Source organism: Anser anser (genome assembly GCF_964211835.1).
Source record: "Anser anser genome assembly, chromosome: 21".
NCBI lineage: Eukaryota > Metazoa > Chordata > Aves > Anseriformes > Anatidae > Anser > Anser anser.
Window position 1 is genome coordinate 3,565,661 of NC_139742.1, and position 120,470 is coordinate 3,686,130.

The following is a 120,470-nucleotide window of genomic DNA, read 5'->3' on the forward strand; positions in this document are numbered from 1 at the left end:
AAAACACGCTGGGGACCGGGGGGGGGGGGCACATTTCTCACCGCCCCACCAACCCCAGGGTGTGGGTAGAGGCGAGACTGGGGGGGGGGGGGCAGGACAAAAATACCGCGAAATATGGCAAAATATGGCAAAAAGAGTCCAAAACATGGCAAAATATGGCAAAAATAGTCCAAAACATGGCAAAATATGGCAAAAATAGTCCAAAACATGGCCAAATACGGCCAAATACGGCAAAATACGGGAAAATATTGCGAAATGGGGTGCGGGGCTGGGGGCGCAGCGATGGAAGGGGGGGGGATGCTGGGGGGGGCGGTCGCTGCGGGGGGGGGCGGGGAGGGGGGGCGGGGCTAAGTGACGTGTGTGCCCCCCCCCCTTGTCCCCCCCCCCGTCCCGCCCCCTGCGCGCAGTCAGCTGAGCCCCGCCGCGGCCACCACCGGAGCCCGGTGTGCCCCCCCCCCCCCTCCGCGGCCCCGGTGTCGCCCCCCCCATCCCTTGCCCCCCCCCCCCCCGCATCCTCTGTCCCCGCATCCTCGCTGCCACCGCCACCCGCAGCGGCTGTCCGGCCGTTTGTCCGGCCCCCCCAACCCCCCCCCCTACTCCTCGTTTCCTTGCCCCCCCCCCCCCCCCGGCACGACCCCCCCCCAGGCACCATGGCCCCCATCGGACTCAAGGCTGTGGTCGGAGAAAGTAAGAGCCCGGCCGCGCCTCGCTGGGGGGGGGGGCTGAAAATTGAGCCGGGGGGGGGGGGGCAGAATAAAAAGGGGGGGGGGGGGAGATGAAAAAGGCCGGGCTCCGGGCTGGGGGGGGGCATCCCGCGGGGAGATGCCCCCGGGGGGGTGGGGGGGGGATGCTGCGGATGCGCCAAACGGAGCCGGGGGGGGGCGGGGGGGGGGGCAGCGGCGCCGGGGGGGGGCTCGAGGGACAACGGGCAGGACGCGGGGACAGCGGGGGGGGGCGGGGGGTTGTCCCCCTCCGTTTTTTATTTATTTTTTTTTTTTTGGGGGGGGGGTGTTTTGAAGCTGTCGGGGTTTGTCTGCAGTGCTGAAGGGCGGCGCGGGGGGGGGGGGGGGGAGCGGCGGTAAAAAAAAAAAAATAATAATAAATAAATGGCGGGGGGGGGGAAGGAGGAAGCGGGAGGCGCCGGAGCCTTTTTCCCCGGATCTGAACGGGCGAGAGGCGAGCGGGGCGCAAGCAGCAAAACCCGAACGGCCCCCAAATGGGACCGGGGGGGGGGCACCGAGGGGGGGGGGCATAAAAAGGGGGGGGGGGGGGCACGGGGGTGTCCGTGCCCAGCGCCGCGCCAGGCCGTGCGCCCGCCGCTTTGTCTGCGCCAAAGCCCTCCCCGGGGGGGTCCTTAATGCAAATATAAATAATTTTTTCCCCTCGTCCCCGGGGAGGGGGTGACCCCCCCCCACCGATCAGCCCCCCCCCGGGGCCGAGGGGATCTCGGTGCCTTTCGGGGTCGCTGTTTTTGGCCGGGGCTGCGGGGCGGAGCGGAGGAGCCGCGGCTCCGCTTCCTCCTTCCCCTCCTGCCGCAAGCCCAAGCTGCTCCCCAACGGCCTGCAGCGGGGGGGGGGGCTCCGAAAAGCCCCCCCAGGCTGGACGTGGTGGTGGTGGTGGGGGGAAATGTCTGTGCCTCCCTTCCCCCGTGCGAAAATCTGCGCGGAGAAAATGAGGAAACCGGAGCGAAAAGGGCAGGAACCGGGGGAAACTTCCCCCGGGGCTCCCCGCAGCCTTTCTGCCCCCCCCCGCGCCCATCTTGCGGGACTGATTTCCGTAGCAGGGGCTGGGTTTTATTTTATATATATTTTTTTTTTTTTGGGGGGGGGGGGGGAGCAATGGCGAAAGCCTCCCGCAGCGGTGCGGGTGGTGCGGCCGGGGCTGGTGGCGTGATCGGGTGGGTGGGGATGGAGGGGGGGGGGAATCCCCCCCCCCAACCCCCGGATTGATGCCCCCCCCCCCCGGATTGATGCCCCCCCCCCCCGGATTGATGGCCCCGCTTTGTTCCCAGCCGGCACCTGCCCGGGGAGGGGGCTGCGCAAGTCGTCGTCCCCCCCCCAAGCCACCCTGGGGTGCTGCATTAAGGGGGGGTGCTGGGGGAGGTGGGGGGGGGTCGGAGCCGAGCAGGTTGGGAAACGAAATGGAAAATGCAGGAAAATGCCCCCCCCCCCCCCACCCCCCCGCTTCTCTGCTGCAGGATGGGCTCTGGGAGGGGGGGGCTTTGCTGGGTGTCAGCCTGGGGGGCTGGACCCCCCCCTGCCCGAGCAGGGGGCTGGGGAGAGAAAGGGGCAGCCCCCAGCCCCCAGCTGGGGGGGGGGGGGAACGGATCCTGCACCCCCCCCAAACAGGGCCCTGGGACCTTGCCCTCGGTGACGAGGGGACAGAGACCGGCACCGCTGCGTGTCCCCTGTCCCTTATTTTCATTCATTGTCACAGGCTGGGGGCGATCACGGCTGTGCACACACACACACACGCACACACACGCGTGTGCACGCACACGGGCTCAAGCCAGCATCGTGGAAATCTGGCCGGATCCGTCCCTTCGGGGTTTGGTTCCCCAAAAATAGGGGTCCGGGCTGGGGAACGTAAGGGGCAGCAGGGCGCCAGCCCCCCGGCCGGGCTGCCTGCGGAGCGTGGGTGGCTGGAAGGAGAGGGCAGGGCTCCGCGTGCGGGCAAAATGCTGCATAGGATGGAGGGATGGGGCCCCCGCGTGAGCTCTGGGGGGGGTCCAGCTCACCCCCACCCTGGGGCTGGGGGCTCGTCAGGCTGCCGTGGGATGCTCCGGGTCTCACTGGGGCCGTTCCTGCTTTGTGGTGCTGTTCTCAGCCGGGGCTGCTCCCCGGTGCCAGGAGCCGCAGGGTACCCGGAGCTCCCCCTCCCCGCTGCGGCTCTCCCCCACTGCGCCAGGGCAGCGATTCCCCGAGGGGCACCCACCGGGGGGGGGGGGGGAACGCTCACCCAGAGGAGCAGGAGGGCTGAGCCCGTGCCCTGGGGCTGACCCGAGGGCAGGATCCCTCTGCGGGCATCCTCGGAGGAGGGAAGGAAGGAGGGAGGAGGGATGGATGGAGGGATGCTGCGCGCTGCCACGGCCCCACCTCCAGAGCTGCATTCCGCCCTGGCTTCCCTCCAGGCCAGGATTATTCCTCTGACCAGCTGGTGCTGGAGCGAGATGCGCTCCGGGGGCCCCCAGAGAGCTGGGAGCGTGTGGGCAGGGTGTCGCAGGTGCCACGGGCACCCGTTGTCACCCCCCAGCTGGGCTGTCCCTGCACCTCCCCGCATCCAGCAGCGATGGCCGCATCCATACCAGGACCTGCTCTCCTCTGGGGCCGGTCCTTCAGGTGTCTTCGGGTGCCAGCTGGAAAAATTTTGCCCGATCGTGGCAGCTGGGCCCACCTCCGAGGTCCCCATCCCCAAACCTTCACCTAACCCCCACCAGGTGGACGTTCCTCCTGTCCTCACCTGTCCCTGGGCTACACGCTGCCCCCAGGCAGCCTCAGGGCCTCTTTGGGTCCCCGAGCCTTCCCGCAGCACCCTGCGGTGAGGAGGAGGAGGAGGAGGAGGAGGAAGGTGGGTTTACTTCACCGAGCCATCACCAGCGAGGCAAGCTGCCACCACGGTGCTGGGTCTGAAAGCCCCCGGAGACCTTCACCTGCAAGAGGGGAGCGACGTCCCCGGGGGGGCCCTTTTGTCACCAAGGGTGGCTGAAGCAGAGCAGCCCCAGGAGAGCTCCAACCTCAGTGGTTCTGGGACTCTGGCAGCTGCCCAGCGCCCTGCTGCCCCCCGGGGCCACCCTGCCCCAGGGCAGAGCATCCTCACGGCAGCTCCCTCCAGCCCACGCTAAAATCCCCCCTGGACCCCCAGCTCCGAGGCCGTGCCACGTCACCCGGTGTCCCCATCTGTCTCTCCGGGGAGGTGACAGCCCAGGGAGCGGGTGCACGCCGAGCTGGGTGGCACCGGCAGGGCAGGGCAGGGCCGCGGGCTCGCTGCCAGCCTCAGGGCACGGCCGGGGCCCCCGGGGACCTGCGGAGCTGGTGCGTGACTCACCCGGGTGGCTGGGGGCACCTCGTGCTGCCAACACCTTTCTGAGGGCACGGGAGGATTTTGGGGCCAAATACGGGATTCTCCGAGTCCATCTTGGGGTATGGGGCTTGTGTACTGCCCCAGAGCCAGCTCCGGGCAGGCCCCTGCCACGCACAAGAGGAGGAAGAGGAGGTGATGAAGGGCACGGGACCAGGCCAGCGTGGTGGGGACATGGCGTGGGTGCACGTCGCATCCTCCTCATCCTCCTCCCTGCACGGGGCAGAGCCTCCAGCCCTGCCATCAGCTCGGCACGCCCCGTCCTCACAGCCAGGAGCAGACCCTACAACTCTGATGGGAGCGGGTGCTTGGCAAAGCCCCTGCTGGGGCTTTTGTGTTTGTCCTCGGGGATCGTTTTGCCTTGCCTCCAGCATCGGCTCCAAGTTGGGTCACGGCTTGAAAATTTAGCACTTTTAGCCTCCAGTCCATGGTCTACACCTGGGCCTGAAAGAATTCTTTTCCATACGTCGCTGTGAGCGCTACAGATCACTTCGGCAGGTGTGCGTCCACCCACTGATGTCTGCATGTGCAGGAAAGCAGAAAAAGCCACCAGACCTAGAAATTTCCTCTCTTAATAAATAAATAAATAAGGTCTGGGCCCAATTCCCTGGCGCCTCTGAGGAAAAATGGCCTGGGAGAAATCCCCCCAAAACCCAGGCGTTTAAGAAGAGACTCAGCACCACGCGGCCGTCAGCAGATGCTGCGCCCACCAGCTCGCCGTGCAGGAGGGAGCTCACGGCTGCTGTGTTCTGGAGGGAGAAAATAAATCGGGCTGAAGGCGCAGTGACGTGGGGGCTTCCGCATCAACCATGTAGAAACACACACGGGTACACACAGGTCAGCACACGTATGGCACGGAGGGTCCTTCGTGGAGCCCATGGGATGCGGAGATGTGCCACTAGGGGACCGCTTGGAGTTGGACCCGTGCAACCCCAGGTTGTTGGCGTTTTGCTCCCTCTCGGTCAACGCGGAGGAGAACCAGGGCAGAAAGCCATGGCTGTGCGCAGAGGAGAGCATCGCCTACCCCTGGGGGTCACCTACCCCGGGACGCGGTGGCCCTGCATGTCTCATCCTGCCACAGGAAAGCTCCTGGCTCCCGCAGCTGCTGGCAGCCGGGTACGGCATCTCCTCAGCATCTCCACCAAGGATGGGAACGCCTCGGGGAAGAGAACAAGCACAGGGAAGGGCCGTGCCTTCAGAAGGGACCCGCTGTGGTCTGTGCCCCGTTGAGCACCCAGCAGGAGAAGCTCTGCTCGACTCCCAGGTCCTCGTGCAGACCTGAAGAACCCGTGTCAGGAGCGGTCCCGCAGTGAAAATCCTTATGAATTTTACCATTTTTTGATTTTTTGATCATGCCTTTCATCTTCCTCACGTCCTTCTGGCCATGCTCCCAATGTCCTGAGCCATTCTTCAGGTCTCTGCCCTGCCCCTGTCGAGGTTGTGAAGTCGTTTTGGCTCCCATAAATGCAGTTCTTCTCTGTGCCCCAATGGGTTCGTGGCCTCCTTGCCACCCTCTGGTCCTATTTGACCAGGGACTGCCTGCGGACGGGATGCTGGCGCCTGTAGGTCCCCAGCTGAGGGCGGTTTGGAGGTGGATACGTGGTCTGCTACATCCGAGTGTGGTTCTGTCTAGGTAACGTTCGCACTGCCTTCACCAATTAGTTAACGAACCAGCAAAAAGCAGTTGCCAAGCCAACCCGAAGACAAACACGCTTGTCTCAAGGATGCGTCGTGACAGCTCCGTGAGGGAGGTGGGTCTGGAGCAAACCTCACCGTTGGTCCTGGGGTCCGGCTCCCCGGGTGGCTCCAGGACTCTGGATCCCAAATGGAGGACACAGGAGGAGGGTGAAGGGACTGAGCCCTGCCTGTGGCAAGGAGAAGCCCGTGGTTAGGGTCACCCAGCCCTGTAGGACCACGGGTAGTTCTGGTCTCCTGCCATCCCTCACGGCACTCCATCCCGCACCACACCAGGACAAGGTGTGCCGCACACGAGGGCCGGGGACGTGGTGGCAGAGGAGCATTTCCGAGCAGCAGGAGTTTGGTTTCATGATTTCTGCATTAGGGAAGGGCTTGGCCATCGCTGCCAAACACCCCCGGGAGCAGCACCCCCGTCCTGGTGCTCCAGCACCCGGTGCTGGCCGGGACCCGGCTCTGCTGCTTCCACTGTCGGTGGGCTTTGGGGCTGCTCACCGGGCTCCGGGCTCTTGCTGAAGCATGACAGCTGGCTTGGGGCACCCCAAATGAGTCTGTCCCCGCCCAGCCTGAGTTGGTCACAGCTTTTTCGGTGCCTGTCCCCCCAGGAGCAGAGGTGTGGGGTCGGACCCGGAGGCAGGCAGGGCAGCCCCGGGTCAGTAACACTGCTAAGCCTCTTGCAGCGACGGACGGGCTCGAGTCCTACTAGGCCACCGTGTCACCAGCCTCTGGCCCTGGCTGAAGACGATGCGGTGGGACATCTTCCTGCCACCCGTCACCCCAGGAGGAGCCCTGCCGAGGGAGGTAGCAGCTCGTGGGTGCGTCGCTCAAGGTGTCCCAGGGTGGCACAAAAGTGCCACCGTGTTAGGACCATCTTAGTGGAGGTCCTCCGTTTGAGGTGAGACGGGCTTCCTTGTCCAAAGGTGTTGGTGTCTTCTCTCCATCGGAGGATAAGCCCCGAGCCGTCTGCGTTGTCCGTTCTCAGCAGAAATTGTGATTAAAATCCTTCCAGCCTGAAGGGAGCAGAAGCAACGCGTTGAAGGCGTCCGAGAGGTGGAGGCACTGGGTGGGCTGGATACACACACGTATTCCCCCCTGAAACCTGGGCTATCTCCAGGATGAAAAGCTCGGCTGCGGGCGTCACCAGCTGACGTTAGAGCCCAAAAGCTCTGGCTGAGACCATTTGAGGGCACGGGCTGCAGCATCTGACCTGCTATCGTGTGTACGTGAGAGCATCTCTTCCCAGGAGCGACCAGGCTTGACTCGAGGCCGCAGGGAACAGGGGAGCTGCTGTTTCCCCTCTTGCCGAGTGCCGAATTGGCTCAGGGATGCCTTTGCATTGCTCATCCTCGACGGCTCGTCTTCGCTGGCATCCCCTCTCCCTTGCCATCCTCACCAGTTTTGGTCCACGGACAAACAGCTGCAGGGCCAGCAGCAACTGAGGCACCCGAGGCACCTTCCCCGCAGCCCCTGGCTGCAGGACGCTCATTCCCAGCCTCCTTCCTTCTTGTTCCCAGCCTCCTGCCTTCCTTCCTCTCCCTGTCCCGGAGCAAAACGCTGCTGCAGGGGCAGGATTTCTGCCCGGCCGCCCGGCTCCAGGAGCCCAGCCCTGTCCCCACCGGGATCGCCTCGGTGCTCTGTTTGCGTGGGGTGTGGGACGGTGCCTGGCAAACGGCGCTGTTATCCCCGGGTCCTCGCTCGGGGGAAGGAGCCAAAGATGAGGAATGAAAAGAGGGAAGGAGCCTCTGGCAGGAGCCGGCAATGTTTGTCACCGGGCGCTGGCTGCTCAAAGCTGAGCGAACGCAGCCCCGGTGGGGACCGCGGCTGTCGGCGCAGTGCGGGGGCAAAGGGGGGTCCCCAGCACCAGCAGGGAACCAGGGGACAGCGTGGGCAGCCCTCTCTGCTGCATCCTGCCCACGGCAAAGGAAGATTCCCCGTTAAGGCATTGCATTTTTGCTGCTTGGGTGACCTGGGTCTGGGTGCACCACGGGGCTTGGGGGCGCACAGGGCGGCCCCACCGCGGTACCAACGCCGCCTGTTCCCAGTTACACCCCCATGGCCTGCAGGTGCCCCGCACCCAAGGGAGAGGCTACGGGATGTGAGCAAGGCCGGGCAGCACCCCAAGGTCACAGCCAGCATCTTTTGGGTTCCCCCAGGGGGACCTAGCAGGGAAGGAGCCACGTGTGCACTGACAGCAGCGGGAACCTCCGAGTTCTGCAGCGGGTTTTACGCTGCTGCCAGCCCCGTGCCCCTGCAGCACCTGGTAGGGCAGGAAAACGGGGCTGTGCACCCAAACTGAGCATCACCCAAACACAGACATTTATAGGGCCGGGAGCTCCCCAGGCAGTCCCCTCGGTGTGCCTCCCTCAAGCCCTGTCCTGGAACGAGGCAAATTCAGGCCCCCAGCTGCCCCATATAAACCTGCGTCGAGCTCTGCCCGTGGGACCAGCACCCGTGGGGTTGCTCCCGTGGGGGAAGCTCCCCAGGATGAGGGTGGCACCTGCACCAACTGCCCCCACAACCCTCCACATTATGTAATTTAGAAACATTTCCTGATGGGGTTTTAATTGGGGTTTTAATTAGGTACCCCCATCCCTGTCCTGGGGACCAGGGGGTCGGAGCAAAGCCCCCCAGGAGGGCAGCACCGGGACGTGGCACGGCACCACACGGACGCAGACCCTTCCCCAAGCCCAGCCAGGCAGTCCACCAGCTCTGCAGGGGGTGGCCCTTCATTTGCCAGGGACAAAGGGGACCTTTGGGGCTTGCCCCCCCACCCCAGCGCTGACACCGGGGTGCCTGCTCCCAGGGGACGGGCAGGGGTGGCCCGGCCGCGAGGGGACAGCGCGGGGACGATGGCCCGGGCTGGTTGTGTAAGCGCGGCAGGGACGGGTGCGAAATGAGCTTGCGGGGGATTACAAGGAGCAGGCCGAGGCCGCCTGGGTCTTGTTGCTAAAAGGAGCCCTTAAGCCGCTGTTGTTTTCCCGGCCCTTCGGATTAGGGCTGAGGCGCGTGGGGTGGCCCCTGGGGACCCCCACGTCCCTCTGCCATCCGGGGCGTGCTTTTGGGTCCTGCTCCCTGCTGCGTGGGCTCAGCTCCTGTGCTCAGCCATGTGTGGGTGCCGGGGGCCCCCCCTCTTGCCAGGTCCCCAAAACACCCCTGCCACCCCAAAAAGAAACCCTACTGAGCGAGTGGCTGCCCTCAACCATCCCAGGATGGCAATTTTAGGACCCCCAGGAGGGGTGCGGTGGGGCTGGCACGGCCCCATAAGCAATGGGGGGGTTGCAGCGCCCCCAGTACAACCCCCCAGCTGCAGGTGGGCACCCCGGGGTGCTGCGGGGAGGCTCGGGGTGCTCACACCACCCCCTGCTCCCTGTCTCTTGCAGAGATTATGCACGATGTGATCCGGAAGGTGAAGAAGAAGGGAGAATGGAAGGTGAGCAGCGGGGCTGGAGGAGGAGGAGGAGGAGGATGAAGCTGGGAAGGGGTCGGAGCGGGCTGGGAGCCCCAGGGCACCGGTGGGGTGCAGGGCAGGGCTTTTCCCTGCTTCCCCGTCCCCAGCTGGTGTCCGCTCTCCCCAGGTGCTGGTGGTGGACCAGCTCAGCATGCGCATGCTGTCCTCCTGCTGCAAAATGACCGACATCATGACGGAGGGCATCACGAGTGAGTACAGTGCCGCGCACACCTCCCGCAGAGCTTGTTGCAGGAAGGGCAGGCGCACCCCTGGCGCTCAGCCCCCCGTCTCCATCCCGTGCCGGGTGCCTGTGGGCCCCCTCCCAGCCCACGGGGGCTGAGGGAGCCCGAGCACCTCGCCTCCTGGCAGTGCTTGGGTCCAAGGAGGATGGCGAGGAGGAGGCCGGGTGTTATTTTATCTCAGCCCTATAAATAGCTGCCTGCGGCACTCGGAGAGGAGACGGAAATACTGGCGGTGCCTCAGGAGGTGCTGGGGGCTCGTCCCAGGGGGTACCACCACGTCCCAAGCCACAGCATCACCCCCAAGTGTTCCCCTGCAGCACAGGGACATGGGGACGGACCAAAGCAGCCGCGGCACAGCAACACACAGACAAATCCACCGCCCCCACCCGGGACCTTTCCAAGCACCCAAGTGCCTCCCGTAGGGTGACAGAGGGCTGGGACGGGCTGGGGACAGCCCCAGCTGCCACGTGGGCAGGGATGAGCAGCCGGGGACATTTTGGCCACCGAGGGGCTGGCAGCTGGTGCCACCACCCTGGCACAGCCCCTGTGTTTCCCCCCCCCAGTCGTGGAAGACATCAACAAGCGCCGGGAGCCGCTGCCCAGCCTGGAGGCCGTCTATCTCATCACGCCCTCCGAGAAGGTGAGCAGGGGCTGGGGGCAGGAGGAGGAGGAGGATCTGCGCCCATGGGAGCCACCCGGGCTCTGGCACAGGTCGTGGTGCCGAGGGGGCTGTGCCAAGCCCGCGGGGTGCAGGGCTAGGGGTGCAGGGTGCTGCTCCCCGCGCTCGGGGGTGCCGCGACGCGGGGCCACCCTGCCCAGCCCAGCCGCTCGCATCTCTCTTGCAGTCCATCCACTCCCTCATCAACGACTTCAAGGACCCCCCCACCTCCAAGTACAGAGCTGCCCACGTCTTCTTCACTGACTGTGAGTACTGCGGGGCCGGGGCAAGGAGCAGAGAGCGGGGGGTGCCTGCGGGGAGCTGCGGGACGGGGCTGGGCCGTGGCCACGGGCGGGTTTGTGCGCACCAAAAGTGGGATCTGGGCTCCTCACCCCCAGGCGTTGCAGGCAGCATCCCCCCCATCACAAAACACATCATGCAACCAAGAGAAGGGAACGATTCCACTAAAACATGCACAGAAAAGCGGGTGGGAGGAATGCCTGGGCAGGGCAGGACCACGGGAGCACGGCCACCATGCCCTGAGCGCTGCTTCCTGCTCTCCGTCCCCTCCAGCCTGCCCCGACGCCCTCTTCAACGAGCTGGTGAAATCCCGAGCTGCCAAGGTCATCAAGACCCTGACCGAGATCAACATCGCCTTCCTGCCCTCCGAGTCCCAGGTGGGTCCGGGTTGGGGACGGCCCAGGCGACGGGGCAGAGGGGGGTGCTCCGGGTCCCTCCCCAGCCCAGCAGGATTTGCGTAAGAGCCACAACCCCCCACGAGCCCTCTCCCCACACTGCTCCCACCGCCCTGTCTCCTTCGATTACGTCTCGGGGCTGATCGGCTGCGGGGGATTTAGCGCCTTGGCCCCGTGCCCGTGCTGTCAGGCTCTGCCCCCCCGGCACGGCACCAGCCGGGGGCACCGGGCAGCCAGCCCCCTGCCAAGGGGGACAGGGAGGAACGGGTGGCACCAGATTTTGGGGGAGACCATGGTGAGGGCAGGTGGAAGATGAGCTCCTAGTGGCCCCATGCATGCCAAAACTGGCTTTGGTTTTACCATCCCTGCTCCTCCTCGCCTCCCTGGTTCCCTGCCTGGGCGCAGGCGATGCTGCGTGCAGGGGCTGGGCGAGCTCCTGGGGGCTCCGCACGTGCCCGGGGGCTGCACCAAGGAGCAGGGGATGGGGAGGGGGTCGGGGCACGGAGGTGGCAGCCGAAAGCCCAAGGGACACCCCGAACATCGCTGAACCTGCAGCGAGGACCCGGCATCTCCCTGGGTTTGGGTTGGGTTTCCCTACCCGCCAGGGCTGCTCGAATCCCCCCGCAGCCCGGCCCCGCTAAGCGCCCTCCCACCACACCCCCCAGGTCTACTCCCTGGATTCGGCCGACTCCTTCCAGAGCTTTTACAGCCCCCACAAGGCCCAGATGAAGAACCCGATCCTGGAGCGGCTGGCGGAGCAGATCGCCACGCTGTGCGCCACGCTGAAGGAGTACCCGGCCGTGCGGTACCGCGGGTGAGGACGGGAGGGAGGTGGCACAAAGGGGCACGCCGAGGCACCCAGGAGCCGGGGACTGGGAGCCTGGCATCCAGGTGACGCCTCGTGTAGGACGGAGCAGGGCAAAGCAGAGCACCAGATTCCCCAGGGGAGAGGGGAAAAGGCAAATTCCCTCCTCCCCCTTCCCCAGGGACTACAAAGACAACGCCATGCTGGCGCAGCTCATCCAGGACAAGCTGGATGCCTACAAGGCTGACGACCCCACCATGGGCGAGGTGAGCAGGGGGAGGCACAAGGGGGGGCATTTTGCTCGGCGGGCGCTCCCTGACCGGGGGTGGCACCGGGGACCGCTGCTGACGGCCGCGGTGGCTCGGCAGGGCCCGGACAAGGCTCGCTCCCAGCTCCTCATCCTGGACCGCGGCTTCGACCCTGCTTCCCCGGTGCTGCACGAGCTGACCTTCCAGGCCATGAGCTACGACCTGCTGCCCATCGAGAACGACGTCTACAAGTGAGTGCCGCCCCCGTGGTGACCTGCCCCCGCGGAGAGCCCGTCCCCAGCCGCAGCCTGGCGGGCGCGATGTTGGCCCAGCACAGGGCTGATGCAAAAGCCTTTTCTAAACCCCTTCCCAACCTATAAATGGGTAGAAGGTGGTGGGAAGTAAAATCAAATTGTGAAATAACCTCGCCCCGTCGCTGGCAGAGCCGAGAACAGCCCCCACCTGCCCCCCTGTCTCCCCCGAGCCACGTGTGACCGTGCGCCCCGTCCCCTCCACCCCGCTCCTGCCCTCTTCCCAGGTACGAGACGAGCGGCATCGGGGAAGCCCGGGTTAAGGAGGTTCTCCTGGACGAGGACGACGACCTCTGGGTCTCCCTTCGCCACAAGCACATCGCGGAGGTGTCCCAGTGAGTGTCCCCGCGGTGCCTCGCTGCTGCCCCTGCCCCACGTGGGTGCGTTTGGGCACCCCACCGGCCCCTCGGGTCGGGCCCTCCCCGCTGACGGCTGCGCCCTCCTCCTGTCCCCAGGGAGGTGACCCGGTCCCTGAAGGAGTTTTCATCGAGCAAGAGGATGAACACAGGCGATAAGGTGACACCTCCCGGCGAGCACAGGCACCCAAGGGCCAGGATACAGCAAAGCCTCTCGGGGACACCTGCAAAGGGTCCCTGATGGGCAGGGGGGCAGCCGTGGGGCACTGGCCCCGCACCTGGGGCTGAGGGAATGGGGAAAGTGCCCTTGGAGGGGCACCAGGGTCCCCCCAGCACGGGGTGCACGTGTGTCCCACCAAACCCCGACAGAGGGGGATGTTTGGGCAGGGTCATCTCCTTCCCGCTCAGGGTCCTGGCCCCAGGTCCCCCAGGGTGACCTCGTCCCCTTCCCTCACAGACCACCATGAGAGACCTGTCCCAGATGCTGAAGAAGATGCCGCAGTACCAGAAGGAGCTCAGCAAGGTAAAGCAGGCAGGGGAAAGGTTCGAACAAGGCCACTGGTGCTGAGCCTCACGGGCAGCACCCAAAGGTGGCTTTCCCGGCGGGTCCCTGGCCATGGGAGGTGGCTCCGGGCTGGGGCTGGCAGCACTGGGGTGGTGGCACGGGGACCTTGGGCTGCTCCAGCCCTGCAAGGGTGTCCGCCCCGCGCGTGTCTCCCCAGTACTCCACTCACCTGCACCTGGCCGAGGACTGCATGAAGCACTACCAGGGCACGGTGGACAAGCTCTGCAGAGTCGAACAGGTACCAGCACCCCCTCACACCCCCCGGCATCCCCAAGGGACAGCGGCTCCTGCCCGGCAGCCCAGAGCCACCACTGAGCAGTGACGAGCGCGCCCATGCTCTGCAGGACCTGGCCATGGGCACCGATGCCGAAGGCGAGAAGATCAAGGACCCCATGAGGGCCATCGTCCCCATCCTGCTGGACGGGAACGTCAGCACCTATGACAAGATCCGCATCATCTTGCTGTACATCTTCCTGAAGAACGGTGAGGAGGAGAGCGGGGCGGGGGGAGAAGGGGCACAGGCAGCTCTGGGAGCAGGGTGCAGGATTGGGCCAGCAAAAGCTGGGTGGAAAAGCTCAGCCCTGTGTGACCGCCACCCAGCCAGGTGTCCCGAGGTGACCACGGAGGGGCCGTGCCCCCGCTCGCAGGCATTCCTCAGGAGGACCCATTTTCCAAAATTTCCCCATTTCTCTCCAGGCATCACCGAGGAGAACCTGAACAAGCTGATCCAGCACGCCCAGATCCCGGCAGAGGACAGCGAGATCATCACCAACATGGCCCACCTCGGGGTGCCCATCATCACAGACGTGAGTGTCCGCCTCCTGCCCCCCCCTCAGCCCCTGGGAAGGCCCCCACCCTGCTCGTGTCCCCCGGGACGTCCCCGGTGGGGTGGCCCTCCCGTGGCTCAGGGTGTCCCCATCCTCGTGCCCAGTCCACCCTGCGCCGCCGGAGCAAGCCGGAGCGGAAGGAGCGGATCAGCGAGCAGACCTACCAGCTCTCCCGATGGACCCCCGTCATTAAGGACATCATGGAGGTGAGACAGCGACGGCAGGGATGGGGGGCACAGCAGGGACCTCAGCACCACCGGGCAGGGACCTGTGGGGAGCAGGGGGCTCCCAGCCCAACGCCCCCAGCACATCTCCCCACCACGTGCCCTCTGCGCCGCTCGCAGCCCTGCGGTGCCATGCAGGCAGTGGCTGCGGGGGGTTTCTTTGAGATAGCACCAACGTAGGGGGGATTTTGGAAGCTTTCCTGGCTCCCATATGCACGCTGGGCTGTGGGGGGGTTGCACAGCCCCCAGAGCACGGCGTCCCGAGTGTCCCCGCAGTACAAAGCCCAGCCCTGCGCTCGGGCAGAGCCAAGAAATGATTTTCTCCAGGCATCGCCTTCCTCCTCGCTGCTTCCCCTTGAGCACCCCTTGAATCAGGGTAACTTCGTGGGGCTCACCCACAGCATCCCAGGCACCGAGGCTGCACCCCAGCACGGGCATTTCCCACCTGCTCCCACAGACAGACAGACAGACAGACAGACTGGCCAGCCAGCCCCGGGGCCATATTTTGATGGGGGGACACGGCGGCAGCCCAGGCTCTGCCCAAAGGCACCCTTCCTTTCCAAAAGCACACAGCCTCGCTCTTGCCTTCCTCCACCCAACTCCGTGCAAACTTTCTCACCCCGTTTTGCACCCGGGGCACCCTAAAGCTGATCCCCCAGATCTGTGGGGACTGCACAGCGCAGCCAGGTCCCAGCAAACAGCTCGTTAATCCCCCACCTGCGATCACCGAGACCGAAGCAGCAGCTTCCTTACCTTACCCCAGGGCTGGGTCCCCCAGCTGGGATGCTTGGAGATCAGCTCCAGCCCTTGAGGCTCTCAGAAAGCCAAGCAGAGGAAGGCCCCGTCCTCCTTTCCCCACCTCGGCAGGCACCTCGAGGTCGGGGTGAGCCTCGACCCGCGCCGCGCTGCAGCCCCTGTGCTGCCCCTGCCCCGCAGCAAAGGCACCACCTTCCCTCTCCCAGCTGCGCTGAATTTCAGGAGCTCAACCAAATCCTCCCCCAAAGCCAGCCCATGCAAATGTATGCAGATATATGCAAATGAACGACACCTAATTGAATTGACGGGGCTTTGCCTGCCCAACGTCTGTGCCGTGAGGCTGTACCCTGGTGGGGTTTGGGGACAGGGAAAGGGAGGAGTGGGGACGTGGGCATCGGGCAGCGCCCGGCTGCTCGCTGAGCGCCCGCGTGGGGCTCTCCCCTGCAGGATGCCATCGATGACAAGCTGGACACCAAGCACTACCCGTACATCTCCACCCGCTCCTCTGCCTCCTTCAGCACCACCGCCGTCAGGTGGGTCCCGCCGGGGCGGGCACCGGCACCCAGCCCCTGCCCTACCCCTCGCGGCCATCCTGTGCCTCAGTTTCCCCACCCCTAACAGAAAAAGAGCCACCCTTGTGGCTGAAAAGCCACCCAGGACGTCACCTGCTTTTGCAGCAATTTGGGAACTAATTAATTTGGGATTTTTTTAGTGAGATAATTCAATGCGGGGTGCGCTGCAGAGCCGGCCCTAACCCCTCTCCTCCCTCTCTAGTGCCCGCTACGGCCACTGGCACAAGAACAAGGCCCCCGGCGAGTACCGCAGCGGCCCCCGCCTCATCATCTTCATCCTGGGGGGGGTGAGCATGAACGAGATGCGCTGCGCCTACGAGGTGACGCAAGCCAGCGGCAAGTGGGAAGTGCTAATAGGTGAGTGGGGGCCCGGCCCCGCGCCCCCCGCCCGCTGTTCATCCCACGCTCGCCCCGCGCCGCCGCCGCTGCCAAATCCGGCCTCCGGGGGACTGCAGGGCCTCTGCGCGAAGGTGTCCTGCTGGTGTCACCCCCCCTGGGGGCACAGCGTGACCCCCCCAGCCGCCCCCCTCTCTGCCCCCCTCTTCGTCGCCTGGGTGAGTTTTGCTCCGCGACGTGCAGGAGCTGGGGAAGGGGGTGCAGCTGGCGCTGGCCCCGTCGCACCCAGCGCTGCGTGCTCGTCTGGGGGCGTGTCGCAGGGAGGAAGGAAGCGGCGTGCAACCCGGCACGCTGACCACAGCATGCACTGGGTGTGCAACGCACCGGGAGTGCAACAGGGCGTGTGCAACCCGGCACGGCTTGCAGGATGCGTGCCGTGCGTGCATCCTGCCCTGCGCAGCGCGCCCGCGTTCGGCACCCGCCGTGCTGTTGGAGGGGCTGCAGGTCAGACGTGATGTGCACGGTGGCAGCGCTGCCTGCTGCCAGCGGGGGCTCCGAGACCCCCCCCCAGACCCCCGGGGGAACGCAGCCAGACCCAGGACAGGCTCGGGCAGCCGGTCGCCGTCCCCCACCTGCCCCCCGACCCGTCGCCATCCCGCGTCTCGCCCATCTCATGCCGCGCACCTCTCCGCGCCCACCGTCCTCGCATGCTCGGGGCGGGCGGTGCATCCTTCGTTGTACCCCCCCTCCCCAAAATGCGCCCGAGCCACCGCGGGCTCCCCAGCCGGCGCCGGTGCATGCTGTGTGCCCCCCGGGGCTGCGGCCGGGACGTCAGCCCCGCTCTGTTCTCCCGCAGGTTCTACTCACATTCTCACTCCCACCAAATTTCTCATGGACCTGAGGCACCCCGACTTCAGGGACTCCACTAGGGTATCATTTGAGGATCAGGCTCCAGCAATGGAGTGAGCCAAAGAAACCAAGTAAAGGCAGCCTACTAACGAAAAAAGAAACTCTTCCTCCCCGAAGGGCTTTCTTTGATTCTACCGTCCTTCCGTTAATTATGATTTCGGTTTGCTTTTCCTTTCGGGTTCTTTTGACGAGAAAATGCTTGCAGTTCCTCCTGCCTCCTGGGCTGGAACGCCTCCAGCGTCGCCTCCATCATCCCGCCGCCATGGCTCCGGCCCCGCCGGCCCCCTCATGCCATCCGCTCCCCATCGCGCGCTCCGGAGGGGCCGGGACGGCGGGGCAGGGTCCCACGCGCTCAGGGACACGTGGAGCGGTGTCCCTGGGGGGGCCGCGTGTGCGTGTGGGGCAGCCCCCGCCGCCTGCCCCGGCTCCTCTCGCCGTTGCGGTGCGTCGGGGGAGAAATTGGGCTGAAATCCTTGGTTCTGTAGGACATCTTGGTTTTGCTCGGCTCTTCGTGGTGGCGGCGTGGTGGCCCCCCCGGGATGGGGCAGGGCCACGTGCTGTCCCCCCCCCCCCGGGGCACACGGGGACAGAGGTCCCTCCTCCTGCCGCAGCAGCGGTCGGGCACAGGGCGCCCAGCATCGCGCTGGCCGCATCCTGCTCCGGGCACAAGCAGCCCCCTGCAGCCCCCCGCGGGGACATGGGGACCAAGCAAGGCACAGCCCGGGGGGGGCAGCCAGGCAGGAGCAGGGCTGCAGAACTCAGGCCCCCCCCCCCTTCTCCTCCTCCTCTCCGACCCCTTTTTTCCCCCCTGTCACCCCTTCTGCCCAGGGATGCTCGGTGCCGTGTCCCGCCGACCCCCCCCTTGCGATGCGTCCCCCCCACCCCAATGCCCCCCCGCCGGCTTTCCAGCAGGTGCCCGCTGCATCCCGCGGTGGGGACAGGAGGGTCCCCATCGTCCCCGTCCCCGCTGCGCCTCCGGCACCTCCCGGCCCCCCCGGCCTCATCCCGCCGCCCTCCAGCTCCATCCATCTCCTTCATCTCTCCTGTTCCTTTTCCTTTCCCCGTTTTTCCTCCCATGGGCGTTCATTTCTGTGCAAGCATTTCCAGTAGCGTGCGCACCCTCCCGCCAGGTAAGGCCTCGCCGGGGGGGGCCGGGGACCCTTTGGGGGGTGGGGGGAGCGGGGCCATCGGCCGGGGCGTGGGGGGACGCACGAAGCCGGCGCTGACGCCCTCGCCCTCTCTGCCCCCCGCAGGGTCCACGCACATCCTCACCCCACAGAAACTGCTGGACACGCTGAAGAAGCTCAATAAAACAGAGGAGGAAAGCAGCAGTTAAAAGGAAACGCCGCCAGCGACCCGACGCCGACTGCACCCCCCCGCCGGGCACCCGGCCCGGGGCGCGCTCCCGTGCCGAACCGCGTCCCCGTCCCTGTCCCCAAACCCAACCCGACCCCGGCCCGGCCGAGCTTTCTCTCTTGTTCTTGTGTTGAGCCCCCCCCCGGCTCCTTCCCCGTCTCATTCTGACCGCAGGGAGGGGACACCAGATGCAAGCGCGTTCAGAGAAGCGCTGCGTCGTGGCTAAAGAGGAAAAGGAACAATAACAACATCCGCATCCCGAGCTGCCGCTGTCTGAGGAGCTCACTTCCCAGTAACCCGCCAACGGCGGCGACAAAAAACAACAGGAAAAAACACCAAAAAAAAAAAAAAAAAAAAAAAACCCTCCCTGAAATTTTCACTCCTCCTTGGGTTCCTGCAGGGACGGACGGACGGACGGACAGCCGGCCGCCCCTCCTGCCCCGCATCGCGCCCGTGCTGCTGCTGGCGGTGTTTCCCCCCCCCCGGCTCTTTTTGGGGTAGAAGCCTCCCCCCGGTGCCCTTTCCCTTGTTTTTGGGGGCGGCTGCCCCCCCAGATGCGCGTGCCAACATCTGGCAGGGGACGGGGGGGGGCTCTGCCCCACGCTGCCCCAAATCCCCACGCAAAAAGGGACCAGAACGGTCAAACCCCACAGACGGGACCCGTTTGCTTGCACGGCCCCTCCCTCCCCATCAGGCTGCGTACTCCTTCAGACGACAGATATATATATATATTTTTAACAGGCAGCACACGTACACACACATATATATATATATCCCTGCAGACAAGGAAGCTATGAGGCCCCCGCCCCGCTCGTGTCCCCCCCGTGGTGAAGCGTTCCCGAGCGTGCCGTCGCCCCGAGGCCCCGCAGCCCCCCGGGCCCCCCAGCGGATCCTGTGTATATGAATTATGTGTCTCGTGCAGTTCTTACAGCTTGGTGTATAGTGATTTAACCAAAACTCCTCTTATTTTGTTTTTTACATCCCAGGATTGCCCCCCCCCCGCCCCGCCACTAGATGCACTGCAATATTTTGGGGTCCTTCGTTTTGTTCTCTTCTGTTCCCTCCCTCTGAAGGCTGTGACCCCTTTTCCTTCCCCAAAATCTCTTTCTTGCCTCGTTGGTGGTTCTCCCCCTCTCTCCTTTCCCTGTCTGCTCCTTGCCCATAAAGTTAAATATATATTTTTAGGGCAAAGGCTGTATCATTGCACTGATATTTGTTGGTTCCCCCTTGGTCCTCCTGCCCCGTTTGAGTTCCTTCTCAGTTTAGCAATGCGAACGCTTCAGGATCCTGTATGTTGGACATTATTAATTTTTTTTCTGTTACAGTTATTTATATAAAAAATAATTTATCAAAAAGAAAAACTAAAAAAAAAAAAAAATCTAGTCTGTCTTGGAACTTGTTTACCTTGAAGTTACTGGAATCTAAATGTTTGACGGTGTTGAAGCACAACCATGTATCATCTCTGTATAGCTGTTCTGTACCAAGCACTCGAGTGGCTCAATAAACGCGATCTCCATACCCAGTGCAAGGAGGCTGCGCCTGCCGCTTGCTTGGGGGCTGCGGGGAGGAGGGAGGCAGGATTTGGGGAGCACCCCCCCCCCCAAAACGCCCTCCGGGGCGAGGCGAAGCGGTGACCCCGAGGGCAGCGTCCCGAAGAGAGAGCTTAAAAACGAGAGGGAAAACCAGAAGCAAAACAACCGCGTTTATTTCGTTAAAAAATAGGCAATTATCTTATTACAAAATACCATCTGGATGGCTCTGTTGGGTATCACAAAATAGGAAACGTGGGGAAAAAAAACGACATCTTTGCTCCTCGCCGCTGCATTTCAGGCTCTTTGAAGCCAGGCTGGGGGCATCCCCCCGACCCGGAGGCTCTCCTTGGGCACCGTGGCGATGCCCGCAGCGCCCGACCCCGGCCCCATGGGGTGGCCCCAGGAACGGGACAGGGGTTTGGTGGCTTTGCAAGCCCTCGGGGAGGCTCCCGACCTGAGTAAAGTCGCCTTGGGCGCGAGCGATCCCCCCCCGAAACGGGTCTTTGTATGAGAAAGTTCAACAATAAATAAGCTTGAGGCGGGCACTTCAGGTAGGTCCTACACAAACGTAGGTGGGAGGCTCTGAGCAGGGAGGGGGGGGGCTGGAGGGGATTTTGGCTGTCCCCAACCTGGGGACAGGACCTCGTTGGGGAGCTCGTGCTGCTGCACAAGGCGTCTGATCCCAACCATTTTGCTAAAAATCAGATGTTATCTTATTATAAAACCACCTGGGACCGCCTCGGGGCCGCATCCTGCCCACGTCTGGGTCTCACCGGACTCATTTCCCTCTACCAGCCCACTTTCCCTGGAAATCCCAAGGAAAACACGAAATCCCTTCTTTTTCTGCCTGGACACGGGCACAGGCAGCCACGTGCAGGGCCGGACCCCAGAGACCCCCCGGCACCCCCATCCCCACCGCCAGACACCCGCTCAGGGGCCGCTTCAGAGCGGCAGCAATAAATTACAGGAAAAGCCCTCGAATGCCCTCGGGATCCTGCTGGAAATTAAAAAGGAACCGCATATACGTACCTATAAATAGATACCTACACACACAGCCCTATTGTACAGCCAACAGCCCCACCGGAGCCTGGGGAAAGCCACATGAAGCGGGGCCGCGGCGCTTTGCCGGGCAGGACTGGAGGCAGAGCAGAAAGCACAGGGCAGGAGAGCTGAGCTGCGGGGGCTGAGCCCCAGCAGGGTGCCCAAAGGGGCTGGAATGCAGGGACAGTACCTAAAAAACCCAGGTTTGGACCCAAAAGAGAGGCTCGCGACGCAGCAGGGTGGGGGTTAAGTGCGGGCGCTGCCGGGGCGAGGTCTGGGGGCAGCCGGTGAGCTGCAACGTACCAAAAAAAAACCCCCTAAAAACAGCTGGAATGGTCAAAGCAGCGAGACGTGGCTGCAAAAAAAAAATGGCTAATTCTGCACGGGCATGGCACCGGGGTAAACGCAGCCGCAAATGGGGCCCGGCCCCGTGTTATGGTAGGGCCTACACAAAGTCCGAGCCTCGCCTCGGGGTGCCCAGCTCGGGGCAGCCCCACGGACACGTCCCCCTGGGGGGGCTGTGCCCTCGGCGCGGTGTGTGCGTGGCCTCACCCCTTCCTGCAGCACGGACAGACGGACGGACGGACGGACGGACAGACGGACAGAGGGCCCAGCGGTGCAGGAGGGGAGGAATAAAGCGAGCAGGACGGGGCCGGGGCAGCTCCAGAGCCCCACGGAGACGCCTCCGGCTCCAGATCTCGTGGCGAGCATCCACTGCGGGGATGCTGACGGGAGGACAGCCTTCCTCCTCCTCCTCCTCCTCCTCGTCCTCCTGCCCCAGAGACGGGCCGGGGGGGCCCTCAGAAGAGGCAGGACCCCCGCAGGCCCCGCGCCCTGCTCAGCTCGGAGGCCAGCGAGCGGCCCATCCTCTTGGTGGTGAGCCTGGCGCGCTGCGCGGCCTCCACGGCGCGGCCCAGCGACCGCTGCAGCTCCTCCAGGTCGGCCAGGGGCAGGCCGAGGGGGGGGCGCTGCGGGGGGGCCGGGGCTGAGGTAGGTACGGCCGGGGAGCAGTAGCTGGGGGGAGGAAGAAGAAGAAGAAGGGGTCATCACATTGCTTTGCACCCCCGCAGTCTGCTCCCCTCAATTTTTTTTAAATCCCCCCAAATCTCACCCATCTCCCCCCCCCCCAACACCTCAGCCCCCCCAGAAGTTGCTGGGACCCCTCTCCCACAGCCCAGCCCCGGTGCCCGGGGTCCGTGGCCACGCCAGGGGATGTGGGGCAGCCCTGGGGTGCTTGTGGCCCCCCCGGACAAGTTGGTGTCCCCCCCCCCGGTGCAAAGCATCCTTACAGCAGGGGGGGCGCGTAAGGCACGAGGGGGACGGGGGCGAGGTAGCCGACGGGGGGGCCGCTCGCCAGGTACCACAGTCCCGGCTGCTCCGGCGGCTCGGCTCGGGGACGGGGACGGGAGCCCGGCGAGGACGCGGCGTCGGTGCCAAGCTCTGCTGTGGGGAGAAAGGTGCTGGGGTTAATGCAGGGGGTGTCCCCTGTCCCTGTCCCCCCCCCCCAGAGCTGGGCCAGCCCCTGCCACGCACCGTGCGCGGCTCCGTCCCTGCTGCCCGACGTGGGGACGGCTCGGGGTGCCCGGCACGTGGGGCAGCGCCGTGTCCTGGGGGTGCTCTGCCGGGGCTGCCGCACGGCGTCGCCCGCCGGGGAACCGGCTGCAGGGAGAGGGAGGAAACAGGTCCAGAAAATAGCACACGGAGAAGGCACGAGGCGTTTTGGGAAGAGCGCAGCAGGGAGCGTGGTGGGCACCAAAGCCATCTCCCCGCAGGAACCCACGGCTCTGCCATCGGGTCCAGCCAAGGGACAGCGTGCAGAGCCCCAGCTCCCTGTGCATGAAGTAATTAATGCCTGAAGTCATTAATTAACAGGCTTGGGAAGCAGCCAGAATGGGCCAGGGATGCTCACCCGATGCCGTCCTGCTCCCATGGCACTGGGGGCACCCCGGGGTGCTGGGCTCTCCTCGGGGTGCCGGGGTGGCGGGCGGTGGCACCTGGTACCGCGTCCCTGCGAATCCCGGTGTCAGCACGGCCAGGGTACGGCAGCACCCCGTCACCCGCCGTGTGGGGTCAGCCTGCCCGGCACCCACCTGTGTACTGCCCCCGCACCGTCCCCATGCCCGGGGGGCTCCGAGAGCGCTTCTGTGTGGCCGGGGTGCCCTGGTGCCGCCCGTCCCCGTGCCCAGCCAGCGAGCGGCCCGACTCGGAGCCTGCAGGGGAGGAAGTGGGGCTGGTCACAGGATCTGGCCGTGGGCCGTGCTGGGTCCCATGGGGTCAGCGGGACGTGCCCGGTCCCCTTGGTCCCCCTGGCCCAGCCAGCAGCCCCTCTCCACCGCCCCCTCCGCCCCAGCACGGTCCCCACTCACTGAGGTCCAGCTCGGTCCTGTCCCGCGGCAGCGATGCCGACCTGCCCCTTGTCACAGCGGCGGGGGCCACCCTGCCCCGTGCCGGGGGGCTCGGCTCCCTGCGGAGGGCACGGAGCTGTCAGCACCCAGCCGGGTCCGCAACAGGGCCCAGACTTCGGCAGCAGAGTCACGGGGAGAAAACTGGGGTGTTTGTGACCCCCGGCGTGGTGCTGCTGGGAGGGGGGCACCTCAAGGGACCTGACCCCACTCTCACGGCATCCCTGGGGACCCCTGTGTGTCCCCTCCCCACCCCACCCACGGCCAGGCTGCTGTCCCCCTCCCGAGGTCCCACAGCACTGTCGGGACGGGCTTGGGTCCCGCTGTCATGTGGGGAAAAGCCGGGCCCTGCCGTGCCACCTACCCCGCGGGCGCTGCGTCCCGGGGGGACGAGGGTCCTCTCGCCGCCGGCTGCCTCCTGGCCTGGGCGCTCCGCGGGGCGGCCTTGCCCTCGGGGTAGCTGCGGGACCGGCGCAGGCTCTCCTCCAGCCTCCGCTGCAGCCGCCACACCTCGTCCCGCAGCGCCCGGATGGCCCGGCTGCGGGGGACAGGCACGGTGAGGGGGGGCTGCCGGCCCCAGCCCCAGCCCCACAACCCGTCCCCATAACCACCACGGGACGCGGCTGATGCCCACCCTCAAAATGAGACCGGGGCTGGCATGCCCGCAGAGCTGGGCCAGCCCACAAGAGTCACGAGTTTGCCGGTCTCAGCCCTACCCAGGAGCTGCTCTCCCAAGCCCAGCTCCCCCCCCCCCCCAAAAAAAACCCACCAACCCAAGGAATAAACTCAGGGACCCGCTTCCCGTTCGCACCCCGCACCCCGTCCCAACTCACTCGCGCTCCACGCGGGAGCCCAGCAGGTCGCAGGGAGCCGGGGCAGGGGACGGCGAGGCGGTGCCCCCCCCGGGCAGGGGGCCGCAGGCGCTGGCGCAGCTCCTGCCCCCCCCCTCCGAGTCGCTGCGAGCTGGGGAGCAGGGAGGGGGCGGTGAAGGCGGCGGCGGGGGGCGCAGGGCAGCGCCGGGTGCCGGCTGCTCGCCGCCGTCACCGTCGGGTCCCAGCTCGCTGCCCAGGCTCTCGGCCCAGCGCGGGGGGGAGCTGCTGTGCGAGGCGGTGCTGGGGGGCAGGCTGGGCCCCCCAACGCCGCCCCGGGGGGGAAGGTGCCTGGGGGACGGGTAGGTGCCCATCAGCGCCTTCTCGGGGGGCAGCGGCTGTGCATCCTTCTTCTGCGGAGGACGGAGGGGTGCAGGGATCGGGGCGGGTGGTCCCAGCGAGCCTGGCGTCCTGGGGAGGGACAGGGCATGCAGACAGCCCCCCACATCCCACCCACACCCCAAACACCCCCAGCACCCCTTTTCCCTGCTCCCCTCCGCCTCTCTCCCCGCACCCCGCTGCCCTCCCGTGCCCCAAACCCCATCGGATGCAGCAAGCAGCCGGTGCCAGGGCCGTACCCGGTGCCCAGGGGACGATGCTCGGGGGTGCGCACCAGCGGGGACACGCGGCTGGCCTCCGAGCCCACGAAGCCGCTGTCCGTCTCCGGCGACACCATGCGCTGCTCCTGCAATGGGAGCAGGATTGGTGCTGTGCACCCCTGGGAGACCCCGGCAGGGTGACGGCCAGCGGGGACCCACCGCCCCCAGCGCTCACCTGGCGGCAGGGCTTGAGGGGACGGCGCTGGGTGGCAGCGGTGCCCGCCCCGCTGCTGTGCCGGGACAAGGGCAGCTGTGCTGGCAGAGGCTCGGGGAGCGCCGGTGGTGGCGGCCGGGGGGCAGCTGGGGGCTCCTGGTGGTGGCCACGCGTCCCCTCCGGCCGCAGGGGGTCCCCGTGGGGCAGCGGCGCTGCTCTCCTCTGCGGGGGGGGCCTGTGGGGAGAGGGCAGAGGATGAGGAGCGGGGCCAAGCAGCCAGCTGCCCCACGGAGGCTGTTAACCCTGAAGCCTATCGATGCCGGTGAGGACCACGTGAGCCAGCTGGTCTCCAAAGGGATTCAATCCCCGTGCGCCCACACCCAGCACACCAAACAAACGATGTCCAACGGCTCCTAAACGCACCCAACCTATAAAGCCACGTGGGGAGCATGGGCAGCCAGCTTGCTTCGAGACACAACCCCTCCCCGGGCCCTCACGCTCACCCTGCCGGGGCATCCGTGCGCCCGCAGCACTTACGAGGGGGAGGTCTCGAGGTCGGTCCCCTCCTCCAGTGACCGTGCCCTGCAGGGGACCTGCCCGGGGTCGCCGTCCCCTGCCACAGGGCCATCCGCCTCCTCCAGGGAGCCGCTGCCCGCCAGGCTCAGGTGCTCCAGGCTCAGCGATGCCGGCAAGGACTTGAAGTGCTGGTACCTGCGAGAGGCGCAGGCGGGAGCGGGCGGGTTTGGGGTGCCGGGAGCTGCCCCCCCACACCCCCATGAGGGGCACTTACTGCTCCAGCAGGTCCCCAAAGTCATCCTCCGCTCGTAGCTGCTTGTGCCAGAGGGGCCGGGGCAGCCCCCCTGCTACCATCTCGCCATCCCCCGATGTCCCCTGGGTGCCGGGGGGAGCCTCGGTCACCGCTGGGCTCAGCTGGGGGCGCGGGGAGCCCGGGGGGCGTGCTGCCCACTCCAGCCGCTCCTTCAGCTCCTCCAGGCGCATCCCCAGGCAGAATATTTCTCCTTCCACCGCGCTGAAAGACAGAACCCATCAGGACACCGAGCCTGGGGGGGCTGCTCCTGCAAAGGGCTTGGAGCAGTGGGGTTGGGGTGCTACTGGCTGAGGTGCTGCTGGCAGGTCACCGGCACCCCCAGGAAACGCACACAGCCAGAACCAACGAGCAGGAGCCCAGCAGAGCGCTCCCACCCCACAGCCGGGGGCCAATTAAGCAGCACAACCCCAGGAACCACCCCGTGTGCCCCCCCGTGTGCCCCATGCCGAACCGCTCACCGCTCCGGGTCGAAGTCCCCCGAGGCTGCGGGGCGCTGCCGCCCGTGCTCCTCCCGCGCCCGCAGGTACGCCCGCTCCAGCGCGTCCTGCGCCTCCTTCAGCCGCCTGAACCGCTGCAGCGAAAAGGCAGCCTGAGAGCTCGGCCCCACGCAGCCCCAAAACCCCCCTCAGCGCTGGGGCTGCACCCTGCCTCTCCCGGCATGGGGATGGAGCCCCTGGGGACAGCAGGGGGGTAAAAGCGAGGGGCTCAGCCAGCCCGGGCACCCGCGCGGCCCTAGGAAGGACGCACCTGGAGCTGCTCCTGCGGCACCGCGCTCCCTGCCCGGACCCAGCCCTCGAAGGACTCCACCTGGTTGGGAGAGCAGGGGCTGAGCCGGGGTACGAGCCCGCTCCGTGCTCCTGCTGGAGGGTCCAGGTCTGACCCCCCCCACCCCACCCCACGGCCACGCGGGACTTGCCTGTGCCTGAAGCTTGCGGGTCTGCCCCGCCAGCGTCCGCGTGAGCTGGGGCCCCGGGCACCGGCACTGCCCCGCGCACGTGGGGCAGCCCCCCGAGGAGGAGAGGGGCGAGCGGGGCCTCTGCGACGCCCCCCATTCGGCCGGTCCCAGATCTGCAAACAGCACAAGGTGATGCTGCTGGGGTGACCCCCCCGGCACTGCTTCCCCCTCTCTGGGGCAAGCCGTGGGCCCCGATGCGTTGGGTCATGGCCGACCCCCCCAGCGCTCAACCCACCTCCATCCACCGAGAGCGGCGGGGTCGGGGCCAGATTCGGGTTCGGGGCCGGATTCGGGTTCGGGGCCGTGCTGACGGTGGCCGTGCTGGCCCGCGGGATGCTGAAGGCCATCACCCTGCAGCCGCTGCCCAGGGTGCCGGCGTGGGCGCTGCGGCTGGCGCGCGGCGGGTCGGCGTACAGGCTCACCTGCACCGGGACAGACGGCTCGGGCACCCCGGGGAGAGCACCCCAAACCCCAAACCCCGACACGAAGGTGCCACGGGGACGGCACCCGGTCTTTGAGGCACGGAGCCCCTCTGAGTGAGAGCCTGGGAGCGCAGTGTCGCACCCATGGGTGCCCCCCGGACCCCCGTGGCACCCTGGGCACCGCCGGGTGCCCTGCCTCAGCGCGGGAGGACACGGGGACACCCCCGGCCCCGCCGGCGCTTCCTGCCATTTTGGTGCCCTGCGGCGGCCTCCCCGGCCATCTTGGGGAGGTTTCGGCACCGCCCCGGCGCAGGGAGGAAGGGTGACTCGCTGCGGTGACAGCGCTGTCACCGTCCCCACCGCCACCCTTCCTCAACCGCAGCTCCGTCGGGAGGAAGAGCGCGGCTGGGGGAGGAAGGCGCGGGGGCCGCAGGGGAGGCGCTGCGCAGCTGCACCGCTGCCACTGCTGCGTGTCCCCTCGGGCAGTGCCACCCCCACGTGTCCCCCCGGGTCCCACCCAGCACCCACCTTGGCGCCCAGCCGCAGCTGGTCGATGGTGTTCTCGGCCTCGGCGTACTTGGTCAGCAGCTTGTGGTAGTCGTCCTGCGGAGCCGGGGCGGGGGGGACACGTCCCCGTGTCATGGGGACGGCCACCGGGGTGGGGTGGCAGGAGGCATCCCAGTGCAGGGGGGGGGAAAGGGGCCCTGAATGTGGCCTCACTTCCCTGCGTGGGGGGGACGGGAGCCTCCCTCTCCTCCCAGGGGACAGGAGGGCACCGGGGGGTACACGAGCAGCCCGGGGGGGAACACAAGCAAATGGGGGGGACACGAGCAGCCCAGGGGGGACACGAGCAGCCCTGGCTCCAGTCCTGGAGGTGCTGGGTCCTCGCAGGACAGGGAAGAGGAGACCAGACCCAACACCCCCACGCCGCAGCTCCCCAGAGGGGTCACGCCATTCCACTCGCGGACCGAGGTCCCCCCGCAGCCCCTCCCAGTACAGCCCCAAACTGGGAGAACTGGGCCTTACCTGCAGCTGCTGCACCAGCGCCGTGGCCTGCCGGGGGGACCTGAGCTCCTGCGGCACGCCGGGGGGCGCGGGGGGCTGCGGCGGGGCCCCCTCCCCGCTGCTCAGCAGCACCTCCCGGACGATTTCGGCCGGGGACTTGGGGATGAGGGGGCCGCCGGGGGTCCTGGCGCGGGCGGGCAGGGCTCTGCTGGGCGGCGGGCGGTAGCTCTGGTCGAACTTCACCCGCGCCTCCACCTTGGAGAGGTCGGGCAGGGGGTGGTTGAGCTGCCCCCGGCCGTACCGGCACCCGTCGGTGGCCTCCTTCGGCTTTTTGGTGCCGGCGTGCCGCCGGGGGCTCAGGGACCGCGACAGCCGGCCGGGCTCGGGCACCCGGGGCCTCTGGTGCAGGGTTTGGGGGCTCCCCAAAGGGCCGGGCTTGGGGCCGGGCTCAGCCCTGCTGCCAGCGGTGTTTTGGGGCGCTGAGCGGCTCTGGCTGGGGCCCCAGCCCTGCCTGCGGCTCCCCTGGGTGTCCCCGGCCCTGCCCCAGCCCCGGCGCCGTCTTGAGGGAGTGGCGGGGCCGGGGCTGGTGTCCGAAGGCCCCGAGGTGTCACCGCCATCCGTGGTGACACCCGGGGCTTTCTGGAGGGGCCCTGCCTCGGGGTGCAGCTCCCCATCGCTCTCTGCCCCCCAGGGCCCCTCCAGCCGCTCATCCTCCATGGAGCTGCCCCGCTCCTCCTCCTCCTCCTCCCCTTCCTCCTCCTCCTCCTCGGTCAGGTCCTGCCGTGGGTGCCAGCGAGCCGGCTCCACTGGGGACCCCTCGTCCAGGTCCTCGCCGTCACCTGCAAAGCGCCACTGCCACCAGCCAGCCCGCACCGTCCCCACGCCCCCCTGGCTGCCCAGGGCAAGCTCCTGGTGTCCCGGGACGCCCGGGTCCCCCCCACGAGGGCTTTGGGGCAGCGGGAGAGGACTCACCCGATGGGGGGCTCCCGGCATCCTCCCGGCCCCACTCCTCCGAGCCCGAGTCCTGCAGGTCGCTGAGGTCCATGCTGCCGGCGGGTGCCTCCCCGAAACGGGAGCTCCCCGGCCGGCTGGTGACAGCCACCAGCCCATCCTCCTCCAGGCCGATGACACCGTTCTCGCCCATGTGTCTCTCAAAGTCTTCCTCCTCCTCCTCCTCCTCCTCTTCCTCCCAGCGCTTCAGCTCCTCGCAGCTGCTGCCCAGGTCCGTCTGCGTCCAGCGCAGCCACGGCGCTGAGCTGGCCATGGCCGGCAGGGCAGGGCAGGGCAGGGCACGGCGTGCCACGCTGTCCCTTGTCACTTGTGCCGCTTCATGGCAGGGTGGCAGCGAGGGGCGGGTGCCCGCCGGGGCTGGGGACCTCCTTGCGGCGAATGTAGGTCACATCGCGGCGCTCAGCGCTGCAGCATCCTGGAGGGAGAGAGGGAAGGATGCTCAGCAGGACACAGCGGGCTCTGTTCGAGGTCCCCCCTCCTCCCCGCACGGAGATGTCACCCGCTGCCGGGGCTTTTCCCTGTCCCCGGGGACAGGAATCGCCCCCATGGTGGGGACCGTGGCACCCTGGGGTGTGCACACCACATCCCAGGGGAAGGAACGCGCCGGGGGGGTTTCCAGTGCTCCCCCCATCCCATCACCTCCTTCCCGCGCTGCCACCCCCACGTTCATCCCCGTCCCCCCCAGGACACCAGCCCCGGCCCCATTTCTCCTGGCCTGGGGACCCCCAAACCCCCCACAAGCCCCCGGTGGGCTCCGATCCACCCCAAACAGCCATGAGCCCGCGGCAGCGAGGTCCAGGCTGGGGCTGGGGGCGAGGAGCAGCGAGCGTGGGGGGAGCGGGGTTGGAGGGGGGGACCCAAATCCTGCCTCGCCGAGGCCCCGCGCGCTTGCTCCGCCGGGGCCCTAAAAGCAGGATGTGTCCCGGCGTTCCCATAGCAGCAGCGGGACAAAACCTGGCCGCGGCGGGGGGGGGGGAACGAGGCTCTCCGGGGTTTTTCTAGCAGCTGGAACGGAGCCCCCAGCCCTGGGAGCAGCCCAGGTCCTAAGGGGAGGTGGGACCCGAGCCCCCCCCGGCTGCGGGGCTGGGGGTGCACGCGGGGCTGGGGACGGGCGCGAAGCGGGAAGGCAGGAACCCCAAACGGGGATGGGGGCTCGCAGCCCACCCCCCCCACACCCACCTCAGCGCGTCCCCGTCACCGTGAGGTCCCCACGGCGGCCCCCGGAGCCCTGCCGCGTCCCCCCCGGGGCCGGGAGCTCTGCACCCAAGTCGGAAACGTGCTCGGAGCTTCCTGCGGGCCGCCACAGCCGCCCTCAGCCCAGCAGGCTCCGCGCGGCGCGGCCCAGCCCCGCACCGCCTCCGCCGGCACAGCCAGGGGAATAAAAATCTCTTCTTGCGTCTAATCCAGCCGGGAGCGAGGCGCCGAAGCGAAGCGGGGATGCCCGGCACCGTCGGCAGCTGCCACGGGGCCGAAGGTCTTCGAGGACCTCCCCGATGTCACCGGTGGGGACAAGCGGCCCCAAAATTCAGCCAGGCTGACCCCCCCATGGAAAGCAGGATAGGGCCGACGCAGCGCAGGCGGTGTCACAGCCCTGTCCCCTGTCACCCCACCGGTCCCACCCTCCGGGCCTGGGGGTCCCAGCCCCACACCTCCACCCCATGGGGTCTGGGGGACTGGGACGGGAACAAGGGCAGGGCCGGCAGAAGCCCCACAGCGCTCGTCCCCGCATCCCCCAAGCACCGTTCGGGACGGCCCCAGGGGGGATGCAGAGGGGCAGAGAGGGTTCAGGGTCTCCGAGCTGAGGCCTCCACGCTTCTCTTTGGCTCCTTGTCCAAAATGCAAGCTTTCAAGTGGGATTAAAACCCTACACACATACACACTTGGGATCGTTTTCGTTTGCTTTGTGGTTTGCTGAGTCCAGGGCCACATCATTTTTGGCCAGGCTTTTCTCTGCTAGCGACTCGTTTAAAGGGAAGTTTAAGAAAGAAAAAAAAAAAAAAAAAAGGGTTTTCTCTCTTCCCATCATGCCGTCTGGTGGTGGGCTTTCTGGAAAGGTGATAAACGCGGCTGAACTCGGAAACAAACCCCAAACCTGCAGCTGTGGGCAGCGCGGGGGGGGGATGCTGCCTGGGAAGGGGGGGAGGCGACGAACACGGGTACCACCGAGGAGCTGCAGCTCTCCCAGCCCAGCAGAGCCCAGAAACCAGCAGCACCTGGGGGTCCGCAGCCCAGGGGGCTCCCCAAAAGGTGGAGGGGGCCGATTTAACCCCCTGCGCCCCAACACGGCGGCACCCCCCCCCCCCCCAGGGCACCTCGCGGCGCAGGACTCTGGGGCTCCCCTTCCCCGCTGGGGCTCGAGGCCACTTTTCTTTTGCCGTGCCAGGAAGCGGGCCAGGATCTGCGTTTGGAAACGTCCCAGCTGAGAGAGGGGCCGGAGCCAAAATTGCTCTTTAGTCGCATTGAGAAGATGCAGAGCCCGCAGCATCCCCGTCCTCCCCGGGCAGCGGGAACGGGGAAGAGCCTCAGGGCGAGGAGAGCGGGGCTGCCTGGCCAGTGTATAGCAAAAAGCCTCGTGCGGCCTTCCCGGGAAGGTTGCAGGACCCTAAGGGAGGATTTGGGGTTTGCTCGGTGCCCGGACAGCTCGGAGGGGGCAGGCAGGGCTGGCAGAGCTCTGCCTGGCTTTGGGATGACCGGGTCGGTGCTGGGCAACAGAGGTTGCATAGAAACAGCATCCAGGCACCTCCAGCAGGATTTATGCTGGGGGATTTGCAGAGCTGGGGCTGGGATTAGAGGCTTTCCCCCAGCAGATGCACCGCAGCGGGGTCGGTGCCGCAGGTCTGCCCGTCACCGACGAGCAGCCGCCCCCAGGGCACCCGCAGCACCCCAAAACCATCTCCATCCTAAATGTCCCCTCCCCGGGGCCATGCTGCGGCTTCAATAGCAGGCAGGAGCTTGCGCAAGGTCTCGTCTGCGTGCCACTAATTACACAGTAACGGGCTGGATTAATTACCCCCCTGCGAGCGCGCCAGGACGCGCCGCGGCTCCTGCTTGGTTACGGCCACGGTGCCAGCCGGGGGGGGCAACACTGCCGTCCTTGGGGGCTGTGGGGACAGGGGGGGGCACGGAGACCCCATCCCCATCCCTGCAGAGAGGAGGTGACGTCCCTCGAGCGAGGAGGGACAGCTGTCCTTGCGCCCCAAGGGACGGGTTTCTCCGTGGGGACATGCCGAGGGGCACGGCAGGAGGGTGAGAGGCTCGGGGGGGCTTTAACCCCAAGGCAGGCAGGGCTGTGGGGGCAGCTCCGGGTTCACAGGGACCCCGCAGCGGTCCCTGAGGGGACAGGCGCCCGAATCGCCCCCATCCCCACCCCAGCAGACCAAGGGGTGGGGACGTTGGGCCTGGAGGGGACTCAGGGACAGCAGGCAGCACGGGGGGGGGTTTAGAGGAGACCCCGGTGAGCCCTCACGTGCCCGCGCCCCATTCGCAAGGGCTGCGGGCGAGCAGCTCGGCTGAGCTCCAGGCCCACGGCAGCGGGGACATTCGCAAAGCAGCAGCTCCAAAAACTAACCCCAGCGATCCCCCAGTGGTGCCGGACCGGCACGTCGGCGCATCCCAGACAGAAAGCTGGTCACGTCGGCAGCCCGCCTGCAGCCGAGGACCTCCAAAATCACGGGGACCTCCAAAAGCACGGGGACCTCCAAAAGCACGGGGACCTCCAAAATCACGGGGACCTCCAAAAGCACGGGGACCTCCAAAAGCACGGCTCTTGGACCGACAAGCACCGATCTCGCCTCCCCGCACAGCCCGGGGGCACTGCACGGCGGGCACGCACGGCAGGAAAATAAAACCTCTTTGTGGCCGGGAGCAACACACATCGGCACGGGTCAAAGCGGGGGCGATGCCCCCCCGGCCCCGTCCCAGCCACCTGCAGGAGGAGCTGGGTTTTCGGGGTCCCTGCTCTCACCCCACTGGCACTTCCACCCAAAGCCTCTTTTGGGGTTTAGGCAGGTTCAAAGCCGTCCTCCTGGCCGAAACTCGGCACCGGGCCGCCTGTTTTCAGCAGGGGATAATTCCTGGGTTATGATGCTTTTTTTTTTTAAAGCCCCCAGAGTTTTTTGTGAGTGTGAAGGAGGGGAGAGGACGGGACCCGCTGCTGCCGTAGCACCCCTTCCCATGGGGACAAGGAGCTGAAATCACGGGGCCGTGTCACCGCCTGACCGCTGGTGGGTGCCCCGGTGGCCCCAAACCCTACAGGTGGCCGAAGCCCAGCTCTGTAGGGCCGGGCGAGCAGCTCCATCCCCACGTCCCACCCTACAAAGCCGCGGGCTCTCACCCACGGCCGAGCCATGGGGTGGCCGTGCAGGGCTGCCACCGGCACCACGCAGCCGGCGGCACCGGGACCCCCGGCCACGTCGGGCAGGGGGACGCGGGCGGCGCCCGGCCCCCGCAGCGCGGGTCCCGTGGGTGACACCGGTGACGGGTTTGGGGTGGGGGCGATGGCGGGGCCGGGTCCCAAGGGTGGCACAGCGTGGGATGGCGGGTGGCAGCGGTGGCAGCGGTGGCAGCGCGGCGCGGCGGGGTGGCGGCGCTCAGCACGCCCCAGCCCGGGAGCCCCAAGGAGGAACCGAGCTGGGGGCGGCCCCGCGACGTCCCTCGGGGAGGGGGGGGGGGGAGCCCGGACCCCAAACCCCCGGGGGGGCTTCGCACCGCTCCCGGTAGCGATTTTGAGCACCCCCCGCGGCCGGAGCCGGACCAAGGACCCCGTGAACGCCCCCCCCGGGACCCCCAAGCCGCATCCCTCCAGCCCCAGCCCCGCCCGGCCCCCCCGAGCCGCTCACGGGGACCCCCCCGGCGCCCCCCGCCCCGTGCCCCCGATTCCTCCCAGCCCCCGGTACCCCCAGCGGGGAGCAGCCGGGGGGGGGCACCCGGACCCCGCCCCCCGGTACCTGCCCCCCCCCCGCCCCCCCTCACCTGCAGGGCGGGGCCCGGCGCCCCCCGGCCCCCCCCCGGCCGCCTCCGGCCCGGCCCGGCCCGGACAAAGCGCGGCGCTGGGCGGCGGGGGCGGGGCTCCGCGCTCCTCACGGGCACGCCCCCTTCGGCCCTTTCCGCCAATCGCAGCGCGCCGCCAGGGGGCGATTAGCATAAAGCCGCGCCCTTTGTAGATTAGCATATCCTGCCGGAGCTGGCCAATCAGAGGCGGAAGAGCGGCTCATTGGCATAATTTATGCAGCGCCTGCAGCGCCCTGGGGGCGCCAACGGGGGCGCAGCGGGGACCGAGCCGAGCCGAGCCGAGCCGAGCCGAGCCGAGCCGAGCCGAGCCCAGCCAAACCCAACCCAACCCAACCCAACCCAGCCCAGCCAGGCCGAGCCGAACCGGGCTGAGCCGAGCACATCCGAGCCGAGCCCAGCCAGGCCAAGCCGAACTGAGCCCATCCCAGCCAGGCCGAGCCAAGCCGGGTCAGGCAGAGCCAAGCCAAGTCCATTCACGCCCAACCAAGCCCAACCGAGCCCAGCCAAGCCCAGCCAAGCCAAGCTGGGCCAAGCCCTGCCAAGCTGAACCAAACCGAACCGAGCCGAGCCAGGCTGAGCCGAGCCCAGCCAGGCCAGGCCAAACCAGCCTCCTCTTAACCCGACAGCTTTATTGCAAAACGACAAGCACAAGCTCTGTCCGTATGAACACAACGACAGCGCCAGCAATTTACATGGTGTCCGGCTCCTTTCGGCCTCCTCTGTCCTTCTTCCCACCCCGGCCTCGCCGCCCTCCGCGCCTGGCCCTGTGGGAATGCAGCCTCTGCCCTGGCGGAGGCCATGCGCTGAGCTGTGCCCATCCTCAGCCTGCCCCACGGCCGGATGGCCCCGTGAGGACAGCGGGTCCCAGCTGGGTGCGTGGCGGCAGGGCAGGGGAGGGCATGGGGGTGTCCCCGTGTCTCTTCTGGTGCCCGTCCGGAGGCTCTCGCCGGGCTCCTACAGGGCGACGTTGAACTCTGTGACGAGGAAGTCGATGTAGTCCTTCTCCTTCAGCTTGAAGGCCTCGGCGATGATGCGGGCGGCCTCGCGGTGCTCCTTGCCCCGCAGCCCGGTGCCGTTCACCTCCAGGATGACGTGGCCCACCTTCAGCTTCCCGCAGTTGTGCGCCGAGCCCCCGCGCTGCGGCAGGGATGGGGGGTTAGTGGGGGAACACAGGACGGATCCGCATCCCCCCGCTCGGCCCAGGGCTGAGCCGCAGCCGGCTCTGGGCACAGGGAGGGGAGACAAGGCAGGGTCTGCTCCTTGCCGGGTCAGCGTTAACATCGTGCAAGTGAGATGTTTTGGTTTTGGGGAAGAGGAATTTGGCTTCGTCCCTACACCGCTGGCTTTCAGCTGACAGGGCAGCGCCAGCTGGGATGGCCAAGAACAACCAAGGCTCAGCTCTGCCTTGCTGGTGCTGTAATGTGAATTTTGCCCCAAGTAAACAGCAGGGGGAACAGTGCAAGGAGACAGCTCATGAGGACGGGGCTGTGGGCTCAGTTCCTCAGCTCTCATCCACCATTCCCCCTCCCCAATCCTGATCTGAGCAGAAAAAGAGGGTTCCCAGACATCTGGCAGGCCAGCCGAGCTCTGGGGGCTGCCCAGACCCCCCAAACACATCTGCAGCAAGTCCTGAGTTCCCAGGACATGCATTATGGTATGGTATCACCCATGGCACATGAACACTTCTGCTCAGCAAATCCCCCCCTGCAAAATGATGCTCTGGCACTGGGGACATTTGGGGCTATCGAGGGGCAGATCCATCCCCAAAAATCACCCTGGGGCAGGGCTGCAGCTGCCCTGGCTGATGGCAGGCGGCTGCAGGGCACTCCTGAGCCTGCCCATGGCCAGCGGGGAGCAGAGGGGTGGGATGTGCACCAAGCTTTACCCACCCTCAGCCTGCCCTACCTGGATGGTGACGATGCGGGGCAGCGGCTGCCGCGTGTTCGCTCCACCCTCGATGGCGATTCCCAGGGTCGGCGCGCTCTTGGACACCCGGATCAGGCACGAGGTGGGTTCCAGGAGCCCCGGCTGCGGGCAGACGGCAGGGCTGCCGAGGGAGGCCAGGCACCATCTGCCCGCCGCGCTCCCTCGGTCGGCAGGGGGACAGATGCCGACCCCTGGCAGCCACCCCAACCCGCAGCAGGTCAGGAAGGGCCTGGGGAGGAGCACAGCAGCCCTCTGATCCCCAGTGTCACAGCCAATTTGCTCTGTGTCAGGCTGCCAGGTGACTTCAGTCGTGGGACACTGCCCTGGAGATGTCCCCTCAGTGCCAGGAACGCTGCCGTGTCCCAGGCGGCTGCTTGCTGGAGCTGGCAGGGATCGGACTTACCCAGATGGGGTAAATCAGCCCTGCGGTGCCCCTCTCAGCTGCTCCTGGCTGCCCTCCCAGCAGCGAGCTGCCTCAGCTCATTAAAAAACAAAATCACCCATCGAAACCCCCAGGCGCGCTGCGGCCTGCAGGCAGAAGGAGCACAACCACGTGCACCACGGTGGGACGAGGCGGTGGGGACCAGCTCTGCCCTACAGCAGCCCCAGGAGCCCTCATCCCACAGGGCCCCGGCCCGCGAGCACCCCGGACCCATCCTCACCGGCTTGGAGGCCCCCTCTGCCGCCGCCTCGCTCCTGGCGGCCTCCTTGAGGCTTCGGCTTTTCCCGGGGACCGGCTGCCGGCTCTTGTCCTTGCCGCCCATCTCGACCTCGCCGATGTCCACCCCGCTGTCCTCGCTGAGGGTCTGCCCGCTGTCCGACAGCTGGGACAGCGTGGAGGCTGGGGGAGAGGGGGGCTGTCAGGGGGGAGGCCGGCGGCGAGGCTCTGCCTCCGTGGGCCGAGGAGAGGGCTGAGGAGAGGGCATGGCACCCGCTGCCAGGGCCGGGCGGCTCCCCGGCACTCGGACGTGGCTTTAGAGCGGGGTTCCCAAGTGAACCCCTCCCGAAGAGCAGAGCTGTGTGCGGAACTGATGGCCCCGAGGCTGGATCTGGGATCCAGCCGGGATCCCGAACTGGGATGTGGGAGAGCACGGCGAGCTCCGTCACCCTGCTGGGGCCAGCCCAGGGCCTTCATTCTGCCTCCAGCCCCCGGGAGCACGAGGTGCCGGGAGGGAGCTGCCCCCCTTCGATCCCCGAAGGATCGGGGCGCAGGTCCCCCTGCCTCTGGGGATGGGTGGCAGCAGCACGGGGACCGGGGGAAACCCCCTGGGGTCCCCCCGCCGACACCCCTCAAGCAGGGCCCTGCCCAGGGGCACTCAAGCCCCTCGCTCCCTCATTACGCTGAGGTTAATGAACTAATTGCAGTGGGAGGACGGTGCCACCGGAGGGCGACAGTGCTCCTCGCACCGGGGTCCCAGGGAGCCTGGAGGCACACAGGGCATTTGGGGGGGCTCAGGGATGCTGGGGTACCCCGGGGTGCTGGGGCACCAGCACCAGGTCTGGGCTGAAAGCAGGGCCCAGCGTCCTGGGCACCCTCAGCACCCCAGGGCACCCTCACTTCCACTTTTCTTCCCAGGATATGCTCAGGATCAACCTGAGCCCCATGCTCAGTGTTGGCACGAGGTTTTCTTTTCAAAAAGCTGGAGAAAATGGGAAAATCCTAGTTTTTTTTTTTTTTCTTTGAAAACTCCACTGGAAGCAGGTTATATTAACACAGCAAAGCCCACGCACGAACGATGCTGCAATCAGCTGCCTACGGGAGCCTGGTCTTTACGTAAAGGTCAGCCAGAATTGCTTCAGGGACCCAGGGAGGCTTTAAGGAGCATCCCAAAGGCTGGTGGGGAGCTGGCATGGCCGTGGGCTTCGCAGGTTTTCCAGCTCTGCCAGAAGCCAGAGCTGAGGGCTTTGTCTCAGGGCTTAGCACTACTGCTGCGACACTGGCTGTGACACTGCCAAGGGCTTATGTGTTGCCTTTTTCTTTTTTTCTTTTTCTTTTTTTTTTTTCTTTTTTTTTTTGCCATGATGCTGTCAAGCTGTTTTCTGAAACTGAAAATTTTTCTCCAAAAAAAAGCAAACCAACCCACAAGTACCGAACAGCAGCATGCTGCCACACCAACCCAGCCTCCGCAGCCTTCACCCAGCTTTGCTACCCCAGTTTGAACAGGAATCACCAAATTCACCTCTGCGGCCCCCCGCTGGCGCTCACTGCCAGCCACGTCCCCGCTGAGAACAGGGAAACCCGCAGCAACGCCTCATGCTCGGGTGGAGACCTGAGGCCTGGCGCAGGGCTCGCTCTCCCAACACCCTCCCTTGGGACCTCGCCTTCTGTCTTCTCTTCTCCCGTTCCTCTCTCCTGAGCAACACCAACATTTCTTTCTTTTTACCCCACAGCCAGTAACAGGCACTGAGCGTCCCAAGGCCAGGGAATGGCTGCGTGCACCCACGGTCCCACACCTGCCCAGATGGTCAGAGGCCATGGGTCGGGCCAGAGGACGCCATGGGTTGGGCTGGTAGAGGCTGCAGGTTGGGCCAGTGGAGGCCACAGGTCGGGCAAGTGGAGGCCACAGGTTGGGCCGGTAGAGGCTGCAGGATGGGCCAGCAGAGTCCACAGGTTGAGCCAGAGGAGGCTGCAGGTTGGGCCGGTGGAGGCCACAAACTGGGCCAGCGGAGGCTCCAGGTTGGACTGGTGGAGGCCACCTCCTGCAGCACTAGCAGGACACACGTCCACCCCTCAGCCCAGCTTGGCACCAGGCCTACACAACCAGCCGGAGCACGTCCACAAGCTAAAGCCAAACGGGCCTGACAGCCAGCACCCCCATAAATAAAGCAACAGCAGTGAGGACGCCCCCACCCCGCTCATCCCTGCAGGACACCCACCTCTGGCCTGGGGCAAGGGCCTGACTTCGTTGACGTCGGGCTCGCTGTTGGGCTGGTGCACCTCCACCATGATGAAGTGCTGGTTGGCCACGGCCCGCGGGCTGCCCCTGTCGGGGGGCGGGGGCGCGGGGTGCGCCGGGGGGGGCGGAGGGGACGGGGAAGCGGGGCTGTGGTGCCCAGCGGCTGCCGGGCCCTCCGCGGTGGGGCTCTTCAGCCTCGTTGGGGACTGGACCCTGGGGAAGGGCCCGATGGGGTGCTGGCTGACCAGGGAGAGCTGGGCATCCATTTGGCGCCGGGAGCTGTGCAGGGATGGGGAAATGGTAGCATAGATGGGGCTCGGGGCGGACTCCTCGGTGGATGTCGTAGCGGTGGAGGTCATGCTGGCTGTGTCCTGCTCGGAGTGGTTAAGAGGGGGCGTGGGGTTTCGGGGGGCCATGAAGAAGAGGCCGGACTGGGAGGACTCGGAGGACGGGCGCTTGGGCTTGTCCTTCCCCGGGTTCCGGTGCTGGGCAGCAGAGGGGTCCAGCATCTGGGGGGCTGAAGGAGGAGGGGGAGGCTTGAAGTTGGGCGGCTCCTCTGGGAAGGACGAGAGGTCATCCTGCCGAACCAAGAACGGAACTGGTCACCTACCTCTGTCTCCAGTGACTGTGGCAAAGTAACCCATTTTCACAGAAACACCCATTAATGGCGATAAGAAACTGACTCACAAAGGAGGACATAGCACGCAACTTCTGCCCTGGTTCCTACAACCACGGACGTTACTCTTATTCAAACATCCCAAACCTTTCTTCTCAAGCAATCCAATTAATTTCCTTCGGTGATACCCATCGGTCGGTGATATAGCAAAGAGAAACTGAGGCAGAACCCAGTACCATCGGGCTCGCCTCCAGCCACCCAGGCATGGCGCGGTGTCTTACCAGGGAGATGTCCGGCAGGGTGTTGATGCTGCTCTGGTGGCCGTCTCCACCTCCCTCCAACTCTGACGTGTTCTGACAAGGCAAAGGAAGAGACAACCCGGTCACAGCACCAACGAGCAACCACCAAAGGGCCAGCACGATAGGGAACATGCAGAGTGATGCAGGGCATCGCCCTACCCCCTGTAAGGGGCCTTCAGCCAGAGGGTTTTATTTTCTGGGTGGTTCCCCTGAAGACTCACACACCACACAAGCAAAGCAAAACAGTTGGGAACTGCCTCTCCCAGGGTAAGGAAGGTGCTCAGCGCATGCTGTGAACCTGCCCGGTGGGGCAATGTCCTCTGCCCTCTTGAGCCAGAGCTCTGCTCCTTGTGCTCAGCTTGGAGGAGGGGAGGAATGAGCTCTGAGGCTCAATACCTGGATCTTTCCAGGGAGAAGGGCAATGGAAAAGATAAATCCTCCCTCCCCTGCAAACCAGGCGGTCACAGATGCAAATGGACGGGAGCTGCTGCCACTGCCTCCCTGTTACGAGTCTAAATGTCATTAGGAAATACTAGAACACAGCTCGGAACGCATCACGGCTCCAGGAATCAGGAAGGGCCATGAGAATCGGACAGCCTGACCCTGCAGGGCCAGCACAGGTCCCGCAACAGAGGGCATGGATGCAGCTGGAAGTGCAAAACATCCCCCTGGCGGAACCAGGGGCTGGCTGTGGAGCTCTGTCCTGGCGAGCCACGCTTGGCCTGGCCCCAAAAGGGACCGAACTGGTCCTGAGTTGAGCCCAGAGCCGTGGCTGTGCTGCTGGCTGTGTCCCCCTGTCCCTCAGGCTCCAGGTACCCAGCCCACCTCGTTCTCATCACGCTCCCGGGGCTGTTTGCTCATCTGGGGTGGAACGGGCAGGGTGCAGCTTGTGTTTAAGTGTGGGTAATTTATCGCAGGATAAACAACTGATTAGTTGAAAAGCTGGTGTCTCTGCATTTTCCCCATCTGCTGGAGGCTGCTGCTGTGCCTGTAAGACGTTAGCATCCCAAAATAGACATGGGAGACAATTAAAAGCATTAGAGAAGCAGCAAAAACATTGATGGAAATTGCTTTTATCTCCGTGTCTTCCGAAGGAGCCCTGGAGAATGAGAGCTAAAAGAAACAGCTTGTTCGGGGAGCGGCGGGGAACGCATCAGCCTGCGAGACTGCGCCTTCCCCTGACGAGGGTGATTTCACCCCCGATTCGACCCAATGGAGACTCTGGGAGAGACAAATCCACAAATCCCCTGCCCGCTGGGTCTCCGACCCAACTGCGGCAAGCCCGGGCTGAGGACAGATGTGGCTGACACACGGCGGCAGCAGGACGATCAGGCTTTGGCCAGGTCTGACGCACCGCAGGACTGTGAACATCCAAGTGCTGGCATGAAGGATGGGAGATACCACACCTCTGGGGCTGGGGAAGAGATGGATGGGACTATCCTGAAAGGAACCTGCCTTTAAACTGATTAAAACGATCGTGAACTGCACCTGCAAAGCCAGGACCGTGCTGGTTTGAGCGCCCAGCAGAGCTGACCAGGACTGGGGGAACTCGCTCGGGGCTGTGCAACGGGACATCAGATTGGACAGAAGTGTCAGCGAGTGCAAAAAGCTGCAGCGCCATCACCTCCCTGCGTGACACCATGGAGCAGAGAGACTTGGCTGGCCAGGGCCACGCACAGAGCTGGCAAACGGCACCAAAATGCAGAAAAGTGCCCTAACGGGCAAGGTGCCCTGCACGAAGCTGCCCACGCAGCACCCCCCTGCGCCAGCCACCTCCCGCTGCTGCCCACAGCCTTTAGTCCAGGCACAGGGCTGTGTGCACGGAGGGGAGCCCAGGCACAGACGGTGCCACTTCTGCACCAACTTGGCCCTGTTTGAGATCTACATCCCTAACTCTTCCCCTTCCTGCCCTGCCTCTGCCAGCCTCAGAGAGTTGCCAGAGGAGCGAGGATCAGAGCCTCCTGACACAGGCAGGAGCAGCCTGCCTCCAAACCTGCATCGTTACTAAAAGAAAAGCCGCCCTACGATCTGCCCCACTGAACCCTGCGGCCCTCACCACGGCATTGAGCCCATCCTGGAGCACGTCACCAGCTACGTCCCAGCCCAGGCCTCCTGGCACACGGTGGCTGTGTGGACGCAGCCAGAGCCCCCCGCCAGCCCCGATCCTGCTGCCCAGCTCGGTGCCCCCTGACACCAGCGCTGCTCATCCTGCCCGGGCTCTTCTTTCTGCCGAGGTGTGCCAGCAGGAGATTTGCCTTTCCACTGCTTGAGTGCTTTGGGGGCAAAAGTGATTACACAGAAATTGCTCCGGGCTGTAAAATGTAATGGCTTTTAAGCTGAGCACACTGCTTTCAGGAATTGGCTATTTTCAGACCGTGATTTCCTGGATCTCCCTTAAAAGACCCATCGAAGCCATGTGCCGCTGCTCTGAAAAATGGGCAGTGGAATTTACTGAGGCTGCTGCTGCTTCTCACCGCCTCTCCTTTGCCCCATCTATTTCCTAGTTATCTACAGAAAGCGGGAGCCAGGCGGGGCCCTTCCAGCCCCTCTGCAGGGTGCAGCTGGGGGACTTTTGTCCTTCCCATCTCGAGCACAGCCCCCGGGTGGAGTGACAGAGCTGGAGAGCATCTTTCAGACAGGGAGCCCATTTCCATTCACGGATTAGCTGGTGGAGAAAACCACCAGCTCCCCGGGGGATACAGATCAACCTTTAATTAACCTCACAGTTCCAAATGAGTCCCTTATTTTCCTGTAACTGCTAACAAGAGCTTTACAGAGCCACGCAGCCCAGCTCCCGCAGGGTTTTTAGCTCTTGAGTAACTGCGCCAGCCTGAGCGGCAGCCCAGCCTTCCCCCTCTCCTCCCTTCCGTCTCCCTCTCCCGTGCATTTGCACGACTTGAGGACAAAGATGAGGGCGCCCAGAAGCCCAGGTCCCCAGGAGCCCCTGAGCACAGGCATCTCAGACTTCGTGATGTGGAGGGCTCTTTTGGTATGGGGAGCAGTGATATCCTCCCACGGGGGCTGCTGGACCTGGAAGAGGTCTCCTGTTCCTCTGCTCTTGTTCTGTGGACTCTTGTGCTTGAGGTTCTCTTTCCAGCAGAGGAACAGCTCAGGACTTCACACCATCATCCTCTCCTTATGCTTATGGTGACATAGAGACCGGCGGCAGGCAGAGGCCAGTGAACGAGCTGAGTTACTGCACTGGGAGCAGCCCTGCAGCTTCAGGGAGCTGGGAGCAGCTTCTGGAGAGTCAGACCCTGGGAGGAGAAGGCACTTTCGATGGCAGTCTGTTTGCTAGGAGGCAGTGGAGAAGAAAAATGAAATCAACGGGGATCTCAAATCCTTAATCCTAATAATGAGTGCTGGGGCAGGAGGCGGGGACAGAGGCAATGCTAAATCCCTTAAGGACTGCCTTGGTTGTAAGCAAATTAGAAACTCACACTGCTCTGATCAGACAAGCCACATCTGATTATTGCAGTCTACAATTAACCTCTGCTTTGCAGGTCTCATCTTGAGATCAAAATCTTCCAAATCTTCCATTTAGAAGAGGTGGCAATGACGATCAGGCAGACACACAGCCAGTGGGTGGCACAACTGAACAGGACTTTGTCTCATCGCCGAGTATCCTTCAGACATTCCGTAATAAAATCACTTTTCGTCACAGTCCTCATCAGCCCCATACAAGCTATTTTTGGCATGTTTGCCCACCAAATCACTGACTTTGTTCATGAAATCAAAGAAACCTGTCCCAAGGCTCAGGATGTCTCTGATAAACCTCACAGCTTTCTTCTTCTAGGCAACTGTTATTCCCAGAGGGATGAGGCATTTGGGTCAGGTTCTCAGCTAACAGAGGTCCTGCGTCGCAAAACACTACTGGTGAGTGGTGGAGCTGAGAGCTGCTGTGTGTGCTCACCCTCCTGACCGCCACCATTCAGTGCCAAACAGCCACGGGAGAGGGCAACGCACCCTGCACAGCGGAGTCACACTGCAGGGCACGAGCATGCAGCCCTTGGCCTCCTCCCAACCCTGAGCTCTGTGATTACACGGAGATATTCGAGACTCTGAAATGTGTGCAAGGGTTTCTCCAAGGCTGAACACGCACAATGTGAGTACACCAGCCCCTCCTGCACAGACCTTTGCACACCTGAGGTCTGTAGGGAAAGCTCTCCAGTCCCCGGGGATGCGTGATGTGATGTGACAGCCCAGCGGTGCTTCACCAGGGTGCCTACACAGGGAGACAGGGCAACAGCAGGGAGAGCTGGCACAATAGGGCCACGAGGCAGGGGGCACAGCCGGGGGTCCCTTGGCTATCAGTGCTGCCGGTCCTTCTAAAAGCCCAGGCCTGAGATGGGATTTTCATGCAGACAGGACATTGGTACCAGTCAGGGTTGGTTCACAGCTGAGCCTGGCCTGCACTGCGGTGCTGAGACCCGCAGCCTTGCTGCTGAGCTAGGCAAAGGGACTTAGGAACAGCTCTGTAGAGCCACGGGGAGAAGAAGCAGAGCTGGGAGACACGAGGTGGCTGCTCGCGTGGCTGAGACACATGCTGGCACCGGGAAAGGCCTGTCCCCTGCCTCCCGCCCAGCGCACATCCGCATGCACTCGCAGCTCGCCTCCTATGGCAACTGCGGTACTCGAGCTCCCCGACTCGCTGCTGGTCCCTACCTCCATCAGGTCTATTAGCCACAAGAGCCGCTCCTGGGGATGTGCGAGGGGAAAGCAGATTAAAACAAGCATAAAAGCGAAAACATAACGTCAGGGAGGATGCAGAACAAACAAGCGAGAGAAGCAAATCCCAGCACAATGCATCCCTCCTCCCCCAAGCCCACCCTGCAGAATCCACATCCCTGTGCTGAGCATGAAGGTTGCAATCAGCCCCTCCTGCGAGAGCAAACAGTCCACGAGCTCTGTGCCTCCTCTCTCCCCTGCTAGCTGCTCAGAACCCGCCACCCAGAGCCCCTGCTCCTTGCTTGGCAGCAGCTTACCACCTCTGCTTGCTACCACACCTCAAGCACTGCTGTTCCCAGCACCCGGAGCAGAGCAGCGGGCATGTGTCTGTTCTCACATCCACGCTCAAAGGGCATGGGAAGAGGAGCCATGCTGCCAGGGAGTAACAGGGTGTGGTGTAACAGGGACATGTGGCCTTGCAGGAAGATTTTACATACGGGGCGGCAGTGTCCACTCTCTGCTCTGTGCCACAAGGGCATCATGGAGCTGGAGTGTGAGCGCGGCACACCCGAAGCACAGGGTACAGCCTGGGCACGGGGCTGGTAGGACCAGGGTGTCACGCTCAGTGCATGAGCCCTGGCAGGCCTCTGGGTCAGCCCTCTGATGCTTTGGAAAGATTTCTCCCTTCGCAGAGCAGCGTGAAACTCGCCCCGCTTATCCTGATCCAGGAAGGCCCTCGCTGCAATCCATCCTGAACACCGCAATCCATCCTTTGGGTATTTCTGAAGTCAGCAAGACAAAAACACGGCTCTGATGCTCTGAACCTCTCCGAGGCCTCTTGGAAGGCTGGACCAAACTGTGGGAAAGATACAGCCCCAGGAAAGCCCCCCACCTTGCTGCCCCTCTGCAGCACAATCCCACCTGCCCTGCACGTGGGCCGGTTTGCTTGCTGTCGAACAAGCAGAAAGCCCATCATCATCTGTTCTTTTCAAGAACGTTTTAATTTCCAAGGTTGCTAATGCATTTGTGATGAAAGGCATTTTATGGCCAGGAAATTAATTTGGGGGCTGTGTGCCTGCACATTCTGAGGTGATTACGATAACTTAATTAGACGGTGCGTGCAACGAAGGCCTGGCAGCGAGACGTGGGAGCGCTGCTGCTTAATGCTGGAGTGGGCGGAGGCTGGGACAGGATGCAGCTGGCCTGGCTGCTGGGGACCTGCTGGGACGGGGAGCAGGCAGCCAGCATCTCTGAGGAGGTGATTCAGGAGTGGCAGCAAGAGCTGGTGAATGGCGGCAGGGATGGCGTGGCAGCGGCAAGTCGCTGAGATTTCTGCGTGGCTGCAGCCCGCACCGCGCGCTGGAGGTCCCGGGTGGGAAGCAGACTTGCTCCCTCCCTGGGGACAAAGGGATGCTCAGCCCCCACGCAGAGGACAGGGCATCTATCTCATGTCAGGGGCACTGAGAGATACCAAGCATGTGTCGCAATGTCACCTTATTGTCCCTACAAATCACACACTTGTGACCAGCCTGCGGGGACTTCAGAGCATCTCAGAGTTTGAGTACCTGCAGTGCCTATACGGGACACCAAACGTGTGCAGGATCCCTCAGAAGGCAGGCAACGCTGGGGCATGGCCGTGCCTGCCCCTGCACTCCTGCTCCCTGCCTCCTTCCAGCTCACCCAGCTGCTCTAGACCCTTGTCTCTCTGCTGCGAAGCAAATGGATGGCAAAGTATTCTCACAGCGAGGCTGTGCTTTCCAAGTCAGCAACAAATCATCGTTTTCCTGCCCCTCCGGGATACTCTAGGACCCCTGCCTCTAAAACCATGAGTGCTGTGACAGCCTGCAGCCAGAATTGATGAGCCCCTGGCAGCTTGTAAGGGGATAAAAAAGCTTTGGAGGAACCCAGCGGGGAAGCAGACTTCGTGCTGGGGGAAATGCCTTTGGAGCACTTGGGGGAACTGAGTTTGCTGCAGGGCTGCCAGGAGCTGGGCTTGAAAGGAAAAGGAAGAGCTGGAAGAGACTTACCCGGGCCGAGCTGACGGTTGTGGAGGTGAAGTGGCTGCTGGAGGAAGAGACGGTGTCACTGTAGGACATCATGGAGTAGGAGTCGGTGCCGATGCTGGGCCCCGAGGGCTGCCGGGCCTTCATGGACTCGATCTCTCTCTTCAGCACCAGATTGTCGAAACGGTCAAGGTCTTGCGGGGAGATCACGCCCCGCACCTCTGAAAGCAGTGAGAACTGGGCCAGGCAGACAGACAACCAAAGAGAGGTTGGAGCATGACCACACTCCTGGGCACGTGAAGCCCCATCCTCCCCCTGTTCAGTGGTGGCAACGAGATGCACGGGCAGGTAACGAAGGAAAACGTTTGGTCCTGAGCTTTACCAGAAGCTCCTCTGCCACCGAACGCCAGCTTGTGCCTCCCATAACGTCCTGCCCCTGGATTTCACTCTCACACCCTCACCCTCGACCCTGTGCAAATACCTGGAGGTGCTGAGCCACGCCGTGACGATGGCTCTGCTCAGGCCGCTGGGAGAAACTGTCCCTGTCCCCAGTGCAGAGCTCACCTTAGCGTGCGTGTTGAGCAGCTCGAAGAGCGCCGTGACCAGAGCATCCACGGAGATGTTGCCTTCCTTGTACTCATCCAGGTAGTACCCCATGGTCGCTCGCTCCTGCTCGTTCAGCAGGTGCCGCGCTTGTTCCTCCAGCATGACTCGGGTCTGGTTCACCATGCTGCTCAGCGTTACCTGCGAGCCCGCCAGGCCCCGGTAAAACACAGGCTGCGGAAGAAAACTGGGGATTGGATTTGGCCTGAGAAGTGAGCTGGTGAAAGCAGCAAAGTCAGGGCCCAGAATTGCCCCCATGCCTGAGCTGTGTGCCTGTCAGACTGCTGCTCCCACATCACCTGTGGCATGGCTGGCAAGCAGGATGGGCAGGGGGATGCCAAGGACCAGGGGCAGCTACCCCTGGGGGCCACCAGCACAGCCACTCAGTGTCACTGCTTCTCTGAGTAAGGAAGCCACGAGGTTAGGCAGCTCCAGCTGAATAAACAAACCAGCTTCCCAGCTCTGTTCGGCAAGCACAGGCACTACCCCTCGGCCAGCCATTGATTTAACAGCAGGCTGCATTCCTTCCTGGCACAGCTGGGGGAATGGGTGCCATGAGAGCAGGCAAGCTTTCCATCTTGTGCAAAATGCATCTTGTACAAAATGCACAACTCTCACTGCAAGCTCAAAGCAGACTTTGGTGAAGAAAGAGCTAACGGACCCAGAGGAGTCCCAGGGACAGGGATGTCTGACTGCAGAGGCAGTCCGACAAAAGGCTTTTTTCTTTGGGGAGGATTTCTAACGGAGGAGGTCCTTGCTGCTCCCCTCCCCGGCAGCGTTAGCAGTCAGCGTACAGATATGGAGCCAGACAACATCTCGACTATCCTGGGGACACTGAAAAGAGTTGAGGCTGGGGAGCATGTTTTGCCAAGCAAACAGCATAAAGGCATTATCAGTGCAAGCCACCTGTGAAACCTCCTGGCTTCATTTCCATTTAAAGGGAGAGCTCTTTGCAAAGGGCTGGCTGGAGAAGACAGGCTGATGTGGTGCTGCAGGCACAGCCCCGGGCAGGGCCCTGCTACCCTCGTGCTGCGGGGTGGGAGAGATCCTGGGATGGGATGGGATCCCCACGCCCTTGCCCCCGTGTGTCATTGCCCGTTGCCCCTGCCCATGATCATCCCCAGGCTGGAAGGCTCCACACAACTGGCCCAGCAGTGGTACAGGAGAGGGGGTTCTCGTTACGCCACGCTTTGTAGAAATAAAACTAGCAAAGCGAGATAGGCAGGAGAAAGGCTAGCGCCAGCTAAAAGGCAGCGGTCCTCATAAACTAACATCCCTTTTACCGCCAGGAGCACACAGCCCTCCCTCCCACAGAGAGATGGCTCTCTTTTTCACAAGGCACCGGGGGGGCTGGCATCTCTTACCCTGGCTGCCGCCTCCGCAGCGTGATCGCCCGCTGCCCTGCGAGGAGGGAGAAGTTGAGTTAGCACTGAGTGCCATGTGTCCATCAGTCTTCTCCTGGAGCAGTCATCACCTGAGGAGATCTCTTATCTACTCTTCTCCCTGTACCCATAAGCTAATGGGGGAAAGCTCCCAGCCTGAGAGACCAGGGAAGGAGCTCTGAACGGCGCAGCAGCATACTGCCCAGACGTGACCCACCTTACAGGGTGCTGTCTTCTGAGCAGCAGACATGAGGGCCACCCAGCTAAGCACCAGGGGTGCTCCCACAGACAGCTGGCAGACACATCGGGCTGCCAGCATTTCACCGGCAAAGGACACGCTGCTGCTCTACCCCACCCTGTGTGGCTGCACGTACCCTTTGGGATCCCTGGCAGCCCTATTTATTGCGTGGGGTGTAGCAGGCACCTACCCTGCTGAGTTGACCAGGGTCTCTCCGATCTGGGAGCTTGCTATCCACCTGGTCTCGTCCACGGTGGTGCGGGCATGGGGCAGCCTCCCGATGTCCTTCACAGTCATGATGAGGTGGCGGGAGGACTTGAGCAGCTTCACCGCCTCGTCGTGGGGGATGCTGAGGAAGCTCCGGCCGTTCACCTCCAGGATCTGGTCTCCTACCTGCAGAGTAAGGGCAGGGTGAGCCCGGCAGGCCCTGTGGGCATTGCTGATAGGAACGTGCCTTCCTCTTCCAATGAAGAGGAGCTATTCACTTCACACCAATGCCAAACCAGGGCTACAGCAATTGGAGAGATGAACAGAGATGAGGGAGAGGGTCCAAGTGCTGGTGGCTGGAGAACAAGCCCTTAAGCCAACAGCCAGTAACGGGCCAGGCTGTGAAGCCTGAAGGAGCCTATTTAGGATCCCGAGTCAGACCAATCTGCCCAGTCCCCTCCATTAACTAGGTCTGCAGATCAGGCTGGAAACAGTCCCCAGAGAATACAAAGAAGTCCAACCCACTCCTTCCTTCTGAGCCGGGAGGCCAGGAGCCATCTGCAGAGGCTCCAAACCCCAGATCTCTGCGTGCAGCCCCAGGGGCTCGTTCTGAGTGTCTCACCACAGCCCCAGCTCAGTCACTGGGGGAGCTGGGACAGCCGGGATTTCATCTCTCCTCTCCCCCCGTTTCCTCCCCAGCTGCTCCTGAGAGCTTTCATCTTGTGGCCACAGCCTTTGTTGTACTCAGGGGCTTCCTGAGAGCCTGGCCATGTTCAAGGCACAGCATTCATCTGGAAGATTCTCCTTCATCCCAAGTCCCCTTTTTCTTTGCTTCTAGGGCATGCAGTGCACTTCTCACTCCCATATCAAAATCCACCCTGTTCCTGATAAGCCGCCTCTTTGAAACTGCTCCTTCATATCTTTGCTTAACCATAGGCTTCTGCTCAGCTTTTGTGAAAACACAATCTGGTTTTCTTTATGCTGCGATACCAGCAGAACAAGATAGTTCTTTAAATAACTCACCCCCATCTTGGAGGAGAAAAGGGAGAGAGCAAAGTGTTTCTGAGGCTAAAGTAACAGCACAAAGAGTCAATAGGAACTTTTCAGCTCCGTCCATCTCACTCTGCTGCTGCTGGGTCAAGGAAGCCTCAGAGACCTGGGTTTAATTCCCCAGACTCTTAAATTTACTCCGGCCAGAAGCCACGACTCACTGCTGCCAAGCTTACTGCTGGCGGGCTGCGGCTCTGCTGCCACCAAGCTTCCCACAGCGCTACCCAAACTTCGTAGGGTTGAAATAAAGGACACCAGGACTACCACCAGCAAAGCTCCACTCGACACGGAGTACACGAGAGACCCGGTGACTGTTCCAGCAGAGAGGAAGCCTCTCCAGGCCCTAGCACCCAGCAGCAGGGCCAGGACGTGCAGCACGCCCCCTGCCCTCCATTGTGCTGCACCTCACGGGGTTATAGGGCCGCGCCGGCTGCTCTCCAGGCCCAGCGCTGTCGGCTGAGGGGCAGGGGGCTGCAGCAGCAGGACTGGCACACGTACAGGCCCCCTGCACACACACACTCCTGCCCATGCTGCTAGGCCTGTGGCAGCCAGTACAGCCAACAAGAACTGGCAGCTTCAAGGCTAGAAGGACCCAGAAAGGCACTTCCCAGGGACCTTTCCCTTCCGCCAGCAATCACAAGCCTGGCGCAGAGCGTGACAGCAGCATTGTCCCTGGGTGAGAGGGGCCCTGAGAGTACCAAGGCCTGTGGTGTGACTGGCACCCCGCAGCCCCCCAAGGGGCGATTTTATGAGAAATCAAGTGGAGAGAAGGGGAAGAGCAGCTGGTGGGGAGTCCCAGGGTGGCCGAAGGACCACGGCTCCGTGCTCATCTCATGAGCCACCTGAAACCACTGCAAATCGCATGCCCGGAGCCCTACTGTGGTGAGTATTTCACAAGCAGAATCTGGCCCTGTCAGCAGCCACGTTCAGGGACCGATACCCAGCACCGAGAGGCTGTCCCAGCTGCCGTGTAACCAGCCAGGGGCACAGGGCACAACCGTGAGCGCTACCCAGGGCCTTAAGGGGAACACAATCACCTCAGCCCGTGGGGATTCTGACCCCAGGGCTCACACCAAAGCAGTGGCCACAGCCCGGCTCCACGTGCCCTTCCCATACTCCACAGTGCCGTGGTCTCAGCCTCCCGTTTCTGCCAGTTTTACGTATTTTTGTGGCACCAGGAGACCTCCCCCACAGGCTGCTGTAGAGCAAAGTTGGCTTAATAGCAAAGAAAACCACAATTACCTTAAATTATGCTCCTCCCAGCAGTGCTCGAGGGGAAATTGCAGCAGCCTAATTGTTATTACATTTTGCTTTGTTTTCTTTTGAAATGCGTCTTGAAGAAAATTCCAGATGCCTGTTACAGAGGCCCCGGGCCTGTTCTCCCTAGTGGCACCCCAAACCCACTGTATGGCACTTGTGCAAGCATTGCTAGGGCTATTTTAGGGACCACAGAGGCAGTTTCCAAGTGCCGAGGATGCAGGGCAGCTTCCCTCCTTGCTGCCTGCACCGATATCGGCCATCAGACCTCCACAGTGGCAAGCTCCCCAAACAGTGCTGGCACGAGGTGGGCATAAGACCAGTTATTGTTGGGTCAAAGCAAGTGGCCAGGAAGGGGAATTTGACTCGCATGGCCAGGATGTAGAGATTAGAGCCCTAGGTCTCGGGTCAAACGTGAGAAAAGCACTTGGGCTGCCACCTCTGCAGCTGGCCCAGAGTCCAAGCCAGGGCCTGGTAACTCATCCCCAGACAGATCTCTGGGGACAAGGGCAAAACCTCTCCTCTTCTCCTCTGCCCTCTCCACAGTTTGAACTGGGATGGCAGAGCTTTTCAGGAAGAAATAGTGGGAGGAGGAGGAACATGCAGGGCAAATTCCACAGAACTTGCTCCTTCATCTTTTAAAGGTCGTGGCTGGGTGTGAGCAAGCCTCAGTGGGGACCTGCGTTCGTCCCCGTGTCCACAACTGAGCCTCAGCAGGCAGGTCGAGGTGCTGCACAGCTCAGGAAAGCCTCCTGACTCGTGGTCACCATAAGGAGAGCTGTTCCCGAGCACCGTTTGGCCTGCCAGGACACCTGTGCTGACCATGTCGACTCCTCCAGTCTCAAGCTCCCCTGCTCTGCTCGTAGCCAAAGCAATGCTTGGCCTTGGAGGGTCATTCATGAAGCTCATTTTGCTCCTCTGGCCTTGCAAAAATAGATGCAGAGCTAGCGATGGCGCAGGGTCTCCCTGAGAAGCCACAAAAAGACAAAAGGAATTGGAGAAGCTGAGGATTACTGAACATCTGGGAGGGGGGAAAGAGAAGGGAAGAAGATCCTAAGATGCCTGTAGCAGCAATGTGAGACCAGTCAGGATCTACCAGCACCACTCAGCTATCTGGGTTAGTTCAGACTAGAGGTGCCAGAAGGGGCTGGTAAAGGTGGTCTGAAAGGACCAGGAAGGTGTTTGCAGCTGGCCAAGACATGAGTGATGCCTCTTGAACAATAAGAGCAGACACAGGTGAGGGACTATGACCAACAGCTGAAGGAACACTGCTGCTCAGCGTGCAGCTGTGATCTGAGAAGGATCAAATAAGCATGCAAAAGAAAATCTGCGATAGGAAAGAGTGGTAAGAAACAACTCAAGAACAGTTCTAAAACCACTGTACTGGAGATATCCACGTGAATGTGTGACCTTGCTGTGAGTGCATTCCCTGGTACGTCCCTGCCTGCCCAGCAAGGAGACACAGAAAGGAAAGCTCCAGAGAAGGGAAGTGATGACTGGTGGCGATGAAGGTGCCTGTGAAAGGACAGATTGTAAAGATTAGGCCTGTTAAATTTAGAGAAGAGGCGATGTGTGGGGACTTGATGGAGCTATATAAAATAATCCTGGCAATAATGAGAAGTCAAGGGCTCTTGTCTGCCTTTCCATCTGATGAAAGGACACGGGATGCTGAGTGAGGCTGGAAAAAAACTGAGTGGAGAAAATAGGAAAGGAGCTAGAGCAAAGGCACCAAGCGCACCCCAGATGCACCAGAGCTCAGTTCTGTGTTCAGCCCTAACCAGCCACCTCAGGCTGAGCTGCCTCATTCTTCTGGGGACATCTCCTTCCTCTGTGACGTGCAGAGGGGCTGGTGAATAGAAAGGGCTGTGGCAGCCCAGGACAGCCCAGTCTCCACCACCACCACCGTCAGGGCCTCTGCATTTTGGCCTCAGCATGGTTCAGCCAATGCCCTCTGCTTACTGTCTTTGTAACCATGATTAATGGGTCAGCTGCACAGCTAATAATGCAAAAGAGATGTTGGAGATGAGAGAGAGACCCAAAGTCAAGCCTGGGCTGATGAAGGGCTGATGAAGGCCCTGAGCAGAGGGAGCATGAGGCAGAGGCACTGCACCAGCTGCTGCAAGGCGCTGCGGGAGGCATGCTCCAGGTCCTGCTGCACCTTCTTTCTCCTTTCCTTCTTTCTCCTCTGGCTCCAGAAAGGTTCTCAAAGCAGCAGCCCCTGCAATCAGAGCCATCTGCTCTTGGCTTGCCTTTCCCTCCTTTGACTTTCCCTGTGGAAGGACAAGACGCAGCACGGGGGATGCGCTGGATTTGGCAAGGTCATGATCAGAGGATGGCCCCTTGCAGTGGCTGGCAGGGAGAGCACAGAGCAGAGCTGTGTCAAGGTGCGATGCTCACACCTACTCCAGCAGGCTGCGGAGCAGAGACCGACTGCCAAAATCACGTGCCGGGGATGTGAAGCTTCCCTGGTCTGAAAGAAAAGCAGCCTTGCTTCTATGAACCAGCTGCAGGAAGAGCCAGAGGCACCAGCTCCACCTGAGCTGATTCGGAGAGACCCAGAAACAGGGAGGGAGGGAGCCGAAGAGAAGGCAAACCCCACAGACAACCACATTCCCAACCACCAGACAGCAGAAATATCTTAGGTTCCTTTCAAGATCTTTTCCAGATCTGTCAGCTTGAATCCAGCAGTCAGAAAATTGCTGACCACCAGCATAACAAGGAGGGTGGATTATGGACGTGACTAAACTGCCAAGAGAAACGCACCCAGGTGTAATGGCCATCATCTCCCAGGCCGCTTTAATTTACTGGGCCGTCCACTGGAAGGGATTTATTTTGCTGCTAGCACAGAAGGAGCACTGGGCTCACTGCAGCATCAAAAGAATGAAGACCCAAATTCGATTAGATACGTTTATTGTAATCATGAATCTTTAATAGTTTCCCATATCGGGGATTAAACTTTCATGATTTTTTTGTTCAAGACAGTTACACAGATTTAATGAACCATTCTTTAGATTTTTCTCCTCAAGAGCCGGCCAAAAGGAAGCTGGCAGGGAGACCAGAAGGGGCCCTGGATGAGCCACGACGTCTGTCTGTGTCTTCATTGCTTTTTTATCATTTATTCTCCCTGGTTCTCTGTGGCTGTCTGTTCTCGTGTCCTGTTAGTGCGGTGCCCAGCACCAGACCACCTCTGTCTGGTGCTGCCTGAATATTAACAAGGGGTGAGAAGAACCTGCCACGAAATCCTTGGATAAGCGAGCACCTCGTGCAGGGGAAAAAGACCTTGCAAAAATAATTGCCGCTGAAGGGCAGATAAGGAATCACTGGACAGCCTAAACGACTGCAAATCAGCCTATCTAATGACACACTCCTATTAGGGCAGAAAAGGATTTTTGCTAATTAACATCGATATCTTTTTTTTTTTTCCTCCAAAAGTCAAGGACAACTGGGAAGGGAATAAAAGAGTGCAGAAATGCAAACAAACCATCTGTTAAAATAAAGGTTGACTCTAGCAAATTATTTGCTGTACGCGCAGGTCCTGACCAGCACAGAATAAAAGAAAAAATAGTAAGACACAAAAAAAAAGTTGTAAAAGAACATGCAGAAAAGCTATTGCCCTGAACGTTTCAGGGACAAGTTTTCAGTGGTGCTCAGCAAATTGTGGGGGGACACTGAGGATCCAGTGTCTGATCACTTCTGGAAATGGGATTATTTTCACTTTCTAGAGAAATATCTATCCTGAAATGCAGGGGCCGAACATAGCGTGCAAAAGGTGACCACAGAGAAGAACCGAACAGAGTTGAGAAAAACCGTACCTCAAGGATGGGCCTGGCCCCTTCTCTTTCTGGAGACAGACAGAATAATACGGTAAAGGGAGGTGCAGTCAAGAAAAGTTAATGGAGTTAAGACTAGGGCTCTGATCTCCTCAAGCCCCTTAAAAATGATAAAAATTGGCTCTGGGAGAAATTCAGTCACACAGATAGAAAACTAGGTGAGAGATTTTAAATATGAGTTAATGTTAAATGACACCAAATTGAGCTGGGAATAACAGGGCTAGCAGGATGCCAGGCGGTTTGGCACCAGCACCAGTCTTATTTAATGCCACTAATGGGCCAGAAGAGAGGTTAAATTACCCTCACAGACACCACTGAAGTAGAAGGAATCTCTCTCTAGCACAAATAATTAACGAAAGCAGACCTTAAGAAATTAAAAATACGGGCAGGAAAATGTATGAATCAATTTACCAACAGCTGAATAGAGACTCGCAGAAAAATAAGGAGGTGCTCAACTGCCCCAGGAGGGAAGTGGTCAGGGCAGATGATCCGCGTCGAATGAGGCCACCGCAGGCTGTTGGAAGGATCAGACAGATCCGGGAGCAAGGCAAGAGAGCAGCATGTGCCAAGTGCTGTCGGAAAACATGTTGCTTCCCCCAAACACCTTGCAGTACAAATACAGGGAGCAAGGCAAACACAGACTAGAAACAAAAGCACACAAGATGTCTCGTGGGGTTCCAGCACTGCTGCGGGGAGGTTTCTGGTGGCCTCCCAGCAGAGGAGCAGTATAAGCAGCGACGTGTCCCCACAGAGGGGACATCGTCAGAGAGGCTACACCTTGCACACCACAGGCACGCGCCTCCATAGTCCATCTCTCGCCTTACAGCTTATTGCCCATGAGGCTCTTTTTTATGTTCTCTTTGTCAGTATCTTTATCTCTGTGCGGACCTCAAAATGTGAGCCACTGTTCAAGGGACAGCTTCATGAATGTCACTGCTGATGCAAAATCACTCACGTCTTCTTATTTATAGTCCCTCTCTCTACTTCTCTTGTATGAGAATATATAGGGATTGTGGCAGCCTCCTTCTACCCCAGCCTTTGTGCTGCAAACTCAATATCGAGCTGTTTGCTCAATGAAAGCTACCTGAAATCTGCTATTTCTGATGTAAAGGTCAAGGAGAGAACAAAAAAAAAACAGCCTAAAAAAACATCCTGATAAAATACAACACTAGGAAAAAATGAATGCGGAAGAAATCAGGATGAGCAGAGCCCCAAGTGCCAACAGAACAAGCTCACCTCCCGGAGGCATCGCTGTGTACGTCACGAGGGAAGGGCAGAGCTGAAAGCAAACAAGGCTGGCTCACGCTCCAACTCTGCAGCCCTCTGCCACCCTGCACTTCTTCAGCCCGGGAAATTGCACTGAAGCAGCAAATTTTCAAGCCCGCCTGAAGAACGCACTGTCCGAAGTCTCAAGAATGAATAAACATACAGGCCGAGGCCAAGAGGGCGAACATTTAATTACTGACTGCAGTGATGCAGCCTGCTTGCTGCTGGCACCGGCACAGTGCTCGGATGGTGGCCGCGGTGCCCAGACAGCGTCACCTCGGCCTGACGGTGGCAGCGGGGCTCGTCTGTCCCCCTGTTTCTGCAGGGGGGACGGGCAGGTTATAGCTTCAGGTCTGAGAGCAGCTGCCTTGGTTTCAACTGGTTTGACGTTGTTTTATTCGCCCTTTAATCAACATTTAAGGGAAATTAAAAAAAAATCCCAATACAACATTCTAAAATTCTGATTTGGTGCCATGGACACAAGAAGGCTTCCTGTTTTCTTTTTTTTTTCCCCTAAAATTAAAGATCTGGCAGAATCAACTCAAAAAAAAAATCTGGTAACAAATTCAGTATTGCCAAATCTTTGCTTTCCTTTTTTTTTTGAGCAAATATTGTTTTATGCAAAACAATGTCTTGGTTTCTTAGTCTCATCTTGCTTGCCCCCTTGCCCCAGAGCATCTCTTCTCCCCACATGCTACTTAAAGGACACTGGTGTCCAAAGGCCTCTGCCAGGACAATACGAGGACTGGCCCCACCCAGAGCAGCCTTAGCTACGGCTACGCAAAACAGGGCAGAGAAGTACCTGAAAGGAGAAGATAAACGCATGGATTTATGTCAGAGATTCCCCTAAAATCCCTGTCCCCCACTTAGGCACCATTTCAAGAGGCTGGAGTTCAACGGTACCACCAAGGCATCCGTTGCTGAGCTCCAGGGCTGACAGCAAGTTTCCCAAGGTCACTGTGAATCTGTGACAGCAAGGAACAAACACCAGGGCTCAGAGACCAGGCACCAGATTCGGCAGCACATTCCATGGGGTTTTATTCTCTGCCCCGTTCCATGGGGTTTTATTCTCTGCCCCTAAGCACTGAAAAGGGCTGTGGTTAATTACCCACTGACAAAACACTTCTAATGGATGTGGTGAGCAAGAGACATATCCCGACATTGGAGGAAGGAGCAAAACCCTCAGATGGATCCTCTGCCTGTGAAATCAGCAGGAACCTTTCCACCAACTCCAGCCAGGCCAGGCTGAGCTCGCCCTGAACAGAACCACAGATTTTCTGTTTCAGAGAGCAACGCGTTACCTGGCGATCGCATTAAGCCATCAGTTCCCTCCTCGTGGTACCACATGCCTTCCACCACCACCTGCAGTAGCACAGGGAGCTTGTGGACGCAGTCTACACCCAACTGTGTCTAACAGCAGAAATTAAAAGGCCTTTCTTTATCTCCAAACCTCCAAGCGGTCCTCAATCTATAGCTTGCAGCATATACAACTCAGGGGGGAAATGTGCATGCGTATTTGAAATCACACAAAGCCTGACGTTCAGAAAAGCATCAGCCTGCTGGCGTGCACAGATCAGCATCTAGAAACCAGAACAGCAAGGATAGAGGGATAAAGACCAAACAAGCAGAGGCTCCAGCGTGCAGCCAGCGCTGCGGCACGGCCCCTCACACCGACCGCACGGCGCGCAGCGTGCCGCCCGCCTGGACTACGTGTGCATGTGATTTTCGTCTTGCCTTCGTGGCAGGCACAACAGGAGAGGCGGAGGGCTGGCCGTGTGGTGCTGCTGTGACTTGTCTGCCTGCATCTCGCGGTGCTGGCTGTCTGAGCCCACCGGCTGGCAGACTGAGAGCAGGAAGGCAGCGACGCGCCCCATGCGGCGGGGAGCAGGGTTTGGGGCAATACAGAAGCACTGCACGTGAAACAAAAGGAAACAACCTCAGGAAAACTGTGACTTTTCCCTTTTCCTGCCTTTAATCCTTCTGGCTTTTGGTGTTTGTGAGGTGAAGTCTGACCCTGGGGCACAGGGACAGGGGACAAGCAGGTTTGCTTCCAGACGGCTGCTCCCCTGGCTCTGCAAAGCGACCTAAGTGACACACTGGCTCATGCCAATCCCTCTCCTCTGCTCTTTAGGAGGAAAAATTATCCCATGCTTCTCATCGTCTGTCCTGAAATCCTCGTGCCCCAAGCACTGTCCCTGCAGCCCCTTGCCACCACCTCGTGTTCCACCAACACCCCTGGGGGACGGCTGCATGCTGCGGCAGGGTGCAGGCGAGGTGCCAGCCCAGGGCAGTAGCACAGATGCAGGACAGGAGGGGGGTCTGCAGGGAGCCTGCAGCAGCAGCTTTCACTCCTCGCTGCCCTGCAAGGGGCACGACCCTTCACAAGCGAGCTTCCACCTTCCACGAGCCCTCACACACAGCTGCCGTCAGCACCCACTCCTCCCGGGCCGTGTCTGCCGCACGGCCTCGGAGCAGTGCTTTAAAGGACGGGTGAGCAGAGAGAAACACCAAGGTGTCTCCTTGGGATGCTCCCCCAGTGACCCTCTCACACGGCAGGGCCCAAATCCCCGTTTCCCTGCTGAGGACCTGAGCCATTAAGGCTCTGACCCAGACCTCCAAGTTCAGCATTTTCATTGCGTCAAAGAGCTGGCAGAGAGAAGCGGGAGCCTGGAGCAGACAATTAAGTTCAGAAGTGGTTGGATCACCCCAGCAAAGGTCTCCCTCCTTCTCCCGTGTCTATAAAGGGGACCCAAGTGACCGCAGTGCTGACAGATGCAACCAGTTTGTACAAAGCTGTCTGAGAGACGGGATCCTGTCTGTCCCAGCCCTCTCCACCACTGCCCACCCTCCTCACCCCAGCAGCCCTGGGGGATGTAAGTGACTTTGTGAGGCCGCTGGGACAAAGCTGAAGGCTTAGCCCTAAACTGGCCAGGGTTGATCAAGGGAGAAACGTACCGCTTCGTGATGCAGAGAGGGGATCAGAGGGGATTACCCCTCGATATTCAGCAGTCCAGCACCATTGCAGTGGACTGAGGGGACACCAGGGAGTTTAATATCCATCCAGTCTTGACTGACACAAGTAGCAGGGAAAGAGCTGGCTGTAAGAGCCCATGGGACTGCACTGGAGACAGCAAGAAGTGCAGTGAGATTGCAAGGAGCAGGGTCTCTTAGGAGAAAAATGACAGAAAAGAACCTCTGAGTGGTGAAGTAAAATGCTACAGCCTGGAGGGTTTGAGTCTCGAACACACCCCGCCGATCAGCAGCATGGAGATGCACCTGACATCTAACAGCTCCCTTTTCAACTTATTTTACTGGTCAGTGCTATAGAACAAATAAAAGTTTACCCCCAAGCACCCTGACCACACACAAATGAGGTCCCACTATGTCCCATCGTATTCTGAGACCCGGTACAGCAGGAAGGATGGGGGAGCTCTGAGGTGATGCGTGCATTGTAAGTGGTGGGATTAAAAAAATGTATAATAAAAAAGAGATGTAGCGTCTTGCTTTGCAAGAGGTCCATGACAAAACTGTATCAAACTCTGGCCTAGAGCAGTCCAGCCTCAGAAGGGCCCAGACAACCCCTCAGGAACCTGTTTGAGCATGGAGGGTGCGTGCCATAACCCCAAGTCACACCAGCTCTTAGGCTGCTGATTGATCGGCTCTGCTCCAGCCCCGAGGGTGAACCTGCTGCTCCTGCTTGTTAAGACACGATCCTTGCAAATGACAACGCTGCGGGAGGAAAGTGGCACACACCTGTTCCCACTGCAGCAATCCTGCCCTCCTCGCATGGCGGCAGCTAACCGCAGCCCTGCAGGCAGGCTCGGAGCTCCTTGTGCGGAAAACGAGCTCCAAACTTAATGGGTTTGGATGCGAGACGCAAGGAGAAGGCACAGGACCAGGAGCTTTAATGGAAAACTCGTCCCTGCCAGCTCAGGGAGGTGAGAGTGACTTTCTTCACCTGCTAGGTCTGTGCTGCAGCCTCAGGTACCTGTACCGAGAACAACCCCAGGCTGTCTCAAGGCGGAGAAATCAGGCAGGGGGTGAGCTAAGGCAGAAGGTGGGTACAACCTACTCCACAGGCCGTAAGGCTGCACTTCTTTCTGCATGACAGCCTGACTCCCGCAAGCCTTAGTACCCAAAACGTGACACCAGCCTGCCCTGAAACACCACCTCCAGAAACACACCACTTACCTCTCCACTGACAGCCCTGCAGAGCAGGAGCAGAGGCAGCTGTGTGCCAGAGCCCCGTGCCTGCAGCCCCGGCCGTGTGAAGCTCTCCTTCCCCCCCCAGCCTGCTCTGGGGTCGCTCTTACCTTTAAGCCCGTGCTCTCTGCTTCGGAGCCTTTGTCCACGCCGGTGATGTAGATGCCCAAGGAATATTCTGCCCCTCCTCGGATCATAAGCCCCAGGGACTTCCCTTCGTTCAGGACCAGATTGACCTGCAGAGGAGGAGGAGCAGACGCTGAGTGGTGTCCGGGAGCTGCACCTCAGCTCCACGCTTCTGACAGACTTGTCCATCGCCCCATCTAGAGGAATTGTCGGGGTGGCTGTGGCTCAAAATATGCTTTGGAGGCAAACGGACCTGCAGGGAGGGCAATGCCCTGTGCGCCACCAGGGGACAGCACGACCAACCCCAGGGCAACAGACGGGGTGATACTTGCAGGGGACATTTTCCAGCGGGTCATGGAGAACTTGCAGCACCCATGATTTGGGTTTGTTTTGTCTTTTCCTGTCTTTCAGCGACTCAGGGACTCAAATGGGGCGGATGGGCTGATCGTGCTGGGAAGGCGTGGAGGACAGCAGCTCTCCGAAAACTTGGAAGAGAAAGAAGGTGGAAAGGCCCAGGTGACAAATCCAGCAGGAGAGCACTGCAATGGCAGGAGGTTAACGTGAAGGAGGCATGAGACAGCCGATGTGGAGGAGCAACGTTATTCATGGAGGGGTCTGGGACTCAGGGAAGGAGACGCAGCTCAGCCACGGACCAAGGCCGCTCTGCGGGCTGGAGCCCAGCAAGGGGATCAGCCAGACAGGGCACTGCCAGCACCGCTGGATGCCAGTGCTCCTTTCTCCTCCCTATATTCGACAGAAAACCAGCCCTTAGTGTTAAGGACTAAAAACATCAACCGAAAAAACAGGCTCTTGGTTTTACTTATGGCAAACACCTTTCACATCCAGGAGCGGCTCTCTTAGCTGAGACAAACCCCCAAAGCACCGCTGACACTGATGGAGCAGTGCTGGTCTGCGCTGGCTGCGAATTCCCCCTTGCCCTGCCTGTGCCCTGTGCAAACATGATCACACAGTAATTACCCACAGCCATCCCGGCTGGGAAACGGCCCAGCTCGACTTTTCTGCCCTTCTCTCACACAGCACGACTGCAAGGGGCTGCCCCAGAAGCTCTCTCCCTGGAGGGAGGGCAGAGAACAAGCAACAGAAAAACTGCTCCAGCGAGGACTTCGTTGCAACTGCTTCACCAAGGAATACCATGGAGGAAGGGACGAGATGTCCTAGCCCCAGCCTGTCCTGCTGCCCATCCCTGTAAAGGACCTCGGGGCTTGCAGAAGACCCAGTGGCACTCCTGCAGCTCATGCCTGCAGCAGGGGCAGCGCCTGACTCTCCCCATCAGGGAGCAACCAGCGCTGCAAAGTTAGTTTCCCTTCCAAATCTGGCCCTGCCTGTACGCTGTGGTGTTTCGCTCCCAACCTCCAGCTCAGGCTCAGGACCTGAGCAGAAATGTGATGTGCAGGTACTGACTGGGGACACCCAAACAGCCGGGCGTGATCCGGTCACTGCTGGAGCAAGCAGCACACCCTCGTGTACCTGAAGCCTCGCTCCTACAGGTACCCGTGGTCCCCTCCATCTCGCTGCTAAACCCACCAGGACGCCTCGCCCGTCCTCAGAGCATCCTGCACAGAAGGCATTCAGGAACCCTCCGCACAGCCACGTGCCTGATTATCTCTCATTAATAACGCTTGGGCAGATGTTCCACCTGTGCTGCTCAGGACACCAGCACATACCACAACAGATGCTCAGCGCTTTCCGCAGCGCTCCGACAGCAGCAGCACCGTGCAGCACCCGAGCTGCCGTCGCTGATGCTGCAGGGGTCCCAAAGCCACCAGCACCGCCAGCTGCCCGCCTCCCACCTCCCCTGCCCGCAGGGCCCGGTGGTGGATGAAGGTTCGGGTGAGAATTTAGAGGGGATGAGCAAGCCTGTGTTTAGCTCCCGTGGGGGCTCTCAATTTAAAACGGCCTTTGTGCAGTCACCGCATGACATTTTCTAAATTAATAACTCCAGGTTGGTGGTGGGTTTTTTTTATTTCTCTTTTGTCCCAAGTTTCAAGCCAATTCTGGAGAAAAGCAGACAGCAGGAATAAAAACAAATGGGAAAAGCCAAGACGCATTTCATTCTGGCAGAAACAACCAGAACCAGGCCTGCTTGTGAACGGGTTTTTATATTTAAACTCTTCAGCCCAGTCAAATCAAAAGCTTTCACGTTTACCTGGATGGGAAAGTCATTTCCAGCTTCAGTTCATTAATTAACCTGCCTTTCTGGAGGACACCGCATTATGCAGAGAATTCAGCCCAGCTTTAGGGAGACTGGCAATGAAAATCCTTTTTATCTGGGTGGTAAAGCAGCCGCAGGACAGAAGTCTGCCTAGGGACTGGCAGGGAGTAGGAGCTGCAAAATTGTGTACTTTACGACGTGGATGCCAAAACAGTTCCTGCTTTTCCATGCTGGGATCACAGCCGGCTGGAAACTCCACTAATGCCTCATCAGCTTGTGCTTCGTGGGGCTGTGGGCCAAAGCTGGGGTGATCCCACAAACACGCCACCGCCGCTCTCAGCACAGCACCCGCTGCTCGCACTCGGTGAATGGCTGTGCCTCGGAAAGCCAGGCACGGGAGCTGTGAGAAGTTATCCACCTGCATCACCGCCCTCATCTGGGGCTGCACAGAACTGAAATCCCCTGGGTTAATCCCTCACCTGTTTTGCAGCGCACAAATTGCTGGAAACAATTTTAGGATTGAAGCATTATAAAGGAACCATAAAGACACCTTCATGCTCCAGGCTGGAGAGGAAAGCTGGCAGACTACCCACCCAGCAGAGCATTTGCCTGCCAAAATCAAGGGCAGTTTAACTTTTTTTTTTTTACGTGAAAATGTTGCTCTGACTGAACCATTACATTACAGAAGTTTCACTGTGCTTTTTTAAACCAGAAGAACATTAAACTTGTCCAAAATCTTTCTCTTTTCTCTCCGTTTGTCCTAACAACATTCAGGGTTTTCCCCCCTACTAGAATTTCTTCACCACACCATTGCCATACATTTAAAAAATTCCCCAACTTTGATAAAAATACACATAGCAGCAAAGCCCACAAAACCACAGATCAGGGTAAAAATAGCCTGGTTCTGGCCACACTCCCCCTCCGTGCATCCCTGAACAACAAATAAATTCACCAGCACTGCGCTAAGGCTAGCAACGCAAGCAGTAGCTCCGTATCAAGACATTTACATTTCCTTTTAACACCGCCCGAGGGATTTGGAAGCTCATCTCCCCACCCCAGTATCATCGGATTGAATAAGAGATACTCCTTCAAAGCTGCGGTGGTGCTGAGAGAGCTAGTTTATGTTCACACACGTATCAGGAGAATCTAGTCCTCAAGAAGCAGCAAGTGGAAACCAATGAATACAGCCCCGAGCAATAAAGGTCTGAAAGACCTTCCTCCCTGCAAGCTTCAGCTGTGTGGTTAAAAAAAAAAAAAAAAAAAAAGCATCACTTAAAAATGTTACTGCTGGCAATCCCTGCAAGTTGGGTTGTTGAAGGCTTAATTGCGTTTCTTAATCAACAACTACCTACGCCTCTCCAAATAAACGCTGCAGAAATTGCAAGAGAACCTCGGGCTGCTGGGAAAGCATCACAACAGCAGGGGCTGGAGGAAAAAACAACTCTGAAAGCGTTCGGCTTATTGACAAACGGCAGATTTAGGGAATAGCCGAGAAATGAAGCGAGCGCACACAGGCGGGAGGATCGGTTTGATCAGGCGGAGGACGGGCGAGGGAGGCAGGAAGGAGGCGCAGGGAGATGGCGCTCCAGGAGCCAAACCCAGCGATAAGCCGATTGCCAGGATGAAGCCCCTATCCCTGCTCAGGGGCTTAGGGATAATGGGGGAGGCAGTTTGCGGAGTTTCTCAAGGGCCTGCTGCCTCCAGGAGGCTGTCTGCAGGGACGGGGCCTGCCACAGACACGCTGTGAGGCTGCCGCTGGGGTTGGCATCGTCACACCGGCTCCCCCAGGCACGGGATGGTCCCCAGCCATTGCGATGCCCTCCGAGGGCACCTCTCCTGCTCCTCAAGCCCATGCTGCAAGCATGGCCACGGGGTGGGACGGGGGCTGTGGCACAGCTGCAGAGCACGGTCCAAGCCGTGCTGTCCCTGGGGCTACACAGCGCTCACCTCCTCCCCTGTGCCTCACCAGGGCCGAGGCCAGCCCTAGGCTACCCCTGCACGTACAATGCGGCATTTGGAAGGTCAGGGACACAATTTTAATCTCAATTTCAGCACTGAAACATCTTCCTCCTGCTGCTGCAGGAAATGAAGAAAAAAAACCCACATAATCGATAAGGCGTTTGCTCTGAGTTGATTCTTGCATGGGATTTCTTTTCTCCGGGTTTATGAAATTACCTGTTGACAGATTCAATTTTACCATTAGAAAAAGCTCTTTCAGACAAGAATTGCTCTGCATCGGTACAATTCAGCGCACAGCTGCGTGACAGACGGAGGAGGTTTCACCCGTGCCGACAGCTATTTCCATGCCATTACTGCTAACACACGACAAAAACAACACTTAAGGGGGCTCGCGGGGCTCATCTCCCCTCCTGCTTACGGAGGGAACCCCACCGGCTCATGTCTGGACATCGTGCCGAGGTGCGAGCCCACCTCCCACGGCTGAGCGGTGACACCTGGCGCAGGGGGACGGGCAGGCCAAAACAGTGGCACCACACGACGGTCTCCAGGCTGGGCCATCCACCCGGCTGCTGTTGAACCCCACTGGGGCTTGTAGTCCTTTGGGAAACAAACATCACTTTTGGGTGTTGTTTCTGCTTAAAGTGCCTGTAGCGAAGGACAGCACCCCGGCATGGGTTGACCTGAGGGCCGTGCTGAGGTGAGGCCTGCCAGGGCAGTGCGGCCCAAGGCAGAGGGATAATTTTTACCTCAGGGACCGAGGGACCAGCCACCCATGGCACATGCTCAATCTCCACAGAAAACCTGCAGGCAGGTGGGGAGGTGACCACGAGTCGGCAAGTAGCCTGGGCAGGCCTCTAGCCACAAACCCAGCAAGGTCAGAGCAGGCAAACAGCAGGAGAAGCAGGGAGCTGTGCTGCTCCACGCTGAAAACGTCATCACAACCCAAGAGAAAGAAATCTGTCCTTATCTCTCCTGCATCTCTTATCCTTCATGCTCAAGTAGTCACCATTAGCCTCCCGAAAGCATTCAAGCCACACAATGTTATCACAGATGTATTTTTTCTTTTTGTTTTTTGCTTTCTTTTTTTTTTTGGTAACAAACATAGCTACTTTTGAATACAAAATTGCCTGGAGGCAAAGAGAGGTTCTCATTCTCTTCTCTGAATATATTTTTCTTTCTTTTGCTGCACCAAAAGCATAAAGGAGTAAGCAGCTCCCTTGGCAATCAGCACATTAGAGCAACAATTCAGCTGATGAAATGGCATTTCTCGGGGAATTAGCAGTGCAACACTTGCAGAGCATTTCGTCTTCCTCCCAGCTGAGCAGCACCTATGAGTTTTTGCTGGCTGATGGTTTCCAAAGTGCTTTTAATGAAATAAGCTGTTGATCCCAGAAGTGCATCAATGACAATTCACAGCATAAGTGGTTTTTGCTGTTGTCAAAATCCCAACGGTTTGAGCCTGAACAGATCATAAACATTAACCTGCTCTGAAACATGGGGTGACCACTGCAAGCAGGTCCCACCTCCCCAGCAAGGAGTTTGCTTCCTCCATTGGGATGCTGCCGAGGGACTGTGTCCTGCCGCTGTGTCTGTCCTGGAGACGGACAGCTCCAGGAACGTCCCCTGAGCTCTGCAGCACCGCTAGCTCTTCATTTCAAACTAGCTACTGCCCGCCATCCCTGGCTACTTCACCTATGGGGAAGATGTGCACAGAGTGCACAACAAGCCCACTCATTCTGGCTGCAGGGAAGGCTGCCTGTTTGTGACCACAGGAAACTAGTAATAGGGAAAACTTGGAAATACAGCCATCTCTTCAACCTGGCACAGACAACGTGAACATGGACAGCATCAAGATTTGCAACAACTTGCACAACCACAGGTGCATATGTGCCAGCACCTCCCTCATCCCTCCGTTCCCATTAACTCTTGCACCCCTTGTGCCTTCTCCTGACATATTATTCATACTAGGTCAGGACTACACTGAGTGACTGACCCAGGTCTTAGCATCCACCTCCTGCTTGTCCATTCAGAAGAGCTCCTGACCCAAGCTGCGTTTTGGCCCAGAACCCCTGCCTGGAAAGGAGGGTGAAAGCAAAGTCAGTGGACAGCCCACTGGTAGCTTCCCAAATCCCCAAAACAGTTCCTTTCATAGCCAAAAGCAACGGAATCCCAGCGTCCATGCAAAGATCCGAAGCCAAGGGTGAGCAAAGCACCAGCAGTGCTGGCTGCCTTCTGGGCTGAACCTGTGCTACAGCCAAGCTCCCCGAGGAGGTGAGCCTGCCGGTGAGCTGAAAGCCCCCCCAGCCTGGCCACACACCGCTGCAGCCCATCTGCTCCGTGCCTTCATCCACCGCCGGGTGCCCGCCGCGGGATGGCAGGCAGCCACGTGCCCGTCCCTCCGCCGCCAGACAGATCACTTACGCTGTCACACGCACGCCAACAGCAGCGGTTTCCATTTCAAGCCTTTTGATAATGAATGCTCCTGCCTGCAGATAAGCAAACTTGTTAAACTACGCTACAAAATCCATCCTTTCAGCAGGAACAGCAGCACTGGGGAGAAAGGTAGCCAGACAGGGATATCTCTATTGCCTGATGAATGCAGGACACCTCCAACCTCGAATTTAACCTTGCAAAAGCTGGAAACATCTCCTTAACCACTGCAGCACTGCAGGTTTACTGAACTGTAGCAAAGCATTAACAAAGTTCCTGGTTTACATCCTCCTGCTGTAGGGCTGAAGCCTGATCTCTGCCCATTTTCCCAAACAGTGCCTGCTAGAACGCTTTTGCGTATGTGTTCCAGGACATTCAGATCGATTAGCAATGGGGGGTGGGGGGTGGAAAAACCCCACTAATCCCCAACCTTTGCCTTAGGATGTAAAGCCATCCAGAAATCAAACAGCCCTCAGGGATACCTGTCAATTCCAGCTGACTGGGCTGAATTAACCAGGGATACGTTGCATTTATTTGCATGGTATTTGTGAACAGAACAACCCCATTTCTAACAGCAATATATAAACAAACACAAGTGGAAAAGAAAAAAGCTAGAGGCAGACCGCTCCCCTGTTCTGGGGCGTATTTTCATCTCTCAGTGGTGCACAGAAATGGCAGGACAAAACAACTCTGTAAATTCATGCCCTGAAGCACATATTCAGACCAATAACATGCAGTCACACCAAACAACCCCTCTCAAAGCCACCGGCCAGGTCAGGCTCTCCTTGCTGCCAGCCAGCCTTTGATCACGGTGGGGCTTGCTTTCACTGCCCCACATCACGTCTGGAGGAGCCGAGGAGCCAAGGGCCAGGCGCAAGCTGCGTCGGGCTCCCAGGACTGGAACACCACCCAGCCCACAGCTGCTGGGAAAAGGAGGGTAACGTGGCCAGTGGGGCCTGGGGGGGTCAGATGGGAACAGCAGTGGCAGCTGTGATGTGCCCCAGAGGAGTGATGCCAGGAGAAGGTGGAGTAGTGCCTGCTCTCATGGTCCAGCACTGCCCTCTGCATCAGCTCTTTACAAACCCATTTCTGTGAGCTTCAAACATTTTCTGCAATTGCAATTGACTCTTCCTGGTTAATAGAGGGGTGCCCATGCCCTGCCCTGGGATCAGTGCGTGATCCTCCATTAGAAGGACTCAAAGGGCTGTCTGCTTGCCCAGACTGCAAGAAGGCAGTGCCAGGGAATGGAAGAACAAGCACAGATTTGGGAAAAGCCAGCAACAGCACCAGAGCACAGCTCAGAGCGAGGACAGCCTCTCCTGCACACCAAGGTCCTGCAGCCAGGCTGAGGCCAGGATGGTGCCACACTTGGAGCTGGGGGCCCTCGCACTTTGGGAGTGAGTTTGGGCAACAGCATCCAAGCCATGGATGCTCTTAGAAATTTAATGTGGCCTTCATTCAACTTGGCTTGAATTCCCTTCCGAAGCAAATGAAGCTACGGTAATTAAGGCTGGTTTAACTTGCAAAGTTCATTCATTTTCCTGTGCACGCCCAGGATACAGCTTTGGCGAGCCTGGGACCAGAGCAGCAAAGAGGAGGGTGCTTTGGTCCAACGGCAGCCCATGCAGCACCAACCCTGCCAGAGAGCCCCGCAGCACATCTCCCTGGAGATCAGACGCTTGGGAAGGGACTTGCACAGCAGCAGGCTTCTGAGCATCTCATGTTGTTCCACAGCAAGCTGTAAAGGAACGACATGCAGAAACACCTCCTATCTGCAGCTTCAAAGAGCCTCTGCGTGCTCTGCAGGGGCTGTATCAAGGTGACACGGAGTGGTAGGGGGTGGGGGACACCAGCAAGCCGGCAGCAGTTTCTCTTCTTAAAGTAAAAATAATGTGCCCTTCTCCCTCGTGGCCCACATGAATATTTCATCAGCAAACTGCCTCATCCTGAATTAGATTTTTCCCTCTCTGGCTGAGTTGGGAGGCCCCAGCTTACAGCTTTCCAGGCTGAGCTGAGGACATTTGGGGCAAACAATCAAAGCGCTGGGGGCAGCCAGAGTGATCTCAGGATAAGCAGAAGGAAATATGTCGAGGCTTCAGATAACTCCATGCCTTTGGGCAGCAAGTGCCCCCACTCACTCATATGACAGTACCTGGATGTCCCACGAACACCACAGAGGCGATACCATCTGCTGGCACGGGACAAACAGGTTCCCTATCCATCACTGCTGAGAGCAGCATCTGCCCCTCTAGCCCATACCCCAACACGAGGGCATCGAAGCGCTGTTCCTCTGCATCTGCAATGAGTCTCAAGGTCTCTCTGTGCACAAGAAGCACAAAGGAGAAGAAAACTAAATCCCTGAGATGAGATATTGCACAGTGAACACACAGTCAGGTGGCTTTGCTTATTATATGGCCTATCTCAAGGGATGATGGGCTCACAGTCAGAGAAGAGGACTGGGAATGAGACGTGCTGATATGCTTTCTGTTCTGCCACAGGCCCCGCTGCAGTGGTCCACCCACCACTGGCCAGATCCCGCCAGCTCCCCTGGGCACCAGTATGAAAACTGTTCCCTTCCTGCTCTGTTTTCACTTGCCAGGGCTTTGCACGGGCACTGTCCAGGCCCCTCCTGGCTCTGCTCGCCTCTCCCCAAGCAGAAAAGTATCTGTTTTATTTTATAGCAATTTTGGAAGCAGTTTATTTATTTATTTATTTTTACTTAGGCAAACCTGCCAAGACACCCAAGAAAGCCTGATGGAAACATCTGAGGAAAGATCTGAAAGGCCAGCAGAAGGACAGTAATGCACGCTGGGATCCAGCCCTCCGCACCCACAGGCCCTCCCGACCAGAACAGAGGGTCAGTCTCCCACTGACCATAATAGCAAAGGGCCTCGAGCCAAAACAACAACCTGCTTGGGAAAAGCCTTACAAGCAATTTCTCATTTAACCGTCCTGACAGCACTCTCACTGCCAGACAAGTCTGCGTCTGGACGGCGCCTCGTCTCCAGCTCAGGAAGGATTATGGGCTCAAGTTGTACTTGCATCAGACGGGACCAAAACCAATCCGTCTTGCCTCACACAGCTCCCCAGTGGAAACTGAAGGAAAGCTACAGACCCGGGGGGGAGAATGGGACACGGCATATTCTGCTATAAAGGCTGCCCCAAGGGAAGCCAGAATATGGCACTCGCACGGGAACAGGTAACTGCGGACGGGCCTGCAGGGCCGTGGCTGCCCCCCCCGCTCACCTTTTTCTCATCGCCCTCCTGCAGGAGCTGGAGGTGGCTCCTCTTCTCGCTGTCCTTGCGCAGCGAGCTGTTCTGGTGGTGCGGCAGGCCCAGCGGCGGGGACACGCTGCGGCCCTGCGGGTCCACCCAGGTGTAGATGTGGTTGGTGACATAGCCCCCGGGGATGCGGCCCACCGAGTGTACGGACAGGTTCAGCTTCTTGCAGCCTTTCAGGACCTGGAAGACAAGCCAAAGACAAGAGGGGGTTAATGCCCGCGGAGGCAAAGGACGACCTGGCTCCGGGCTATGGAGTGACACGGCTTTGTCTTTCCTTGAGGGTGAAAGATCTCTGTTGGTGTTTGCAGCATGGCTTGAATGACTGAGCTACATGAAAAGCTAGTGAAAGATCTGGGATTTTTATATTCTCTTGAACTACAGCAGGACCCAGGCCATGTTGCTGCCAACAGAGGAAATGCTCTCTCCACCAGCCAGGGAGAGAGCAGCTGAAGCTGAGGCTAGGAGGCAGGCTGGGCCGTGACATGCCTAGGGGAAACCGCGGTGTGGACCCAATCCCACACTGAGCCTTTTCAGCAGCCTCAGAACGCGGTCAAAGCAGGACAAGGATCGTTGCCTGGGGAGAACAGCACTGTTGGTCCCCCCCAGCCTGGTCCCAAACCCCATCCTGCCGTCAGGAGTAGGCGCTGCTTGACAGCGCACCCAGAAATTTCGCCTCTCTTGCCATTTCATTACCAGCTGCCCTCCCAGCACAAGCAGCCAATTAACGAGTACACTCATTAACAAACATATATAAATATGTATAAGACAGCACGCACCAAGATGGCCTTGAGATCCAGATAAGGCCATTTGCAATTGCTCCTGTGACTCCCCAGCTTCCACTGCGAGGAGCTGACAAAGCTTTTATCAAAACACCATTAACATTACAGGAGTCCTCCCTGGGGACGGCTGTAAGTGCTGATCCCTTCTGAGGCCTCGGCAACATCAGCACTCAGGACCTGCTCTCATAAAGGAGCTGCTTTGTTTTCTTCCATACGTGCATCCTTTCACTGAGGTGCCCCCGCAAGGTCTCCTCTCCCCACCGAGCAGAAGCTGCCAAGCAAAGATCGTGATGGGGAAGAACAAACGCCGGCAGCTCTTGGGGAAGGAGTAATATCGTCAGTAACGCCGGGCTGGCCGGGTCCCAGCTCTGACCTGGCACCGCTCCTGGTCCTCCCTGCCAGAGCGAGGATCCAGCTCGCCAATTCCCCGTTCAGCATCTCCGTCCTGCACCGCGGTTTGGCTGCCGGTCGGTCACACGCTCCCAAGGTCACCGCGTGCCTGGAGAGCTGAAGCAAGCACCACGAAACCAGCAGCCCCAGCAGGACAAGCGCAGAGAGCTACAACAGCCCGGGCTGCTTGCTGAGCCAGCCCCCATCCCTTTAGCTCCCCCAGACCCTGTAGCACAGCCAGGGGTGCTGCATCGTCCCACGGCAAACTCATCGTGCACCTCCCAGGCTACCCGGACCACCAAGCTCTGCCACAGGTAGGTCAGCCTTTCTGAAGCAGACAGCGAGCTTTAGCTAACTGGTACGCACAACCAATGAATCGGTCTTTCCAAAATAAGCAAACCAGGAGACAAATCCCTCCTTGTGGCTTCACTGGGCTCCATCCTGCCAGGGGTACCACAGCTGCGTCCCTGCACTTTTACACCTCGCTTCTCACCCTGCCAGCGGCAAGCACCGGGTTCCCCTGCCCCACCTCCGCGATGGGGACTCGTCCCAGCCCTGCCACCAGCTGTCACCCTGTCCCAGCAAGCTCGCAGAGGCCAGGCTGGCTGGCTGAGAGCAGAGCAGCACGCCCCAGTGCTTCAGGGCACAGCTCGGCTTCCCAGCCCAAAGCCTCGCACACAGCCCTAGGACACCGCGCCCATGAGCTGCAGGTGGCAGAGTGGTTCTCACCTGCCCTACAGCCACCAGTGCAGCGTGATCCCTGCTTTCTGTGGGGAGCTGCGCCCCATCTCCTGTCTCGTTCATTCATTCAGACTGGAGCCATTTCTATGAAATCCTCTTTTAAGTCTGAGTAATGCTGTTTATGTAACTAGGTACCGAGACGGCAAAACAGCACTGAGAGTCCCACGAGGAAAACCTCGTCTCTAAATGAGGCTGCAGCTCCTCATCAGGCACCAGCAAACAACGAGGACAACGCGATCGCACCAAACACACGGGGTGACCAAGCCACGTCCCGAGGGACACAGGGTCCGGTCCCCGCTCCACCCAGGAACACCGGGTGACCCTATCCACTGACGCCCATGCTCCCACCCTTCTGCCCCTCTAAATGAAAGAGGGGGCTCTGCATGCTCTGACTGGGGGCACTCCTCGCCTGGGTGTTCATGCAGCGCCCCAAAGCCAGCAGCTGAACGTCGGTGCAATTTAAATAAGGAGCAAATGGAAATACCTCAAGAGCTGCGGCCAGGCCAGGCACACAAGCAGGGACCCCATTTCTTCCCTTCCTCAGAGCACCCATCCTGGCAGTGACACGGGAACCGAAAATAACCCCGCGGTTTGCACCACACAGCACAGGCACCAGGCATGGGAGAAGGCAGCAGGCGCAGGCAGGGCTCAGCACCAGGACGTGTCCCTAGCCCCAGGAGCTCCCTCCCTGCCTGGGCTAATGTCATCCACCAAAAGCACAGGACAGCAGGGCTGTTCTCTGCAGACACAGCAAACTTTCCCATGATGAGAGGCCAGAAATTTACGAGGGACTTGTTATGTTTCTCTGCAGTTCCCTTGACAAGGCCACCAGGAGACGGGATCGCCGCCAGCGGGGAGATGTTTTATGCATAGGGGTGACCGCAGAGCGCCGCGGGGAGCGGAGCAGCTGCTGGGAGGCAGCAGCACAGGTACAGGAGGAGCTGGCAGGAGAGGAGGGAGCCAGCAGAAGCTGGTGGTGCCATGGGGATGCTGCTGCTGCCAGACCCCAAGGAAGGCACGATGGTGGCTGGGGCTGTCATGTCATCCTCAGCAGGTTTCCAGGCATGAAGCAGCGAGGCTCACGCTTCCTCTCCCCAATGCTCGAACACTGCCTGGCTGTCGCAGAGGACCGCAGCTGCCCCACTCAGCACCCAGACACCCCCACCCAGGGCTCTATAATATAACAATTTGGTCCTACAAGCCCAGTGTGGTTTCTGCCCAAACACTGATGGAATTGCTCCATTTGTTCCTAACTTCACAGGCAAGGGGCTCCTAAGTTTTTGCCCTCTGCTAACAAAACCCTCCTCCCTCAGCTTTTACAGGCAACTCGCCGCTCGCTTCCTTCAAGCTGCAGCATTACAGAGGGAAGTTAATTGCCAGAGTCAGCAAATTAATCAGCCTCTTAGCACCAACAAATGCATCCTGTTACCTAGACTGGATCTTTAGTGCAACACAAACAACACTTCGCTGCCAACAGCACCAACCCTCCTCCCTCCCTTGCCTAGAGGATGCTCAAGCACAGCTCTGAGACGCAGCCGGTGAAGCACAGTTGTAGCTGATTTACAAGAATAGATCTGATTCATGGTCGTGCATCAGCTTGAAAAGACTTTATTTTTAATATAAGCCTGGGTTTGTACCAGCTCAGGGGGTAAATCCTTTGGCTGCAAGTACAAACAGCTAAAGGAATCTGCTTTTCCCCTCCTGCACAGCCCCTGTTTGAGGGGGGGGAGAGCAGGAGGTTGAGGAGCACAAGGTCTGCTCAGCACCACCTGCATCCTCCCTCGGGCCACCCGAGCCTTGTCAAACATCGCAGGGAGGTCAGCGCAAACGGCTTCTCCAACGCAGTGACCGTTAAAGTCCATTTTGCTCACACACTTGGGCCTCCAGGAAACTTTCTGTCCATGAGGCAGCCACTAGAGATTTAAACACAAGCTGGCGGGCTGTGAGCAGAGATGGGAAGCAGTGTTTTCCCCTCGGATGGCAGCACCACAGGTGTTCCATAAAGCACAGCAGGCAAAGGAACAAGATCTGGCATGAGCCTATAAAACCTTGGCAGGCAGAGCTGCAAGATGAGGAAGCATCAGGTGAGCCAAGTGGGAGAAGCTTCCATAGCACATCCAGAGACAGAAATCCCCACCAGCTGCTTTGTTGAGCTCCAAGGGAACGGAGCAGCTATCCATTTTCCTGCACAGGGAAAGTTTCTCCTCTTCACTCTCTTTATTTTTTTCTGGCTTTACCGAGGCTGGTTTCATCCTCTGGTTCGCACCAGTTCCCCTCCTGGTACCTGGGGAGATGAAACCCAATACCCTTGGGAGAAACAGAGGAACAGTGATGCTCCCAGAGGCACCGGAGAGACCCCTGGAGCAGAACCTGCTGGGGGGCCAATCCCTGGAGGCACAGGACCACATTAGATCAGGGCCCCAGATGGAAAGGGACTGTCTTGACACTGCACAGCCTGTGACTCACCTGGAGGTGAAGGGCTGAGGCCAGTTCCCATCCTACGTGCAAAGCCAACCCCACGCTGACACCAGGCTGTATCACAGCAGGGCTGTATGACTGCAGGGCTGCCAGGCAGCAGAGCTGAGCATTGCCACTGCCTTTTGCTATTTTCCATCCTGGTGCCTTGACTGGGAGCAGCCTTTATTCTCTCCGTAAGGAGGCTGACACGTCTTCCCGTTTTGGAAAGAAAGCTGAGGCAGCCCCAGCAGCGAGTCCCCTCCAAGCTGCATAATCTGGATTTTCCATCCAGGCACCCAGGCAGGCTCTCACCATGCCTGGTGCATGTGAGAGATGGGTGCCCTCCCCTGCTCCTCCCCATTTAGTCCCTTCAGCCCTGCAAACATACACGGCCAGCAGGCTCTCAGCAGCTTTCAGAGTCCAGAAGAAACCAGGGTGATTTGACATCCCAAAGAAGTTGGCAGGTAATTTTCTCATCCACTGAGCATGATTACCAAGCACCTTTGGAAAGTTAGCAGCACGAGATAATTACTTTCCAGCTGTTCTTCAAACCGTTACAGCATGCTTTGGGAGAAGGCACCCACTAAAGGGGGCTCTAACCCCAGTGCCGGATCTGAAGAGGAACCCAAGTGACCACCCTAGCAGAGCATTTGCAGTGAGTTTCTTACAACACCACCTTGGTCCTGTCAATTTTTATTGCTTCAGCACTGAGATATGAGGTGGATTTAACGGGGCTGTTTATGCCAGCTGCTGCACCGCCACAGGCATTAGGGCCAAAGCAATGCGAAGTGCAGCCGGGACCCCCGCGGGCTGGCCGGGGGCTGCAGGGAGCTCCCACAGCACTGCTGCTCCCCAGCTCGGGACACGGTGAGGTGCTGGAGCATCCCAGGGAGATGACTGCAGAATGAGAGCAAAATCTTGCTTCTAATAAAGGAAAGTAGAAATAGCTGGCATGGAAAGAAAAGTCATTTCAGGGGAGGCAAGCAGCTCAGCCTGGTGGCACAGGGGGCTCTGGGCTGAGCCAGGAGAGGAACCGAAGCTCCAGCATGGAGAAGCCAAGCCTGGGCATCCTTCTGCTGGAGCTTCAGCAGCCCCACCTGGAATCACGCTTTGCAGCCTTTGTTTTCCATCCACATTTCTTGCTGTAGCTGACATCAGGGACCTCTAAAGTCTCCTCACCTCCACCCTGCTGTCCCAGGATTGTTCTGTTTCATTTTAATTTCTTGGGGCTGGTGAGAAAAAGCCAGCTGATGATCTGGGATCAAAGGTGCTATTTACTCACAGACCGTGCAGGCAGCTTCCTCAGCACATCTTTCCCCGCCATCACACAGGGATTTCAGCCGGCAGGGACAGTATCTATGGCAAAGGACAGGGTCCATTTTCCAGCTGGTCTTCCTGGATGTCCATCAATCAACAGGAATCATTTCTCAGCCTTACCACATTGACTTCTCCCACCTTGTACCTCCTGCAATGTTACGTAGGGTCCCAAAACCCCCCTCTGAGCAGGGTTTTTTTTGGCAGGCAAAGCTGCACCAGCCCCTCGGTGAAGGGGGCTTTCTGACAGGTTTCCGTCATTGTACCTCCCCCACTTCAGCCTTCAGGCTGCTTGCCCCGTGCCTAGCAGCTGTTCCAACACCAAGTGCTTTGCCTTTCCCTGCTCCCAAGGTGCCACAGTGCTACCAAACTGGCACAAGTCCCCTGACGTCAATTTTGCCGTCAGCCCTGCTCATAAGGCACAGCGAGGTCCTGGACCCTCCTCATCATCAGGAGAGGAGCCACCAACAGCACGTAAGAGGGCCAGCGCCTGCCCGTATGAACGAAGCTCTAGCCCTAAACAGGTCACCCCAGCCCCCTGGGGCAGAGGGAAGAGCTCACCAGACCTGAGCTTGCACGTACCAGAGAAAGCGTGCGGCCCATGGACAGGCTCTGGATGAACTTCTCCACCAAGTTTGTGCCCAGCGACTGCAGAGTTAACATCACAAAAATGAACAGCACAACTCAGCCTGCAGGCTCTCGGGAAAGCATGCTATTCGATGGGCATACTAAACCTAACCCATTTACACTGGACCATTAAATAAAATAATTCCACCTCCTTAATCCCCTCTGCAGCATCAGGCAGCGCAGACTTTCCTTTCTCGAGCCGTTTCAGGGACCTGCACCACGCTGTTCGTGCTGCTGCGTTCTGCTCCAGGCTCAGATATTTGGCTCTGTCCCACCTATAATGCATTGGAAGAGCACGGTGTGAAAGCTTTAACACTGGCACCACAATGCACGAGCACACCTGCTAGAAGAGCTTAAGGAAATAATTCAACCGAATGTGGAGATCAGCGCCAAAACATTTAGCAGGGAAACAGTCACCAATTGCCTGGAAATATTATTAGAAAAAGCAAGTGCCAGAGAGAAGGGCAGACTGATTCCATACAGCCACTGATCCTCTGACAACACATTATTTAATTACCTATCAAAGCCTTTGGGAGTGAGGTAGACTGCTTAAAATAAAAAAAAAAAAAAAGGAAACCCATCTCATGTACTCACTGCTATTACCTTCGGAAAAAACACACAACACAGCGTGTTCTTTGCTGAGACCTACTGACAGCTGCCACCCTCCCCGAAACCCATCCGTGCCCAGCAAGTCTCACACTACTGAAGACTTTCCCCTTCCACCTTGAGAGTTTTCCCCCCGTTCTTTCCACTTGAAGGGAGCTGAAAGGCTTTGTAAAAGCATCTTCCAGACCTCCAACCCCCCCCAGTAGGAACACAGATGTCAGAAATGAATGGCAATTAATCACCAGCACTCTTCTGGCAGCCTGAATAAAATACGCGTCTCGTACAGATACAGCCCACTCACTTACCTCCGTCGCTAATGAAATGAGCAATCTATTCCAATTCACTCTCTTAGTGGGTAGATCAGTCTGAAACAAGCAGCATTAACCGGGAGCCATCCTCCCCCTTGCCGCAGCCACTTTCTTTTTGATAATAGACTCACAGGGGCTGCTCGGCTTCTCGGGCTGCTCAGATAATGGGCATCCACGCACTCCCTCCATTTGCGAGCTGGAAAGGTCAGCGGGGAGGTTATCGATCACCGAAGTACCATACAATTTTGTACTAAGTCCAAAAAAAGTGAGGCAACAGGCTTGAGAGGAAAAAAAACTGAAGGGGAGAGAAATGCAGAAGTACCACAGGATGGAGGCAGAGGGAGCTTTTACAGCATGTAACAGCACCGTGGTGGGAGCAATTTGCAGAAGTTCATCTAAATGCTGTTTCCTGTGCTCCCCTGGGATGTGCCGTGGCATTTGGGTGGACCCAGGTAAGTTTTAAGCTCAGGGAGCCAGCAAGGCCGAGCAAAGCCACCTCGGTGCCAGTGGGAACGAAGAAGTTCCTGTGGCTGCAGGGCAGGACCGTGAGACCTTTTGCAGGGGACTGCTGGAGGTGTATTGGCAAAACGGTTCCTCTGCAGGCAGAAAGGACAGGGCAGGAGATGGCCCCAGCACCTTGCTCCAAGACTCGTCCTGCCTGCAGATGGTGAAGAGGCTGTTACAGCTGCAACTGCACGCCTTGGTTAACGCCAAGTTCACCAGGTGCCGTACAAATGCATAGGGAAGGACTGTCCCCCGCTGCAGACCGCAGCCTGGAGCTGTAAATAAGAGGCTTTGGTCCAAGCGCACGCCCTCACCTTGCCTGACAGAGCCCGGGGAACGGCTTCAGCACTGAGGGGCCGGGAGGGCCTGCACCAACCTACCTGAAGGCGCAGGAAGGGCACGGGGCTGCAGCCAGCAGGGACGAAGGAAACTCGTGCAAGGGAGAGGTGACACAGGCAGGAGGAGAGCAAATGAGGGATGGAGGGGAAGAGGAGGCACCCCAGATGGAGTACAGGAGGAGATGAACAAGAGAGGAAGGCAGGGGGTGACAGGCACAGGGACAGAGGTGCGAGGTGGACGCCTTGGCAAGGCCAACAACTGCAGGAGGCCCGGTCCAGCCTCTCCCCCTCTGCCAAGGCAAAGGTGACAGCAGTTTGGTTTTCAAGCAGCAGTACTTATGCAAACGTATGCAAATGGATGCATAACTATGGTGACTGCACACATTTAGCCCCAGGGTGGCAGGAAGCCCATGTCCCTTTCACCTGGGAAGGTCAAATGAAATCTTAGCCCTGGGGACTTCTCAGTGACATCCCCTCCCTGCTTCAGGACGACAGCTCTGTCACCTCCTGCCCCCTCAAAGCCGGTCACTGCCCAGCTCATCCCTCACACGAGTCCAGACAGCTTTAAAAACAGCAAAAACTTCAGAGCTTTATTTCAATGTAAGCCTGGAAACCTGTCCTGTGCTTTCTGAAAAAAAAAAAAAAGGATCAAAGCAACCCCTCCCTTCTGTTTTTCCCCTCTTCCCCCTCCACACCAAACGGCATCGAAGAAGTATTAAATATCACAAGAGCCATCAGCAGACCCATATTGCCTAGCTATGGTTCGTTACCTGGTGAGAAGCTAACTTTGGAAGAATCTAGGTGAAGAAATGAGCCAGACACTTGACCGAGCTCCAGAGGAAACGCGGGCAGTGCCTGCAGGAGGCAGGAGCCCTGCCCGCACGTCCCACCCCAGGGGCTCAGATGCGGTTTCTGGGTCCAGCAGCAAGAAGCCGGCAGGAGCTACAGGCTGCCCACTCCCTGCTTCTGCACCTGCGACGGGAGAACTCACGGGGCACCCAGTCAGATGAAACCGAGCCAAATCATTCCAGCAGATACGCTGTCAGTTTAGGAGAGGGGATTTAGAGCCCAATAACTCTCCGGGGAGACATGGCATTGAGGAAGGTGTCAAGAAAATCCATCATCTTCCCCGAGGCCAGAGGAAGTGAGTAAGAGAGATTTTAACTCCCCGGCTATGCTGCACACTAATGCTTTCATTTTCCTCTAACGGAGGCTGGAAGGAAAGGCAGGCTTTTATCCTTTGGGTTATCGTATCAATCTCTCCAGTGAGACAAAACTATTTATTTACAGCAAGCGCACTGAACACCATTTATACTCCAAGAACTCAAGGATGTCCTAGCAACGCTAACCCCGACGAAGACGCCGATGCCAAAACCAAGTACTATCACCCTTGTGTTACGAAAGGAGCTATCAAGGACTTCATTCTAATCTTTTTCATCAGTACAATGCCATCTGATTTCATTAGGGCTGATTGTGATTCGCTGGTGGAACGGAGGGAAAGAGATGGCTAAGTTGCCACTGGGGGAACGCAGCGGCAGAGCAGCGAACACAGCCCACCTCCAGCACCAGAGCCAAACCCCACCTCTGCAGGGCCAGAGGATGCTCTCCAAACACACACCCCAGTGCTACCCACCACGTTAATTGGACCAGCTCAATTAGTGCACAGTGACAGGCATCAATCCCCAGCCGGACCCTGGGTCCCAGGTGAGGCTGGGCACTCGAGCCTGCCCCACGGTGTCACCGGCTCTGCCCATGCAGCGCTGGCTGCTCTGCGCTGTCACTGCCACCAGCACCTCCCTTTAAGGAGCAGGAGAACTCATTTAAAAGGCAGATGCCTCCGAGTCCAGGAGCGACCTCTTTCCCGTCCCCTTTTTCCTGGGGAGGGATCCTGGTGACATTACACCTCCCACCCCCCTCCTCCGAGCTCTGTGAGTTAAAATGGAAACCGCCTGCAGGACAGAGCAGCAGCGCAAACGCTTGCAGCACTGCACAACACCTGCCTTCTGCCCTGCGGGGGCTTCTTCTGTGTGCAGTTCTGGGGGGTTCAGTTTCTAAGCAGGTCCAGAGACCAAAGAACAGGTTACTGCTTTAGCTATTGGGACAGATGCCAGTCACATCCTTTTTTGTGCTCCAGATACTGGAGAGATCCCTTGGGAAAGGGAGAGGTTTCTAGCTCTGGATCAGTGACTTTAAAACACAGAGATAAGCAAGCAGGCATTTAAAGGAGCAAACCTGACGCTCTTACAGAACCAGGGCACCGATGTACTGCTCTTCCTCCCCACCCACCCTAACCGTGACCATCTGTGATGATCCACAACTCAGAGGGTTAAAAACCCAAGAAACAAACTGTGTTCGTTCCTACTAGCTGTTATAATTGCACATAAAGTACAGTGGTGATTACTGACTACAGCACATAAGCAGTCTCGGATAACGATAATCAATTAATTGGGCATCACAAGAAACATTGAAGTGAGATTCGCGTTCTTGTAAACCGCCTGGGAGGTTAAATTGTTGTAGATTTGCTTCCCAGGCTCAGGGCTGCACGGCTCTGTCATCTCCCCGGGGTCTCAGCAGTGCCACGAGCGCCCCATGCACAGCAGCTGGGCCTCCCTGCCTCCTGCGAGGTATCACAGCCACCGAGGAGACCAGCCGGCTTGCCATCATACGGCCAAATGAACAGAATTGGAATCTCCTTTTTATTATTTCTAAGCTCCCAAAGGACAAGATGGAAAGGCTGCTTTGGGAGGCACAAAAACCCCCAGCAGACAGACAGAAACTCACCGTGGGTTCAGCCTAAGACAGGCAGAAGGACCGCAGAAGCACCACGCTACGGAGGACGGCTGCGCACAAGTCAGCCCAGCTGCAGAGGTTTTTGTCAGGCTCCTCTGTTCATGCTAACAGCCGGGCAAACGCAGAGAGATGAGGCAGGGCAAGCGGTCTGATGGCAAGAAGCAGAGCAGCTCACGCAAGGCTGGCCGTAACTCATTGAGCCCAATCCTCAATCAGCAGTCGGTCATAAGGCTTCACACCCACACCTCTCCCTTTCCCAGAGTCTTTCAGGACGTGAAAACCCACTGCAAAGCAACATCAATAAGGGGCTGGGGTAGAAAGGGGAGTGCGAGTTTAACACAAACCCCCAGGAAAAGGATAAACACCTCCCTGTGTAGTGCTTTGATGGTCTAAAGCCACAGGCACCTGGACAAAACGTTACAGCTTTATTAACACAAACTTTCAGCACGACTGCGTCAACGTCAAGCGTGTACTGCGGTAAGGCTGCTGAAAGCCAAGCGAGTTCTAAAAATATGACAGGTAATACAAACTTCTCCCCTTACACCATAATTCAAATTACGGTGATCTTTTTTCTAAAGTGCACTCCTGAACGCCGGAATGATAGAGCTCTAATTGTAATGGAGTCGTTTAATTTTGATTTGAATGAAACAGCACAAAGCAGCCAAGACATAAAACTCCACTACCAACATAAAGGTTAAGAAGCTGGTCATTAAGTGAATTGATTTGGAGTGCTTAGGTAATCTTGTCATTTAAGTTTTAAAAAAAAAAGGAATTATAAATGTAATTTTCACTAAAAATATCTACAAGCCCCACTGCACTGGTCACAGGCCACTGGTCACTTTCCAGCCAGAGCAGCGCACAGCTCATTACTTCTGATTTCTTTGCCCAGCATCGCAGCAGTTTTCATTCAGTGCCACAGTTCCAATTTTGGTTTATCCTGAAAATATAAAGCGGGAGATGAGAAACTGCTCTCACCCCTCGGGACAGCGCCTTTCTCCTGGAGGGGAGCACTGGACAAGGCCAGGGCACTCCTGCATTGCACACGTGCACAAGAGGAGGCAACTGAGCACCACAATTTGTGAGATGAGTGCTCCGATCGCCCTGTGAGTGCACTTACCAGATTTCATGAGCAAGATGGTGCTGCGGGGGTACTCACTGCTCCGCCTCACTGCCCGTACTCACAGCTGGGCACCCCCGAGCACCCCAGCGGGCAGAAAGCTGATTTCTGGCTCCGTAACTCTGGCTGGGGGAACACAACGTGCCCGGAGCAGCCCAGGCCAGCAGCGGGAGGGCTGGAGGGGAGAAGGAGCCTTCCTGGTCTCTGCAGCCATCTCACGCCCTGCAGAACAGCTTTGACAACTTCTCCCACAACACCACGTTCTGCATACTCCGCATAACAAGGCTGCCACAGACGGACAGCTCCTTGCCGCAGGACAGTCAAGATGGAAACGCAGCGGAGGAAGGGGCTCCTTCTCAGGCAGAGCCAGGCCATCGCTGCCCACAGAGCCAGGAGCCGTGCTTTCCCCCGGCAGCTCCTGGTGGACGAGGCGTTCACCACATCTGGTCCAAGGCAGGCAGACAGCATTCGGGAGACCCAGCTATGCAGCTGAGGCTTTGCATTAGGAAACCCTCCGCTCACCTTTTTTCACCCTCCGAATCTGATCCCAGGACCAAACCCAGCCCAGTTTCACCAACACTTTCCTCTCCACGGATCCAGTACAGAGCAGACCAACAGGCACCAGCAAGGACACCAGAGCACCAGGGCAAAGTTTGCTCTGGTCTCACAGACCAGAAGGCAGCCAGGGGACTCTGTGAAGCTGCTAACACCGGTTTCGAGGCTGAGCTGAGGTCCTGGTGTCCAGGGAAAGCAAACCACACGGGTTCTGCCCCCCCGTACACCACCACCTCCCTCTAAGGACACAGACACCCTGCTCCGCATCCAAACGCGGGCATTTGTACCTCAACCCCAAGGAAGCCCTCCAAGGACAGCCCTTTAGCATCGCTGGTTGCAGTCTCCTCTTCATCCCCCCCCTCCACAAGAGGCAGCAAGGACGAATTAGCATTTGCTTCATTCTAAAGCCTCCCAAGAACTATTACAGCAGTACTGTAAATCACGCTGCGGCTCTTCCCACCACCACGAGCGGTCAGAGCACCCTCGTGGGATGCGGCAGAAGCCCTACAAGATGCCAGCACAGCCGGGTGAGTGACAAGACTGTAGCTTAAAGAAGTTCAACTCACGAGCAGACAATTTCTAAGCTTCTCTTTATATCAAAAGATCACGCTGGCAAAATATAGCTCTTGTCACAGAGCAGCCCCTTGGCAAATTGCATCCTACAGGAATTATTCCTGTGCAGGAAGCACTTATTTCACACAATGCTAATAGAGCCTAATTCAGAGTCTAAAAGGGAGTACATTGTATTAGAGAACAAACTGAAAGTTATTACATGAATTACCCAGCACCGTGGGTTGAGTTGGAGGTGAAGTCACTTAACAGAGAATTCCTGACACCTGGCTTCCACCCATCCCATCCCTGCACACAAAGGACGTGGCTTTTGCAACCTTAAGAGCACACAACTGCAGGACAAACTTCCAGAAACTTACACCCTGTGACTAGAACAAAAAAGCAGCGAAAGAGAGAATTCCCACAAACCTCTCCTCCAGCCTCAGGACTGCCCAGGACTCGCTGCCAGGCTGGAAGCCGTGCCATTGCCCGGGGCACAGACTTATAAAGCCCATGTGGGGAGCAGGCAGGCTGGCTGTGCAAGGCACGGCTCAGAGTCGCACAAGATTAACGCACAGCTGGAGAAAGACGCCACGCGAAGCGGGCTGCGGACAGCAGTGCCTCAGCTCATTACGGAAGAATTAAAGCACAAGCAGCCCCGGAGCAGCCCCGTCGCCCATCCACCTGCTCTCCGCACGCCGCCCACAGACCCCAGCCCTAAGGGTCTGCTCCCCAGCTCCGCAGGTTTCCTGTGCCATGGGAACGCCGCGAGCCGAGCCCCGCAGCCCAGCCACCAGATCGCAGCTACGGCATCAGGGAAGGGCTCGGGTCACTTACAGGTGGATCAAACCCCACAATGGCACCGGGTCAGCCCCCCGGCTGCCTGCCCCCCACCTACCTGCACACAGGGGCTTTTGCCTGAGGCACCCTGGCTGCACCGGAGGCACCTCGGCTGCGTACCTGCACCCCAGGACCTGCACTACACGACCGCTTCTGGCTTCGGCACTTCCACCCCCTGATCTTGATGGGGGAGATGAGTTCCTCGGTTTCCCCGTGCCTCAGTTTCCCCACCTTCGGGAGCAGGCGGCACAGTTTGCTGGCCGATTAAACACCTTAAAGCCGAACTCCCGTGCCCAGGACCTGCACCCCAGGACCAGTTCTGGCTCTGGCACTTGCCCCTGCTCCTGAGGGGGGGGGAGATGAGCTCCTTGGTTTCCCCGTGCCTCAGTTTCCCCACTTTTGGGAGCGGGCAGCACAGTTTAGGGGCAGATTACGCACCTTAAAGCCCAGCTCCTGTGGAATCCAGCAGCACCACAAGCCACGGGAGATGAGGGGGGTCCCCGAGGGGACCGAGAGGGCCTCCCCGCGCCACCACCTCCCCCTCCGGCCACGGGGCAGAGCCCGAAGGCGGCGTTACCTTGACGGCCTCGGCGTGGGTCGCCCTGTCGAGGGGCTTGCCGTTGACCCCCAGGATCTGGTCGCCGACCCGCAGCCCCTCCCGCTCGGCCAGCGAGCCGGGCTCCACCAGGGACACGAAGATGCCGACGCCGTGCTCGGCGCCGCCGCGGATGCTGAAGCCCAGCCCCTGGTGGGCTTTGCTCCGCCGCAGGCTGACCTGGCGGAGCTCCCCGGGGGGCTGCGGGGGGTGGGGGGGCGCCAGGTAGGGCCCCTCGGCCGTGTACTGGTCGAAGAGCAGCTGGTCGGAGCGCGGCAGGACGAGGCGCAGCAGCGGCAGGAGCTGCCGGCGGCGGGGCCCGTCGAGGAGTGCTCGCAGGGAGCGCACCAGGTCGCAGACGTTGCGGCGGCCGTGGTAGGCGTTGAGGCACAGCACGAAGCGCTCCCGCTCCGCCTCGCTCAGCAGCGCCGTCAGCGCCTGGTGCAGCCGCCGCACGTTGGACGACAGCGGCCGGGGGGGAACCGGAGCCGGCCCCGCCGAGCCCGACGACGACGACGAGGAGCGCAGCGAAGCCGAGTCCGGCTCCGCGCTCATGGCGCCGCCGTCGCGGGCGCCGCCGGGACTCGAACCCGCGGCCCCCGGGGCTCCGAGCCCGGCCCGCAGCCGGCCCCGCGCCGCTCCACCTGGCCGCCCGCTCCCCCAGGAAGTGACGTGCCCGCGCGTTGCTAGGAGACGGCTTATACAGAGCCGGGCCGCGCCCCCCCCCCCAGCCTAGGCCCCGCCCCCGCCGAGCGGCAATTAGCGAGGCGCTAATTAACGCCCCCCCCCCAGCACACACCGCCATCACCAGCCCGAACCGGGGGGGGGGGGCGCTGGGCGGCTGCAGAGGGGTTACGGCACCCTGTGACCGGGCTGAGGCCTGCGCGCAGCTCATCGCACGGATGGGCCGCGCAGCCAGCCCCTGCCTGAGGGAGGATGGGGGGAGGCCAAAGGGGAGGCCCGGGGGGAGGCAGGGAGCCTGGGGGGGAGTCCCGCCGCCTCCCCAGCCCGCTCCCCTCCGTCCCTGCCAGGGCTGGAGCATGTCGGGCAGATCAGCTTGCAGCCCCACAGGGCCGGCTGGCCTCCAGCCCGCCGTGACCCCGTTATCTGACCCGCCCGGCGGTTTTTTTTCCATTGCCCGGCACGCCAGGTGGAATGGCGGCCGGCTGTAGATAACAGCGGGAATCCACCTGTTTGGCTGTGATTCGGTGGGGAGCTTCAGTTGTTGTGGTGTAGTCACACGTCGGTGGGATTTAGGCAAGTGTTCCACGGAACGGGGATGGACTGGCTTTTCGGCTGGTACCGGAGCAATTCACGAAGCCGGGCTCCAAGTCAAACCGACACTCACCACACCTAAACACCCTTCCGCTAGCTCGGGTAAACCTGATCAAGATGTAATTCAGCTCATGGACAGCATTTAGCAAGGAGCAGCCAGGTGAGCCCCACAGCACCATTCCATGAGGGATCCCCAGATGCAGCCACAGCAATCAAGAAGCCAGCAGGGCCACGGGCAGCCAGATTGCAGATCACAGCACAGACCTGCAGGATTTAGGGGAGCACAGGACTTTGCCTCACACCTAGCCACCCACTTTTCTACTTCCCCATCAGCCAGTTTGGGCTGTTAGCTTTCAGGGAGAACTGGCTTTATGTGTGTCTAGAGAGCCTAGCAAGGAACTTATCTCCTGGCCACCCAGCTATGCTGGGACAGAACACGAAAGCCAGCAGCGCTGCAGGTTCCCCAGCACCGGGAGCGCCAGAACCATCACCTGGCTACAGCTGAGCTTTGCCTTTTGCAGTTACTCGCTGCCAGACAGCAGAACGCCCAGAGGGTGGAAACCTGGCACATTCTTCCCATCGAATACCCTTCAGATCCAAAAGTGATCCTTCAAGATTAGAAGTCAGTGCAGAAATCCAAAGACTGCTTTTCCGGTTGCTAGATAAGTTATTTCTTACTACCTGAGATCTTAGCTTCTTTCACATCTCTGAAGCAAAAACATTTCTCATCTCATCCATATGAAATCTTTCTATCTTTGCTGAAGTGCCTTCTATCCACTGCAGTCAAGGAGGATTAAACCTAATTTATCAGACGCATCTTGATAGCAATAGAATTCTTTTTGTTCCTGGATATGATCGAAAAGCTGTAACAGCTGCATTACAAGTAGTTTTATGTATTAAAGCTTTGTTGGAGCTTTCAATGCCTCGTATAAAACAAGACCAAACAAAGCAGATTGGTAATTGAAATTCGGGTTCTAACTGTGGGTGATAAATAAGCAGATGGAACAGTCAACATTGCTGGGAAAAAAAAGGGGCAATATATGACAAAGTGAGTAAAAACAAAAATACGCCCACATCAGCCAAACAAAATGCGAAGGGCAAACAAGATATTTCATGTCTTCACATTGCATGTAAACAATTTTAATTTTAGGAAACCCCTTGAAGACTCTGCTATTTAAAGTGCTGTGACTCTCACTAGCACAGTATCTGAGCATCTCCAAATTTTTTATTTATTTTTTAATCCTACGAGAAGCTACCGAGGACACCGGCATGAGCCGACGCAGAAAGAGCAGCCCTGCAGTGCGCTAGCCCTGGTCTGGAGCAGCCCATCCAGGTCTTCCCTGGCAGCGTCAGAACCACAGCCACCGCTGGTATTCAATGACCCAACGCTCCCCAGTGGTGGAATTTGGCCCTGATCTTTTGACTGCTCCTATTGAAGCTATCACAAAGGCGGTTTCCCAACTGCAGACAAGCTGAACCCAATGCTATCCCCCAGAAGCACACACAAAGTCAACAGGAGGAGCTGTGCTTGGGAAGAATTCTGTTTTCTTGCTGCTGCGAGGGTTCTGCTGGGGGAGGCTGCTCGTCCCTGGGATGCCCCGTTCAGCTGCTGGCAGACACAGGACATCTCCAAGGCACCCCTTTGGAGCAGGGCTGGATGCGACACCTCGACACCTCTTCTAGTTCTGCTTACAGCTGCTCCCAAAACACCTGCAACATTTTATTGCCAGATGTTCTTCAGATTGAGGTTGTTCACACAGTGTGCGAGTCGGGTCTTCACCTTGTACCGTCCAACCAGGGGCCCCCACTGCTTTTCCATGGGAAAGGGATTGAGATCTTCTCAAAGACCCTCAGCTTTGAAGCGAGGCTGATTAATTTCTAGAGGCTTTATCCTCTCCACTGCTTTAAGCACTTAAGCTGTACAGTTGAGGGCCGCGCACATCTTTGGACCAGAGAGGAAAAGGGGCTCATCCTGCCCTTAGGCACAGGAGCGTTCCCACACCCAGGCAAAACCTCTCGGAGCTCTCAGCAGGAGTAAAGCTGCTGAGCAAGGGCCCCACAGCTGCAGGGAACGGCGGCTCGCAATGCCCTGGCAGGGCTGCTCAGCAAAACGGGCCAGCTTCTCACCACCATAAATCAGAACAGTCCTTTTGGAAAGAAAAGAGCTCTGCCAGCTGGATATTCGGCAGCAGGTGCTCAGGATGGAAAGTTGATGCCATTTACAAACAGCGTTATTCTGCAAACACTCAGGGAAGTCATCCTTTGGAGCTGAGTTCTGTGAGGGCTGGAAGAGTCCACGTTCAGTCCTGACTCAGCTGGAGCTTCGGTAGCCAGAGGGGCTGGTGCAGACATCAGGAAGGAAACCACAGCACCTGCACGTTCGCCTCAGCTCCGTTACAGTCACTGCATGCAGCACAGCTCTACTCAAACAGCATTTCAGATCCACCACCTAGCTCGTGCAGCAGGGTACCTCAGGGCTAGTGAGAGCTGAAAAGGTGTTGTTTTCTTTTTTAAATCATCCCCGCAGCACAAAACAATCCAACGCATTTGCTAAGTGCCAGATGAATAAATTGCCTAACCTTTCCACTTTAATCCATTCTAATCACTTTCCAGCACACTCTGAAAAGTGAGCTCCGCGTTTCCAGAGCAGCTGTGCTCCTAATTAAAAGCCAGTGTAGCAAGAAGATGGGGAAACTTATTTCTGGTTGGAAATCCCTTGCTGCAGAGCTGGAGGATTGGGCTGAACTGTGAGAAGGGCCTGGAGGAAGCAGAGGCTCCCTGTGCTGCTTGGGAGCGGTAGGAGACAGCAGCACTCGGGGCTGCCTCTTGGTTAAATCCCCGTTTAGCAGATTGGCTCCCGATCCTCTGTCCCTGGGTGGCTGGACTGGTCTGCACGGCTTGAGCACGTGCTTTCCTCAGCACGGATGAGAATCAGCTGAGTGCCGCAGTTCAGCGGGTGACAGAAACGGCCAGTGCAGAGGAAAAAGCGTCATCAGGGGTTTTTAAACAGGTCCCAGGCACTGCGGGGTCCAGCAGCACCTCACCGTTTGTTTTGCTTTGCAGGAAGGCTGAGCACAGCACAATGCAGGCACAAGTTCCCCACCACGCTGGGTGCTACGTGAGCAGCAGAGACGCGTGCTCCGTCGCTTCAGCTCCAGGTGTAACAGGCAGAAGTCACATTTAAAGCAAAGCTCGAGGAGCGGTGGGAAATCGTCATTTCAAGGGGGATTTTCTGAGCCCTGAGTTACGAGCACAAGTGTAATCCACCCACAACAGGACCATTTCCAAGTTGTCGGCACTGCCGTGCTTAATCAGATGAAGTTCAATTTGACGTGCTCCAGCCAACGGCAGATGCTAAGAGCAAGGTTCAGGCAGGCAGAGGGGCAGGAAACTCAGACGCTTGTTAAACCCTTCTGTAGCTGCATACCTAGAAATCCATATGCTCGCATTGCTCAGTGCCACACTGAGACTGCTGTGAGCAAATCCAGCCCCAAACAAATTCGGTTGGGTGGGAATTTCATTGTTCCCCATTATGCAGCAGATCAGAGGCAAGTATTTTTGCTCCAGACCACCAAGACAATGTTTCCACAGGTTGGACACCACAGGATCACTTATAGATACTGCCTACATTAAATAGTTAACCAAAGAGCAATAGCTTCACCTATATTACCAGGCATGCTTTTGTTTCAATGCTGTTGGAATGCTTTCACACCCATTAAATCCGATTTCACACCCCTCTCAGTCCTGTTGCATGTGAGCTGTGGCACTTAGAGCAGTCGCTGTGGCTGGAGGGCACCAAACGCACTTGGGGGGAGCGCAGTCCCTTCCCGAGGGGGTCCCTAAATGCACCTGACGGTTTCTGAGCTGGCCTGAGCACCGCAGAGCTCGTTGGTATGAGCTCAGCCTCCCAGCAGATGGGAATTTCAGGGGGCTTCACTCACACTGAGAATTAATGAACCCACACAGAGTTAATCTAATTTGAATAAATTTATCTAATTTGAATAAATGTATCCCAGTCTGCTGCTTGTGAAAGCCTGTCAGTCTCCCGGGCCCACCTTGCACTCCTCAGGCCCACCTCCCCACCACCTTTTCTCCGGTGCTGAAGTCCCAGCGGGCTGCACTGCCGCACTCCGTCCCTCGCAGGTTTCCACCGGGAGCACCGCTCAGCCCAGCAAGCCGCGGAACTCACCTCCAAGGGCTGGTCACACAGATGTGGGGGAGCAAATGCACCGGGGAGGAAGGGAGCGATTCCCCACGGCCGCTCACTTTGTTTTTTCAGTGCATCTGTCACCACAGAGGCTGTAAGTGCATCCTAGGTGCAAACTCAACAAGTCACAGGGGAGCAATGCTCTCCCGACTGCTGTGACCACCCCGAAACAACACCAGAGCGCCAGGCGGTTCTCTCTTCCTGGGGAATTTCCCCCACGCCAGAGATTTTGCACCCCTGAGGGTTTTGCTTCCCGCTCAGCCGTTGTCACAGAGCTATGGGGCTGAGATGTTTGCCTTGGGAGCTTGGAGGTGAGCAAACCCCAAGAGGATTTGCCACATCCTGGTGAGGATGGGTGGCACGGTGATTCTTCCTCTTAGTGTTAGGGTCACAGTCCTCGTCAGAAGCACCTGTGCTTCCTTCTGCAGCCTACAGAACCACCTCTGGCTGGCTGGAGAGGGATGCTCTGTTATTACAACACTGCAAGAAGACAATCAAAAGAACAGAAAAGGTTAATGAGGTACTAATCGCTATTGATTAGTAGTATATAAGGCAATAAATACCTACTGCCGCTGATTAAATGTAGCAGGGCAAAGGCATTTCAATCACATCAGTCATTTTATTTTCTTTTACAAAATTAATCCCGCGCCATCAGGGGCAATGCTGAGAGGTGCCAGAGGAGCGTGGCTGACGGAGCAGCTCCCAGCACCCACCACAGCTCAGCACCAAACCTCACCAAAAAGGCCGTGGAGGGGAACGAGGAGCATAGAAGGGGTATGAAAAAAAGCCAGGGCAAGCCTGAAGCCTGGCTCCTGTCCCTGCAGGCTTTTATTTGCCTCCAGCCTGGTGGTGCCACCAGCGATTAAACAGCACGGTCCCCGTCTCCAGTGCAGGGAACAGACATGGGCACCTCGGCAGAGCGCAGCCCTCGCTGTGCCTTGGCGTGCAGCACCACGGCCAGCTGCAGTGGCTGGAGCACAGGCACCCAGCTCCAGCAGGGCTCCGCACCACGAAGGAGCTTTCCAGAGCTCACAGACCGCGCTGCAAAAAGCTTCAGAGAGAGTAACTCATCCTGAGTTTGCCTTTGCTCAGCACAGCCACGTTTGGCCACACGCCCCGTCGTTTCTAATCGTCCCCTTATCTGAAATCTCTGCATCCTCCCCTCCACCATATTTGCTCCCACAACAGCCCCTGCGGAGATGCCTGCGCTGTCTCGGTGAGGAACGAGCACTCACATCTCTTCAGAAAGGTCAAACAGATTGACAAGCTGACTTCTGGGACTCAGCTGAGCATCCTCCCTCCACTAAATGGTCAGGCTTTGTGAAGGTTTTCCCCCAAACCCATTTTCTTATAGTAATTATGCATTTGGGGGAAGCAAATATTGTTTTTGGAGGGGAAAAAAATAGCTGTTCAGGATGCTGAAAGTTCTCCTAAAGTGAGAAACAGCCAACAGAGCATGAAAAAGCCTCTAAGCTGTCATCACATTTCTGAAACTCTCCAGAACAGAAGTGGTTGCTCAGATCTCTCTAGGAGCCAAGATGAGAGAAGCCCGCACAGCCAGCCGAAGGCACTGCCCGGCAGCCCCGAGGCACGACGGAGGCACCGCTGGGCTGGGCACATGTGCAGGGCACTCGCGGGGCACTTCTGCCTGTGCTGGACAGGCGAGTGGCTCGGCTGCTGGCAGAGGATGAGGCTAATTACGGCTGCGATCCCCTGACTCACACACAGTAAAGCCCGCGGATACATCTCTAATGCTACCAAATCGTACTCATTAGCAGAGGCAGCAGAGACGAGACGAGCACGTTATGTCATCATTTAAATCCCGCCGCATCTCCCCAGTGACTGATTACGTTTTGGAGTGTTTGTTCTCTTCCCCCGCGGAGGATCGTCCGTCGCTGCAGGCTCTGAACCCAGGCTCGCTCCAAGCAAAGCCCCACACAGGCAGCGACGCGCGGACCCCAGCCCTCACATTCCCCTGAAGGAGAGCAGTTTCACTGGTACAAACTTTCATCCTTACGGATTTTCAGCCTGACTTTATATTTCAGACGAGAATTAAATTATTTCCTAGTCACCTGCGCAGTAGGATGGAGAACTGCACCGCTGGACGTGCAGGCGTGTGCACAGGTCTGTGCGTCCCCGTGCCTGAACTTCAGATAACACCACCCAGCACAAAACCTTTGCAGGCACAAGAAGCCAAACTTGTTTGTGAGCCAACTAGCAGGCGTGAAAAGAATAAGTATTTATTTATCATCCTTCACTAACCGCTACCAGCTGTATTTACACCAACCCCCCTGGGCCCTGGAGGGTGGTTTCAGCCTTCTGCCCCCTGTGCCTGTTACCTGGTGCAGGGTGGTCCGTGGGGCTGCAAATCCCCAGGGACCCAGCGGCAGGGTTGAAGAGGGATGTGAAATAAGCCTCTGTGCTTTGAAACCCTGGGACAGAGTGCACTACAGAACTCCTCCTAGGAGCCAGCTATTTCCACAGCTGTTTTGCAGAAGCTACAGAGGAAGGAGATCTGGCCAAATGCCATCCCAGGAGGGCAAGGGACAGCCCGGAGCACCCTTGGCAGCCACCAGCCCTGCAGCACATCACACAGCCTGCTCCTGCTTTGTGTCCCCAGCTGGGCTGCAGAAGAGTTGGTGATGCGTGTCTGAGACCCCCGGGTTTTTGCTTTCCTCCTGTTAGCACTGCAGGCAGCCCCAGCAGGCGTTCGGTGAGGTTTTTACTGCAGCATCTCCCAGGGGAAGGTCTGAATCTCTTTAGTTACAGCAGTTGTGGATTTTACATCCCGCATATCAAAGCAAGGAAAGGCAGAAATAACAGAAACCTGGACGGAGTCACATCTGCACTAAGCAGTTGGGTTTACACTAGAAGGCACCTGGTTGCATCCTTTTAGATGCAAAGAGTAGAAAGCCACTGGGATTATTACACCAAATGATGTTATTCTTTTTCGAGGAGCTGGCTTCGTGGCCCTCGCTGAGCTCCCGGCAGCAGTAATGCATGAAGTGCAGGAAGCCCAGCAGCCAGCACGCTGCCGTGAATGCTAAACACCCTTTGCATAACCCAGCCTGAGCCTCCTTCGAGATGCTGGAGTTCCTGGCGTGCTCGGCCCAAGCTGCTTTACAACAGACTTTTAAAGGCTAAAGCACACCCAGTCTCTCTCCAGCAGCTTTCCAGCCAGCCTCCATCCACCTGGAAACCCACCTTGCTCGGGGGAAGCAAAGGGAATGGGAGGGCTCCGTCCCTCACCGCATGAACCTGGTGAACAACCTAGCAAGCACTGCTCCTGCTGTTCCTCACCTCCCAGGTACCTCTCCGACACTCGAGATAAGCAGGACAGGCTCTGCAGGCTGCAGCGTGGTATGGAAAAAGTCAATTGGCAATAAATCTGCACCAAACAGAGAGTAAAGTCTTCCCAGAGCAACACGCTGAGCGTGAAGCAGCAGGTACGGGATCACAGCACAGCCAGAACTGGTGCTTCAGTCTGGCAGTCTCTGGTGTCTTTAGCCTCCAAGCCTGCATCCACTGACTCTGAATTTTAAGCATATGCTCCACTACAAAGCAGTTTAAGATGCATCCAGGCAGGACATGCTGCCATCCGGGACGGGGAGGAAAAAAAGCTCAGCCTCAGGCTTGCTCCTGGTGCAGCATCCTCTCTGCCTCTGTCGCGCCGGAGCAGAACACACTGAAGCTGCTCTCAGCCAACAGGACAGTCAGTGACTGTTATCCGAATTACCAACCCCAGCCACTCTGTTCCTAAATACTATTAATGAGATTCCTATCTGAATAAAAGCTGGTACAAGCTAGAAAAAACCTACATGGGTGAGGCAATGATCCTTCCACAGACTGGTGGCAGAGCCAGCAGAGCTCAGCCCAACACCCTGCTCCTTCGCCTGGGCTCTTTGCATCTCGGTGTCTACCTGGAGAGGGGAAGAGGTTTCTGCCTCTGGCAGCTCCGCAGCAGGTCTCGGAGCAAGGTCACCGCCGGGCTGCCCTGCAGACACTCGCAGGGAAACGGCTCCTTCTCTCCCAAGCACGGGCATTGCTTCAGCAGGAGGCAGCAGCTAGATTACACGAGATAATTTACTGGCTGGCATTAAGACATCTCGTTTAGCCTGGAATAAAGATGTCTTCATTCAGCCTAAGCCATACTGAGACAGACTTCGCAGTACGTTTTGCACAGCTGCTCACCTGGGCAGCTGGAGGAAGGCTGCCCCCGAGCCAGCATCGCCCCCAGCATCATGTCCTTGCTGGAAATCAGGAGCAACAGCAGGGACTTGGGGAGTAAATGGATTCTTTTCCTGTCTAAATCTTCCTCTCTTTAGTAGAACAGATTTAATTTTCTACCTTTTCTATATGAATTACTTGTTACCTTGTTCCTGGTTGCGGGCTCTTGGCCTACAGCTAACAGAAGGCTGAGATGAATTCTGCTGCAGCTCAAGCAGCTGATGCTCAATTTTGACTTAATGCTGTGCTGTAAGCAGAGCCAGGACTGAAGCCATTGAGTTAATAGTATCCTGAACGAGACCAGGAACAGGGAGAAGAGATGTAATGGGATGCAGCGAGGAAGGATATTTTAAGCACGGGTTTATCTGATAAATTCTGTAGTTCTACATCCTGTGCTCCGCTTTCCCTGCAGCCCATCAGCAGGCAGATGAAAACAATTTTTACATAGCATAAGCAAAAGAGAAGCAATCAAACCCTTGCTCCCAGTGCAAGATTCAGCTGAACAGGTGCCACTTCTATAACCTTTGGAGACCTTCAGAATAAAGGAATTGCAAAAGATATAAAGATATAATCCTTGTCCAACCCCCTTTTTGCTGTTTGGAAGCATTGGGGATTCAATCAGGCACCAGCACGAGAGGATTTCCCCCCGGGCAAAGAAGCATGAAGGGATTGTGACTTTTAGTAGCAGGACCCAGAGTTCCCTGCACACAGCAGTATTGCATTTTTTAAAAACAAAACACTATCACAAGGCCCAAAACCTTCCTTATGGCTAGCTTGCGATTCCCCATCTCAGCATCTTTTTGTAAGAGCTCAAGCTGAAGAAGCAGAATTGAGAGGCCACCAGCACTTCCAGCTTGCTCTTGCTCCCTGTGGCTGCCCAGCTGGAGAGCTCTCACCTAGGGGTGCAGGAGAGCTGCTGACACATCCCAAAGCACTGCCCCCCTGAACCTAACCCCTAGCCCTCTTCCACCAGGATTTGCTCTGGGCTGGTGTCTGTGGATCGGGTGCTCCTGGAGGCGGTGGGCAGAGGGACTTGCAGCAACCTCACCTGTGTAGACTGTGACAGTGCTGCCCAGCTGGCACTAGCTGAGGACCAGACCCTAAACAGTGCAACCCCGAGAGCCTCGTGAAACTGATCTCTGCGTGTCCATGGCCTCCAAAAAAGGGTGAGAGACCAGAGCGAACCAGGGGTGCGTCCGTCCTCTTCTGGATTTGCTCTCCGGAGCTCTGTAAGGGAGGTCAGAGACCTTCAGCACATGTGGTACTAAACTTCGAGTGAGGATGTCTGGGCTTCTCCCCACACTTTAAGCCTGCCACGTTTGCAGACTCCGGCCGTTCACCTTCCTCTCCAGGCCCGGCTTCTCGCTGCTCTGCAGCTCAGCCATTTGGTACCTGCGCGCAGCATTAACCCAACCAGAACATTTTGTTCAGTTACACGGTTGCTGCATTTTAACAGCAACAGAGGAGCACTTCAGACCTCATCTAATGAGCCTTTTCTACTTTGCATAAAAACTTGGCAATAAAGCTTCCAGGGATGATAAAGGAGGAGAGCAGCCAACGAACGGGTGGGCAGGGACAGCCGGTGCTTAACGCCCTCCTCTCCTTTGTGCACAGGGCAGGGGTTACACAGGGAACCCAGCACTGCACCAGGCAGCCCTCAGGACCGAAGTCAGCTCCCCCAGCCCGTGCAGGGTCAGCATTAACAGCTGCTTTCTGCTCTCCTCGTGCACCCACCCGAGTCCCAGCTCACCTCCTTGACCCCGCAGGAGCTCTCTTCCCCAGCACCACGCGTACCGCTGGCCAGTCCAGCGAGGAGACCAGCGAGGCTGGGGGCTCATCAGTACATCTGCACCGGGTGTATTTTTTCCACTGCCTTGAAAAGACACTGAGCCTAAACCAGGGCTCCCTCAGAAAGCCCCAGCTCTTTGCCAGCAAGGCACGAGGCAGCCGCAGCCACCCCGCTCCTTCTGAGCTTCGCCAGGGGCTCCTGCCCTCCTGCAGCCAGGGGACCTCCTCCTGCCAATAAACGCTCATCGGGGCTGAAGTCTTCCACCACCCGAGCTCTTCCCTTGTTCTGGGATGCCCAGGGGACTGCTGACTCCTGAACTAACCATTATATTTAAATGAACAGCCAGTGCAGCTGTCTGTGCTAGAAGCAGGAGCTGCCCTGTTACCTTTGTAGGGATTTAGCTCAGAAGGAGCATCCAGAGCTGCAGGGGCATCTTAGGGTGATTTCCACCCACAGCTTGCAAGCCTTTTTCTGTGTTTTAGGGACACAGAAACATCAAGTGTCCAACACCACCATGCCTTCCCCCCTCCTTATTTATTCTTGTGGTGTCCACAGTCGGGTAGGCATGGGACGTGCTCTTCCTTCCCTGGGGGAGGGGGTCTGGATGCTTCCCTGCACTAATCCCACACAGTGGGCTTCCCAACAGCACCAAGTTTACTGAGTTTGGCACAAGTAGGTACTGTTTAGATTAATTTGTCTCAGATCAATCAGGACCGAAGGTGAAGTTGCAGCTTCCATAGTGAGCTCCGCAGTGCTCCTGTCGCCTGGTGTTTGGTGTAGGCAGTGCTCCTTTTGGGGACAAAATAGAGCATTTAAGCAGTAAATTAGATCCTTGGGATGCATAGAATAATTCAGAGAGAGGCGGGGAGGCTCCTAGAGCTGTTAACCACTGCAATTCCGGATGGCCATTTGTTTCACTGCAGACAGGAGACTTTGCAAGGAGCATCGAACAAAATGCTAGGGACAGAAACACAAGAAGAAATCTTTCAGGTTATCAGAGTTGCCTGTCTCTTGTTCTAACAGAGGGGACTGTGTCCTTCTGACCAGCAGAAAGCTGCAGCGGGTTATTCTTGTGAAAACCATCCCTGCCACCACCGCTGAACTTCCTTTGGCCTTCCGAGAACCAAATCAATTCCCTGTTTCAGGACAGATGGGTCAGGATCACAGCCTCCAAAAGGAGGGTTGTCTGTAGTGCTGTACGCTCAGTTACTGACCTCCCACATCACAGATCTCTCTCCAAGCACCAGCCTCCATCACCTCTTCCCCCCAAAGGGGAAGAAACCCAGCACTGCCGTACGCCGGTTGTTTGCACGCAGATAGGAACTTACCTCTAAGCTGTCACGAGGAAATCCTCAGCACTACGGCTAGCGAAAGAACAGCAAACAGGACCTTTTATTTGATATATAACATGCCATGTGTTAGAACAAATTTGAGAGAGAAAATACTTAAAGCCCAGATTTAAGTGGAAAAGAGCCTAAAAGTCAAAATGGCTAATGGTCTGACAAGGAACATGCAGGACTAATTTAGTACTTCTTTCCTAGGGTCCTGGATTTAATAGGCAACAGAAAGACATTAAATCATGTAGGTGCTCCTTGGTAAAGCACCTGTGATGAGGCTGTAGTGGGAAATTTTTAGTGAAGGTGAAGCAGAGACAAGGAGAAAAGCAGGGAGAGGATCTGGTGAAAGGAGGGATGGTGACAGCCCCTGACAAGGGGGGCTGTGCTTGCCAGGAGAGCAGGGATGGAGCTCCTCTAAGGGCTGATTTTGCTTAATATCTCTTTAATTATCCTGGTGGAAAGGCAGAACTGTGCAGGTGAAGTGTCCTGCCTGGGCTCCAGCTGGCTCTGCTTGCCCTGAGCAGCCCGCCTGGGGCTTTCCCCCCCTTGGCTCAGGAGATGTATTTCAGCTCAGCCCAGGAGCCAGGCTGTGTTTTGTGTGTTTTTTTTTGTGCCCAGGGATGTGTGGAGGTCACTGGCTGTTATCAGCAAAGCTCTTTTGTTGCCTAGGTAGGGTGTCACTGTCCCCCTGCCCTTTGCTCTGTGCCCTTGCAGAGCCATGCCCTGCTGCAGCTCCCTGCTATTTTCTCCCAGAGCCGCAGCACGAGCCCAGCTCTCTGGGGAGCTGTGATGCTGTGGCCGGTATCTGTGTGATGGGATGTGCCGAGGGAAGATGATGTGTAATTACCAATAAATGACGCTGTAATGCAGAAAACTCTGGAGTAACGGTGCTGGTTACTAGGCAAAAAGAGGCAAATTAAGAGCACTTACATGAAGTGTTGCTCCACGAGCTTGTTTCCATCTTAATCCTGGACACGCAGTTACCTTGTGGGAAGCCCATGTTTCCAGTGTTTCTGCAGATGGGCTCCTCTTTGAAGCAGAAACACTGGGGTTTTGCCGTGGGGGTGCAATGCCAGCAGCATCCATTAGCTGAAGCTGGTGCCTTTGCCACATGTCTGCAGGCACCGGCGGTCAGGGAGGTGCTGCCTGCCCCCTTGCTTCTAGGGGCAAGGTGTTGTGTGGGGCACGGGGTCCTGCTTTGCTGGCCTCCTGTGCTCACAGAGGAGGTCAGAAGCTGCTGTGACGCCAGGAGCAGCCTGTGGGCTGCCACAGTCCAGTTTGTGCCATGGGATGATGACAAAATCCTTCCACAGCAGAGGCTACTGTTCTACTTCACTTGGGTGGCCGTGGTGTCGGATACACCTTCTGAATGACCAGTGCATGACAAATAATCAGCTGTTTTCCCATGTGATTACAGCCTTCATAGTCTCAATAAATAAAACGAGCTTGAATAGTCCATTCCTGCGAGTTCTTTAAAATAATATGCTCTATTAGAGGCACCAATCAATAGTGCTTACTCCAGTTCAGCAGCGATTACACGGTCGTTACTGCAGAAAGGCACTGGCGAGGCAGGAGGGGAGACCTCTTTTCTCTTGGTGTATAGCGCATGTGCCTGGCTCTATAAATATTAGCTTTTAATTAAAGTGAGTGAAATGCTCTAGAAAATGCTATGTACTTATTTAAACACCAGTCATCATTCACGGGAAATGGATTTAAACGGGGAGGTCTGAGCGTTTTGTAATGAACTGTGTAGCTGATCGTGCGGGGTGTTTCACTTAGCTGGATGCAATTCCTTCAGTGCGTCAGCCCAAAATGGGAGGAGGAAGGGCGTGGAGGGATGTCTGTGTATATATACTTTTTGTATGTATTAAATGTTTGGAGTTGATAACAGACATCTTTTTATTAAAAAAAAGAAAAGGAAATTACATAGCAACCGAGCACGGTTGGCGCTCGCTGCCCTCCTATCCCAGCAGTTTCCATACAAAATGAGGAACATCAGGGGGTTAAATTGCCTGCTATTAAACACAATTCCAGGTGTGGATATAGCAGATATTTGCACACCTGTTATCTTGAATCTGATCTTCTGGAGCATTGTAGACAGACGAACCTTTCCTTTTAAACAAAATGCCAGAGCTTAGGTATCATGAACCAGTAAACTTGGGCTTGAACAGAAAAAAACTGATGGTTTTACCCATCACAGCTGTTTTTCAGTATCAGTAGCAGCAGCCAGACCATGTTTCCTAGAGCTATGGACGCCCTGCCTGTGGTAGGAACGAGCAAAACTTTGATCTAATCCTCCTCGCCAGGCTGGCTGAAACAGAGCTGGAGCTCGGAGTCTGCCAGAGTCCTGCCCTGGAGCAGAATGAGATTGCAAAGAGAAATTTCATGTTTTTTTTTTTTTCCTTTTTATTGCAAATTCACTTTCTTGTATTTCATGTTGGGCAGAACAACAAGCGTGGCAAGGAGCCCAGCTGGGGCTTGCTGCTGGAGCCAGGTAGACTTAACGTGTACTGCTCCATGGGGGCTCCATCAGCAGCAGGTCGTGAAATCAGTGCAGTTCGGATGTGGAGAGAATGTATGGCACCGATGCCTCCGGGCTCTGCCAGGGGATCCTGGCTTCCACACCAACCCCAGGCTCACAGAGCCTCCTTCTAGCATGCTGCCCGGTGAGCTGCTGGGTTAGGTGTGTGGTCTGAGGAAGGGAGGTTTTGTCAGCCTTTATCTAAGGTCTGCTGTTCTGCAGGGATCTGCAGAGTGAGGACAAACGGGCAGCTGCTGTGTAGGTCAGGCTGGCACCTAGTTCCCTGCAGGAGGGGGCAGGAAAGCTGCGTGCTCTGCCTGCACAGCTCCACCTGGAAGAGTGGCACTTCTACCTGTGCTACGTGCTAATAACGTCTTCTTTCCGTACAGCAAGGACCCATGGAAAACTTATCAGAATTAATATGCAAAAGTTGCTGCCAAGTACCAGCAGTAAATAACTCTGTCTCTTGAAAGTAGCAACGCCCAAAGTCCCTAATCAGGGGTCAGTCCTTATTTAATGCTTCATGTGAAGAACCTGAGAAGAGCTTCTATTTTTGTGTATGCTTGATCTCCACTTGATTGTACGGCTTTGCTACATAAATCAGCCAGAAGCTCCCACTAAAACAGCTGTGGATAACTCCACCATTCATCCTTTAGTACAAGAATCAGTGCAGTCACACCACGCTGAGACCTCTGTCTCATTATGCTGGCATCTCACCAGGATCGTGGCTGGACCATGAAGGTTACTGACCACGTAAGTAAAGGCTGCAAAGGTGGACTTTTTGCCAGGTACAAAGCAGAGGTTTTTCAGACTCTGCTTGAATACAGATGTCACTCAGACAATGGATTCACGTGTGGCAAACTAAGCTGTCCACACCTGAAAATGCTGCAAATACATGGGCAGGTGTACTGCGAGTCTGAAAACGATGGATCCATACACCAGGAGTGGCAAACTTATCCCTGGATGAATCAGCTGCACTTCCCTCCGACTTCCTCATGCCTGCCTCTAGACGTGCAGGCACGGCTGCCTCCTTTGTAGGGATGTTGCTCCAGGTCTCTTCCTCGGGGTTCACTTCTCTCCATGCATCCATCACCTGAGTCTCCTCCTGTCTTTTTAGTGATGCTGATGCAAGGTACAACTCCGTGGGTGAAGGCAGGTTCACTTGTATAAAGATGCCTCCACTGGCAGAGCGATTCCTTCCTCTGGCAGCAGCTGGAGCAGAATAAATAATCTTAGTTGTATTTGCATTCATGGTAGTAAGAGCGGGTGTCAGTTTACACGTGGTTAAGTCTGTGCAGCTCTAGTGTACGAGCAAGACCTAAGGGTTTTATGCTGTCATCTTTGTGAGGAGGATTTAGGGGCTTTATTCTGAGAATCCCAGAAGAGGGATTCTTACTAAATGGCCTTTAGTGTCATCTGTAAATGCCCAAATGGTTTTAAAAGCCTGGCCTTGCAGTGTTCAAATGTTTCAGCACCAGTCTGTGAAGATAAGGTGTGATTATCACAGGCACCTGCTACTACTGAGCCCTTTTGTCTCAGTGGGAAACCCCTTCAAAGCCACTGAAAGCCCCACACATGCAGCCCCTCAGGGTCTGAGCTTAAAAGGGAGGTGGATACAACCCAAATAACAGTGCTGCAGCACTGCCATCCAGGCTGGCTGCTGAACTCCATGCCTATCGTCTTTCTAAGCCCAGACACATTGATTGCAGAACGCAGTGAAAAGATCAATCCAACAGAACACCTGATGTGGGGAAAGAGCAAGCTCACGCACACTGGCAAAACCCAAGTGACGATTTAAAGCCTTAAGTAAGCAAAGAAATTCTTGCAGGAGCATTGTTCTGCCTTGAGCATTAGGATTGCCATCAAAATCCTGCTGAAATCAATAGGTTGTGTTGATCCATGCTGTTGGAGCTCAGGTGAGGCCAAGGGTGAACGCAGAGCTCCAACACAGCCACGGCAATTCTGCTCGCGGTGCTGAGGGGCCAGCGATGCTCTGACAGACCTTGTCCTCCTCAAAGTAATGGCCTGGGTTCCTAAATCATGCTGTTATCTGTGAGACAGATTTGTAACGTCTCTCTTGGGATCCCATGTCTCGTCACCGGCAGGCTGAGGGAATGGATTGCTCTTCTCCACCTTCGCCATCAGTTCGTGGCAGTGAGCTGAGGCTGCAGGGATCCTGCCCTGCTGGGAAGGGAGTGCAGGGGAGTTTGGGGAAAACAGTCCCGAGTCCGTGGCCTTTGGATTTTGGGTGTCCTAGGAGCAGCGAGGTATTTTGTCCATTTAGCCTGCAGGTTCCTCCGTGGGAGAAGAGTGCTGCGGTGACTGGGTGGCTCTGGGGATGGCAGCAGAGCTAAATTAAGGTGCTGGAAGCTGTTCTACGGGAAGATGCAATGGGATGGAGTGAGTTTTACTCCCAGAGGGGAGCCTCACCTCTGTGAGCAGGGCTGCCAATGCTGGAAGAGGGCAACTTCTCCCACCTGCCCTCTCGGCCTTCCCTGGTGCCGACTCCTCCAGCACTGCAGTGTGCAACAGGCTTTGGGATGCCCCACCTGCCTGTCTCCATCTGGATTCCTCCTGGCCCAGAGACCTCTGCAAGAGTCTCCCGAAGAAGGGGGCAGTGAATGGGGTGCAGGGCAGCCTTCCTGCAGTTCTCAACAGGCCTGAAAGCCCAAATGGGTCACAGTCTGCCTTTCCTCTGATGCCAAAATTCACACAGGTCAATAGACAGCATGGTACACACTTGCCCTGGCTCAGTCCCTGGATGTCTCAGGGCTCTCCTTGACTTGGATCTAATTTCTGACATGAGCTGTAAATTTGCCTCAAATTAACACGGGGAGCTGTGGCCCTGAATCTGAACTGTTTTGCTAAAGCTGCTTCGTGTGCCTTGCTGACAGCAGCAGTTGGTGCTGCTTGTCCCGTCTGTCTACGTGGAGACTCCAGCTCAACACTTAGCCTCGTACCAGGAGCGACGCAGCTGCTCCATGCTCCTCACGCACCCCAGAGCCTGGGGGCTGCCACCCAGCTGTGGTTTGGCTGATGGAGGGCACCCGGGCAGGGGCTGCAGCCCCAGCACCCTCCTGCAGGGCTGCTACAGGTGAAGCACACTCCAGAGCACCCAGGAGATGGCTGGCAGCAGAATAAGCCCTGGCCCAGCCCTGCTGCTGACTCCCTGCATGCAGATGGTGGAAAGGCAGCTGGATTCTTTGGCAATGTCCTGGAGTCTGCATTTGGTGGTTGTGTAGCGAAATCTGCAGGAACCACCCTGGATTGCTTGGGCCTGGGGTATGGGGGTCCCCAGCCCACCACCAAGCAGCTCAGCACATCCTGGGGCTCTGCATTTCTCAGTGCTGGAGGATGCTCTTGCCCATGTCCTTCATGCCCGGAGCAGCCACGTCTTGTCCTGGCTCCAGGCCCTGCAATGTCAGTCCCAAAGTCTTCCCCAAAAGGACTGCCCTGTAGATTGGGGAGGGGAAATGGGATGAAAGCTGTCGCATTACTTGTGTCCTCACCTTAAACACCTAAAAGCCAGCAGCCTTCATTTTCTTTGTCTTCTGCATTCCCAAAATAGTGTTTAATCAAGTGCTTTTGGTCTTTTCCTGGGTATTGCTCTGTGCTGAATTTGTTATAGTCTTGTAGACAGACTCATGGCTTTCCGAGGCACAAAACAGCCCAGCAAGGAAAACCCCAGGCCACCTATGTAAGAAGACAATTTATTGTTCTTGATAACCAATTTGTTACCACGGTTCTTTCAGGTTATTCACACTGTTAATGTCCTGAAACCTCCTGAACTGCAATCTCATTACATGGCATCCAGCTCGGCTCCCGTGCCCCTGCCCGTTACACAATTAAGCAGATGATGATTGCAGCCTCTGTAATGCAGCAAACCGAATGGCCCTGGGCTGGCTCCACTGTGACCAGCGGCTGAAGAACCCTTCCTGGCAGCAGAAGGGAGAGCCGTGAAGCTGATGGATGAGGTGGTGGGGAAAACACTCTTATTTTTTTTTTTTTCCTGCAGCTCAGAGCTGTCTGGAAAACTGCAATTGAAGTGAGTGGGATGGAGCTGGGTTTTGGTCTGGTGAGGGAAGAGCAAGAGGAGAACGAGGGGGTAACTCGGGTAAGCTAGGTGGATTTAATTCTGCAATGTTGGTAACCGGGAGTCAAATAGGTGTTGAGCACTGCCAGAGCAGAGCAATCTTTGGGGCTTGTTTGGCACGAACATCAGGAGCATGGGAGGGTTGTGCTGGCTGCCGGCCTGTTTCTGGCCTCTACCCACAGCCCCGTGTGAGGGATGGGGCCGGTAAGCGTGGGGATACAGAGCCCAGGCTTCCCGAGGTGTTTAACAGCCTGAAAATAGAAGCTAGTTATTAGGATTTTTCCATGAATGCTGTGAACGAAGCAGTTGCAGCAGGTAGCGGTGTGTAGGTGCTCGCACAGCTCCGAGGGCAGACACTTGCTGTCTGACCGCAGGCTCCGACCCAAGCTAGGCCGGGAGTGGGTGACGTTCCCCTTCCCGGGGCCATCCAGAGCACTTGGCTGAAATTCGGCAGGAAAGCTTCTCGCTGCTGCTTATGGAGAAACTCTGCTTCATTTAGCAGGCAGGCGGCCTGCGGCTGGCTGATGTGAGCAGTGCTGTGAGGAGCCTGCCTGCGGGGAACTCCTGCTAGGCATCTCCTCGAGCCCGGGGGCAAACAGGGCCCTTGCTAGCACCCCAGGTGCTGTTCCTTCGGAGGAGAACGTGTTAGAGAAGCATCCCCCAGCAGCCTCATCTTCCCCTGTGGTCTAGTAACGAAAGAGCTCTCTCCCACTGCTCGATGCTGGCTGGCATCCCTGTGCTGCTCGGTTCTGGTGTGCCACAGCGTATTTGTTTCCATTTCTCCAGAGCCTGTAATGAGCATCCAAATAAAATAGAGGCGTCAGACACTTGATATTTCTGAGCAATATTGATAATGAATGAGACTTCTACTGCAGTCTGTCATTTATTCAAACATGTCTCAAAGCACCAGGCAATCTACATACACGGGGTTTATTTCATCCATCACTGAAATGCAGCCACCAGAAAGCAGTGGTTTGGGGCAGACAAAGCCAAGCTGGAAAGCCCAGGGAGAGGCTAAACAGTAGGGGAAGCCGCACTGAGCAGGTTTCCTTCAGGTGGAACAGGAGCAACACCGTGTTCTTGCAGAAGCTGATGAAGAATTGATAGTTGCCTTCAGCAGTCAGAGCTTTGGTGCTACGTGTTAGAGGATAAACCACTTACCAACGTGCAACAGGACCTGACTTATTTTGCCATCATCACGTCTAAAACCCCGTCCCAGGCAGCGCTGTATGGATGTGGTTGACTGCCAGCCATGCTCCCTGACACTGGGATACTGATGGCATTGCAAGCATCAGGCTCGGGGGTAATTATTTTTTGTCACCTGGGTCACAGAGGGGCTGTGGCATGGCTTGGGGAGATGGGGATGTGGTGGTGGGCAGGAGGATCTGAGGGGATCACCGGGCATATGTGCGGTGGGCAAAGCCTGGGAAGCCCCCGTGCTGCCTTGCTACCCACTGAGGTGAGCCTGCACGGCCTCCCTCGCAGCATCCCAAGGCTGCACGCTTGTCCCAGAGAAAGGTAATGAGAGCTGGCACCAGAAATATGGTTTCTTGAACTGTTTTTTTTTTTTTTTAATCAATTCTTTATGGTACAAACATAAGTCCATTCTGCTGGTGTAATTCTGTAACTGCAATTGGGTTATTGCAGGCTTTAAATTGCCCTTGATCACAGACTACAAATGAAAAATGAAATGTTTTCTTTTATTTTGGGTATTTTGGGCCAAATTCTTGGTGTAGATTGGGTACATTCAAGCAGTATCAACTTGTACAGTTGGAGGTTTGATTTTTCAATTTTAAATTCTACTGCCATGCTGTGCTTGGATTTCTATTACTCAGCTCATAAATGTAAAATATTCCCCGAACTATGAATTCTAGTTAATTATTCATTGGTAGTTTTTAAACTATCAACCGACGATCGTTTATCCACAACCAACAGTTGCATCATCTCAATGCCGCAGTGATTTGTGTTAATGAATTAAACCTCAGAAGAGAGAAACCAGTTCAGTTCCCAGGCGTTCAACACAAAACCTTTTTGAAAGAGCAGACAATTGCACAGCAGAACATAAGTCAGGGAATGGAGCATAACGCATCCAACTGAAGGTGCAGGGGAATTTAGAGAGGGGAAATGTGATTACCTGATTTGGAAAGAAGCCAAACATAATGGTTAAAATCTCATTCCTTATGAAATGTGTTGGAATCCGTAATGACTTCAGGTTCAAAAAACATTGTGCATGTTTTCTGTGCTTAGAAACTGAAAGAAAAACAAAGACGAAGGAAATCTGTTCCCTTTTTTTTCTTCCCAGTTCTAGAAATATCTGATTTATTGATTGATTCTGAAACCGGTTTAGCATGTGCCTAGAGTCATGAGCCAGTACGGAACAAAAGCAGAAAGGCAACAGGCACCAGTCCAAAATGAAAATCGGTCTTCAAGGCTTGCAAGAAAGAAAACCCAACCTTTTCCTGACACCGAGACAGTATTTCTGAAATACTGAACTTTTCCTGCTGCTACCTATCTCAGTGCACGCACAGACAGAGCCAGGCTGGGGTGGGTCAGCCCTGGCAGGGCAGTCCAGGGGCAATAGGTTTGTGTCAGAAGGATTTTAGCAACTTATTTTCCCATGGCAGAGAATGGGGCTAGCCTTTGTCTTCTAAAGATGCTCTTCCTACAGTCTTCCACTGAATGTGGGGTACGTGAAATTTAGGATGAGTTGAGTTTATGGTATTAATGAATCAGCACCAGGCAAATAATGGGGTGCTAGTACCAGCTGCAGCAGCAGCCTTTTCCTCTGTACTAGCTAGTGACAAGCTCGTGTACAATTAATCTTGGAGGAATAAAGACAAGTTCAGAAGTACTTACACTGCTCAATTGTAAATCCTTTGCTGATAGGGTTAAAGCTGTAAAAGTATCTCTTTATGCATGCCAGTGCAGGTCTGGGAATTGGAAACCCATTTTTCACAGTGAGTGAGAAATTCTTTTTCAAAATTTGAAGCAGAAAATGGATCAAAGAGCTCTGAAATTCACATGTGCTTCATGTGACCAACACCAAGAGGCTTCAGTTAGCTTTTGAACAATCTTAAGCTGAAAATCAGTGCAACCAAAGGAAGAATTGTTTATATACAAGCTATTATTATCTTATTTGTTAAGCATCAAAACGAAGTTGTCAAAAGCTCATCATTTGGTCAACCCAAAGCTGTACTTTAGGTGGGATTTTTGCCTGAAAGCTTTGTGCAATTATAACCAGAATATGTCTGGTGGTAGAAAAGGGAATCGTTATCTTAGGAGCAGCAAGTCCAAAAAGCCCAGTCTTCCTGGAGGAAAATAACATCCTGGTGAGTGTTGCTTTTCTGCAAGCCCCTGGAGATGAGCTGCAATGCTTTCAAAGCATTCTACCACGGAGTAATTTGTGGGTTCAGCTCAAGCGCTTTAATTAGCAGCATACGAACATCTCTGAAGACTGGCAGCAGCTAACAGGGACGGTGAGTTCCTAGATGGAAATGGGAACAATGGCCATTATCCGAGGGCTGCGGGAGTTGGAGGAAGAGTTTAATATTTGGAGACTTTTGCACAGGTGGGAGAAGGACAGGGGGCTCCTCTTGGAGCAAGATGAGAAGAATTTCATTTCTGGGCCATTTCTGTTTCAAAACAGCCTGGTTCTGCACCAGCTGACCACCAACAGACCTTGAGGTGGCTTTTTTTGGCTTGGCCAGGTCTGCTGGGTATCCCCATGAGGCTGTCAGTGCCTTGGGGACGTGCCCACATCTGCACCCAGCAGCTGCTCCTGCTCCGTGGCCACACACTTTGCCCATCCCCGGCTTGCTTCAAAACAGAGATTTATGGCCAGAGCTCTTCTCCCCATCTTTATCTTCCTTTCGCTGAAGCAAGCGTTAGGCTAGGTTGACAGGCCCACTTAGTTAATCTCCGGGCCCTGCTGAAGGTCACCCTGCTGCACGCTCATCATTCCCATTCCACTCTGTAAATAAGTATTTGATTCATTGTCTCGTGTCCCCTCCATCACGGGGAACGGGAGCTGTGTACCAGCCACCACCCTGAGGGGATGTGAGTCACTGCCTCGGCTCTGGCACTTCCACCCTGGCAATATTCGTGATTTATGCTCCAAAAAGTACCAGGGAGTCGCGGTCAGGGCTTTGAATCGTCACCGGGATGTGAGGGCCGAGGGCTGGGTGGGGTAGTATTGGTGCCTGTACATGGGGCCGGCCTTCCAGGTGCTCTCAGCGCAGGTATTTGGGGTGGCCATGAATCCTGTGTGTCGGTGGCTCTGTGCTTGGGGGGCAATATGAGAACTGTGGAGTGGTTTGTGTTGGCAGGGACCTTAAAGCCCATCTGTTTCCAGCCCCTGCCATGGGCAGGGACCCCTGCCCCCAGCCCAGGCTGCCCCCAGCCCCATCCAGCCTGGCCTTGGGCACTGCCTGGGATGGGGCACCCACAGCTCCTCTGGGCAGCCAGGGCCAGGGCCTCAGCGCCCTCTGAGTGAAGAATTTCCTCCTTATATCTAATCTAAACCTACCCTCTTTTAATTTAAAGGCATTACCCTTTGTTCTATAACTGTACCCCGGACAAAAAGTCCCTCCCCAGCTGTCCTGCAGCCCCTTCAGGCCCTGGAAGCCCCCTGTGGGGTCTCCCTGGATCCTTCCCTTCCCCAGCCCAGCACCCCAGCACACAGCTGGCCCCGCAGCGGGGGGCTCCAGCCCCAGGACAGCCCCGCGGCCTTCCCTGGGCCTCTGCAGCAGCGCCATGTCCCGGTGCTGGGGGCCCCGGGGCTGCAGGTGGGGTAGCACTGACATCAGTGACAGCAGCGCTGACATCGGTGACGGCGACATTGACAGCATTAACGTTAACACTGACAACATTAGCATCAGCATTAACATTAGCGCTGCCGTTAGCGACATTACCGTTAGCATTAGTGACATTAACATTCGCATTGCCATTACCGTTACCAACATCCGCATCAGCATTAACGTTAATGCTAGCACTACCGCCAGTAGCACGCCGCGGGCTTCCAGGGTTGCCACGACAATTAAAATGATCAAAACCCATTACGTTTTTTTAGTTATAATTTATAAACCTATAAAATCAATTTATAATAAATAAAAATAATTTTAATTTTATTAAAAAATGATCCATGATTTCAACTGATACCACTATTTTATGAATTATTTTTACTATTTCATTAATTTTATTAATTTTAGAATTTACAAAATTTATATCTTATAATTGATTTATTTAATAGAAGATAAAACCCTTTATTTTTATTAATCCTATTAATTTTAGAATTTATAAAATTAACTTCTAAAATTATTTATTTAATAAATATTTTAAAAACCCTTATTTTATTAATTTTGTTAGTTTGAATTTTGTTACTTTTGTTAATTTTGTTAATAATTTAAATGTTGTTAATTTTGTTAATTTTGTTAAATGTATTAATTTTATTAAGTTTGTAATTTCTAAAATGTATGTTTTATAACTTTTTTATCTTTTCAATTTTAAAAACCCGAATCCCATCCCCCTGCCCGTCGCCTAGGAGAGGCTCCCTTCGGAATTTTCAAGGGATGGGGCGAAAGAGCGGTGGGGGGGTGGGGGGGACACAGCTCCGGGGGGCGTGGCCTGTGTTCAGGAGGGCGTGGCCTGGTCCAGGGGGCGTGGCTTGCGCGAAGGGGGCGTGTCCGAGCGCGCGTGCCGCTGGAGGAGGCGTGGCCGGGAGGCGTGACGCTGCACGCAGCGGCGCGGTGACGCATTACGCAGACGCCGCCGGCGGAGCAGCAGCGGGAGGAGCGGGGCCATGGCGAGCCAGTCGCAGGGCATCCAGCAGCTGCTGCAGGCCGAGAAGCGCGCGGCCGAGAAGGTGGCCGAGGCCCGCAAGCGTGAGTGCGGCACGGGGCGGGCGGAGAGGGGACGCTGGGGCCGCGGCTGGGGCCCGGCGCGGTGCTGGGCCCGGCTCTGGGCGGCCCCGCGCTGTGCGGGCCCCAGAAGCAGCCCCGGGGGTGGGGGCCCGCCTTCTGCCTGGCCCCGCGGGGTTCTTCCCTTCGCGAGCCTGGCTTGTGTCAGGAGTAGTGCAGCCAGCAGGAGCAGGGAGGTGGTCGTCCCCCTGTGCTCGGCTCTGGTGAGGCCGCACCTCGAGTGCTGGGTTCAGTTCTGGGCCCCTCACTGCAAGAAGGACATCGAGGCCCTGGAATGTGTCCAGAGAAGGGCTACAAAGCTGGTGAAGGGCCTGGAGCACAAGTCCTGTGAGGAGCGGCTGGCGGAACTGGGGGTGTTTAGTCTGGAGAAGAGGAGGCTCAGGGGAGAGCTTACTACTCTCTGCAACTGCCTGAAAGGAAGATGTGGGGAGCTGGGGGTCGGCCTCTTCTCACAGGTAACCAGTGATAGGACTGGAGGGAATGGCCTCAAGCTGCACCAGGGGACATTCAGGTTGGAAATGAGGAGACATTTCTTCTCAGGAAGAGCAGTCAGGTATTCGGACGGGTTGCCCAGGGAGGTGGTGGAGTCACCGTCCCTGGGGGTGTTCAAGGAAAGGTTGGATGTGGTGCTTGGGGACATGGGTTAGTGGGTGACAGTGGTGGTAGGGGGATGGTTGGACCAGATGATATTGGAGGGCTTTTCCAATCTTAGTGATCCTGTGATTCTGTGACTTGTACCTGCTGATGGCATTGCAAGGAGCAGCTTGTTGTAACACTCTGAGGATAACCCTGAGTGAAGGCTTTGATGGGAAACCCCCGGGGGGAAGTCATGCAGTACCCAGTTCTCTCTCTTGCTTCCACAACTGACCTGAAGCAAAGCTAAAACTTTTTGTTCTTCCTGCCGTGTTGTGTGGGATCACTCTGAGATGCTCACGTGAGCAAAGCCAGGCCTGCAGGTTGCCTCATGTATCCATTGGATGTGAGAACTGCGCCAGTTCTGGCTGCTGGAAGCTGGCTGCTTGGTGAGCTGGGCAGTGGTTTGGTGTTACTCGGGGCAGGCTGGTGCCTCTGAGGCTGACACCACAAAGCCGTGTGGGTGTGCAGTTCGTGCGGTGCTGACAGCCCCCTGCAGAAGGGGGTACTGCGATAGCAAATGCTACAGTCATGGTTTGCATCAGGTCGCTGGAGGGGTGAGGGGCAACGTGCTCTCAGTACTTTCTCTTCTTTATTTCATACGTCGTGTTCTTTGGAAACAGGAAAGAATCGGAGGCTGAAGCAGGCCAAAGAAGAAGCCCAGGCAGAGATTGAGCAGTACCGCCTGCAGAGGGAGAAGGAATTCAAGGCCAAGGAAGCAGCGGTTGGTTTGCTAGATCACTCACTGTTACCTACCCAGCCCCTTAGCCCTAAAACTGGGGGTACTTGCCCTGAGAATCACCCTCGGGCTGGAACGCGTTGCCAGAGGTCTACTTCCCTAACTGCCTTCCTGTGACGCACAGCCGCGTGTCGTGGAGAGACTGGTGGAAGTGAATCAGTGTGGTATGTTGTGTCTTGAGAGCCAGAGCTACGCAGGGGCAGTGAATTAGCGTGGTAAGCTCACGTACCCCCTGGTGCTCTGGGGGGCTCTCAGCCTCCCCAGACCCGCTCTGTGTGGCAGCATCAGAAAAGACAGAGCCCGTTCCTCCCATAGCCAGCTGGCTTCCACAGTGCTAACTTGGTAGAAACCGCTTGCCTTGTGGGCAGCGCTCTTTTGCTGAGGAAGCTGTAAAGCTCGTGCTCTGCTCAGCAGCCTGGCGGTGTGCCAGGGTGTATGTCTTCCTCTCGTTCTGAGCAAGAGGAGTTAGTGCCCGGAGGTGCACATCTGAGGCCCCTTTCCCACCGAGGGCTGTAGCACAGGTAGGATGGTTTTGCTTGCTGTGTGTCCCTGCCGTTCCTTTTGAAATCTTCAGGAAACGATCTGGCAGCTCTCCCCTCTGTCCAGTTTTCGGTTAGCACAGTAACGCCCCCTCTGTTTTCTGTATGATAGCCTTCCTGCCAGTTGGTCAAAATTAATTTAAAATCACATTTTAGTTTGGTTCACTGGGTGTATGATACCAGGTAATTCCAGGCTAAAAAGTAGACCTTACTGCGTGACAGTTGGTTCTGTTTAATTTATCCTTCTACAAAGAGAGAAGTTCTTTGAATTTGAGTCCCAGGGTACTCTCTGTCTCAGCATACTTTTCCATGCCTCTGTTTTCCCCACTTAAAATGGGAGCTTGCTCTCTCTGCCTTTGCTTATGGAGCAAGGGAGATGCTGCAATCCACGAAAAACTCATTGGCGTGCATATCACACAGCCTGCAGTCCTGTTAACAAGCCAGGGATTTTTATGAAGATTCTTCTAGCGGTGGGATGATGTGAAGACCAGGCTTAAACTAAATCACAAGTACTAATTTTCTTAAACCATCAGGTACAGCAGTGCGCAGGGATTCACAGTTCCAGTTGCTGGTACAGTGGGATGTTGACTTCTGGAATTCTTCAGAAGCTTCTGCTCTAAACCGGTAGCTGGTGAATGAGAAGATAAAAACGCATGGGCTGTGGGTGATAAACTAGGGCAAGTTTTGTGGGAAATCTGAGAGTACAATCCGAGTGTACTCCTGTCTTTTCAGAGCAGTTATTCCCCAGCAAAGACTAATGGTTGAGGTGCACTGAGGCAGTACAGAACGACAAAATACAGAGCTCATCATAATGTTTTCTCTGTCAAACAACTTGCATGTGAGCTTCCTCTTTCCTTTGCTGTTGTAGGCACTTGGATCTCATGGCAGCTGCACCACTGAGGTTGAGAAAGAGACCCAGGAAAAGATGAGTGTAATCCAGCAGAACTTCCAGAAGAATCGTGAGGTGGTCCTCTCCCAGCTGTTGTCACTGGTGTGTGACATCAAACCTGAAATCCACGTGAATTACCGCATCAATGGGTAGTGGTGGAAGAAGGAGTAAGTGTGGGGGAAATGCTGGTAGCAGCATTTGAGCTTCAGGTGGAACGTACAGCTCATAGCCATACCCTTACTGCTCTTGTGAAGGTGTTAAATTATTTCAGTGAGCTGTAGGCTATCAGCATCTTGTCGGACTTCTGTTAGTTTCTTCATTGACGTAGATTTAGAGCTTAATCAAACATTACATGACCACGTCTCAGATCTGTGTTAAGTTATTAAACATGTGTTCAGGTTGGCACATTAATGCTCCCTTATTTTGGGATAGTATTCAATGAGAGCCTTTCCTCTGAGAAGTAGAAAGGGGGGGGGGGGAGATGCTTGCCTTGAGTCAGTAATTGTTAGACCTGTGTAACTGTATTCTTGTCGACCAAAATGCATTTTCAATGTGTTGTTAGCCTTCATACAGGGTTAAACCTCGTAAGAAGAATTCTCTGGCTGTACAGTGCTCGCTGATAATCTTCAGGTGCTTGAGTTTCTCTGTATTGAATATCCTCTGTATATGCTGTTAGCTTGAGTTACAAGTCTGGCACCATGACACTTGAAAGTAAAAACACTCAGTGAACTCCAAAGTCTCTTTAGTCAGTCTTCTTGTGCCTGCTAACTTGTTCTGAATACTGTCGGTACTCTCAGTGTGTTGCATGAAGAGTCTGGACCAAAGAATGAATATCAAATACTGATAAAAGAAGGTAAGAGAAAGCAAATATCTGAAGGTCACAGCAGGTAAGTTTAAAACCCGTTAGAGAGCTCCTCCTCTTGGCTGCAGTCTGATGGAGCCAGCCAGATCGTTCTGAAAACCTTCAGGAACAAATGTTCTTCTGACTATTAGGGGAAATAAAACGTTGCCAGTTCACTAGTATAGTCTGATAGCCAGGGACTGTGCAGTAATTGTCCTTCCTTTAGTCAAGTCCTAGGCACTGCTTGTTTATACCAAGGTCATGCTGAATCCTGTAGCATCCTGCTGCGCTCAGGAACAGCGTGAAATAATTGTCTCACTCTTCAGTCAAGAATACACACAGGTACATCAAGAACTTTCATGTTTTAGCAGTTTATTCCACCACACCTTCCCCCGGCAGAATATTAAATGTAACTTTGATTTTTTTTTGAGTTCAGTTTCAAGCTTTTTGCAAAAAGGAGACCTCAATCAGCACGTAGCTGATCCAACCTGCAATTCGTGCAGTTGGAAGAAACCTTGATGCTGTTCCTCAGGCAAAACCTTGGGTATTTCTGCAGACCTTCAGTGCAGCGTTGGAAAGCCTCTCAGACCTGTGGAGTTTGATTGGGAGGGAGGAAAGCAGGGTGGATGGAAGTCTTAAAGAAACAACTAACTGCCAGCAGTCACGCAGGGCGATGAAAGAGGAGACTGCTGTGGTGTATCCTGTAGTAATACTTTAATGCTAGTGTACTGTAGTTCTGAAAGCATCCCTTTAGGAATCGAGGCTATTAAATGGGTTGTAAAATCGAAACAAATGCCTCCTGTGAAGTAAAATGTGTCAAGCTGGGAAAAAGCCAGGTTTGGTACAAGGAGAACAGGACCAAAGCATTTTTAATCAGTCTCGTCTAATGGCTGGAGAAGTGCTATGGCCTCATAAAAGTTTGTAGCCATGCTAATTCTGGTCTGTCCTTTGGAGATGAAACTTTTCCTCCTGTTGAGAACAGGTGCTCAGATTCCAGCGTGATACTCCTCAAAAAAGTTCTCCTAGCTCCAGGCTATGATTACCAATTTCATCCAGTTTGTTTATCAGGAAAAGAAGGCTCTTTGTCCAGAAAAAATATGGTGCGTGTCCCCACTTTCTCCTACTGATTTGTCATATCCCTTTGTTAAATGAGCACTTCTTACCCCGGTTCCCTAGAACAGGGAGAGACAGAAAGGGGAAAAAAAGAAGTAATACTCTCCCCCCATTATTTCCTTTCTGGCAAAAGAGGATGTGAAGGCTTATTCTTCAGAACACGCAGAAGTTCCAGTGCTTGCAAGCACATCAATTTTCTGTGATGTTTCCCTGAGATTCAGCTGGTGAGAATTACCTGACTGCATACTTCTCGCAGAAGCAAGGATTTCCAATTACTGCTCGCCAGGAAGGCTGGCTTTGGTTACAGTGTAGATGTGTTGTTTTAAACTGAGATTCTTTAATCTTACAATGAGGTGTTCTGAGAAAAGGAGGCCTGCTGCTGTCTGTGTGCTGAAGCCAGACTCCTGACAAACACTCAGCAGGGAGCAGTTTTCTACCGGCAGGTGTACGGAGTTAGAAACACAGAGGTATGGAGGTAGACACACAGCTTCTTGCATCTGATCTAGACTTCCACCTGTTCTGCAACGAGTTTGGTTAGTAAAACCAGCCCCAGCTGCTAGTACAGACCTGTCCCTGAAGTCTCCCTGCTGCCGCTCTGTCTGCATTGTCCCTGGCAGATGTGACCCCATGTATATGTGATGTAACTTGCTCTCATACCCCAAAAAGGGATCAGAAGCTGCTTTAAGCATCTATAGCACCAATTCTTTTACTTTGAGCTCTGACCTCTGGAAATACGGACAGATTGCCAGCCCAGTCAGTCCTGGTGCAGTATGGAGGTAAAGAAGTGTTCAGCGCCGACGTTCTGTTTTGTTCGTGCAGTGTCCGGCGAGTAGCTGTGGCTGTTTTCTCCTGGATGAGGATGCGTGCAGATGAGCAGTTCCCTGGGATCAACGTGGGCATAGTACAGGACTCGCACAGCATGATTTGGCACCGGTCCCATCCATGTTCATCAGCAATGGTTTGGAGCTGGTCTTTGGGGTATTTCTTTTTAGACATCATGTGTACTTTACAGTTGATGCTTTTCATTTCTAAAATACCATTGAGAAGACTTGTCCTCTGTACCGTGGGGAGAGCACCAGATGGACAAATGGCTTATTAACACCAAAATATTTGCGTCATCTGGATGGCTTAACGTGCAGTACAAGGTACAATTAGGACACATTTGTGCTGCTTGAAGCCCGAGCTCAATTTTTAGGGCTTGCCTGTGCTCACGGAGCTTGCTCCCTGCTCAGCTTGTGATGTTCGGTCTGAAGGTCAGCATCTCCTTGCTGCTGCCTGTTAAGGAGCGCTCCAGATAAAGCTCCTGCGGTCTGGCACAGGCAGGCTGCTCGAGTCCTTGCTGGAGGTGATGCTGAGGACGGACTGGCCGCTGGCATTTCTGGGCAAGCTGAGCGCAAATTTGCTCGGTACCTCAGGGCAGTTTTGACATCAGTATCCTATGTAGACCACCTAGATGGATGGTTGCAGCCTTGTTAGCGAGTGGGGATGTGGAATGAAGTGCCCACTGCAGGAGAGAGATGGTGTGCCGGCTGTGGCCAAAGAGAGACAAAAAGGATAAAAGGGACAATTTGATCTTACGCTCAACACCCCCCTCTGGAAGGGAGGGATGAAATCAAAGCCCCTCAACACCTCTGCTCTGTCTGATGATGCTTGACTCTTTTTTTGTCTTTTCAGGCTCAGTATGTCCTGGGCTTCATCCCTTGTACAATTCTTGCAGTTAAATACAGAATCTAAGTAGGAGAAGGGCCTAGCAGTGGACAGGAGCGTGTGCAGGGGTGGCAGGGGTGACCCTCCCTGGTCGTTCACAGCCTGGGTGATCCCAGGAGGCGCCCCAGAAAGCAGGCATGTGGCAAAGCAGTGCTGACGGTGCTTCCTGTGAAATAAGAACAAGAATCAGTTAATTATTTTTATGGGAACATTTTGTTTGAAATTTAGCATGTGACTTCAGTTTCAGGGCAAGTAATTTTCTGATCTGAAGATCACCCCTGCTTCCTTTTCCCTTCTGGCTCTGTTCCCAGGGTCCAAACAGAAGCAAAGCAGGCAGATCATCCCTAGCCACATATCTAGAACCCAGGAATTTGGGAACATTTTCATCGAGAGGGGAGCAATTTTGGCTGCCAATGCTTTATCAGAAGGTCCCCAGGCAGCTTGACTTGGACAGTGCGAAAGCATGAGAGAGGACCCTGAGTCTTCCCAGTGCTGTGGCTGCAGCTGGTTTTGACTGGAGCCATTTGCTGTCCTGCCAGGCTGGGTGCTAACGTAGAGGATTTGCCTTGCAGGAATCATTCAGCGTATTCCAGTGTGTAAATCCAAACTTGCCAACCTTAAATTCCTCCTGCTTTTGCAAGACCCTTGCACAACTCCTGATGATCTTTAATAAGTCTGGAGCTTTTAATGTTAGGAATAAGCCCGTCAGGCTGCTGGCAGTCCTTCCCTTCCTTCTGTCCACAGCTCCAGACTCCTGCTGTTTTCCCTGCACTCACGCCCACCAGATGCAGCAAGCAGGACAAGTTGGTTGCAGATAGCTGTGTAAGAACAATACAATTCCTTTTACCTTCCCCTCTCTTTGCCTATATGAAAGCTGGTTGTTTTTCCTTTCCTTTGTTTCTTTCCTCGTCTGGAGTCTCTTTTCCTCTTATCTGACACCAGTAGTTCTTGCATTAGTGCAAAATAAGAAAGAAAAGCCTAGAATCGACTGTTCACAACTGAGGTTTTGGCTTCAAAGCATTAGTAAAAAGACTATCAAAAACCCTCAAGATAAATGTTCCGCTGAAAAAGACAGTTCCCCAAAATAATCCAAGTAAGAAGGTTAGTTTAATCTTTCTTTGAGGTTGAAAGGAGAAAGTATTAATTTCTTGCAGAAAAGATTGTATCTTGGACTGGCATAGAAATAGAAAATAAATAGGTATGCTATTATATTAGGCTGTCTCAAAATAATCTAATAAAGCACCAGCTGAATCAATAGCCAAATCATTATCCAAGGCACATAGCAAGTGTCCTTTTTTTAATTTGAGGTGCAAGAAAGAGGCTTTTGCATTACCGTAATAAAAAGCATAATATTTTAAGTCTTCATAGGAAAAAAGGCAGAAGTAGGGAAGAAAAAGAACCTCACTTTATGCCTTAAGCGAGTGTCATTTTTCATTTGAAACATGTATTTTAGGAATATTGTGAAATGAAGTTTTTGTATTTAATGACTGTCAATCTGTCAGCTTTGTGGAGCTGTTTGACAAAAAAAAAAGCACTCTGTAAAAGAAGACTGTGTGCTGGAAGAGGGGAAGGGCAAGGCGAGGCTTTCGACAACTTTGTTCTCATTAAGGCTCACTGGAAAAAAAAACAACAACAAACTGATGAAAGTTATCTTCAACTTCTGCTGAAAGTGCAAATTCATCCAAAGAAATGAGATCTGCCTGCGTTGGCTGCTGCTCACTGCTGCAGCAGGCACAGCTGCAAACGAGACCCACGAAGGGAGAGCCTGCAATTGCGTGCAGACCACTACAAACAGGGCAGAGGTAACAGTGATGTGCCATCAGCTTTGGCTGGTTTGAGATATTGCAGAAAAATTATATTTATCAAACCATGTAATTAATAGAGAATATGGTCTTGGGGGTCAGAAAAAGAAAAAAAAAAAAGAGACTGAAGAGTATGTGCCTTGGTATTTAAAGCAGCGGGACTTAAAGTAAGTGGCAAGATCTCAGAAATGGCGTTAAGAAGAGGACGGAGGATGAGGTTATCCCAGAAGACAGGGCTAACTGGTTGCTGTCAGGCTGGGGAAGCATTTCAAACAGCAGTGTTTTTTTCCCGGAATCAGGTTCCCTGTAATTTATTCATTAATGCAGAGCGATGGAATAGAGAGTACAGTTATAATGTATGTCCAGGGCACCAAGCTGGGAAGAGATACAAACAGTACAGAGGACTGAATTACAATTTAAAATGATCTTGATAAATGGGAGAAATGATCTGAAACTGATAGCGTGAAACTCCCCAAAGAGAAGTCCAAAACTGAGCTGAGAAAGGTGAAATCAAATACACAAACCCAACCAATAACCAGCTGCACGGCACTGCAGAAACTGTGACAATTAAACTTCCCCCAGACTCAGATGGCAAGTATTTTAGTTTTGAAATGAAGCCGCTGTGCTGCAGCACGTTAATACAAGTGTCCCGTGTCAGACGGAGGAGAGAAATACTTGTTGTGGTTGTGCATGGGGTGAGGTCTCTGCCCCCTGTTTGGATGCGGAGATTTGAGACCCCATGACAGAATGACGGAGTCTTGAGATAAACCAGGAGTTGTTTCAGAGAGGCCAGATGTTGATTTTACACCAGGTTCACCGAGGCTAGAAGAAGTCCTTGGCTTAATTTGCACCAGGAACGAATTAGCCTGGAGGTGCTGCCTAGCAGGGCAAGCGAGCCCGCTGCGGTGACTCTGGGACTGGCAAGTGAGAGCAAGTGAAGTGGGAGAGGGAGGCTTTGCCAACAGCTCTGCCTTGGGTTAACATAAGTCAGGACTTGCTTCTTTAGACGCCAAAGAGGGAAGCTTAAGAGAACCCTCGGGCTGCATTAATTCTGATTTACACAAAACCAAATCCCCTGCCAGCCTGCACAAGCCGAGCATTCAGCCAACGCGTTGCTTTCTGGAGTAGAAGAGTCTGTGGTTTTTGTTCAGTTTTAATTTCCCTCGTTCCCATTTCAGCTTTTGAGCACCCAACCCAGGGACGTTTGGAAGACCTCCACTCGCAGGGCACAGGCTCTTTGCTTCTGCCTGGCTTTTTAAACAAGGCCAGTCTCCCAGGGTGTCAGCTGGGCGCCGTGCAGCCGCAGAACCCCACGTCTGTTTGGGGTCTTGCCAGTGTCCTCTTTCTGTTTTAGGTAGATAGTTCCTTCTTTCTGGTGAGCTTTCGCCTGACCTTCCAAATTCCCTTCTAGTTTACTGTTTGACTTTGTATTTGCAGTACTCCCTGCTGGTTTTTTAAGAGGCTTGAATTTCTGTTCTCTGCTTAATGCTAAAGTTTTGGTGGGACTGTTAATAGGTGGGACAAGAACGTTACAGACCCAGCTTTGTGCTTCAGAAGCCTGGGTATAAAGGCATCTATGCAAAGCCTAGCTTGTTGTCAGGCTAGAATCTAAAATATATTTGCTGTTTATTGAAATAGCCTCTAAGACGTTCAGTGATTAATCTATTGCCTGTGGCTACAGGGTGTCTGCTTGCATTGAGAAGATACCAGGTAAGATCTCATCTGACTAACAAAAGCACCAAAATTATGTCCTGAATAAGGTGCTCAGAAAACTAACACCTGGCAGAGGTTTCTGAGCATGTGATTTGATGACTGCTGAAGTCGGGAAGAGCTGGGCTGGGAGACCTTGGCTCCACACGGCTGACCAGCAGCTCCACCGGCTCCTTTGGGCCAGCACCTGCATGGTGTGACCCTGGGATCAGCAAGTGCAAGGGGGCGGTTGGCTGGAAAACTCTCCGAAAAACAACTGGAAAGCCTTGCGTTCGGTTTAGATTGGCGTAAGGTGCTGT

At 57.2% G+C, this 120,470-nt stretch overlaps 4 protein-coding genes across 8 annotated transcripts; 2 read left to right on the forward strand and 2 right to left on the reverse strand.

Annotated features, from left to right (window-relative positions):
* The first annotated feature begins 389 nt into the window (after positions 1–389).
* LOC310884739 (syntaxin-binding protein 1) lies at positions 390–19,608 on the forward strand. 2 transcript variants are annotated; one of them, XM_083806904.1, is made up of 20 exons: positions 397–687; positions 9,153–9,202; positions 9,348–9,429; positions 10,026–10,102; positions 10,308–10,386; positions 10,694–10,797; positions 11,481–11,629; positions 11,802–11,886; positions 11,989–12,119; positions 12,407–12,514; positions 12,635–12,695; positions 12,993–13,058; positions 13,258–13,338; positions 13,445–13,583; positions 13,797–13,906; positions 14,032–14,133; positions 15,355–15,440; positions 15,682–15,836; positions 16,672–16,795; positions 17,978–19,608. In XM_083806904.1, the coding sequence occupies exons 1-19, from the start codon at positions 651–653 to the stop codon at positions 16,779–16,781; spliced, it is 1,812 nt and encodes a 603-aa protein (XP_083663030.1). In that variant the 5' UTR covers positions 397–650; the 3' UTR covers positions 16,782–16,795; positions 17,978–19,608. The 2 variants fall into 2 exon arrangements, with proteins under 2 accessions (XP_083663031.1, XP_083663030.1); XM_083806905.1 differs by lacking the exon at positions 16,672–16,795 and having other exon boundaries at positions 390–687.
* Positions 19,609–19,763: 155 nt separating this feature from the next.
* On the reverse strand, positions 19,764–34,162 carry AKNA (AT-hook transcription factor). Of its 3 annotated transcripts, none has more exons than XM_083806901.1 (20): positions 33,871–34,162; positions 28,861–29,314; positions 27,910–28,727; positions 27,412–27,486; positions 26,697–26,883; positions 26,423–26,574; positions 26,254–26,313; positions 25,965–26,077; positions 25,468–25,707; positions 25,215–25,388; positions 24,699–24,912; positions 24,503–24,609; positions 23,889–24,335; positions 23,420–23,593; positions 23,020–23,117; positions 22,744–22,863; positions 22,563–22,661; positions 22,187–22,312; positions 21,943–22,093; positions 19,764–21,667 (listed from the first exon to the last, which is right to left on the reverse strand). In XM_083806901.1, exons 2-20 carry the CDS (start codon positions 29,150–29,152, stop codon positions 21,454–21,456), a joined length of 3,861 nt encoding a protein of 1,286 aa, XP_083663027.1. In that variant the 5' UTR covers positions 29,153–29,314; positions 33,871–34,162; the 3' UTR covers positions 19,764–21,453. The 3 variants fall into 3 exon arrangements, with proteins under 3 accessions (XP_083663027.1, XP_083663025.1, XP_083663026.1); XM_083806899.1 differs by having other exon boundaries at positions 21,943–22,096; positions 33,871–34,160; XM_083806900.1 differs by lacking the exon at positions 33,871–34,162 and adding an exon at positions 30,079–32,097 and having other exon boundaries at positions 21,943–22,096.
* Positions 34,163–34,518: 356 nt separating this feature from the next.
* On the reverse strand, positions 34,519–85,500 carry WHRN (whirlin). Of its 2 annotated transcripts, XM_083806902.1 has the most exons (13): positions 84,817–85,500; positions 70,289–70,504; positions 60,465–60,590; positions 48,732–48,934; positions 48,286–48,322; positions 46,883–47,095; positions 46,343–46,555; positions 44,313–44,345; positions 39,630–39,701; positions 38,713–39,310; positions 36,498–36,676; positions 35,815–35,937; positions 34,519–35,046 (listed from the first exon to the last, which is right to left on the reverse strand). In XM_083806902.1, exons 1-13 carry the CDS (start codon positions 85,387–85,389, stop codon positions 34,864–34,866), a joined length of 2,769 nt encoding a protein of 922 aa, XP_083663028.1. In that variant the 5' UTR covers positions 85,390–85,500; the 3' UTR covers positions 34,519–34,863. The 2 variants fall into 2 exon arrangements, with proteins under 2 accessions (XP_083663028.1, XP_083663029.1); XM_083806903.1 differs by lacking the exon at positions 44,313–44,345.
* A 24,471-nt stretch (positions 85,501–109,971) lies between these two features.
* On the forward strand, positions 109,972–113,734 carry ATP6V1G1 (ATPase H+ transporting V1 subunit G1). Its single transcript, XM_083806912.1, has 3 exons — positions 109,972–110,162; positions 111,455–111,555; positions 112,978–113,734. The coding sequence occupies exons 1-3, from the start codon at positions 110,081–110,083 to the stop codon at positions 113,149–113,151; spliced, it is 357 nt and encodes a 118-aa protein (XP_083663038.1). The 5' UTR covers positions 109,972–110,080; the 3' UTR covers positions 113,152–113,734.
* Positions 113,735–120,470: the final 6,736 nt, after the last annotated feature.

Bases quoted from the DNA above. Each gene is read 5' to 3' on its own strand.
- ATP6V1G1 (XM_083806912.1), top strand. From the start codon at position 110,081: ATGGCGAGCCAGTCGCAGGGCATCCAGCAGCTGCTGCAGGCCGAGAAG. The intron at 110,163-111,454 runs GTGAGTGCGGCA...CTTTGGAAACAG, and splicing joins GGTGGCCGAGGCCCGCAAGC to GAAAGAATCGGAGGCTGAAG. The intron at 111,556-112,977 runs GTTGGTTTGCTA...TTGCTGTTGTAG, and splicing joins TCAAGGCCAAGGAAGCAGCG to GCACTTGGATCTCATGGCAG.
- WHRN (XM_083806902.1), bottom strand. From the start codon at position 85,389: ATGAGCGCGGAGCCGGACTCGGCTTCGCTGCGCTCCTCGTCGTCGTCG. The intron at 48,323-48,731 runs GTAGGTGCCTGC...CCCTCCTCGCAG, and splicing joins ACCCTGGTCAACTCAGCAGG to GGCAGCGGGCGATCACGCTG. The intron at 39,702-44,312 runs GTAGGGACCAGC...TTGCCTTGTCAG, and splicing joins GGCTAATAGACCTGATGGAG to AACACGTCAGAGTTGGAGGG.
- LOC310884739 (XM_083806904.1), top strand. From the start codon at position 651: ATGGCCCCCATCGGACTCAAGGCTGTGGTCGGAGAAA. The intron at 9,203-9,347 runs GTGAGCAGCGGG...CGCTCTCCCCAG, and splicing joins AGAAGAAGGGAGAATGGAAG to GTGCTGGTGGTGGACCAGCT. The intron at 13,059-13,257 runs GTAAAGCAGGCA...GTGTCTCCCCAG, and splicing joins ACCAGAAGGAGCTCAGCAAG to TACTCCACTCACCTGCACCT.
- AKNA (XM_083806899.1), bottom strand. From the start codon at position 29,152: ATGGCCAGCTCAGCGCCGTGGCTGCGCTGGACGCAGACGGACCTGGGC. The intron at 23,118-23,419 runs GTAGGTGGCACG...TGCCCTCCGCAG, and splicing joins CGGGACGCAGCGCCCGCGGG to GGAGCCGAGCCCCCCGGCAC. The intron at 22,864-23,019 runs GTGAGTGGGGAC...CCTCCCCTGCAG, and splicing joins CAGGACCGAGCTGGACCTCA to GCTCCGAGTCGGGCCGCTCG.